The sequence below is a fragment of the Phyllostomus hastatus genome, unplaced genomic scaffold (genome assembly GCF_019186645.2).
Source record: "Phyllostomus hastatus isolate PE091 unplaced genomic scaffold, TTU_PhHast_1.1 phas_contig_209, whole genome shotgun sequence".
Lineage (NCBI taxonomy): Eukaryota > Metazoa > Chordata > Mammalia > Chiroptera > Phyllostomidae > Phyllostomus > Phyllostomus hastatus.
The window spans coordinates 20627410-20771588 of record NW_025333735.1 but is presented as its reverse complement, the minus strand read 5'-3'; positions in this window follow the sequence as shown (position 1 = coordinate 20771588).

Sequence of the window (144179 nt, the reverse complement as noted above, 5' to 3'; positions counted from 1 at the left end):
TCTGCTCCGGGACAAAGGGCTCCCTCAAGATGACTTGGTGTCTTCAAGGCTAGAAAACAAATCTGCTGGCAAATTGAAAATCAGTTCTGTTAATATAATTTATCCATGCATTGATTTTTTCATTGTTGATTCAATAGATAGTTTACAATATCCCTTGCCACACTTCAGAATGCATTACTTGATAAAGGAGATTATATGTATACCTCAATTTGTATTTCATATTTTTATGTTTTGCACTTGCAAAAATATCTGGCTTACTTAGAAGTAGATGAAAAACAGGCAATGAAGACAACAGAAATTCTAGGCATTTGTCTTTTGGTTAGGCACCAAATATTCTGGGACACCTAGTACAGGGACTTTTAACATTTTCTGTGAAACCATCAGATATAAAGAGTCCCAATAGGGCATCCTCCTTGAAGTAATCTCTTCTCAGTCATAAAATAACTTAGAGAAATTGTGGGATGATTAGGCTCATTCTGTACTTCAGAATTTGTAGGCTTCACTGCTGAGGACAGTCTACTGACACCTCATAAACAAGGGTGTGCTTAGGCCATAACCCACTGGAGCACAGGGAGCAGCAGTCAGGGATGGCCACCATCCTCAGAAAAAACATGGCTTCACGTTAGTATCCAGTGGAAACTGCAGAGGCAGAATCCAAGACATCTAGGCAGGGTCTGGGGAGAACAAGGTACAGTACTTGTCTTTGAGAGCAAGTTATTTATTTTTAATTTTTTATTGTATTTTTCCATCACTATTTATCCCCCCACTTCCTCTCCCCCCTACATCACCCTGGTGTCCATGGCCATATGTCCTTGCTCCTTTTTTTGATCAATCCCTCCAAGAAATTTCAGTAATTATCTGAGCAGTAAACCACAGTGCTCTCTAGAGTTGGGGAGTTAGTAAGGAGTAAGATTCGGCATTCAAGACTTTGATATGTCAGAAAATCTCTGAGTTGTAGAACTGATTTTACTCTATGAATAGGAGCATTCTGGGGCTTGGATCTTCTAAACATCTGATCTTGGCCCCTCAGTAGATTGCCTTAGTGATGAAATAGGTCTACTGCCATTTTGTCATATTAAAATATCCAGTTGGTACAAAGAGAGAACCAGAAAAGCTCAAGAATTCTTTTGTATCTTTATTTTGAGATTGAATATTAAATTGGCCAAAAACTAGGGAGAACCTTATCAGAGATTATCTAAAGAATGTTCTGGCTCTCAAGATAATAAACTGAAGGTAAAGTTCTACTTAACTTACAAAGATGTAAACCCAAGGAATAAGCTATTTTGTTTTGGTCAGAAGATCTAAAAAATATCCTATCTTATTCTGGCAAAAAAAATGCAAATAAAAAATAAAAATAAATATACAATCTGTTAAAGTAAAAGATTTGGAAATGAACTAAAGTCTGAATTTTATCAAGAAGCTTGGGAAATTTAACTTCAAATGGAAACAGTCTTCTAAATTCTATTTGCCTCCCAAATTTTAAAAAATATTAATTTCTGCACTTGTGATTTTGTCAAAATCTGTTAGTTTAGATCGTTCTAAAGTCAGGTCATGAGAACAATATTTCTATGGAGTAAGGTTGTCTGTTCTTGCTTGCAGATGGTGTTCCCATTGTATCCGCCCTAACATCTACAAGGATGTGGTGGTCAATTTGTTGCTCACAGAAAAGGGACTAAATAGTTAGCTTTTGCTGTGTAACAAACTACTTAGAACTCTGAGGCTCAAACCAACAGCCATTTATTTAGCTCATAAGTCTTCATATGGGCGATTTGGGGTGGACTTGGTTTCTCAGCTCTTCTGACAGCAGTGGGACTCACCCATCTGTATCTGCCGCTGACACCCGTGTTTCTGCAGTTCACATCCAGCTCAGTTGTGGTATGTCTGATCTAGAGGGCTCCACCCGGGACAGCTTCCTTTGTTCTCTTCAGTCTCATTCTTTAGCTGACCTGCACAGGCTTGTTTATCTGACAGTGGGACAGGTTTCCAGGGAGAGAGTGGGAGGGTTCAAGGTCTCTTGAGGCCTGAGTTCACAACTGGCACACACTTCTGATCAATTCTAGGAGCCAAAACAGGTCACAAGTTCTGCCCAGATTTGAGGGGAGGATCAGCTGACTTCACCTTTTAATGGGAAAGGCTGTGAGGCCATAGTTAGAGAGGACATGAATACAGGGAGGAGAGAAGAACTGTGCTCCCTTTTATAGTGTTCTAAAAAGAGTAAATAAATCAATACAAATATCTCTCTGCTACTACAACAAAGTTTTTATTCATATGCATGAAATTTAGTAGGTAAAAGGGACAGTGCAGGAGATACTCTAATAATTACACCAATATGCACTTGTAGTATGAAAAGATAGGCCTATGTTGGATAAATGGAAGCAATTTGTGCCAACTTTTTATGCCAAGTGCAAGTTCTTTGTTGTTTTTTTTTTGTAAAAAGTAAGCATTTCCATGTTATAATATAGATTCTTAAGAAATTAATCAGAATAACCAGATCTAGAGATTTGCCCTCCCTTTATATTCCATAAAGACTTGAATTTTGTCTGTGTTCATCATTGCTTAATTGCTTGCACCTTGAACAGTGTCTGAAGTATAGTAGACACTCAATAAATATTCGATTGCTGATTAAAAGGCCCTTGGTTAATGTGACTGGGGACAGAAGGCCATAGGAAGGCAGGTAACGGAGCTCTCATGGTGGGAACAAAATCATTCTGGGTGTTCTCATGGGTGTACACAGGTATCCCCATCCTGTGGTGTTACTTATCTAATCATTTCTGTTGTTATTTAATAAGAGGAAGTGTATCGGAATGGATGTTGCCCACCTGGTACAGTGATTACCATTCCCAGCTATGACTGTGACTGGAATATTGCCCCGGCCTTTGAATCAATGTGTTTGCCAATGAGAGAGAATGTGGCCATCATAGCAGACAACAACCAGAAGAGCAAACCTTCCATTTTTATTGTCCAGGGACTAAGAGTCTAGATTTTGCTTTCCCCACTGATGACCAATGGTAGTGACTTTGGTGGAGGTGGGGGAGAGGGAGTGGCGCACCGCCAGCCAGGAACCAGTGAAGAACAGTGGCACCATTTGCTCGTTATTTGTGTATTTCTGCATTTGTTTACTCAGTCATGTGTTGTGATGGTTAATTTTATGTGTTGACTTGACTAAATCACAGGGTATTTGGTCAAACATTCTGGACATTTCTGTGAGGGTATTTTTGAATGAGATTAATGTGTAAATTGGTAGACTGAGGAAAGCAAATTGCCCTCTTTAATGTGGATGGGCCCTTACCCCATCAGTCAAAGGGCTGAATAGCTCAAGAAAGGAGGACTCTGCCTTGAGTGAGGGAATTATTTCTGCCTTTGGACTTGAACTGAAACATCATTTCTTCCTGGATCTTGAACCTGCTGGCCTACCAACTGGAACTACACCATCCACTCTCCTGGGTCTCCAGCTTGCTGATATGCCCTACAGATCTTGGGCCATGCCAGGCTCCATAATCAGGCGAGTCAATTCCTTGTAATAAATCTCTATCTACATGTACATCCTCTCAGTTCGGCTTCTCTATAGAACCCTAATACATGTGCATACTCAATCATTCAACAAATATACAATATATTGAGTTAAATTCTGGGCATAGTGATAAACCCTGCACTTATTTGAAGGAGAATGTAAATGAATAAATGGAAATGGTATCGTGGGTGAAGTTCAAGCTGGATTGGGTGTTACAGGAACCCTTAACTGAGACTTGGGGGCTCACACAAAGCTCCCCAGAGGCAGTGACATCTCAGCTGAGCCCTGAAGAATAAGTGGAGTTAGCCAGACCATGAGGAGAATTGTGGAAAAGTTCATGGGCAAAGGGAGCAGTTTGCCTTGAGACCTACATGAGACAGGTGGCAGGACACAACACCTGAAAAGACCTCCAACTAGTTCAGTGTAACTGTTCTGTGGAGTTGAGGGGCAAAAGGTGGGAAAAATGAGGTAAAAAAGAGGCAGGAGCCAGATCATACATGAAACAGAGGCCCAGGTGGGAAGTGAGGGTGAACTGACAAGGTAAGAGCAGAGAGAAGACAAAGGAGAGAAAGGTGGGCACGAGGGTTGCACCAGGGGCTGAATTGACAAGAGCTGGTGATGAATTAGACTCGAGGAGAGATGGGTCAGGGTGTCCTGTTGGCCTGCAGGGTAGTGGGGACATTTATTGAGATGGGGGATGAAGAAATTTGGAATGGGTTGGGATATTGCCAAAAATACCCACAGGCTGTCTGATTTTTTTTCTTTTACTTTCAGGGTCAAACTTAATATCCATCAGATCTCAAATGGCTTAACACTCATTTTAATCAGATCTTAAACAGTAAAAGCTGGGTTCTGGAGCGAGCTAGACTCAGGTCAAACCTGTTTACCACCTGTGGGCCATGAGGTGTGACCCTGGGAAAATTACTTAACCTCTCTGAGCCTCACCTTCCTCATCATAAAGCAGAGAAATAATACTGCATATTTCCCAAAGCTGTTGGAGTTAAATAATGAAATTATTTGATTATTTGGAGTTAAATAATGAAATTATTTGATTATTTGGCTTCCTCTGAAGCCAACCCCCCTGGACGCATGTCTGAGCACCACCAAACCTCTCTGGGCCCTGGGTTCCTACCCTGTGAGGTGAAGATTAGACTAGCAACCACCTCAGAGGGGGTTTGTGAGGATTAAATGAGTCAATATTTTTAAACTGGGTAGAACAACTGCTGGTCCAAGTGAACCTTCAGTAAATATTAGCCCTTATTACAAGGTCAGAGGAAAAGCTAGGAAGCCAGGCCCAGGCCTCCGCAGGCCCTTAGGCCCTGAACTGAAGCAGTGTCCAAGTCAGTGGGTAACTGCAGAGGGCCAGTCACCCTGGGTACCCCATGCTGGGGTGGGAGGAGATAACAATAGCAGTATTTTCAGTTTGGGGCCATTATTTTATTTAAGTTCTTAATTCATGGGGTATGTATTTTTCCCAAAGGAAAGATGAGGTAGCTGAGGCTCAGGAGTTAAGGAACTCTATTGAGATTAGATGTCAAAACCCCATAAAGGTCTTAACATTTTATTCTGCTGGAAAAAAGCTACCAGTGGATCAGACGTAAGTTGAAATACAGTTCAGGAGCCCATGAAAAGCCAGAATCCGCAAGTGGCATGCTCTAGAAAATGATGGGATTCGAGAGAGTCAGAAACCGTAATTTTGGTGTCCTAGGAGAAGTCTCAGGGAGAGTCTTCTACACAAATGACAGCTGAGTCTCCAGGGGCTGGCCCTGCCCCAGCCTCCCCAGCCTCCAGGGCCTCCTGCACTGGGGCTGGGAGCTCACATCTGCTGGTGTCCTCCCCTTCCAGCACCGTTGATCTGGCAGGCTGCCAACCAAACAGCCAGTGTTTTTTAGGAGGCCTGATTTCAATAAATTTCTATTTCCTGTAGAAAACCGTTTTTTTTTTTTTTAACTGGCTTTGTAACTCAACTATTCTTGATCACATCAGGACTGAACCTGGCAGCCAGCTTGGCAGCTTGTGTGCAAATTGTGTACAATGGCAGATTGTTTAGCCTTTATTGCAATCCAAAGCAACTTAAGGAAAAAGAAGGGAGGAAGAGAAGAGAAAGAAAAAAGCGACAGAAAAGAAATAAATCCAAACGTCATACATAATTACATAATACTGTAAAGTCCCAACTCTCTTTAAGGAAAATACAGAATCAGTCTCTTCCTCCCTCCCTTTCTCTCTCTCTCTCTCTCTCTCTCTCTCTCTCATACACACACAAACACACACATCAACTATAAAACAGTAAAATGATGAATTTCAAGTTGAAGGGTTTTTCCCCCTGTCTTTTTCTTCTTTACCAACTTGTCTCACATTCAAGGAGAGCAGGAGGAGTGCAAATAGAGGCCTACGGGGAAGTAGTATGCTTAAGGGATCTTAGAAACAAAGAAGAGAAGTACGAGTGGGCTGAGAGGACGAATGAGAGGATAAAAAACCGAATGAGTATCATGTATCAGCGTATTAAAGTGATCAGGCTGAGGGAGGGTTTGAAGTTAGAAATTACATGAATTCTGTGATCAGAAAGTGTCCTATTTTATTCCTATGTTCCCATAAAAAGTGTTACATGATGAGTTCTGTTTCAGGCCTCGCTTTCCCAGCTTCATCAAATATCCCCGCCCTTTTCCACACCCTTGTTGGGTGACAAACACATGCACACATGTACTGGGAGTGTTTTCTTAGAGTCCCCGCCCTCAAGTGCTAGACAGAGCAGCCCTTCTCCTCTCCCATGTATCACAGCTGACTAGACCCACGTTCTGCTCTCAGGGCCTTCTTCTGAGCTAACTGGATAAACTAGTTTTATGGGTATTACTATGCCCACAACATGTTTGAATTATTCTGAAAGAAAAGGTGTAGTTGTTATATTAGAAATTCTAGGCACCTGGGCAGGTCTGTGGGGGAGGTGTTTCCTGGGTGAGCAGTCTTTGTGTGTCCAGTCAGTCATATCACAGGGACATCAATAATTCATTTTCAGTGGGACTGGCCTTGCTGGGTTTACAGCAATACCAAGGGCAAGGGCAAGAGCAGAGGTTTCTTGGCAGCCGGGGCATGCTTCTAATGTGATACAGGACTTATGTCAGTTCTTTGAATAAATCAGCGTGTACTGAATGAAAGCTAAGCAAGCAAATAAAAGGACACAAGTAAATGAAACCCAGAGTAGGCTTGGGTATGTGGTAAGGTAGGTAGTTAGGTGGGAAATGGGGTTTGGATAAGAGAATGGAATAGAAATTTTATTATTTCAACTGAACAGTTTCCTAACACCATTACTTCCTTGGGATTGTGTTGGATTCAAAATTACAGGCCACGATGCTTGTCATCAGTGTCTCAGCCCCTTTTGTGGAGGACGTGGGAGGTTGTGATCACAGTGCATATACATGAAGTGATTAGAAACAGGTTCTTAACTGAGGAAGGGGGAGGAAAGGAAATATAAGAATCATCTAAAGTTTGTTCAAGAACATAGCCTAGATTTCAACGGTCAGACTCTCTGAGAGGGTGCAGATGAAAATGAGCTTGCCTGGTGTGTAAAGCTTCCCAGAACGTTCAGCTGTGTAGCCCTGATTACTAGCCATTGAATTTGCCCAGCACTTCCCAGCTGTATCTCATAATAAGGATCACCTGAGTTGCTTATTAAACTAGATTCCAGGAGCCAGGGGCTCCACCCACCTCCAGTGTTGTTGGTTCAGCAGGTCCACCATAAGGCACAGAAATATGTATTTATAACAATTGCTCCAAGTAATTCATATGGTGGGTACATTTGAAGAATGCTGTACTAAATTAGATAATGCTAATTTATTCAAGAAATATTCATTGAGCACCTTCTATCCTGCTGAATGCTGGGAAAACAGAGGAAACCAATCCTTCTGACCTGCAGGAGCCCACAGGGAACGCAAACACCTGGTGGGTGCAGTCAAGGGCTGGGCGAGGGTTGCTGATGAGAGATGAGGGGAGTTTTTAATGGGGACTGTGGTCCAGGGAGGTTCGTTGAAAGGGTGGGAGTGGAAGTGGGGTGTGAAGGATCTGGCACCGTGGAAAGGAAGGAGAGGTCGTATGAACAGGAGGTAGGGACGAGTGCTCTGAGACGGGCGTCTCTTTGTTAGGGACAGGCGGTCATCACTGCTGATGGTAGAACTGCACAGTGGTAGAAGCAACGACACTGCTGTGTTGGCCTCTGCAGTAACTAGGATGTGTTATTTAACCCACCAGTACCTGGTTATCTCATTGGCAAAATGGAAACAGTAATGGCCTTCCTAGGTTGCTGTGAGCTTTTTAGTAAGTGTACTACCTAGTACCTCATACAAGTCCTCATAAATGTTAGTGATACTACTACATTTTATAGTGTTTACTGCTTACTTTCATAAGCACTAATTCATTTGATCCTCACAACAACATTGAGAGGTTGGTGTTATTATTAATCCCATTTTACAAAAGAGAAAAGTGAAGCTAAAAGAAACCAAGAAATCCAAACAGGCTAATCAGCTTTAACTTGAACCCATATCTCTTAACACCATATAGTTGACTCTTCTTTTAATGGAAAAATGAATTATTCAGATTGCATGGGAGTCCTTGAGTCCCACTTTAAGAAAGTTAGACTTAATCCATCCCTATTAAAAAGCATTTAAGCGGAAGATGGACAGGTTGAAATTAGTGTTATGGAAAGCTTAATATTCTGGATTAGATGGAAAATGGACATCAGTGAGGGCCTGGACAAAGAGACAGCTGAGCTAACTACACTAGCCTGGGAAAAAAACAGAGCCTTAACACAATGGAGTCAGTGAGTGGAGGATGCACAGGGGGAGAGAAGTTGAAAAGGAAATCCACCCTAACAAGCAATGATAATTGATATACAAAATGCTCAAAAGGGGACAGTCCAACATTAAAAATTGTAGCTGCTCTTTTCACTTCTGATTGCTAGGTTCAGAAGCTTGTTCATTTGCATGCTTGAGCATTCTTTCTACAACTTTGCACAAAGCTTTGTATTTACCAATCTCTGTAGTCATTATTATTTATTGTTTCTCACATGAAGGGTTCCAAGGTCCCTGCACTTAACTCTAGAAATGGCATTATAATGCCCTAGGGACCTGAGTGTGGGAGGGGGGAGGGGGAGATTTTCAGGATCCTAAACATAAATATCTTCCAAGTAAAAGCATTGATTGGGAAGCCTAGATGGATAAAGTTAACTGCTGCAGTCTTAAAAATGTCTGGCTTACATCCTGGGTAAAAGGGAGAAGAAGCTTTATGGAGCCTATTAATGTCAATATATAATGACATGAAGCAGCATTATACTAACCTCCTCCCCAGTCCCATCTATTCTGTTATCTACTGCTCCTTCGTGTGGCTCCATGTTCAAGAAGGTCCCCCATTGTACAGCCAGATGGGAGTCATATGCTTCCTGCTTCCTTGTCAAGTAATGGGTTTGATTTCTGGAGAGGTTAAATTGACTGCTGAAGGTCACATAACTAGTAACTTGCAGAGCCGGTATTCAAAGAAGTCTTCATATCTATCTTCATTGTTCTTTTGGGCTTTCTGAGACATATGGCATTTAAAAATCATTTTAAACAAAGTAGTTTATGGTGGAAAAACTCAAACAGCACAGAAGTGCTTAAATCAGGAAGAAAGTCACCTACCCACCCCCCCATCAGAGATAATCAGTGCTCCCGTTTGAGAACATCCTACCAGGTACCACAGAATGCAGGTGAACATCGGCACAGGCAAAGCTATATACCTTGTCTTCTTTGACAAAGTGAGAAGGCTCGGTCTACCCAGACAGCCGTGTAGCCCGCTTCTCTCCCCCTCAGCCACACATCTCAGGCGGCTCTCACATAAAGTAGCCTTGCTTACTTTCAAAGCTGTTTCCCAAGACACCAAAACTTATTTAACCAATTCCCTTTGAGGGGCATTGAAGTTGTCTTGATTTGTTTTATTCTTAAAAAGTACTTTTAACTATTGTTGGCCATTTATCTTTGCACCACAAACTAGTACTGTTATGTGGAAAATTCCAAAAAATTGAGTGACTAGAGGAAAAAGAGTATTTGTCTTTTATTTTTATCAATATTTACAAGTGCCAAATATCCCTCTAAAATAGAACGAAAGGAATATTCATCGTTTACTTTGGTGGATATTTACAAGTGCCAAATAGCCCTCTAAAGTGTTCTTCTTGAGTTGCCCTCCTCCCACCAACAGAGTATGACGCTATTGCTCCACATCTTTACCATCCTACGTATTATTAATATTTTCAGTTTCTCCAGTGTGATAAGGGAGTCTTTTATTCATTCATCCATCTATTCATTCAACCAGCGCATAGGTACTGAGTGCCTACCTTGTGTCAGGCATCATTCTAGTTCCTGGAGGTACTTCAGTGGAAAACACCAAGTCTGTGTCCACACAAAGATTATCTGTTTTAGACATGGGAGGTAATAAATGTAACAACAAATATATAGTGTGTAGATAGGGAGGGGCAAAAGTAGGTTTACAAGTTGTTCATATGGAAAATAATAAAATAACTAATAAATAATACCAAAATAAACTCTTTTGTGTATTTACAACTGTAAAACTATTTTTGCCCTGCTGTATATAATAGGCAGGTGGTAATAAGTGTTGTGCAGTAAAATACATCTGGGTAATGATGTTAGGGAGTGAGGGAGAGAGGGTTAGAATTTCACAGAATGTGCCCAGGGAAAGCCTCTCTTACCAGAGACACTTGAACAGAAACCTGAATGAAATAAGGGAATGAGCCACACATTTGTCTAAGGGAGGAGCCTTCTTGGCTCAGAGCAGAGCAAGTGCTGCCAAAGGCCCTGGTAGGGGAGCCTGTTTGGTGTGTTTGAGAACAGTGAGAAGACCACATGGCTGGAGTAGAATAAGCAAGGTGGGGTAGTGGCAGGGTAGGATTGCCCTCTTACTCTTATTTGTATTATTTGCATTAATAGTGAAGTCCAGTGAGAGAGAGAGATGATCACACATTAGGACTGGCCTAGACAATCGTTTGGGTTCCATCTACCGCTAATAATCTGCTTCTAAGGATAAAGCATCTTTCAGTTAAATTTTTATAATATTACTCTTCTCCATTAAAAATTCATATATTTCAACAGGTTCTCTCTGCTTCGTTATCTCCTTTACTAGAACATTTTATCAAGGTCAACTGTTAGTACAGCCTCTAGTCTAGGCCAAAAAGTACAGTGGACAGGTCGACGCTGACCGGGAACTGCTCCTCTACTTACCCACCAATTGCATCTTCTGGAATAAGAGATGGTGCTTACAGTGGTTTACCATGTATTGTCCTTAGCCTCACATGAAGGAAAACAATATTTTAAATGAGTCCAGTCATCCATACAGCTTTCGTTTATTAAACACTTTCTCTGTGTCTGGCACCAGAGAAGAAGACGACCTAGTACCTATCCTCATTGAGTTTACATTTCAATAAAGAAGACAGGCTCACAAAATAACAATAATAAAATGAGAGAAATACAATTAAGAATATTATCAAAACACCTATGAAAAGAGGATGAAAATCTAACTGATTGTGATAGAGTTTAGGAAGCTTCCACAGGGACGTAAAATAGCCAAATCTTTAAAATGATAGGTTTTCAGGTTAAATGGGGAGAAACTCTATTCCAAGTAGAGGAGACAACTTGGGCAAAGGTGAGAAACCACACAGAGTCCCTAGGGAACTACAAGTGCCACTGTATTGCTGGAGTTCAAGGTCAAGAATGGCAAGTAGTGAGGTGAAGACTCCAGTAGGAACCACCAGTGATGAAGGTCCTCCTATAACAGTTATAGGAGTTTGAACTTCATTTAGGGCTTGGGAAGTGGGGGACTAGCTTAGATGTGACATTGGCAGGTCACTCTTCCCTGACAGGAAAAATGCACATATTATTGACCTTAACATTATTCAAAGACAACTTGTTAATACCTGTTTACCTTACATATGAAAAGCAGGATAAACACTGCTACTCAAGAGAAGGACTAAGAGCCTGACTCTTCCTATTTATTGTATGAACTTTGTGGCTAGTCAGCAACTATGAACCATAATTTCTTCATCTGTAATTCTGGGATAACAACCTTCATATACTTCATGAAATTTTTCTGGGATCTAAATGAACAATAACGTACACAAAATCTTTTGTAAACTATAAATGCACGATTCGAAAGCATTATTATATTTCCTTAATACACAGTACCCTATAATAGCAGTTTTGATACAGTCCCATATATCAATGCTATTTGTGTATGTATGTGTCTCCTCCGTCATACTATGAGATTCTAGAAGCGTCTATTCATTTTTACGTCCCCCTAATATCTTGCATCTTGTTTTGTATTGACTATTCAGGTGCTTAAATAATATTTATTGAATTGAATCAATGTTGGTGGGCACTTATCTTCCTTGTTGCTAAATTTTATAAGTTGTAAATTGAGAAAAACACCTACCTCACAAGACTGTAAGTCTAAGTACTATATCCAACAGTTTTCAGATGTGTTCAGAGAAAACAAGTCTTAGGCTTTTGTTTGGCTTTCTGTTTACAATTTATTCTCTCTCTCCTTTCAAAAACATATGAGGCATCTTGCATGATTAAACAAAATGTTAAAGGACAATGAACATCAGAACCAGATTAATCCCATTAAAATTAACAAAGGAATTCAGAGAACAGAGGAACATCTTCAAGCAAGTGGAATGGGTTCGTTACTGCATTTAAGGCTGTTAGTGATTAAAGTTTCAGTGTTTCTCTTTTCTTTCCTTCTTAGTGGAGAGTAGTTCTTATGGAGGGGAAGCCATTGTTTCATCTCACGTGCCAGCACCTCAGATTTGTTTCATTCTAAATGTTCATCAATTTAATCTCCATATTCCACAACTGTGTAGAAATAGTTTGGGGGAACTTCCCATCACTGGCCCTGAAAGTGTCACCTCTGTTGTTACTGAGCTGCACTCACTCTTGAGGCAACTTTGAGTTAAAATCATGGTACATTAATTGTTACAGCATTGTGGAATTCCCTTGGAAAAGCACATTACAGCCTCATTAAAACCACATTCATTTATCACAATCTACAGTGAGAGGACTAGGAAATGAATTACTGAGTAACTTCTTACTATCACAAAAGTCTGTCATCCTAAATTACATACTAGATTCGGAAGCACAGTGTACAGAGATGCTCCTTTACCCAAATGCCCCCCACTATCCAGCAATGGTCATAGATTGCCTGAATATCATTGTCTGCAAAAAGAAGATATGCTTCCTAGTTAAGCTTTGCACTAATTATTTATACATAAAAGGGACTTAACAACACGATGTTTTTTTTATAAGAGGTAAATAATATGTGTAGGGCCTAGTACATTTCAATGGAAGGGAAACCCTGAGGTGCCAGTCTGCTTAACACTTCCAAGCATCAAGTTCCTATTGACACAACTGGAAAACCCATGGAAAGGTGGAGCACCTACCAGCTGTCAGCACAACACACTCAACTAACTCACTCTTCAGAAATATTTGCTTAGCAACCTGCTTGTGGACATAAAGAAACAGGCTCAGAGGGCTTAAAGAATTTGTCCAAGTTATTTAGGGACAGAGTTGAGATTCAATTTAATCTCTGTCTCCAAAGAATATCCTTTTCCTACTTCACCATACAGCTTTCATACTGCAACACCTTACTTCACCACCATGCTGGGGAGGAGAGGTATACAAGATAACAAAGGGTTTCCCTTTAGGCACAGAGAATTTAAAATGGAACTATTTCTAAAATATGTTGCTTTTCTGCCTTACAAAACAGGATATTCTGAACATAGCTTAACCATTTGGGGGGAATTATAGAATAGTTTGTTTATGATGCTGTAGATCTCTTCCAAGTGGCTATAATGCAGACTTCACGGTGAGCCACTCTGTACAATTTGAACAGGATCAACATCTTAGGGAAGGTCACATGACAAGATAGAAAGATCCTCCTGAGCCCTGAAGGCTTCACAGGGAAGAGCCACTAAAACTGCTCATACATCTACATGAAAGAAAAAGAACTGCACCATAGTCAGAAAGGGTTTTTTTGTAAATATACTAGGCTTTGCCTGACATATGATCAGTGTTGCAACTGCTAACTCTGCTATTATAGCACAAAAGCAGTCATAGACAATAAATGAATAGGTGTGGCTATGTTCCAATAAAACTTTATTTATAAAAACAGGCAGTGGGCCATATTTGACCCCAAGGCCTTGGTTGACTAACTCATAATCTATATATAATTGAAAGCATGTTATTTCAGGTCTGTCAGAACAATGGAACCTATATTCTAAGTTAATTAAGTGCTAACCTGAAATTTATTAAAACTGTTTTCCTTACTATCTGGTTGCTATCTTGCCATTCTTTTTGGTTTTTCACTCATGAAAGTAGAAAAACTTTACAGTTGCCTTACCTCCTGAGTGGACTAATATGACCATCTTTCTGTATAATTATTCACTGCCTGGAAAATCAAAATACTTTGTCTCTTCACTCAAAAGAATCATCATCTTCACAGTCTTTATCAGTTTCTGTTTTTATTTTGGCAGAATTTAAGTATTCTGGTTTTTTTTCTGTCTCAGAATCCCCTTTACAACCTTAACCCATTTTTACTTACTTATTTTATAAATATTTTCAGACATATATGTGTCAGATAATGGGTTAACTGTCTTTATTTCACTTGTTGCTCTGTAATGTGAGTTTAATTTATATGTGTGAAAATTTACAACTCATGGATTTTTAAAAGATTTGTACTAAAACTGTTAGAGCCATTTTTGGAATTATAGCATCATTAGGCTTTTAATTTCAGTTTCCATTTATAGGGCCAAGATCTTTGAACCTCTTTAGTTATAGCCAAGCTTATTGTAGTAATCTTAGAATCTAAGGTATTTATATATATAACTAAAGTTTATTGTAAAACAGAACTACCAAATGACCTTATGAGAAAATGTGTGAGTCCTATATGTGGGATTTTTCTACATATAAAAAATTAATTAACCATGATGGCTGTGGCTCAGTGGATTGAGCGCCAGCCTGAGAACCAAAAGGTCACCCATCCAATGCCTAGTGAGGGCACATGCCTGGGTTGTGGGCCAGGTCCCCAGTTGGGGGCATGCAAAAGGCAACTGATAGATATTTCTCTCATATGTTAATGTTTCTCATCCTCTCTTTCTCCCCCTCTAAAAACTAAATAAAATTTTAAAAAATAATTAATTAATTAACTGTGGCTATGATGGAGTAACTTGGATTAGAACAGCCAAATAGAAAAGCTAGATTAAAGAGGAAAAAACCCACTTCATTCTGTAAGAAGCTATAGAGATACAGAGGCAAACAGGTTGTAGAGGGATCAGGATCCTAGAGAGAAGAAAATAATACTGATTTGAGCCTAACAACTAGGTTATGACTTTCTTCTCTAGAGTGTTTCCCAACTATTAAAGAAGTGAGAAACTGAGATGAATATAAGACAGCTGGTAATGGGAAAAGAAGACTGCAAAGTTTCAGCATCTCCTGAGACTGGGAAAGCAAAAGTTAAACTTAGATCCCCTGTGGTTGCCATGAGTGGAGGGACCAACCCCAAAAAGATAAAAGGTGCAAAGTCCTGAGAACAATACTCCGCTCCAGTTTTGCCTCAAGGAATTTGTTTCTTAGGCTGGATCAAGTGAAAGACTAAGAAAATAAGGAGAGATTGGCCAGATATGAGAACAACTACTGATAGTTTTGTGATGCTGATAAGATAAAATTGAATTTTAGGGGAAGTGCCCTGGTAAATAATCCAGTCTCTCAGTTGAGACTTCACTTCAGAGCTGGGGTCACATCAGAGGTAGGCCAAGACATACAATGTTGGGGACTGTCCTGCCAGGTATCAGAAGCTGTAACCCCCTCCAAGGCTAAGGCTGAGGGAGTGACCTTGGACCGTTAGCCAGCAAGGAGACAAAAGTTTATCTCCCTGGCAGGAGCACTGCTTCTGCTGCTTCATTCATAACTGACCCCCAATGCTTGGTCGGTTAGCCAATGATGGGTAAGTTTCCCCAAGGGGGGAATGATCTAAGATAGGCATGATCACGTGGGAGGTCCCCAAGAAAGGACTTTGGGGGCTACGGCAAAAGGGGGTGATGGACCCTCACCCCTCGGCTTTGACATAGCCTGAGTCCTCAGCATCTGGGAGAAAATATCCTAATCTCTTGGTTGCCTTAGTTCCCTCATTCCACCTAAGCCTGAAACAATAACAGAGGGTGGTGCAGCTCTGTGCTGAAAAAGGCGGGTTCCCCAGGTGATCAGGCCTAAGAAAGAATATGTAAAATCCTGTGAAACCTGCTTTGTTTAGAGTGCTCTCAGTTGAATGATGAAGGTCCAGGGAAAAAAGTAAGTTTGTTCCTTAAAGTTTTTTACAGCTCTTTGACCCTGACTCAAAATAGGCCCTCCAAGTTCCTTGTTATCTATTGTTTGATCCTTACTTCCTAGCAATGAGTAATGAGCTTTACCTGAATTCTTATGCAAATGAAAACCAATAAAAAGATTGTCCAGCAGGGGAACGGGGCGCTCTCCCCACCAGAAAGAGTAGCCATTCTGTTCCTACTTCCCCACAGGACTTGGTTGTCTCTGTGTGTGTTTTTCTTGTGTGTTGAGGAGCCATCCACAGCATTCCACGGTCACTGCCAATAGGTGTCCACGTCAATACAAAGCTTGCAAATGAGCCTTAAAGTCAGTGCAAATCAGCTCAATCCCTGAGCAGACTGGGGCAATTTGCCTCAATCCTAGCTGCCTACCAGAGGATAGGGTAAATCTCCAGAGGAAGAGAACATCTTCCACAGCTTCACAGTTTCTTAGTTTCTAGCATTCAAAATTAATAAGTATGCCAAGAAATAGAACAAAGAGAAAAAGTATTTAATATAAACAGGCCCACAGGCAATACAGTTATTAGAGTTATCAGGCATAGACTTAAATTGCTAATTATTACGGCCTAAGACATCGACCAATGCCATAAGATGGACCAATTTGAAAGGTGGATTCTTCCCTGACCAGTAAAGCTCAGTTAGTTGGGTGCCATCCCACAAAGAGAAATGTCACAGGTTTGATTACCTGTCAGGACACATACCTGGGTTACAGGTTCAGTCCTTGGTCAGGGTGTGTGTAAGAGGCAACTGATTCATGTTTCTCATGTAGATGTTTCTGTCCTTCTCTTTCTCCCTTCCCCTCCAAAAATAAAATACATAAAATCTTTTTAAAAAGTGGTTTCCATTTTAATAAAACTATCAGATACAGACAGAAAGCTGCTTTTGTCAAACTAGTATCAGAAAAAAATAGACTTTTAGTCATGAAGACTTACCACAGAAAAGAAAGATATTTCATAAAAACAAGGTCAATTTTAGAATGATGTAACAATTCTAAATGCACATGCATTATTAGCATAGTTTCAAAACTTATGAAACAAAAATTTATAGATCTACAAGGACAAATACCTAAATCCACAATCATAGCTTGGGGGATCCTTTAAAATAACACTACCCTTAGGAACTGATAGTATAAACATATAAAAACACAGCTCAATAAGGAAATAGAAAATCTGAACAACACAGTAAGCCAACTTGACCTGACTGGCATATATAAAATGCTGCAACAAAAAAGGACAATATATACATAATTTTTAAATGCACATGAAACATCTACCAAAACTGACCATATGCCAGGCTATAAAACAAGTCTTAATGAATTATTTAGAATTTGAATTATTCATTGTAATGGCTTTTGACCACAGTAGAGTTAAGCTAAAAAAAAAATTTAATAAAAATTATCCAAGTATTGAGAAATCAATTCATTTCTAAATAAATCATGAGTTAAAGAATAAAATCAATTAAAATCACAATATATTGATATTTTGAATTGAATAATAATGGAAACATGACATCAAAACTTATTGAATATAACTATAAAGAGATATTATTGGAGCCTTAAAAGCATACATTAGAAATAAAGGCTAAAAAATATCAATGATCTAAGTTTCAATTTCAAGAATGTCAAAAGACAACAAAATAAACCTAAAGAAAATAAAAGACAATAATAATAAGAGAATAAACAAATGAAATAGAAAACAAATGCAAACTGCAGAAAAAAATTTTTTAAATGTTGGCTCTTGGAAAATTTTTAGTAATATAATCAAGAAAAGAAAAAAAATTACCAAAATCTGAAATGAAAAGGGAATTATTAAAAATCCAACAGACTTTACAGACATAATAATAAAATATTGCAAGTTACTTAAAACCAAAAAGATGAAATTATAAGTAAAATTGCAAAGTCTTTCAAAAAACACATCTTAGCAAACTGACACAAAAGGAAATAAAAAATCTGAATAGTCCTATTTCTAATAAACTAATTTTCTAATTAGAAACCTCCCACAAGGAAATCTCCAGGTTCAGCTGGCATCACTGGTGAATTCTCCAATCATTTAAGGAAAAATTACAACAATCTTGCACAAACTCTTCCATATATTAAAAAAAATGTTGCTAGCATAGCCTTGGGGTGAAACAGTGACATAAGATTATATTGTAAGATAGGGAAACATGTCAATCTCCCTCATGAATATATATGCAAAAAAATATAAAAGTATTAGCAAATCAAATCTAGCAATTATTAAAAGGATAATATATAGTTACTAAATCAGATTTATTTCAGTATCACAGAGGTGGTTTAGTATTAAAAGTCAATGTAATTCACTAATAAAGAATAAAGAATAAAGGAGAAAAATCCTATTGTATCATAAAGAAAATGACTTTGTCAAAATTCTATATACATTCAAGATTAAATATATATTGAGGAATAGAAGGAAATTTTCTTAATCTGTAATAGTATTTATAAAACAAAAATAAGACAATAAAAAACACCCCTTAAAATATTTAAAGCTTTTACCCTAAGATTAGGAATGAAACATGGATGTCTGCTATTCCTGTTTCTAGTCAACATGACCGTGTCAGAAGTAGAGGACTAGAAGGAAGAGTTGGTAGTAAGATCTTTAGAATCACTAGTAACATAATCATTCCCTATCTCTCCTTTGTGCCCCTCAACATTATTCCATGCATATATCTATCACTGCACTTAAAACACTTGATTGGACTCATATTTATTTGCAAGTTACCTTCTCTTAAGTGATCTATACATTCCTTGAGAATAAAGATATTGTTGACTCTTTGCCATAATCCCCAGCACCTTGTACCGTGCCTCACATTGTACAGAAGACACCAGTTAAATGTTTTGTTAAATTGTAATGTTCCCCAGAGAAGCTCCTTGTCCAAGTTACTATTGCTGTGAAAGAAATTATTTCAAAACTTAAAGGATTAGAAAATGAACTATTTTATTATATCTCATGGATTCTGTAGGCAAAGAATTTCAGTAGGGCTTGATGGGATGACTCTCCTGCTCCTTGACTACAGTACTCAGCTGGGAGATGTGCTAGTCTGGAGAGTCTGAGAATGTTCAATTAAGTGTGGTACATTTATACAATGGAACACTATTTGGCAATAAAGAAAGAAAAAAATCTTACCCTTTGCAAGAGCAAGAGTGAACCTGGAGAGCATTATGCTAAGTTAAATGAGCCAGTCTGAGAAAACCAAGTACCATATGATTTCACTCATATATGAAATCTAATGAACAAAATGAACTAACAAGCAAAGTAACAACAGACTCACAGATAGAGAGCAGGCTGACAACTGTTGGGGGAGGGGCTGCCTAAGGAAGGTAGAGGGATTGAACAAAAAAGAAAAAAGGAAAAACTCAGAAAAAATTTTTAAAAATTAAACAAATTTAAAAAATGGGTTTTGAACAAAATACTTCACATTTTACCCGTTCACTTCTCAGATTTATAAAACAAAACTTAACTAGAAGCAAGAAAAATTAGCCTCTACCTCTTGCTGTGGCGAGAGGGAAAGGACATGACAAGGTCACTTTGTAAAAGAGCATGTGGAATGGAAGATATAGTCATGGCCATCTTCAGAAATCTGCTGCCCCCTTGTTGCCTCTAGTGGTTTCCCCAATAACCAACCAGGGTTTATGACATTCCATCATTAAAAATATATTTATGGATTTGGCTTTTTTTAATCTTTTTTAAAAGATTTTATTTATTTGTTTTTAGAGAGAGAGGAAGGAAGAGAGAAAGAGAGGGAGAGAAATATCAATGTGTGATTGCCTCTCATGTGCCCCTTGCTGGGGACCTGGCCTGTAACCCAGGCATGTGCCCTGACTAGGAATCGAACTGGTGACCCTTTGGTTTGCAGGCTACACTCAGTCCACTGAGCCACACTGGCCAGGGCTAAAAATATATTTAAATAAAATATTTATATAATGTGTTTGGGATTTTAAAAAGTATTATAGGAAGTACCTGGAATAACCCAAGCCATACCTTAAATAAAAAAGTAGATAAGATTTCCCTCTAAGAATTAGATTATAAAATCTTCTTCACTGTCCCTTCTGTATTGGAAATTTGGCCCAGCACCAGTAAAATGGGAGCTCTGTGAAAGCCTGATTTCTTTCTTTGCTCTCTTTAAAATCAGAGTCTCATGTTATTGTATCTGATGTCTAGCTGCAAGGGAAGCAGGAATTTGAGTTTTTATTTCAATACTGGGGAGGCTGGACTCATAAACAAGAATTTCCCCAATTGTATAAAAGTTATTCAAAATCTGATGTGCACCCATGATTATAAATGTAAATATTTATTGTATTTCTATTTGTGCTTATTCATATTTTTTTATTTTCTCTCTTTACATAGAGAAATATATCTGTTTGTCCAGTCATATTTATTCTTTCTTTCTCTAATCACATTTATTTATTATTTCTTTATGGCCTCTTACTTTAGATGATGTTTGACTGCCTAAGTGATCTATCTACAGAGAAAAAGTACCTACCTCATCATAACCTTAGGGACATTTTAATCCACATTTCCCATTGTTGTGATTCCAGGCTTTAGCACTGCACTAATTTGCTGACATTGCTACTGTCAATGTGTGGAAACAGAAATTGTAAACTTAAAATTTTTGCTTTAGCCTTTACTATAATTAAATGGAATTAAATACCATTTGCCCTATGATTTAATCAGAGAGCTTGATAGGAAATAATTTTGTTGACGTAAGTACTTTGACAGTTCCGAGCACTGGGCTAGTCCTACCCTCCTCATGAGATAAGAAAAGGAAGCTGGAAAACATTTGCATTTCTGTGTCCTCAGAAGCACAAGAACAAAAGAGTCTATACAGTTGGAGAAAAGAGCAATTTAACTGTAATATCTTCTATTTTCTTTTGTGGGCATAAAATACCTCTGAAAGAACAAATAAAAACTATCAAGAGTAGTTTTCCCTAAGGAGAGACTATGGGACATGGATGGAATGCCTCTTCACTCATATCATTATACTTTTTTGATTTTTTAATCATGTGCCTATGCTACCTGCATAATAAATGATAGATAAAAAGAATACACTTAAATAAATATAGATTTAAAACTTTTTTATGTTATGGAGAAGTATCTAGAAGCCTCTTATAATAGCCAAGATTTTTTTTAAAAGATTTTATTTATTTATTTTTAGAGAGGGAAGGGAAGGAGAAAGAGAGAGAGAGAAACATCAATGTGTAGTTGCTGAGGGCCATGGCCTGCAACCCAGGTATGTGGCCTGACTAGGAATTGAATCTGCGACACTTTGGTTCACAGCCCGAGCTCAAACCACGGAGCTATGCCAGCCAGGGCTTAATAGCCAAGATTTAAAAAAAATTCTTCTAGGATGATTCAACCCAGACTTCATGTCTAATCTCATATGAATGTATCTTCTAACTGTAAAACAGAAGGCCACAAAAGTTTATAAATATTTTATTGTTTATCTAACCTCTAGTACGAATTTATTCTCTTAAATTGCAAATCAACTGGGTGGGGGGCTATCCCCACAGGGTCCCCTCCCCGCTGACAGGCCGCCATGGATGAGGATCAGTCTACCAAGACGTGATCTGCTTGGGGAGGAAAGGTTGTTGATCTCTCAAAGGAGAAAGGCCAGGAGCCTGTTCCTTAATAGGCTTTTATCTGGGTTAATTTGCACAGGGCATATACATAAAGCTCATCAATCATTGTCAGGCAGTAATGATCAAACAATAGATAACATTCAAAGAACTCTGAGGGCTTATCCTGAGTCAGGGTCAGTTAGCTGAAGGGCCATGAAACTTTGGGAAACAAACTCATTCCATGCTTGGACCCTTATCATTTAAATTGAGGGTATTAGCAAAGTAGGTTTCATAGGATTTTATGCATTCTTTCTTAGTCATGATTACCCCAGGGAACCCACCCTTTCCAGTACAGGGCTGCACCCACCTCTGGCATTGTTTCAGGCTTAAGGCATTGTTTCAGGCTTAAGTTGGGTAGGAGAAGTAAGGCAGCCAAGAGATTAGGAGACTTCCTGCAAACAGAATGAGGACTCTATGTCAAAGCCGAGGGGTGAGGGCCCATTATCCCCTTTATCTATAGTCCCCCATGTCCTTCCTTGAGGACCCCTTTGTGACCATGCTTGTCTTAGGTCATCCCTCCTTTGAGGAATCTTACCCATCACTGGCTAACCAGTCATCCACTCAGGGTCAAGCACGGTGAGGTGAAAAAGGGCAGAGGTGGTCCCCCTACAAGGAAGATGAGCTTTGTCTCCTAAGTGGCTTATGGTCCCAAGGTCTTTTTACTCAGCCTTAGCTATGAAGGGTTACAGTTTCTGAAACCAGGCAGGGTGGTTCCCAACAATCAACCACATAATCTTGTGTTAAACCAATTCATCACTATATAAATCACTCTATATGCCTTCTGTTTATTAGAAAGGACCTTAGTCTCTTGATCTACATTTTATGATTTTTTTGACAATTATGGCAGTTCCATTTCTCTCAACAAATCAATGAATTGACATTTGGATTTATATTTCAGTTTTCTCTGAGTTTAACTAACGTAGATAAATTCCTGTGAGACTGGTAATACCACTCTGGTACTTGGCAGCCACACCACTTCTTGGTGTGAAAAATTAAATGAAAAATTCTATATGAAAATAAAAGTAAACTATTCCTTCAACTCTTTAAAAATTTAGATGTCTGGCCCTGGCTGGTATGGCTCAGTGGATTGAATGCCAGCTTGCAAACCAGAAGGTCACCAGTTCAATTCCTGGTCAGGGCACATGCCTGGGTTGTGGGAGAGGCAACCGATTGATGTTTCTTTCTCACATCGATGTTTCCCTCCCTCTTTTTCCTTCCCTTACCCTCACTCTAAAAATAAATAAAAATTTTTAAAAATTGGATGTCTATAAATAAGGGCTAAAATACAATAGGGGAATATAATTAATAATGATAATATTCATGGCTACATTATCTGCAAACATGCTCTGTGCCAGGCATCACACAAAGAGCTTTACATGTATTATTTTCTCATTTTCAAATCAACATTAAGCAGGAATTTTTACCTAATGGTGAGGAAAATGAGGGTTAGGGAGGTTGTGTATTTGGACCATGTTAATACAGCTAGCAAATGTCAGAGCAGGGATTCAAACCTGCGCCTGTCCGAACACTGCCATCTCAACCAGTAACTGCTTCTGACAGGAAAATAACATGTAAAAATTAAGTTGTGGGAAACGTTTTGCTTGTCTACAAAAATTCTTTCAAAAATTTAATATTTTTCAATTTTAAAAGTCAAAAGGAAAGAAATATAATCTCCTGAGTTCCTGGGAAAACTATAAATGCATCTGAGAAGGCAGTAATAGGTAACCAGCAGGAACTGTAATAGACTACTACACCCTGGCTATTCTGGAAGCTCACTGTCAGCACTAGCAGCCAGAAGGAGGCTTCCGAGGGGCTGGAGCCCAGTGAGGCTACAGCCGAAAAAGGAAGTAATGAAAGAGGCCCAAGGCAGGAGACCATGTCCAAGGCAGCTGCTTCTTCCAGGGGACTTCTACACAAATGAGAAATAGACAGGGGAACAGGGGAAGGGGAACTGAGGCAGCCCAGGCATTGAATTACCGCCTTTGGAAACATGGCTCAGTGAGTCTTGCCTCCGTCCTCCCCTCCCCCTGTCTCCAGTCCACCCCCAAGCCCCAGGACCACAGGCGCTGCACTTGGTGTGGTGGAGGCCACAGTCCGGTAGCATCTGCCTGACTGTGCTTTCAAATGGGTCCAAAAGAGAATAAGCCAGGGTCCTCAAGGCTTATGCAGGACCCTGTACCTACAACCAGGGTCCCTGACCTTTAGAATTTTCTCTTGTTCATATTTCATTCTTCTAGAGATTAAATATGTTTTAATTATGAAAAATTTCAAACATACAGCAGTGAAATAACTCTACAGTGAACACCCACACACCCTATCTAGTCATGCCACCTAGATTCCATCACTAGCAATTTGCTCGACTTGCTTATCACATATCTGTTCACCCTTCTATTCACCCACGATTGAGTCTTGATTCTGGAGGTTGAAGAGGAAGCACAAGAGAGAGTCATCCTTAGAGATGAAGCAGCCTCCAGCTGAAACATCTTGCAATGCCATCTACCCTGATTCCTTGTCTGTCTTGAGTCCTATCCCCTCCCCAGCTCCTCAGCTCCAGTTACACTCAGCTTTTCTTCCTTCTCATACCATCATTACCAGTTCTCACACCTTCATGCATAAGATGTTGGCTCCATAAAATCTTGTGCAGGGAAAGGGATTTTAACAGTCAATAAGGTCCAATTCCTAAAGAGTAAAAAAAGCCTTTTCCTTGGGCATTTACATCCTCACCGGGATAAGTTCTGAATAATAATAATAGTTTCTGTAAAATAATAACAGCTTTCATTTGTATACTGGCTTGGAATTACAAAAGGGCTTTCCCATACAACCTGGCTCTCAGAGAAAATGATGACCACACCTAGTAACCGAGACAACTGGTCCAGGGGTTCTGGTAGCCCATCCCCTGCTCACTGCCCCTGGGTTGGAGACACCTGGTGTGTCAGCACCTAGTAACCTGTTCCAGGCCTGGCTGGGAAGCTTGTTTGCCCTAGGAATTAACAGTGCAGGCCACTACTTGTCAGGGAAGTTGTCAACGTCCCTCAATCTCAGTTTTCTAAAGAATGGGGATATGGATATTAACTACTTCAAAGAATTCCAGTGAGAAATAAAACTGAATAATTCACTGATCTCTTTGCTGACCAATTTATTTCCCTTCTGTTGTTGAGTCTTCTCACTAACCCCTGATGGTAAGTACTGTTATTTAACCCATTGTAGAGACGAAAAAAACTGAGGACCAAAATTGTTTAAAAAATAACTTTTCCAAGGTGACACAGTGAAGTAAGAGTCAATGCCAGGACTTGAATCCAGGTTGCTTTGGCTGCAATGCCCACCCTATTAACCTCTATACCTCTTGAGGGTGGCTTTGCCACCCAGGAATATCTGGCAATATCTGGAAATATTTTGGTTGTCACAGCTGAGGTGGTTCAGCATCTAGTGGATAGAGAGTCCAGGAATGCTTCCAAATACCTCACAATGCACACAGTAGCCCTCCAAGCAAAGAATTATCCAGCCCAAATGTCAACAGTGCTAAGGCTGAGAAACCATGTCCTATATTTATACTCTCTAACTAGAGGCTAAGCAAAAATCTGAAGGTGAAGCATAGTTTGGAAGCATTGATTGTTGTTTCAGGATGCCCCACTCTGGAGCATGTGAGGCCCCCATCAGAACGAACCTGCCAGCAGGGATGCTGGTGGCAGGCCCACGGCCCAGCAGGCCTCATCCATGTGAATCAGGACCGTGCCGGTGCCCTGCGAAGCCACAGCTCTCATTCAGCACGAGCAGGGTACAAAGCTACATTCAATTTCTTTTTCTATTGTGTGTGGGGTTTTTTTTTTCCCCCCCTGTGATAAAGATTCTAAACTCCCTTGGCAAATGATTTGAAGCATGGTGCCCTCTCAGTCGCAGCCTTGCTCTGACGCTCTGGGTACTAGATAATTAGACACAAGCCAAGAATTCAGTAAAGAAGGAACGAGACAAGCCAGCCAAGGAGCCAAAAGAAATTTCTGTTGTCACTTTCCTTCAGTGTGATTTCCTCAGCAGCTGCTCCTTCCAAAGCCTCAGCGGGAAGGTTGTTGCTGCGCAGAGCCAAGCTGCCTCGGGGCTGCGGGCAGCCGCTGTGGTGCCCAGCTCCAAGTCTGTGGAGGCTTTTGTTCAATTATTGATGTCTGGGGAAGGATGGGGGCCTGGCTGGCTGGGTTAGGAGGGCTGCCACAGTCCAAATGAAGCAGGAAAACCATCAGGAGGAGAAGAGGGTGCTGCATAAGGTCCGTCTATGTTTATCAACATGAAAACGTGTCCAGGAGAGGTGGTTCTGTTAAAAAACAGCTTACAGAACAGCTCAAAGGATGAGATCATTAAATTACAGCATGCGTGAGAGAAGAGATTTGAGAGATGTTCACTGAAAAAGTAAGTATTGGTTGTTTCTGAGTGATAGGATTTTGAATAATTTCTATTCTCTTTAGACTTTTTGGATTTCTTTGCTAATGAGGCATTCTTATTTTTAGAACCCGAAAAACCAGTTACACTTTGGTGAGGCAGGGAGGGAAAGAAGGTGTAGAAAAGGGTGTGTGGACTAGCAGAAGCCAGCCACCAGGCTTTCAGACAAGTCTTAATTGCCACTCAAGTGCTCAAGTGGCCTTCACCAGAGAGAAGCTAGTTAACGTGCCCAAAGGACTGGCTGGCCCATTCTGGCAAAGGCGGGAAGAAACATTGTTTATCGAGACAAGAGAGCACCTGGCTCCTGCTTCCACCCTCACAGTGCAGGGGCTTAGGAAGCCAGCTGTCTCCTCATTGGCTCCCCTGCCCCAGCCAATGTCCCTTAGGTGGCTGGTATAACCGTGTGCTCTAAACAAGAGCATCTTCCTCACCGGAAACAAAGTCCTGGGTGAAAAATGTCCAGGCCCCAGTCCAGAGTCCCAGAATCACACAACAGCAAGGTGGAAGCCACCCCAGAAGTCATCACCCAGTCTAATCCCTCTCCTTCCTGAAGCTTGTATTCCCTCTGTCATGGGGTTAGCTATTCTGGACTTGTGTCACCCAAGTGCCAGGAAACCCCAATTTAGTGTTTTAGACAGTGTTCATGTTAGGAAGTTCTTCATTCTTCCAAGCTCAAATTGGCCACCCTGTAACCTCCACAATTTGGTCCAGACAAAACTATTTTACCCCTTTTCCTTTTCTCCTTAAAAAATTGTTTTAAGGGATACTACCACCTTCAAGTAAAACATAAATATTTTTTCCTATGTGTATAAAATCCCTAATACTTTGGATTATAAGGGCCACAGATCAGTAGGCTTTAATATAAGCAGGACAGGGGGAACCTCCTGGAGCCACAGAGCAGACGTGCAAGGGCCTGCTGAGCCTGAAAACAGAAGGTGCACCTGAGAGCTGCCACCCACCTTCTCTGCTCTCCCTTACACCCACACTGCCTTTCTCCTGACACTCAAGACCACATGTTCTCAAAGCCACATGGTCGGCAGGACTCAGCCTACACTGGCCCTGCATTTTCTTCTTCCAGTACCACAGTCCAGCTCATATCTGGAATCTCTCAGCTCCAATTCCAAACTCCTGGAAGATTATCACTGGCCTAGGCTGGATCCAGTGCAACCAGCTGGGATCAGGAGAAAGGGGTACAATTTGTTCACACACAGCTCCTGAGACTGTCTGTTGTGAAGAAACACTTAAAGAGGTTATGGGACCTGTACAGACCCCTCCCAAAAGCGTCCACTTCAGCACCCAAGATTCAGTATGCTCTGCGGCCAACAGACCTCTCTTATGTCACCCCTTAGCTGCTTTCCCCTTGTTGCTTCTGCTCCATCTCTTGCTTCTTCCCACACTTTCTTTCTCCTTAGGAACTCAGTCAAGTGTAGTGGTTAGATCCTAAGCTCTGCCTGGGTGCACACCCAGTCCTGTTATTGTTAGTTGTGTGTCCTTGGGCAAGTTATCTACCTTCTCTGAATCTCTACTTTATTTTTTATAAATAGTTACAATAAAAAGGCCTGCCTTATATGATTACTATGACAACTAAATGAGATAATGGAAGTGAAGCACTTAGAACAGTGCCTGCAGTATCACAGCCACGAGACCCATGTTGGTATTGTGGAGAGTCCCCATGCCTGCCCACTACTGCAGGAGTACAGAGGAAGAGGACCAATTACAGACAGATAAACAGATTTTTAAATTTTTATATTTATACAGAGATTTATACTTATAAAGGGATTTATTATAATGGATTGGGATATTCTTCACACAAGTATGAAGCCTGAGACATCCCAAAGTCTGCAGTTGGCAAGCTGGAGACCCTGGAGATCTGAAGATGTAAATTCCAACCTGAGGGCAGGAGAAGACACGTCCCAGCTTAAGCAATCAGGCAGAATCCCACTGATTCAGCGTTTTTCTTTTTCTGTTCAGCACCCCCACATCAGGGAAGGCAATCAGCTTTGCTCAGCCTACCAAGCCAAGTGTTAATCTCATCCAGATATACCGCCTCAGATGTACACAGAGTAATGTTTGAGCAAATGTCTGGACATTCCGTGGTCCCGTCAAGTTAATACATGAAATAATTTATCACAGTGAACAACCAGCAGTCCTCTAAACTCACATGAAATAATTCCACAAAACAAAGCTTACATTATACTATACATTTGTAGAATGGCTACATATTTTGTGGATCCTATCATGAAGTCCTCTTCTCCCCTGCTTGAAGCTGAGTATCATCAAATGACTTGCTTTGGCCACTTGGGAATTCATTAACAAATGAAATACAAACAGATCGAGGAACAGGGCTTGTTCTCTATAGCTGCTTTTGGACCCCAGTGTCCATGCGAGGAAGTCTCGCCTAGCACTGCGGCTGCCAGAGACACACAGCCCAGGAGCCCTGTGGTTCCACCCCATCACCATACATGTGACTGAGCCATCAGTGACCCTCCAGCCCTGGTCCAGCAAACCTAGATCAGAAAAACCACTCGACTAAGCCCCATAATCTTCAGAAATAAGTTTCAAAAAACATTATTTTTTTTTAAGCCAGTAGGTTTTCTGGGTTGTTTGTCAAACAACCATAGATAACTGATGTGTACATTGGTACCAGAAGTGGGGTATAGCTATAACAGGAACTTAGAACCAAGTTTGGCATTGGCAATGAGACTGGCTGGCAAAAGAGCTGAAAAGGTGGTCAAGAAAGTGTCAGCAAAGACTGAGAAGATGATGAGGATGTCATGAGTGGAGACAGGAAAACCATTGAACAAACTAGTATGGCAGGCTGGAGAAACGATGACCCTATGTAGTAGCAAAACAATGGACAAAGTGCTGTCTACAGAAGCCTGAAACAGAAAATAACTAGTGAACTTGTGGATCTGACTAAAGAGATCTCGGAACGGGTGTTGAAAGTATAAGTTGAGTTTTTTCAGCTGTAACAGAGATAAGCTAAAGAAGGAATTGTTCTGATTGTAAGCAGAATTTAAAGGAAATTTTGGAGAGACCAGGACTTGCTAGATTGAAAAATAAAATGATTTCACATTTTTAGTCTCTCCAGTAGGGCACAGGGTCTTTAAGTTAAAAAAAAAATGGCTTAGGGAAAAGAACAAATCAAGGATATGCCTGTAAGACTCTTTGTTAAGACTTCTGAAGTATTTAATTTCAGGTAATACCTACAGTGAAATAATAGGAAAAAAAAATCTTGATCTCTGCCCCTGGTTCCTGGCACAAAACTCCTAAAAGCCTTGTAGTTTCCTAAGTGATAAAGAACACTAGGAACATCTTTTGTTCTAATATTTAGTCTGTGACCCCCATTCCTGACATAGAGTTCCTAAAACCCCAGGAATTTCCTGGGTGATAGCGTTTTCTTTTGTTCTAATGCAGTGACTCTCGGTGGGCTCCTGGGTGGGGGCTGGTCACCGGAAAGACCAAGCTGTGATTAGAAGCTTGGAATTTTCAGCCCCATCCTCCAGGGAGAGGAAAAGGGCTGGCAATGGAGTTAATGATTGATTCTGCCTACATGAGGAAGCCTCCATAAAAATCTGGTAGTACAGAGTTCAGAGAGCTTCCAGGTGGGGAAACACATCCACATTGGAAGGATGACATACCCCAGCTGCACCCGGCCAGGAGCTCCTGTGCACAGGACCCTCCCAGACCTCCCCCTGTGCATCTCTTCATCTGGCTGTTCATCTGTATCCTTTCTCATGTCCTTTAATAAACTGATAAATGTGTTTCCCTGAGTTCTGTGAGTCACTATAGCATATAATCAAATCCAAGGGGAGGAGGTCATGGGAACCTCGGATTTGTAGCCGAGATGGACAGAAGTTGTGGGTAATCTGGGACCTGCTTCTTGTGACTGGCATCTGAAATGCTAAGGAGGAGGCAATCGTGTGGGACTGAGCCCCTGTCCTGCGGGACCTGACACTGTCTCTGGGTAGATAGTGCCAGAACTGAGCTCCAGGCATACCGCACTTTAGTGTGCTCCACTTCACTGTCCCTCACAGGTACTGCCTTTTCACAAATTGAAGGTGAGACCCTCCAAGAGCAAAAAGATCATGACTATAAAAGTCGTCGAGATGATGGTTACCATGTTTTAGCAATAACATATTTTTTAATTAAGGTGCATACATTGTTTTTGTTTATTTTTAGACAGCATGCCATTGTGCACTTAGCAGGTGATGGTATAGTATAAACATAGCTTTTATAAGCACTGGAAAACAAAAAAAATCCATGTGACTTGCTTTATTGTGCCTGTCACTTTATTGTGGTGATCTGGAACTGAACCCACAAAATCACTGAGGTACAGCGGGTCCTCATTTCAACATCATTTGTTATGGCATTGCTGAGATGCCGCAGGAATTTAACCATTGTTTATATCAATAGACTATGGTAAAAATGGTTTTGTCATATGTCATTTCACTTAAAGTTGTAGAACCTATCAATGACATTCAGTGAGGACTTACTAGATGCCTAGAAATTGTCGGACGCCCAGCTGACGTCTGACGGAATTGCTCGGCGTGGTAAAAACCCCCACAGGCCTGGTGTCAGAAGTGTTATGAGTATGAGAGTGTGTGAGAGTAAAGGAGAAACACAGAGGAAGATTGAGGTTTTCTTTAAACCTAGTAAACACTCTAAGCTAGAGAGAAGAGCTTTTAAGAATATTTAGGTTGCAGCCCAACAGAAGCCTACTACCCCGTAAGTCAGGAAAGAGAGGCCTGCCCCTCTTGGAAAGAATGCTGGGGGTAGCTTTTGTGCAAAGGAGTGAACTATAATCCAATACAAGGACTTTAAGGGAGTTGAAACAGACTAGGACAAATTAAATGAAGTCTCTTTGCCCTTGAGTTTCTAGGAGTGGGAAGCAGGCTGAGAAAGCTACCTAGCTGAAAATGTGCCTCTTTTTTTTTGTAGAAAAGAAAGAAGACCTCAGAGGGCTCTCATAAGCATAGGGTCAGCACCTGAGAGAGAGGGTCTCAGTAAACTGCACCCCAGTGTCCTGGCTCACGTCACCCTAGTCCTGGGCTCTGGGTTCTCTTACCACCTTTGCCACTACAGTACATCCCCAGGCAGGTGACTGAATTCCTGCATTTCTGCTCTGACACCAGTAAAATGAGGGACTGTGGCTAAAGAATCTTAAAGTTCTCTGAGAAATTTGTTAAGTAATGGAGCACCCTCTGCCACAGTCTGGCATGTGGGAAGTGGCTAAATTATCCCTTCTATGCAAGCATGGCGAGAGGCCCTTGTAGGGTATCTATGCTGGCTGTAAGGAGAAAACAAATACTTCATCTGATAACAGAGTTGGGGTCATGGCCGTCCAAAGATCCTGAATCTTAAATGAGGTGATGGACCAACCACCTGAATATTATGGTGTGATCCTCCTTGCAAAGCAAGGCCTGGTCCAGGCAGCAGCCTTTTATTTAACCCCATGGATTCCAGCAGGAGAGGTTACAGGGTGTATTAACTAATGAATTTCAGTGACATAACAAAATGAAAGTTTCTTTCTAGTTCAAACAAAGCCTGATTGGTGGAGGGCAGGGAGATGGTTGCTCTGCTTCACACAGTCTTTCAGGGACCCAGGGAGAAGGAACCTCTGCCATTTTCAACCCGGGCTTCCCCTGGAGGCAGACATCCAGCCAGCAGACAGGAAGGAGAGAAAGTGAAGGACTGGGCCTGGATGTGGTGCCCTGCACTTCTACCCGACTTTGTCTAGAACTCAAGTCTTACGTCCACAAAACCGCAAGGAGGGCTGGGAAGGGTGGTCCACCTGACTGCCTAGGAGGAAGGGCAAATGGGTGGGTGTGGTGGTGAGAGATCATTGGAGGAAGTTCTTAATGGCAATGGAGTGGACTAGGTTTCAAAGTTACTGTGGTTATTATTATTTCTAGTATTGGTGATTTGAAAAATTATTTTTTACTTCAAACCCAAATGTATAAAGCATGTAACAGTAAGTGCAAAGTGCTCTTTTGAAGGGCACATTTTTTAACAAGGCAAAATTGGGTTCATACATCTAACTTCTGCCACTTGGTGTCCAACCCAGGCCGAGGAGAACCTGAACCTGATAATGGTGAAGAGTGTGCTCTTTGTGGCCACCCAGATCTGGGTTCAATGCCAGTTCTGCTCTGCATTAGCTATGGGATCTTGCTTTATTTTTCTGAGCCTCACTGTCCCTATCTATAAAATGGCAAATACCTACATCATAGGGCTGATGGGAGAATTCAATGAATATTATTATGTACATTGTTTACTACCTGCCTGACCCAACAGTAATCAATAAACAATTGTATGTTTATCATTGTTCAGAGATGGAGGCACCTGTAAGGAGGTCAGTTCTCCAGGGGATGGCTCCCCAGGAATGAAAGCTGAAAGCCAAGGCCAGAATTCACACAAACACTAGCAAAGCAACCAAAAGCATGGCGGATGCCAGTAAAAGAAATAAAAGGCATTCCTGACATTTCAACAACAGAGGGCCTCACACGCAGGTGCCCGAGGCAGGAGGCAGCCTGCGACTGACTGCCGTTATCCTGGGAACCTTGGCCAGGTTCTCAGACCGTGTCCCAGATGGCCTCTGGAGCAGAGTCTAGTGCATCTCACTAACGACCCAGCCAGGCGGCACTTTATGAGCCTTCCTCTTTTTATTGTGAAATTCCTAGTTCCTCTCCACTCTTTCTGCTCTCAAATGAAGTGTATTTTTGACAAAATGAGAGCCTATGTGTTGCGGTTTTTAAAAAGTGCAACATCTTATTTGCTATATTATGATACTAAGTGAAACTTGAGAAGGAGATGGAGATAATCACCAAGAAGCAAAAGGGTATGGGAGTTTTTGAAAACACAATCATATTGCTGCATATGTTTAGACTGGTTAACATTAACTAGATCAGAAGGATCCTGAGCAATCATCTAGTCACATGCTGGAATTTCAAGCCAGAATATTTAAATGTGAATCCTGATTCGACTTCTTACTAGTAATGATCTTGGGCTTGCCTCATTTTCTTCAACTACAAATGGAGGTAATGATCATACTTATTTCTAACAGTTGTGGTGAGGGTCCAATGAGATCACATGTGGGACCCTACGATGGAACCTATAAAGATGTATTTAGACCTTAGATGTTTTTATTATGTGTCATTGCAGTTTCCACAAATACTGTGAACTCTTAAGATCTTCTTTTAGATAGAGGAGGTGCAATGATGGACAAGGAGCTGACCATGTGAGGGCCATGTAGCTAACCTGATACAGTGCCAGGAAAGGATGCATTCCACAGGGGCTTGCCCATCCTACCCTCACCACGCCCCTGCCTAAGGAGAGGCCCTGGCCTCCACTGCAGGACAAGACCAAGGAGCATCCCCTGACCATAGCTGAACCAATCAGATTTCCTTCCCCAAATTTTGGAATTGGGCACATTGTGTTACTGAGCTGTTCCTGTGAAGTCCTGTAAACTGGGAAGCCAAGGCAGGTGTTTGGGTGGGCTGCACATTTGGGGGCTTTGTATGCTGAAGAAAAAGCAGAGAAATTGTTTGCAAAGAGAAATAAGAGAAAGAAAGAAATATGGAGCAAGAAAAAGAGACAAAAAAAAACAGACGAGAGACAGAGAGATAGAGATAATTCAAGAATCTTGGCTCTCTGCAGTTGTGGGACCTGAATGCACTGCTTCTCATGTAAAAGCGAGAGATCCCTAGAGTCTTATATTCCTCCCTCCCTCTGCCTTCCCTTCTCACCTCTAACTTGATGCTGATAGGGTTTTTGTCACTTAAAAATCAACAAATCCAAAGTAAAACAAGGTAACTGTACAAAATGACCAGAACACATGAAAACAGAGTGCTATATTCTCCTAGGACAAGCTGGAGTTGAGAGGAGCTTTACAGAGCCTAACTCACTTGTTTCATGGAACTGGAGATCAAGACCCAGCCTGAGGTGCAGTGATGTCCCCCAGCTCACACAGTGATAAGTGGAGAGCCAGGACTTTAACCCAAGTCTGAACTAGTCTGAAAGAAAGGTCTGACTCCAGGCTGCCGATCAACCAAGAGGATCAAGCCAAACAAAAAGGCCCCTTCTCCCTCCTGTCTGCTTAACAAATCTCACTTTAAACCTAATTTAAGCCTCTCATCTCTGTGCTGCTCTAGTACTTCCTTTTCTTCATCTTATTTGGCCCCTTATCACACACTTCCTTCCATTGCTTTTTGTGTTCATTTATCTCCTCAACTCACCTGTTTCAACTGGTGAGATTCTGGAATCTCTCTTTCAACTGGGAGGCAGAGATCTACAGTGGAAAGAGTGGCGGAGGGGGGTGGGGACAGGGGGCAGGTTGAATCTCTGCTGGAGTCAACTCTTGACTTTGCCTTTCACTAATCGCATGACCTTGGGCTAATTGAATGACCTTGAACCTAATGCTGCATAATATGATGATAATTATTTACAGAGCACTCACTATGTGCCCAATACTGTACTGTGTGCTTTATATGGGATCTACTTAATAGTCACAAGAACTCCAGGAAATACAAGTTATTCCATATTTACACAAGAAGAAACTGAGGTTGACAGAGGTGACAAAGATAACTGAAGTACACAGTTAATAAGAGACAGAGCTGTAATTAACAGCACCAGTTTCATAATTTCTGTTTGGGATTAGGGGGCTGCAGCCTGGTTATGAAGGGTTGCCAGTGAACTTGATTTAAGTCCCACTTTGCATAGAAAACACTTTAAATTAAAATGTGTTGTGTATTCATAGAAATAGCAAAAAAATTCTACAAACATTTTGATTCATTTTTATAAAAGATTGAGAAAAGACCAACTGCCCATGTTAAAAACTAAGGACACCCAAAATGGTGGCTCTCAGGCTACTGATGGCCAAGGCCCAGCCCTGCAGGAGTGTGGCCATGAATCCCTGCCCTCCTCCGGGAGCACAGCGCTCCTCCAAGACCGCCTGGGACATGCGCGATGGAGCCGCTGTCCCCACAGAGACAAGGACAGGAACAGTGAAGCCCATGAAGGTCTGAGCACACTTCCTGTGTAATCAGTAAAGGGGGAAATCCTAAAATCAGTTGAAATAGTTCATCTGTGATTAATCTGGGGTGGGGGGGGGGACCAAAACAAATTCCCAAAATAATTAGACTAAGTTAATTGACCCTGAAAAGACAACAGTCCCCACTCCTAAATGGAGCCACAGGATCTCTATGGCTGGAACTGGCACCAGAGACATACCTCAGCATTTATATTTTCTGTTTTAACATTTGGCCAAAAAAAAAAAATGTAGTTAAAACCATAGTCATCATTCAGATGTTAGCATTCAGAGCTTTTATAGCCTCTTAGCACTTGTTCCTATCCTCCCATTAAAACAGAGCCATTAGAAGGAAATTAATTATTAATTAATTAATTAATTTAGAAGCAATAGTATAGATAGAATGAGTTCAGACTTCAGGGCGAGACATTCCTGGGTTCTGCAGTCCACTTGCTGTGTAAGTGCAGACTGTCATTAAGAGCCTCTCAACATATTTTTTAAACATTAGTTTCACCCTGTGGAAGCAACAGGGAATTGGATGGCACCAAAAGCAGCCAATTCTTCATGGCAATTGAGCTAGGGTAATCTTTCCCATCTTTAAAATGGGTACATAAAGCCAGGACCCAGAAGCATTCAATTCCTTCCCAAGCAGCAAAGCATTTACTGGATGTGGCCCAAAGTGAAATATTTTGTCTCTCTTCATGCCTCCCTCAAACATTTAAGGATGTCTACGGTGGCTGGCCTCCCAGGTGGCACCCATTGGTTCTCACTCCCTGGAATTCGTGCCCTTGCACAGGCCCCGCCCACACTGTATAAGGCTGACCTGTGTAACTAACTGGATACTGTTGAAATGCCTGTGTGTGACTTCTGACACTGTAGTGTCCACCTCACTCTCTTAGGTCACTCACTCTGGGGAAAGCCAGCACCATGTATGTTATCAGGCCCTGCAGGGGAGAGGTCCATCTGGTAAGGAACTGAGGCCTCCTGCCCATAGCCATGTGAGTGGGCCATTGTGGAAGTGGGTCTTCAGGCCTAGTCATGCTTTCAGGTGACCACAGCCAAACCTACGCCTGTACTGTACACCAAACCTACACCTCATGATGGACTCTGAGCCAGAACCACCCTCCTAAGACACTCCCAAATTCCTGACCCACTGGAATTGTGTGAGAAAAATGTTTATCGTTGTCTTAGGCCACTAAGTTTTGAGTTAGTTTATTGAGTTACACATTAATAACTAATACATCACCCCAAACTTTAATTCACAGAAATGTTTAAATCTCTTGCCCTCTTCTCTCTTCCAGCACTCCAAACTCCTGGGAGTGGCACCCAAACTCTCCCTTCTGCTTTAACAGAACCTTCTCACCAGTTCTCACTGTCCCATCAGGTTGTGTCCACACCCATTTTTCCTCACCACAGCCACCACTATGACATATTCCTGTCACACTGTGTCTTCTCACAGAGAACAAACAGTCCCTTGGGGGTTATACTTCCTTTTTTTTTAAGCATATTTTATCGGTTATGCTATTTCAGTTGTCCCAATTATTTTCTCCCCTTTATCTCCCTCTGCCCTGCAGCACCCCCATCCTCCTACATTCCCCCTCCCTCTTAGTTCATGCTCCTGGGGTTGTATGTATAAAGTCTTTGGCTTCTCCATTTCCCATACTATTTTTAACCTTCCCCTGTCTATTTTGTGCCTACCAATTATGCTTCTTATTCCCTGTACCTTTTTCCTCCATTCTCCCTGCTTCCCCTCTCAACTGATAACCCTCCATGTGATCTCCATTTCTGTGAATCTGTTCCTGTTCTAGTTGTTTGCTTAGTTTTAGTTTTTGGTTTTTATGTTCAGTTGTTGATAGTTGTGAGTTTGTTGTCATTTTAGTGTTTATAGTTTTTTATCTTATTTTTCTTGGATAAGTCCCTTTAACATTTCATACAATAAGGGCTTGGTGATGATGAACTCCTTTATCTTGACCTTATCTGGGAAGCACCTTATCTGCCCTTCCATTCTAAATAAAAGCTTTGCTGGATAGAGCAATCTTGGATGTAGGTCCTTGCCTTTCACAAGTTTGAATACTTTTTTCCAGCCCCTTTTTGCCTGCAGGGTTTCTTTTGAGAAATCAGCTGATAGTCTTATGGGCACTCCTTTGTAGGTAATTCTCTCCTTTTCTCTTGCTGCTTTTAAGATTCTCTCCTTATCTTTAATCTTGGGTAACTTAATGGTGATGTGCCTTGGTGTGTTTCTTCTTGGATCCAGTTTCTTTGGGACTCTCTGAGCTTCCTGGACTTCCTGGAAGTCTACTTCCTTTGCCAGATTGAGGAAGTTCTCCTTCATTATTTGTTCAAATAAGTTTTCAGTGTCTTGCTCTTCCTCTTCTCCTTCTGACTCCCCTATGATTCAGATGTTAGGACATTTAAAGTTGTCCCAGAGGTTCCTGAGAGGTTTTTTGTTTCTTCATTCTGTTCCAGTAGAATGTTTATTTCTTCCTTTTGTTCCAAATTATTGATTTGAGTCCAGGTTTCCTTCCCTTTGCTGTTGGTTACCTGTATATTTTCCTTTATTTCACTTTGTATAGCCTTCATTTCTTCCTTCATTTTGTGACTGAGCTCAATCAGTTCTATGAGCATCCTGATTACCAGTGTTTTGAACTCTGCACCTAATAGGTTGGCTATCTCTTCGTTGCTTAGTTGTATTTTTTCCAGAGCTTTGATCTCTTCCTTCATTTGGGCCATTTTTTTTTTTTTTTGTCTTGGCATGCTCGTTATGTAGCAAGGGGTGGAATCCTAGGTATTCACCAGGGCAGGGCAACCCACATCATTGTGTTGTAGTGCTCTATGTGGGGGAGGGGCCCGAGAGGGAACAGTGCCATTTGCTTGGCTCTTGGTGGGCTTTCTGTCACTTCCGCCACTTCCCACAAACAAATTGGGTACTTCTGGTGCTGATTCCTGGGTGGTTTGGTATGTCGTAGGACCCCATGGGCCTCTCTACCAGACTCTTCTGTGACACTGGGAGGTTTTCCTGCCACCATAACCTCCACAGGTTTTTACAGCAAGATATTTTGAGTCTTTATTTCTCTGTGCTGAAACCCTGGATTTCAAGGATTGTCTTGCTCCCCTATTGTTCCTCCTGGCTTATCCACCCACAAATGTGGGAAATCCTGTCTACCAGCCACCATCTTGCTGAGTGTCCTCTCTGCCCCAGTTGCCCATCTCCACCTCTCCTACCAGTCTGGATGAATGTTTCTTTAACTCCTTGGTTTTTGGAATTCCATGTAGTATGATTTTCAGCCAGTTCTGGTTTTTAAATTGTTATCCTTCTTTTGGTTGTGCAAGGAAGTGAAGCATTTCTACCTATGCCTCCATCTTGGCTATAACTCTGGGGGTTATACCTCTGTTCTCATTGCTTTTCTCCTGAAAATTTGTGTCTGCCATTTTTATCTTTTCTATCTTTGGAGATGAGAAGAAGGGGGAATAGAGAAAGATGCTAACTGGACAAAAGAAAAGGGGTAGCTGTAAATAAGTTTATCCCATTCATATAACACATTGGGTTATTATAAGAATTAAATAAGGTGATGTAGATACAATGCCCAGTTCAGTGGATGACAAATATATGCCCAGTCTATCTTAGTTCCCCTCCTTTTCTCTTCTATGTCCCACCCCTCACCTCTTTTCCAGCCATGTGAAACCACTTGGAGCTCACCTCAGTCCTTCACATTTATTTGCATTAGCAGTTTTTGTTCTCTCTAATACAAATGCCATGTCTCTTCTTGACTTTTATGGGAACCTCTTACATGATCTGCAAAATCAACTCAAGCTTTAACAGTTCTCCCCAGGCCAACAATTCTGTTCACTTTCTTCCTTTATGTTCCCATCTATTATTAGCTTTCATCTGTTGCTATAATTACTGCTCTCATTTGTCATTCCCTAATGAGCCCTAAAGGGCCCCAAGGGCAGGAAATACGTTCTCATGTTTGTAGCCTCTACTCTGGGCACAGAATTTGCCATAGAGGAGGGAAGACAAGAAGGCAAGAAAGAGAGAAGCAGGGAAAGAAGAGAAGAAGGTGGAAGACATTGAGTTGTTGCTTCTGCATCATTTCCCACTTCTCTGACTTCCTGGGAGGGATCTCCCTTCCCTGTGCTCAGTCCTGGTGTTGGGTGTGATTGAGTCTATCTCTAGGAATGAGCCTTATTGACCCAAAGAAATCACAGCATCCTGATACCCTTACTACAGATTGGTTCAGAGATGAGTATATAACCCAATCAAAGACCTTTTCTGAGTCTTCAGGGAAAAATAAGCCTCTTCTTTCTACAAGAGGTATCAAAGACACCTTGTTCTTTCTGGTTGATATGAATAAGGAAGAGTGTAGCCCTGCATACTGCTGGTATCGTCTTGTACTTCAAAGGGAAAAGCTGCATGAAAGTAAAGCAAACAGTTAGGGGAGAGACCCCAAAAATGTGGGGTTGGGGGAAGAACTACATTGTGATCACATTGTCTGAGGCCTGGATGAAGCCACACCTAAAAGTGTCAACCTCTGGCTCTCAGATAAGAAAATTCTCTTTGTTATTAAAGCCAGTTTCAGTTGGATTTTCTGCTACTGGCAATGCAGAGTCCTAACTGATACAAGAAAGAAATAAAAGAAGTTAAATTTTCTCGAGTAAAATGTCTAATAAAAATATAATTTGGTATTTAAAGGAATACATTTGATTAATCTAGACAATTCATTTATCTAATTTTTTTTTATTTCTTAGTGAAGTTAGCTGAGAAAGACATTTCTACACCTATCTGCCCAAGTAGATGAAAAGCTCATTAAAGGCAGAATCTATTTCTTCATTTATTTGACAGGCATTGAATATCTTCCAAAAGTTGGGCACTGGGTTAACACAAAAAGAAGGTCCTTGTCAAGTGGAGGAGACAGACAGTTCTCTCCATCCTCCATGGTACCCAGCAGCATCCTGTCAGTCAAGAGTGGGCAATAAAAAAATCACTGGATTATTTCATGTCTGCTTGTGTGCAGCTCTTTAGCAGCTGAGAAGTGGGTACTAGGGATAAGACAAGAATAGGAATTTGGAGACTGGAAAAATGCTAATTTCTTCCAGGTCGAAGGAACCATAAAGGGAGTAATAAAAAAGAATGCCATGTGTGAGACCTGGTCAATTAGAAAAGACTTGAGTTCAGGGACCAACTGGAGGAAAAGCTGACCAGTTGTGGACTTGCTGGGAGGTGGGAAAGAGCCTAGAGAGAAAGTTCAGTGGGTCCCCCAGGCCCAGAGTGAAATTAATGTGAGCAGACCAGGCTAGGGAGGAGAGAGCCAGGAACTAGAAACTGCTGACCATCCTGATAAAGCAAGTTAAATATACTAAAAAAAAAATTCTGTCTGCACCCCTTCCTTCCTTCTGCTCACCCTGAAGCCCCCTACCCCTGGCATCCTGCTGCCAGTGTGTTCTTTCTGAAAAGAGTCCTCCCACTGTGTACAGAATTAACTCCTCAACCTGCCACTAATGCTTGCCCACATCAGCCTCTGACCAAATTCTAGGCTCATTTTTTACCTTTACTGTAGACATTGAACAATCTCGTTATTATACTTTGTTTACACTTTTTTCTCATCCACTGTCTCCTGGGCAGGGACTATCTTGTGGTCATCCTGATGACCCCTGTACCTAGCTCAGTCCTTGGTGTCTACGCTCTTGCTAAGTGACAGGCAATGCATGGTGGTCAAATGGTCAAGAGGACAAACATGGAGGTCCAAGTTTCATGCCTGGTCCCTGCACTTACAGTGGAATTTAGGACAAGTTATGTGGCTTCTCTGCACTCAACATCGCACACCCCTACATAAGTGATCTTAGCTGCAGGTACCTCTGGTTGTTATAAGAGTTCTATAAAATAACATATGTAAAGCAGAGAGACCAGTACCTGGCACAAAGGGCTTAATTTAAAGCTAGATATTATCACTGCCTGAACTTGGGAAATTCAAGGTTAAGCTCTGACAACTTTTAAAATCCTAGCCCAACTTGAAGAGTCGGATTCTATAAAATCAATCATGGTCACAGCTAATGATACACATGTGTATGTGGAGCACTTTGTGGTTAACAAGGCATGCTTTATCCTTTCTCGGCATTCCGAGCCCAGCACCAGCTAGTGGGCAGTAGACTTTTAATAAATGTCTGCACAACAGGATGCAGGAAGCTACCGGCCTTTTCTCGGCATGGGTGGACACCAGGTATTAATTTCCTGGGACTGCTGTTACAAATTATTGCAAACTGGGTGGCTTAAAAACAACAAAAAATTATTCTCTCACTGCTCTGGAGGCCAGAAGTCCAAAATCAAGCTGTCAACAGGGCCACCATCTCTCCAGAGGCTCTAGAGCAGAACCCTCCTCGCCTCTTCCACCTTCTGGTAGCTCCTGGAGCTTCTTGGCTTGTGTAACTCCACTCTCTGCTGTCACTTTCACATGGCCGCCTCCTCTGTGTATCTGGGTCTTCTGTCTCCTATTAAACAACTGTCATTTGACATAGGGCCCACTCTGGTAATCCAAGATGATTTCCTTTCAAGATCCTTACATTAATTATAGCTATGAAGACCCTTTTTCCAAATAAGGTTACATTCACAGGTTCCAGGTAGACATATATGCTGAGGGGAGGGGTCCACCATTTTATCCACTACCCCAGATATGCCCTCACAGCTTGGTAAGAGCCACTGGGTCCTCTGGGATATGCAGAGGTAAGGGAAGCAGGTTCTCCTTGCCACAGGGAAATGCATAGCAAAGCCATCTCTCTCTGACAGATTTTGACTCCTGGATAGAGGAGAAGGAAGCTTCCATGGATCCAGCCCTATATTCCTGAGAGTCAAAGTTAGGGCTTTGGGAGTGGCAGTTAGAGCCCTAGCCAAGGCGAGCAGGCAGGAGGGCACAGCAAGCATTTTCACAAGGAGGCAGAGGGTATCTGCATTCAACATGAGGGGTCTCATTTTCTTGGGTCTGGAATGGCCCCTGCACAGCCTAGACTTGAGGCTGGAAGACTTTGGACCCTGCCTCCCAGTGCAAGGTTCTGATTTGAGAAGTTCTGTGAGTGTGATCTATGAGAGTGCAATTTTGGAGCCAAGCAAAGGGACACAACAATGTTGGTGAAGGTCCCAGTGGCAAGGGATCGCTGGAGTGGATAAGCACCTAAGGGACAGTGTTGGACCAGGCATTGCTGGGTGAGTGAGACTAACCAAAGCCTGCTCAGAGTCTCGTGTTCGCTCTCTCTGCTGGGCATTTGGAAGAAGACTCCTAGGAGGAAATTCTGAGATCACCAGACAGTTTGATTGGGGGCATGAGTCAGCAAGGGCTCATGAGGCAGATAACCTTATTTGCAAGATAACCTGCAAGGGCATGAGAGAATTTAAATTGGAAAAAACTTAACCTCTAAGCCAATAATCGTATGAGTTGGCATTTAACTAAGTACCTACTATTTCCTAAGCACTGTTCTAAATATACATAAGTTAATTCTTGTAGTTTTAATAATCTTATCAGGTAAATAAGATTATCCCCATTTTATAGCTGTGGAAAATGAGTCAAGAGAGACTCAGTAATGCCCAAGGGGATGCAGCTAGTATGTAAGAGTTAGAACTAGATTTGAACCCAGGCACTCTGGCTTCATCATCCAGGCTTATCATCACCAAACACTGGCTAGCAGTCATGCTAGCATTGTTGGAGGAAGTGAGGGAATCTCACTCAATACTGACAGCTTCCCCGGAAAGTAGGCAAGGCAGGGAGTATGATCCATTTTGCAGATTAGAAAGCTAATGCTCAGAGAAAGTGGGTTACTTGGTTACTTTGAACTAGCTAAGCTGTATTGGAGCAGCTGTTTGGACTGAGATCCTCTGAGCTCAGTCCAGTGCCTTTTCTGTCTCCGTGCTGCCTTCAGCAGAAGTGCTTTTGTATCTTGAGTGACTACCTGAGCATATATTGTTGAGACATGGGAGGCATGCCCACAAAAAAGAAAGAGAAGGACAGGGTGTGAAGCATTGCTGTGTTTAGTGCTGAAACCATTCCATCCTCTTAGGGACATCCAGGGTTTTTGATTCAAAGGAACCAATGTTTACTGAGCCCTCACTCTATGCCAGGAATGCAGAGGGACAGGGGGACCTGTCTTTGGGGATATCCTCATCAGTAGACACCCCTACCACAGAACCATCACCCTCTCAAAAGCCTGTGAATGATCAGTCCTGGCTAAGGCCTTACAACAGGTTGAGAATGACATGTGGGTGAGCAAGACAGCACAGAGATGTGAGTGCCCTGATCTAGTGAGCTGTACAATTTTTCTGGGTGTCAACTTACTTCTCTGAAAAATGAGAAAATTAGGCTGAGCCATTTCTGAGATACCGTCATATACTAACTTTCTATGAATCTGGGATTTCCTAAATTGGTGCTTTAATCTGTGGTGGAAATTGATCTGTTAGGATAATAATGCTGTGTGGTTATGATGCAAGTTTTAACTCCTATGTTCTCACAGCCACTCTGTGAGATCAGTATGATTCTCCTTATTTTGCAGGGGAAGAAACAGATGTGGAGGATTAAGTTCTGACCTTGTAACTCCACAGCCAGTAAGATTTGAACTCAGGTCTGACTGATGCCATAGCCCTTGGCCTGGCTATGAACAACCCCATTCTGTCCACCCACCCCCACATGGCCCTGTGTGGGCTGGGGTCCCCTCTCAGTGGCATAGGGGCATTGCCAGTCTTGTCAGGCTCATCTGCTTTCTTGCTATGCTAGGATAACAAGACAGGTATGGGGTCACTTGTCAGGACTGTGGCACTTCAGGTTGCTGAGAGAGAACTCACTATGTTATGGAGAGGAGAGCTTGCATGCCTAACTTCTGCTGGGCTAGAGCTCTGGGCCAGACCCAGCCTAATGGCTTCCTGGCTGCCATGTCCTTGGCAGCTGCCAATTCCAGGGGGTTACCGACCACTGGGTTTTTGAGGTTTGCTCAACTTTCAAGTCTGGCCACATTCAAATCCTTGCTAGGCCTTGGGCCAGCCCCAGGAAATGCCTCTGGCAGTCGCAGCTGCATCCAGATAAAAACAACTCCTTGATGACCAGAGAGGGCCTATTCCACATGGCTGGGCTCCAGGAGTGGAAGGAGATCCAGACCTTTCAGAAACCCTGCAGCCCAAGGTCAAGCTCAGCAGTGAGGGATGCTGGCAGCTGGCTCACAGAGGGACTGCCAGTCAGGAGCACTCAGACTCAGCTGGAATCTTACTCACACACAGAACTGGAGCCACTACTGCCTCTGACCGCCTTCTTCAATGTTCCACACCAGGGCCAGGTAATGGAGTCCAGTCAGTTTACTTGTCCCTAATCACCAGTCCTGTAATCTGCTGAGTGTGTTCTTCTGGAGAGGGAAGCCACAAGGTGGAGTAGCTAGCTTCCTGTGTCTCTACCACTTGACTGTCTATAAGGCACTCTTCACTTGATTCATTCATTCCTGTCCTGCCACTTACTAGCTATCTGGCCTTCAGGAACTTATTTAACCTCTCTGTGCTTCTGTTTCCTTATTTATAAAATGAGGATAATAGTTGCACCTCACAGGGTTGTTATGAGACTGAGTAAGAGAATGCATATTCATTGTGGTTAATATAATTCCTGTCACATAAGCATGCAGCAGATGATTGTAGCTATGACTAATTGACAGGTAACAATGAAATCACTTGATAAGTATTTGTTGAATTGATGGATCAATGAATGAATGAATTCACAGACCACTTATGAGATGACAGGTTGCCCAGCCTCAGGCCAGCTCACCATCCCCGATCCATTCAACTGTGGGAATTAAAGACCATGTGGCTAACAGAGCAGGCTGTCCCACATACATATAATTCAGTCGTCGCTTAGATTAGACTAATACTCTCCATATATATGTAATCACATGCATCCCTGAGATCTTGTATCCCAGGAGTTTAGATTTACCTATGGGATAGCCCACAAATGTTTAAACTGGACAGCTCAGCTTAGAATATAGCCATTTCCTGGTTTGAGAAAGCTTAGTTTTGAGTGTGATCAATCTAGCATACTTGGTGAAATTTGCATTTTCTGTGGAGGACACCTATTGCTTTATCTGTCTGGCGCCCCTTCTTTTTACTCAAGGAACAGAATTCTTCCCCCCCCACCCCCGGGAAATCCTCCTATCTCCACTCCATCCATTATTAATTCTGGGTGGGTGTCACCATGATCTTGCAAACCCCCTTTCAAGTCACAATTAATTGGGCCAAGGGTAAGGAAATCACTCAAGCTGAGTTCTCAGTTTTTATTATTGACACCAATGAGAGAGGGAGGTTCAGTCTTTCTCTGGTAGAAAGTAGACTCAAACTGAGAAATGTGGGAACTCTGTGTAGCCAGGATTTCTACCAAGCAAAGAAAGGTAAATGACTCAATATGCAGAAAAATGGGGAGAGACTATAAAGGGCAAGAGTCCTGACAGCATTTGGGTGAGATCCAGATGAGTCTCTGTTCTTATGGCATTTGTTTATTTTTTCCTCCCCAGCCCATCACAATTCCTTTTTTAGTCTAATGGAGTTCTAAGCTTGATTTTCTGCCACTTCTGCTGGGTTTTTGCTGACTCAAATTTTTATTACCCACCCTGCCCCGCCCCACCCTTTGCTATGCGTACAGTAGAATACTCCTGAGGGCAACCAGAAAGGCTCTTTAAATCAGCTTTCTAGAAATTAAAGCAAGCCCTGGCTGGCGTAGCTCAGTGGATTGAGCGCGGGCTGGGAACCAAAGTGTCCCAGGTTCGATTCCCAGCCAGGGTACATTCCTGGGTTGCAGGCCATAACCCCCAGCAACCACACATTGATGTCTCTCTCTCTCTCTCTCTCTGCACCCCCCCCGCTCCCTCCCCTCCCTAAAAATAAATAAAATAAATAAAATCTAAAAAAAAAAGAAATTAAAACACTTAAATTAATAGAACTAGGAACAGCTTTATAACAAGTATTTGAGGTGGAGTTGTGGGGAGGGGTACTTTGGGGAGCAGAATGTGAAAGGAAAGACAAAGGAAAAGTGCTCACAGAATATCTTTTTTACGTCTACATGTTCATTTATTGTTATGTAATTCTTACAATGAACATAATGACAAGAGAAATTATTTCCATTTTATAGAAGATAAAACTGAGGTTTGGACAGACTACATAATTTGTTTAAGGTCAATCCACAGTTGAGGTGGAGGTAGGATTTCAACACAGTTCACTCCTCTCTGCTCTACCCATCCTGAAAACTGACCCAACCAGTGGGAAACCAAGAGCCTCCAAAGTGGGAGGTCCCCTTTCTGCCCTGGTCAAGGCCAGTGATTCCTCCTGCTGGCTAGTCCTGCCCAGCAAAGGAAGGGAGGCAGTGCCCCAGTTTTTTTGCTCCCACCTTCTATTCCATGTGCCCCCACTCTTTTTTTAAAAAATCTGTATCTTTTTTATTGGGAAAACAGTAAATATTAAGATGAAATATTCTGTACATATGTACATAGATTGTCATTTGTTCTTACTTTAAGCCTGGAAAATAATACATCTGTTTAATATCATGGCTGCTCTGGAATTCTCATTGAAAATGATTTTTTGGCAGGGTATTCCAAGAATATCTTCTGTTTCCTCTTACTAGGTAATTTTTTTTCCCAGTTTTATTGAGAAATAATTGACATCACTGTATAAGTTTAAGGCACACAGCATGATGGTTTGATATACATGTACTGTAAAATCATTACCACAATAGGTTTGCTAACATCCATCATCTCACACAGATACAATAAAAATAAAAGAAAAAAGTTTTCTCCTTGTGTTGAGAACTCTTAGAACTTACTCTCTTAACTTTCCTACATATCATACAGTAGTGTTCACTGTAGTCACCATGTTGTACATTACATCAGTGCTTATTTATCTTACAACTGGAAGTTCCTTGACCCCCTTCCTCTGATCCACACCCCCTATGCTCCACCTTAGGTAGATTTGATCCTTTTCTATGAGTTTGCTTTTTTGTTGTTTTATTCCACATATAATGAGACCAGAACAGTATTTACCTTTCTCTGTCTGACATATTTCATTTAGCATAATGCCTTTAAGGACCATCCACCTTGGCACAAGTGATAGAGTTTCCTCATTTAAAAAAATGTTTATTATTATTTATTGTATTTTTTCTATTACCATTTACCCTCCATATCCTCTGCCACCCCCACTGACCCCTCCCCCCACTATCACCACACTGTTGTCCATGTCCATGAGTTCTTCCTCTTTATGCTTGATCCCTCTATCCCACCCCAACTCATTTTTTATAGCTGAATAATATTCCACTGAAGAATATTTCATGTGCATATGAATATCCAATCATCCCAACACCATTTATTGAATGATCTCTCTTTTCTCCATTGAGTATTATTGGTTCCCTGATCAAATATTTGTTGATTGTATAGTCTTGAGTTTTTTACTGAATTCTTAATTCTATTCCATTGGTCTATTTGTCTACTCTTAGGCCAGCACCATACTGTGCATATAGCTTAGGCCAACACCAGACTATAGCTGTATAGTGCATATAGCTTGAAATCAGGAAGTATGATACCTTCTGCTTTGGTCTAGCTCAGATTTCTTTGGCAATTCATTGGTATTTTGTGATTCTGTATACATATTAGGAGTATTTCTTTTTACTTCTGTAACAAATGCCACTGGAATCCTGTCTATGTTCCCACTCTCACCATTTTCTCATGGTTGTGAGAAAAGAGAGGGCCCAGGTGTGCTGCTACAAAGTCACCCATGGATAGGTGGGCCAGAGATGAGCAATCCCACTTCTACCTCCAGGTCTGCTACAACTCTGAGCACTTTAAGCATTTAAGTTTTCAGCATACTTAATGAAAGATTCTTAGGGGAATGGATTACACAACTCACTTTAGTAGGTCTCAGTTCTCCGCAGCCCTCCAAAATGAGTTTAACTCTCATGTAAACCTGGAGTCAGCCTTGCTGCGGTAGAAGCCAGTGTGACAAGAACACACCTGCTAGGAGTCAGGCAGACATGAGGGCAAGTCCAGCATTACCCTTTCTGTGTGACCTTGGGCAAGTCACTTTATTCTTCTGTCTGGATTATCTCATTTAACACTGAGAAGAATAATACCCACCTGTGAAGGTTCTAGTGTCATGCAGAAGGTTATGTCATGCATCTGCATGACATAATATGTGAAAACACCTGGCTCTCAGCAGCCACTTCCAATGTAGCCATGGAAGCTATTATTTTCATTCTTGGTCTTTGGGGTAGCAAAGAAAACTATCATGGAAGAATCAGAAACTTGTGTTTCTCAAAAAACGACAACAACAAAAAAGGTTACACCAGGAATGTCAATCAATCTCTCTGGTAATATGCTATTCTCTGGCTGTCATTGCAGGCTGGGGAGGGAGACAGAGACAAGTTAAAATATGTAACCTCCTCTGATGACTTTTGTTCTTAATGGAGAAACCAAGTTGGCTTTTGAGCTTCAGTGGAGAGGTCCCCAAAACAAGACTTAGCTCTAGATACAACTTTTCTTGTATGGGTTAGATGTCTTCTTCTAAGAATATTCGAAAGCAGTAACTTTCATACTTACATTTTTAGCAGCAGAATTCATTAATCAAATAAAAACTTGTGAAGAACTGCAATATCTAAAAACATTAATGCATTTATTTGAGTGCCTATTTTGTGCCAGACTCTTCTAGGCCCTGACAAATAAAGAGAAGCGGAACTTCTTCAGGTTACGGTGCTGAATCCCTGAAGCCTGCCTATTTGTTTGTCTCCCATTTTGATCCCCATCTGTTCTTGAACCCTGAGATATCTCTATGTCTCTCAGAGGCTCCCTGGCTCACACTTTAAAAACTGATGTCCCTTGTCACCTTTGGAAGGGAGCTTCTTGGGACACTAAGAGTTGGAGGGAGAAAACTCATGGTTTCTCCTGACTCTAGAGGGAAACTGTTAGCTTGTTGGAATCTGTAGTTGGTCAATGATTGTCTAGAATGTTCTGAATGAAGCTGTTGAGTTGAAGTCTTACCCCATCTTATCTGCAATGATCTGTGCCTCTTCTGTTTGATTAATGTTTTGGTGCTGGCTGCCTCCTAGAACTGGCGTCCTTGGCTGACCTTTTGATCCTTTGCTGAAGGTCTGCTTTCTTTCCCATCCCCTTTCAGATTTAAGGTTCTCCAGCCATGGCCATGGGCATGCTCCAACCAAGACACTGATAATCATGAATAAGGAGACCACTCTGATTCCCTAATAAAATGTGCCATCCAAGGTTGGTAATAGAAAAGACTGTAGAAATAGACGAAGCTAGCTGCTATAGGCTAATCTTCATTTTGAGATTTTTCTACTGAGTACTATTGCCATTACCGCTTTTATCACACAAGGTATTGTTGCTTCTTTGATGTTGCAGCTCAAACATGGGCCCAGGCAAGAGTTGTCTTATAAGTCTCACTAGCAAAGGCTATCACATTCAAGTACACTTTTCTTAAGACTGCTAAGTACAAAAGAGAAATCCAAACAGACACAGGCATATAGCCTTATAACCTGGCTCACAAGATGTGACCCACTCATCACGGCTAAGTGTCCCTGCGGCACACCTCTGCCTGGCTCTCAGCCTCATCCATGGAGCAGAATCCAGCACTCCTTCACTGCTTCTAAACTCTTTCACATCCAGATCCTGGAGAATAGGAAACAAAGAAAGTCAGCTATTTTCTCTCTTACCTCCTGACTATCTAAAACCTCACCTTCTAAGTTCTGATTTCTGTCTCATGCTCTATCTCAACCCAAAAGTTACACAGGATACGCCTCCTCATACACCTACAGGGGGTGCTCTCATCCCAGGTCGTAGCCATGTCTAAATAAAATATAGAAATATCAGCATTATATAACACAAAAGCTGCAGTATACATACACATTACTGAGTTTGGATTGGGGTGCGGGGCTCTGTTATACTAGTCTGACATCAAGAGGGATGGATTAATGTTTCTTAGGAGCCTACTGTGAGTCAGGCATTGAGCTGTTTGCTCTCATATATTTTAAACAGTTTAATCCTCAGAGCAATCCAGTATGGCAGATACTATTATTAATCTCCTTTTCTAGTGGAGAAAACCAAGGCTTATGCAGGTTAAGAAACTTCACAAAGCCCCTTGCTAGTAAATGACAAAATGGAATGTTAAGCTTATGTCACTCTAAGTCCAGAACCAGACTCCAAATGTTAATATTACCCCAAAGCTCCTGTCACTGGATGCTCAGTTCTGCCTTTGCTGTGTGAGTGGACACCACAGTTGAGTCCCCAGAGGCGATTCCTGCCCATTTCAAGAGTGTAAGAGTAATCCTCTTTGCCAGCAAATGGTTCAGGGATGGGCAGGCCTAAGCCATTTTAAGCCAGTGAAATAGAAGAAATTTATGGGAGTTTTGGGAAAAACCCTTTTTTGGTCTTAAGAGAAAAAAATTACAGGAAGCCAGTCTCTCTCTCTCCTACTGGGTGAGAACAAGGAAGTATGTACCCTTGATTACTAATGACAACTAAACCCTAAAGGGATGGAAGAAACCAGTCTCAGGTCAAAGCCAAGACTATGGACCTTAGAGAATGAACTGGGTCCTTGCTAAGGCCACTGAACCTCTTGATCACCCAACCCAAAAGCCTCCCTGTCTCAGGTTCCTTCTTTGTCAGGTAATACTGCTTAAGCCATCTTGAGTTGTATTTTCTGTTGCCCAAAGATAAAAACATCTTCAGTGATACAGCTACTGACACCAGCACTGCTGGGAACTGTCGTTTGGCCCTCAGACCATGCCTTGCAGACCATGGTAGGTAACCTCAGCATCAGTGTAGTCATTGAAATCTCTAGTTCTGGAGTCTGAGTTTGAATCTCATCTCTTTCATTAACTAAGCTGGACAAATTTGCTTGTTTAGTTAGCTTAATTTTATTTCTGTTTTTCTCCTCTGTAAAATAAATGTAGTATACTGTGGCCCTCAAAAGACTGTTGTGAGAATTAAATGAGGTAAAGTACATAAAGCACTTAATGCAGGACCTGACACATGGTAAATACTAGAAACTGCAGTTCTGTATTAAGGTTGGCCCCATCTGTTTCCATCCTTTGTCTATCTCCCAGTATGCTTTACAGCATAAGCCTAGTAGATAGCAGCTGGGATGACTATATAATTTGTCATCCAAGTCAGGATTTTTTATCTTGGATAAATGCTAAACTGGAATACAGAGACAATCTGTCCCGGGGAAACCTGGATGTACCACCACTTCTATAATGTCAAAAATGGATCCTGGACAACAACATTTGCCAGGGAGGGTCATGATTGTTGAGTTCAGGGGTAATTTCCGAAAGACCCAGAAGTATCACACTATGGCCCATGATGGAGACCATTCTTAGAAGAGCTGGGCTGTGACATATAGCCAATGTCTAGCATATTTCCTTTCTGTAATTATTCCAGTGGAAACTTTTTACAAGCTCATTATAGGCAGCCCTCAGCTTTTCTCTAATCTTGTATCTGTATTGCATTTCAAAGAGATGGTGGAAAGACAGCATTTGAGGGACCATCTTAATGTAATTATATGAGACAGCTTATTACCCCAAGTTGAAAAGATGACTCTCTTTTTCTTTATTCTGTGCCAAAGGAAATTTCAGGAAATAAGTTCAGGCTGGAATCTTCCCTGCTGTCACCTCAGCATTGGGGTGGCATGGTCCCAAGACCTGGGAGCATATGCCCTGTGATCAGCAGTACCAGTATAATTTCTTGGACATAAAAAATTCCTATGACTGTGATGACTGTAAGAAATCCTTTAGACTTCAGTGAGGCCCTTCATTTTTAATCCTCAAGCTTTAAGGAAAAAGCTGCCTGGCTCCAGGTATAACTTGGGGGCAAATAGTGTTTCTTATGAACCTGTGAGGTTTTGTATCCTTAGGGGTATACCCTTGAGAAGTATATTTGTTCTTTCTTAACAGACAAGTGATTTCAAAACTTGACGCTGGATATTTTACACTGACATTACTTCCTCAGAAGGGTTAGATTTAGTCCACTACTACACTGGACATGTGTGGCTCCAAGCATCCATTTCTCACAAACATACCCCTCTACCCCATGATGGTACAGCCATGCTGACTGGATAGCCTTGACCTTATCTAGCTCCAGGGGTCCAAGTCATCAGGCTCAACTCATGGCCCTCACCACTGTGGTTCAGGAGTGGACATGTGACATAACCTGACTCTTCTTTGAATATTTCTAAGAGTATCTCACTCCCCATGGCAGTGGACAAGGAAATCCTGGCAGCCATCTTTGCCCCTCTAGGGAAGTCAGCATGGGAATGAGGCTGCCTCGCAGAGGAGCCTGGGACTAAGGAATGGTACAGAGAAGTGGAACCTACTCTCTGAACAAACCATACCTTACCTTTCCACAGGTCTTTTGATTTCATGTACTTGTAAGTACCATTTGATGTTAAATTAGTTTGAATTAGATTTCCTGTTACTTGTACCCAAAGCCTCTTCAGTTGAATATTATTACTTTGTAGGCATTTATATAGGTGGGAATTCCCTTCTGGCCCCCAATTCTGGCCACTAGGGAAAGTCGCAGCAGCTGTCCTAATGACTCCTCCTCTGTACCAACATAATTGTCATAGAGCTTTAGACAAAACATCTGGAATCATATGAAATTGCCAATGTTTGGTCATTTATGACCTATATAATGGCAATTTCATGTGGCTCAGCCAATTAGCAAGAAGCAGCCTCTTCAAAGCTACAGCCAAGGGGTTTTGCTATCTTCCAAAATGTGTTTCCTACCATTTGTCTCCAACTCCATTACCACCACCTTAGCATAAATCAATGCCATATCTTGGCTGGAGGGCTACTATAAACTACATTGCCCCTCTGTCTACACTCCTGTCCCTCTCAAATCCACTCTCCATGCTGCAGCCAGAGTGATCTCCTCAAAATGGAAATTTGATCAGGTCCTCCTCTGCTTGGAATCCTTCATTGGCTCCCATTTCTCTTAGAAAATTCTTTCAATATTCATGAAAAGCTCCCAAGGCATTCTACAACCTAAAATACTACCTCATCCTGAGACTTTCTTAGCTATCTTTTACTTCCTCAGTCATTCCAAGTCTCTACTCATGCTGTTTCTTTGGCCTAGAACTTTCTCCCCTGTCACCTGTTGAACTAGGTTATCTGTGGTCAACTTGGCACAGCCATGCCTGGCTAACATTAGGAACTATGTTTCATAGAATTCCCTGTCTTTCATGTAAGATTTGGATCGTGGAAATGAAGCAGAGTCTTTATTTACCCAAAGTTATGGCTGCCAAACATGGTGGCAGTTTGACATTGGTCAACAGAGAGCTTGGGCAGAGGCAGAGGCTGGACAGTGTCTCAGCTCTCACCACAGCTCTCTGTCAGGTTCAAATTTTGGCAGCCAGATGGACACAGCTCAGACTGCCCTGGAAACGACAGCTTTTCCATGCACACCAGTGCTTCAGGCCGAGTAGTTACACCTGCTTCTGCAACCCTTTGACTTCTCTTTCAGATCTCCACTCCCCCAGCTTCTCCCACATTCAAGGAAGCTCTGATTCCTACATTAAACCTCCTGTAATCATTGTAAAGATTTAAATAATGGCCCTGGTCATTGTGGCTCTATTGGTTGGGCACTATCCCACAAACCAAAAGGTTACTGGTTTGATTCCCAGTCCAGGGCACATGCTTGGGTTGCAGGTTCAGGGAGCGTATGGGAGGCAACTAATCCATGTTTCTCTCTCATATCAATATTTCTCTCCCTCTCTCTCTCCCTACCTTCCCCTCTCTGTAAAATAATAATAATGATAATGATAATGATAATAATAATAATAAATTTAGAACTTTTGGATCTTGTCATTAGAAGGAATCTTATGGGTCAATCTTTCTAACTACTGTAACATCTCCTGACAAAATGTAGGTCTGGCTTGATGTTTGCCATAGTTCTAGTCATGGGACCCTCCCCATTGCACAAGGCAGCCCACACCCTTATACATCGCCCTTCATGACACTATGCACCAGTCAGCTCAGGCTGCCAGAACAAAATATTTTAGCCTGGGTGGCTTCAACAACAGCCACAATTTTTCACAGTTCTGGAGGCTGGGAAGCACAACCAAAATCATGGTGCTGGCTTATTCAGTTCCTGGTGAAAACCCTCTTCCTAGTTTGAAGACAACCACTTTCTCCCTGTGCTTTCATATGGTTGGTGGCAGGGAGGGATGGTTTTGAGAAGGAGGGAGGGAGAGGGCTGTTAGACTCTAAGCAATTAAGAATGGGGAATCATTTTGGCATATGAAAACATTGTTCATTACTGAATCCCTAATGCTCAAATGCTCTAGTTATAAATGAATAACTAGATGAATGAGTGGAAGAGAGAGAGAGATTGTATTCCATCAGAACTTTCTATTACAAATGATCTTCAGCCTATGCAGGAATTTTATATAAACATCCAGCAAGTACTCTTTATTTTTCAATATTAAGTGAAGAGAATTAGGAAACAGCTATTTTTAGTGTTTCTTAATGGGGGGGGGGGTTCTATCAGGCAGGCAGAATCAACTATGAACTTGATTGTTGGAAAATCTCCCTCCTCCTTATCCTTGTCTCCCAGAGATCCAAAGCACTTGCTCTTGGGGAAAAAGAATGGGAAATAATTTTGGCATGTGAAAAACATTTCTTACCGATTCACAGACCCGTCAACACTCTATGCCTGTACCCTTGAAAATACAGATATGAAAGCCTCAGCTTTCTTACCTACACATGACTGTTAAAAACAACACAGTAGCTGAAACATGCCTATCCATTAGGTCTCTATCAAGGTAAAGTTGTAGCAAAAACAGTAGGCAAATATTTTGCTTTAGTAGTCAAAAGCAATCCATTTGAGAACTATTTCAAGCCTTTGGGTACTTCACAGGACATTGATTTTTTAAAAACTTCATCTGTTCTCTTTTATTTTGGTTGTATGTATTAAACAGCTCCTATGCACCAACACTGTGCTAGATTCTGAGGGAAACAATATTCAATAGCTCAGATTCAAGCTCTGAAGGGGATGCTAGGTTTACCGGGGAAGACGGACAGATAAAAAGACAGCTATAGTACAGCTTAGAACCATAAGTTCAGTTAGTTTTGTATGATGTAAAAAGTCCAAACTTCTCAAACAAAGAACTAACAAAACAGTGGCTTAAGGAATAAAATAGTGTATTTCTGTCTCATGTAATAATTCCAGAGAGAAGGTATTTCTCTGCCCCACATTGTCACTCAAGGACATGGGTTCTTCCCATTCTATTACTCTGCTGGACCCTATGGTATGGTCTTCACCTGAGTGGCAGCCCCTCTGTGCTCCCACTAGCAGGATGGAAAAGATAATGAAGGATCATGAATGAGACATTTTAAGGCCCAAGAATGGAACTTAGTATATTGTTGGCATGAATTAACATGACTTAACATGAATTTAGTCACATGAACACACTTAACTGCAGCATTGCCTGGCCAATGAAGTTTCTGTAAGTCTGAATGTTAAATACCACTGTCCAGATAGTGCTCTATTGCTATAAAAGAAGGAGAAAAGAGGTGTTATGGGCAATTAACCTTCACCAGATAGATGAGGATGCAACTGGAATACAGATGAAAAGTTCCTTCCATACCAGGGAAGTCACTGTAGAAGAAATGTCTTAACCTGTGTCTAGAAGGATAAGTAGGACTCGGTCATTCAGGTAAGATGTCAGAGTGCTCCAGGTTGCAGGAACAGGTTGTGCAAAGGAGGACAACTAGTCCAGTGGGGGCTGTAATTTAAGGTAATAGATGAATTCACAGTCATATCTCATAGCTTTCCATGTCTTTCTTTGAGAGCATGAAGTCCAGCCCAATCTGGTCCCATATATAGTCAAAACTCCAAACTCATTCATTGTGAGTGTCTTCCCTGCCCTAGACTTGGTGGCCTACAGTACGAGACAGAGCCATGGCTGTTGCTTCCCATTTCTTCGCTCTTCTTCCTCCCCCTCTAGTTGGCTGTTGCTTTGAGCTCCTCAAATATCAGAAAGAAGGAAGAAAGAGATAAGAAAGATCTTGCTTTACTGATACAGTTACTCCCTGGCTTTGGACTCTCCTTACGTGGTAGAGGCACAATGTCTGGCTCTTTCTCCTATGGGCACTTTGAAGGGTCCATTGGAGATTCACTGCTGGAGACCTTTTTCTAAAGCTCCCCTGGGATAGGCATTGCCTCCTTCCACTGGCCATAGGATGGCCACATCACCACTCCAGGAGGTCCTCTTGAGATGGGTCCCTTTTGAGATGGGTTCCTTTTAAGATGGCCCCAGGCTGGCCCTTCCATTAGGCCTCTATCTAGTCTACAGAAATACACCTCTAGGCTTGCCGCAGGTGAGAGTACAGCAACCGATTCAGCCCATTCTGTGTTTTGCCCTGCCACATGAGTCAGCCTTTAGGCTTTTCCCTTGAGAGTTTCCTGGTCCTTTACGATTTCAGGGAACATTTGTCACTCTCTCTGAATGATTCTTTCAAAACCCTGTCATCACTTGGCTCACACTAGCCATGAGAGTAGATAAGAAAGAAGAAAATTAACACACCTACAGGTCTCTCCAAAACAGTCCTTACTCCACACCTGGATTATGAGCTAGTGCCTGGAGAACCTTGTAGCAAGTCAGGGACAGCTGTTCCAGCACCTCTTTAGGATGTGTGGGTGTGCTTAGCCCTGGGTCCTCTAATAAAACTCTAAGAAAGCAGAAGCAGCCTGCTTTCATTAATGGACAATGAAGGGTTGTGTTTCTTAAATAAGTGGTATTTAGAATTCCTCAATGTTGCATTCATGATATATTTTCTAATTCATTTGTTCATCAAAATAGATGATTGTTTAAAAGGGAGGCCACTGTTAAATACTTTTAAAATGATGATAAGAATGAGAGTGACTCACGTTCTAACCCCCGCTGTGATAGAGGACACTTGCCGGGTGCCGTCACCCTGCCAGCCTTTGGTTACCTTCTTCTACTACCAACACTTGGTGAACCAACCCCCTTCCTGGTTCTCCCACTTCACTTCCAACTCAGGGATGGTCATTCGCTAACGTATTTCCTGAGTGATTCCACTAGGCTGGGTACTGTCCTAGGTGCTGAGGACACATCCCTGCATAAAACAAAGTCCCTGCACTCAAGGAGTTTGCATTTCATGTGAAGAGGAAGACAATGAACAAAATAAATAAGTAAATAAAATGCATGGTATATTAGTATATGACAGTGCCCTAGTAAAGCACGTTCCAGGTGTTTCAATGGGGGGGAGATTTGTAAGGTAAGAGGCAGTCCTGGGAGCTGGCATTCTAATAAAGGAGAACAGGTCTATAGACACAGTAATAATACAATGCTGCTTAAGTGAGTCAGCTAGCAGGGTGTGTGCTGAATGCTAAGTGAGTAACCCTGCTCTAGGGTGTCAGGGAAGGTTTCACTGGCTTTCTGTTTGAGAACACAGTATTGTACTATAGAAAAATAACTGTCTTCCTGGCAGCTTTCCTTCCCCAGAGCCCCAGGCAGTCACCACCTCCCACTCCCAGTGTTGCTTCAGCTTGTGCTTTCATTTCTTTCTCCTGTTCAGCACAGAGGCCAGAGCAGTGGTAAGTGGAGACCTCCTTCTCCCAAAGCATTCTGATAGAAAGACTTTGGAAAAAATGGAAGGAAACATGCTCACAGTATCTGTGCTCAGTCCATGAGACCCATAGAAGAGATGGTCAATGAACTGTGTGTACTCAGTATTCCTTCTAACCTGCAGCCAAAGGCTCACTCTCTTTGAAGTTGGATCCTGGCTGGGTCTCAGACCATCAGCATATATTCATCTATGTCTCTTTTTAGGTGGGGAACTCCTGGAAAGCACTCACTGTCTCTCACACACATCTTACCCAAGACTGGGGTGTGCACCCCATTCCTACTTCCCACCCAGCCAAGGCAGTTGTTCAGTGAATGATGCTGAATCTGTAAGGAAATGAAGTCCTTCAAACACAAAGATTCTATACCAGGAAAACATTGTTGCTTACTGGGTTGATTCTGGACTCAGACAGACCAGGATTCTGACCCTGATCTCTTCTGTGTGACACTGGGCAAATTACCCAGCCTCTCTGAATCTCTTCCCCTGAACTTATAAATAAGAGTTCAAAGGTTAAACAAGGTAATAAGATAATGCTTAGCACAGAGACAGGCACTTGTTCAGTACAGAACCACTCTCACTAATATCAAGGGTGAAAACTACAATGAGGGTGGTCTGAGCTCAGCAACAACAACAACAAAAAAACTACTTAATAATTATAGCTCACCAATAATCTAAATAGTTTCTTTTATAGGTAGTAAGTCCCCCTTGGACTTACTTGAATTTACATTATTACTTGGACTTATTACTTGAATTTCCCCCACTGGAGAAATTCAAGTAATAATGTTGGATGACAGTTTCTTCATCAGAAATTCCTGCACTGGGTGAGGGATGGGGCTCATATGCTTCACATGCCTTCCAAAGGTAAAGACTACTGAGGTGGATTCTGGGGGATAGATTAACAATTGAGAGCACGGCTTTGGAGGCAGATGGGTGGGTGCTAATCCCAGCTCCACCACTGTATTAGCTCTGTAATCCTAGGAAAGTCATTTGCTTTAGTTTCCTTATTTGTAAAATAGATACTAATAAAACAGACCATACAGAATTGTGATAAGAATTAAATGAGGTAACATCTATTTAGTAAGCTCTTACTAAGTCCTCAATAAGTGGACAGTGACTCTTCTCATCTCAGTCAGACCATGACTCCCGATATCTGCATAGTGACCAGCTCCAGGATTCAATGGATTCTGACTTACTTGAAGTCTCAGTAGTCTCTCTCCTACAATCTATATTTTGATTAATATTTTGAAATATTAAAGAGAATGTTTTTTTAAAGATTTATTTATTTATTTTTAGAGAGGGCAGGGAGGGAGAAAGAGAGAGAGGGAGAGAAACATCAATGTTTGGTTGCTGGGGGCCATGGCCTGCAACCCAGGCATGTGCTCTGGCTGGGAATCGAACCTGCGATGCTTTGGTTTGCAGCCCACACTCAATCCACTGAGCTACACCAGCCAGGGACTAAAGAGAATATTAATGCAATAGTATCAGTGCTTCTGGGCAAGTAATGAGAATCTACACTGAAAATTTTGAACTCTGGAAACTGCAGGATGATGGTGGCTATTCAATGCCACTCAAGTCCCCTGATAGCCAGAATGGGTTAATGCAGTGTCTCACAGAGCCCCCCACCCCTTGCATAGCTTATTCATCCCATGGGATCTTGCCAAACATGTTTGCAGAACAATCTCCCAATTAAAAGGCTCCGGGGGAAAGGTTCTCTACAGAAAGTCAGAAGTTTCACACACACACACACACACACACACACACACACACACACACACACACACACATCTTGAGAAAAACCATACTAAATGAGTCACAGCACTGGAAGTTCTGACCAAGACACCTCCAAGTACCATGCATGTCACCCCACCCACTTGAAAGAGAATGCAGCTACCTTAGAATCATTCTGTCCTACAAGCATGTCCAAGCATCCTTTGTCTCCTCTTTTTATCCCTTTCTCTTTGGTGCCTCACCACACTTCAGAGTCCTTTTACCTTCTTGTTCTCTGCATCCCCTTCCTCTAGAAGAACAGAGAAACATTTGTGATTAGACATTATAGTATATTATTGGTTGACAGAAGACACTGTGCCTGAAATTCATGTACACTAAGGTATTCCCTCGGCAAGGTGTTTGCACGGCATGGGAGCTCAGTGTTTCTGTGGGCCCAGCATCCAATTCTACTTCTCTGGGGAGAATATCCCTTATGTTCCTTCAAAGACCCACCTCTGTTACCTCAGGCCATGTGGATCAGGTAGACCTATCTCTTCCCTCTGAGTTTAGATGCAGGCACATTACCCAGTGGACATGATCAATAAGAGTACCATATGCCTATGGCCACAGTGATAAGTCAGAAAAATGGCACAAGACCCAAGCTGGCCAATGAGAATTCATGAGCATTAATTACTCTTAGGACTAGTGGTGATAGAATGTCATCACAAAGCTACTGGGGATGAAGAGAGAAGTTACCATGTGGCCTTAGCTCAGTTGAGAATGAAGCCAGCACTAAGAAAAACAGATCCAAGAGATATAAAAACACTATACCATAATGGCATTGCTTGAGTTCCTAGACTCAGCTTCACCTAAAGCTGATCACTCTTGAAATTTTTACTTTAGAAGCCAAAAAATTTACCTTTTGCAACGGAAAGCCCGCTGACTATTATACATGAATTTTTTTCAACTTTTGAATGGTGGTCTACTCTCTTTGCCAAAAGAAATGTAAATTTCAGGAAGATTATAGAGGTTATTTTTTTTAAGGGAGATATATACTGGGAGGGAACCTTGTGTGATTTCATACTGGCTAAGAAAATAAATCTACCTTAAAGAGATAGCACTTGAGCAAAACCCAAGGGTAGGTAGGAGCAGGAATATGAAACCATAGCCCAACAGGGAGCACTGGGGCCCATATGAAGGACATTAGAGAATGTAGAGAAAGCAAAGAAGAAATACCTAAAATCTTGGGAAGATTCTGTTCATGGGATGATTCACTTTCCCCTTTACACCCAAGTGTTTAAAAAACATCTGTGACATAGTAGCTGTGCAATGATTATTATTATCAATATCTTTATTATTATTTATGGATAGTGGCAGGGGGAGGCAACCTAAGACCATTCAGGAATGCATTAGTTAGAACTCATTTTAGTTCAACCAAACAGAACTCAACTCAAATAGCGTAAGCAGAAAGGGAGAACTCCTTAAAGGCTCAGGGTAGGGGTGTAGCTGGATGTCAAGGCAACTGGTACTGTGGGCTAGAACCCAATAGAATTATCTCCTCCTTCACGTTTGTTCCCTTGGTATGTTGGTCTTTTGTTTCTTCCATAGCACCCTGGATTTATTCAGCACAGTGGAAGTGACCCTCACTCTGCCTTTTTATTTCCTCCAGAATTCTAAGGAGGTATGTGACTGCCCCACCTTGAGTCAGGTGTGGCAAGCCGAGGAAAGAACCAGGTTTGACAACCTGTGACAGACACTGTCAGAGCCCCATCCAGATCTCTTGAACCCTTCCCTTCCAACTGCCAGCATCTGCATCCCTGGGCCCAAGGGCTTCATTTTTCAGAACCACGCAAGGCTGCTCTGTTCCAGTGAGTGGCAGACCAGAGTTCTGGGAAAATCTCAGCACTTGGGAGTAGCCCTCAACCAAACACTATCTAGAATTGGTATGTAAATAAATGTTCCAGCTCCCTCCTTTGGGGAAGGATAATGCTGAGGCATGTGGTTTGCACTATTTCTCAGGTTCCCCTGCAGAGCCATCAGCCAGCTGCCCTCTGAAATGGCTGGCTTCATAAGGCACTTTGTGGTCTGCCTCCCCTTCCTTTGTGACTCTCCTGACAAGGTCACTTGCACCTGCCAAATAAATGCCTGGTTCAGGCTCTGCTTTGGGGGAAACTCAAACTGACATATAAACCAAGGAAAGACCAAAATCAGGTATGAAAAAATGAAATACAAAGCCAGGAGAATAAGGATGGCAGCTTGGGCAAATAAAGGAGAAGCTGATCCTGAGCAAAAGGCCTGAGAGAGGGGTTGCTTCTCCAACCAGCTCTATCGCTCTCTGGGGGCAAAGTGGCATGGTCAACCTCAGAGACAGAACGGACATTGCAGTGCATTTCTGAAACTGAGTCCCTACCAGTCCTGTGTGTATGAAGTGTTTGTATGGCATGGTTTGTGGGATATGCACATATATGTGGCTGTGGTTGTATTTAGTGAGTGTGTGTGTGTGTGTGTGTGTGTATAAATTATCTGTTTTACCTCCCTTCCTGGCTGCCTCCCATCTGGTGGGCTCTGCCTGCACACACAGCAGTGACTTTCTGTGTGACTCATTCATTTCCTCTGGAAGGGAGAAAATGAGGCCCTGGAGATGGTTAGAAACTTTGAAGTCTGTGGTGCTCCATCTCCTTGTCAGAGAAACCTTTAATAAATAAAAAGGGAAAGGGGGAGGTGTGGCATGACAGCAACAGGAAGAGAAACATGAAATGGGAAAGCTTCTGTCCCTGGCTCTCAGCCAAAACATTTTGGATCCCGAGATAGAAGAGTGAAAAGAGTACCTGGCCAGACCTCCTCTCTGCTGTGCAGCAGCCTGAGCCATCAGGGTGTGAAACCCTCACCTTCTTGCTCACAGGGAGAGAGGGGCAGGTGACCTACTTCCCTCATCTGGGGCACATGATAAAGTAAGTTCCCTATAGAAAAGGAACCTATAGAAAACACAGGACAACCCCTTTGCCATGCTGGTTGTATGTGTATTGTGTATGTGTGCATGTGTGTGTGTGTGAATGTCAGGGAACAGGTTCGAGGTAGAGCTGCTTTTAGCTGTTTCTCCAAAGTAAGCCACTGTATGGGATTTCAAGAGCCCAGTCTGATAACCCACCATGTAAGACAAAGCAACAGGTTATGACAGCTTCCTATCTTTGGAAATTTCTAGAGAACATTTTGGGGGAGGAGTTGATTGCCCCACCTTTCCTCAGAAATAAAACAGAATTCCAAATTGAAGGGACATATGAGCTATAGATCAGGCTATTCCCAGAGCCCCCTTTAAAATTAATTTTTATTTTATTTATTTATTTCTAAATCTTCACCTGAGGATATATTTATTGATTTTAGGGAGAGAGGAAGTGGGAGAGAGACATTGACTAGTTGCCTCTCGTATGTTCTCCAACTAGGGATCGAACTCATAACCTTTGGGTGTACAGGATTACATTCCAACCAACTGAGCCACCTGGCCAGTTCAGAAGCCCAGCTTCTTAAATCCAGCATTTTCTGCAACTGTTCTATGAGTTTGGACTTTCTCCTCTCTGGGCCTCAGTTTTTTCAACTGTTAAGTGAGGAGACTGGCTAAGGAAGTGATTTCCATTTTATGTTTTAACCTAAAGCCCTTGTTCCTAACAAAATCTCCTACAGAACCTCAGTAAATGAAACAAAGTCCTCATTAAAGAGGGGATAATAGACTCAGACCCAACATGCTGAGTCCTACCCTTAGGTCAAAAACTGTCCTGAAGGTACTTCTATGGAAAGCAAAACTCTAGAGAATCAGTTTGAAAACCCCCTAACTTGGCTCTTCTGGCTCTAGGGCTCCAGGGCTGCTATAAGCTGTGGGCTACTGGGTTGTATTTGATGAACCAAAGAGGGTTAAATTTCTTTGTGTTGGGGTCACAGTTTTCATCCAAAGGTTGCATACAGGAGGCTGGTTCTCCTAAGCCAGAGTGCTGCAGCCTTTGTGCACAGCTTGTTATCACCTCGAGGATAACTTGGCCTGCCCAGACACTGGGAGATCAGCCCTGAATATCTGTGTCAGTACCTCGGAGGTAAGCCTCAAGAGGACAGAACCCACTCCCTGCCAATGGCCCCACTGAGCCTCTTTTCAGCCACAAGCTACCCCAGAGGCAGCAAGGAGTACACAGAGCTCTTAGTTCTCCAGGGAAACCCAAGAATTTTGGCCTTCAAGAAAAAGGGAGTGGGGAGAAGGATGTGATCTTCCCTTAGCTTACAACTCTTCTTTCATGACTCTCTATGACCTCCAGAATGAGGTGTGAACTCTTCCCTGGGTCAACCCCCACCTCCTCTGGGTTCATCTCATATTGCAGCACCCCTGGCATCCTACATTGACTACACCTACCCACTGGCTCCTCTTGTCTACAGCTTTTCCTAATTCCATCTACCCAGAACACTTTCCTTGCCACAGAGACACCAAGCCCACCAAAGTCAGCTGGTTTCCATAGCATCACACCTCTTCTTCAACAGTGACTCAGATTTCCCTTCCCCTGTGCACAGCCCCTCACCCCCACATTCACACAAAAGACTTGTCTTGGGTCAGGGCCCTTCATCTGTTCTCCCCTGCACCCTTTTAGGTCCCCTAGACACGGCCTGTCAGTATTTCCAGCACATAACAAAAATAGCTACCACGTGCCATGTGCCAGACCTTATTCCCAGGTTTTTGCAAGCATGAAGTCATTTACTCCTTGCAGCAAGTCTGAGTCAGGTTTTATTATCATTACCATTTTACAGATGAAAAAATCAAAAGCACAGAACAACTGGGGCAAAGCCACACTATCAGGAGCAGAGCCAGGCTTTTTCTCAGGACATCCAATGAAACTCATGCTCTTAACTCCTATACCCCAGGCCTGACACAGAGCAGTAAACAGATTTCAACCAAGGGAATTGATCCAGACAGACTGTCTAACTTTGTGTTTTCTGGCTTATGTCCTATGACCCTCACACAAAAAGAACCTCAAGATTCTCAATGGTACCTCAGCAGTGGTCAAGGTCCTTGGGCATAACAAGACCAACTCCTCTCTTCCCACCTCTTCAACCAAGACAGCTCAGCCTTGATCTGCTTTATATAGTCAGCTGTGTGTTAAGGTTTGTTGACTTCTATCAATGATAGAAAGAAAAATAAGAAAACAAAGAAAAAGAAATATAATTAACCAGTTCAAGTTATAATAGCTAACATTTAAGTATTATGATATACCAAACACTTTATATGCATTAATTTTAACCCCCTCAGCAACTATTATCACCCATACTCCTATTTCATAGATGAAGAAACTGAGTCACAGAATAGAATGTGACTTGCCAGAGCAAAGCCAGGACTCATATCACCTGATGCCAGATTTTTAATCATTGTAGTAGGCTGAATAATGCGCAAAAGCCCTAATTTCTGAAACCTATAAATGTTTCTTTACATGGCAAAAGAGACTTTGCAGATATGATTAAGTTAAGGACCTTGAAATGTGGAGATTACCCAGATTAACCAGGTGGGCTTGAAATATATTCAAGTGTCTTTGTATGAGATAGGCAAAGGGAGATTGGACTACAGAAAAGGAGAAGCTGATCATGGAGACAGAGATGGGAGTGATGTGGCCACAAGCCAAGGCATGTTGTCAGCCAGCAGAACCTAGAAGAGGCAAGAAACAGATTTTGCCCAGGAGCTTTCAGAGGGAGCGTAGCCCTGCCAACAACTTGATTTCAGCCCAGTGAACTGATTTTGGACTTCTGCCCTCAGAAGAATGAGAAAACAAATGTGTGTTGTTATAAGTTACCAAGTTTGTGGTAATTTTTATAGCAGCAATAGGAAACTATACAACAACCAATGATGCTCCTTTCAAAGGGTGTTAGAGACTCTAAAGAGTCATAGCTGGTGGCGAGAGGGTGCAGGGCTGAAGGCTTTGCTTCACAACTTTAATCTCATCTCAGGAAGTCTCTTTCACCCACTTCTGCTGACTTGCAGACTGTTAACAGCATGTCTGCACCTCCCTCTGGGCCTTTTCTAGGTAGAGTCTCAGGTTTGAACAACTTGGGCAGCTTTTAGCAGTTTCTGATTTAGATTTTCTGATTTTTTTGTATGTTTTTACATTTTTATAGAGCTGGGGAAGAAGGTGTTTAAAGGAATACTTCCTTAAGTCCTAAGTGCCCCTTGTCATCTTGAACTCCATACCACTCTTTTTCCCCAGGATTCGGAAGGAAGGCAGGTTATTGCTTTGTCTGACATTGTGCTGTAGAAGTCTCTGCTCTTCAGCCTTGGAGCTCTCTCCCCTTTCTCACTACACTGCACTTTGATCTTATTTAGGTGGCTATGGGACTTTGAACCTGAGCTTTTTCCTTCATTCCAGTTCAATTTTCTTTGGGTAAGATGGAAGTGTAACACCCAGCCTGCCTACCATTTAAGACTGGTGTGCCTATGACATTGGGATGTCCCTTGCAAAAGCACTTTTTAAGTGTGAAGCTACTCATCAGTCCAGTTGTTTTATGGGTAGGGGGTCTATCTCTCCAACAGTTATAAAAACTTGTTACTACTAATGACAGGAATAAGAAGGCTGCCATTTATTAACTGTTTACAGTATACCAGACATTTTTTTCATCCATCATTTATTCATTAATTCGTTCAAAAATATTTATTGAGCACCTGAGTTCCAGACATTGTGTAAGTAGGCAGTGGATTAAAGAACAGAATTACCATATTTTGCCATGGTATAGCGCACTTTTTTTGCCCAAACTTTTGAGAGGGAAATAAGGATACACATTATACGTGGATAGCACCTTGTATCTGTTCTTGTGTTTTGTAATTATTTGTTATATAGAATGTCTTGTACTTAATAATAGGTTAAAAAATAAATGCTAAAATTCCTTTATAGTACAAAAAAGCAAGTATTTAAATATAAATAAATAAATGAATGAACTAAAAAATTAAAATGGAAGATTTTTTTCCTGAACATTTGGCCCAAAACTGGGGGTATGCATTATACACAGCAAAATATGGGGTGGAACTACAGCCTCCTCTCCTAGAGATTGTACTTTGTTAGAGAAAGGAAAACAATAACTAAGACAGCAAATAACTATCTGTATAATAAAGAACAGGGTGTGGTAGGAATACTATTGAGAATGGGTGTGGTCTATGAGCAGGAAGGGTCAGGAGCTTGTTAGACTTCTTAAAAATGTTTTTAATCCCAAGTACTATATAATGGGAGATGTTGCAGAGCTTTGAGTGGGTTTGGGGGGGAGTAAAACTTACATATACTAATATAATATGTAAGTTTTAGAGAACGGGAGCAGAGGGAGACCACTCATGAGGCCTTTATGCTAAATGTGTATACAGCGTCTTCTGTGGTAGGCATTATTAGTCCCACTGAAATGGGAAAGAGGTTCAGAAAAGTGAATGATTCACCCAAACATTCCTAGCAAACGTTGGAACTGAGACTCATAACCAGACCTGTCTCATATTTGAGCCCAGACTCTTAAGCACCAGTATATTCACCTACAACTGTAAACTCCTAAATGCCTTTGTAATCACCCTCTCTATCCCCAGACCTATTCATTGCCAATATCTAATGGAGTCCAAGGTTCTGGAAAGACCCACTGAGTTTGTTTATCTATCTATCTATCTATCTATCTATTTATTTACTGGCTGTTCAATTCAGTTTCTAAAAGAAAGCCCTAACATAGTCCCTCCCAGGTCTCTCTTGTCCCCCAGGTGCTGACTGGGGCTCTCACTTCCCCATGCTGCTGCTCTCCTCTCCCAACCAACCCCTAGCAAAGCTTTGAAATGAAAATCAAATCATAAAATCTCATAGAATCTGCTTGACTTCCATTCCTTTTCACATGCCTCTCAGTAGATATCAAGGGCCAGGCCTCAATAGGTTGTAAATCTGCCTGGAGGCTGCAATCAGGGCAATTTCACATGTGAGAGAGAAATTCTTCACTTCAGAGAGCCTGCACCTCCTCCTAGCAAGCCACCTTGGAGATGTGAGTGAGTCACTGTACTAACTGACACTCACCCATCCTAGTGGTCCCTTAGCTAGAATGGGAGGCGGATGGGGTCCAACACCTCTGCCAAGGAACCAGTGTGAGTCCAAGACTCACTGGACACAGTCAATCAGCTGGGAAGCAGTAGTGTTGAGAAAAATGCCGACTTCCCTGGGCTTCCATTTCTCCATCAGGATCTTGACAATGTATTATTTTACTGGACAGGGGCCTGGCCCTGTATGGGCCTGCCTAGGGCCAGCTGTAGTGTGTGGACTTCCTGTAGGAAAGATTTCACAACACAAATTCAGGTGACCATAAGGATACATTTATTAAAGCTGGGGACAGTAAAACAAAGAAGGACTTAGCACAGAGGAAGCAATAGGAGAGCCTAGGCAGACTTAGCTCACTGTGAAGTCAGAGAAAACGAGGCTTTGGGGACAGGTTCAGGGAATCAGCCTGGAACAAGCTGCCTTCTGTCCATTACCTTAGAGTTTAGGAGACATGTGCCTGTGGGGAAAGAAGTGGGAGGGATTGGGGGTGGTGGGGGGTGCACAGGAGGGAAAGGAAATAGCACTGGCTGCTTCCCAGAGGGAGGGAGCGCAGGCTGGGTCCTTTGTCTTGAGGCTTTTCTCTCTCTCCTGCAGGCCAGAATCTTAGGGGAGGTCTCAGGGGAGGGTTTCAACAAAATATTCATCAGTTCTCCAGGTGTGTCCTTTCAGTGTAATGGTCTCCATTGATTGGTCAGTGACAGGGCAGGGTGTCTTTAGTCATTGCAGTTGGTCCTGGCATCACCCACCTGGTTTTGCTGCTTTTCTGGTCCTGGAGCTGAAACACACTGAGGCCTAGATGTTATCTCTAGGGAAGAAAAGTTACCCTGGGAGCTAGGTCCCTGTTTTCCCTGCCAGGCACTCAAGGCTTCTGCCCTGGTGACCCTCTGCTCCTGGCTGTAAATTGCTTGGCCACTGTGTCAGCTAATCTTCCTCAGTTTCCCTATTCTACTTGCCAAGGAATTTTCCTAGCTTCCTATTATTCTGTCTCATTATGGCCTCACAGAGCACAGGATAAATATTTACTGAATGAATGAACTATTGGTTATATAAAATAGCAAATAATAGTAGATGACACCCGAGTTGCTGAGGTGATTAAATGAAGTAGCAGCAAGTAGAAATTCCTAGCAGAGAAAGGACACAATAAACCCAGGGAAGTTTCCTTCCTTCCTCTCTTCCTTCTCCTTCCCTCCGTCCTTCTCTCCTTCAGCTCCATTAGGAGTGACATCTCCTTCAGGCCCTTTCTGCCTCCTGCTTTTGAACCTCTTCCTCCTACTTCTGTTTTTAGCAAGAGACATCTCTACCTTTCAAGACAGCAGAAGAGCTGAGAGCAAAACTTTTCAAAGCAAGGCTCTGGAGCCGGGGATCTGTTAGCAGCCCTCCAGGAAGTGTGGGAGGATCTGAGGGCTCTGGACAAGACTTCCTTGGGTGTCTCCCACAGCCTGTGAAGCTTCCCCATAGACTGTAAAGCTGAACTGTTCTTTTGGCCTTTTCTCTGGGAATTATTTTAGGGAGAGTGAGAACACAGTGTGGTTTTTAATTTGATTGGGCTGGGGGAAGGCAGAGCAGAGCTTTACCCAGCACCTCAACCTTCAAACACAAAGAATTATAAACTAAACTGAACTAGCCACCTTGAATTCTACTTACATTCATCAATAGCAGCTCTCTTTATTAGCATTTATGACTGAAACTGTATTTTTGTTGTTGGTTTATAATTCAGAGCTTCTCCAGGATAAAGGTTTATTTTGTTCATCTCTGTATTAGCATTGATATGTAGTGGGCCTCAAAAAAAATACCCTTTTGAATAAATAAGTTTATTTAATACTTACTATATACAAGGCTCTGCCATATAAAGATGAATGAAAAAAAAAGTGTCCAAAACTCAAAAAAACTTGGCACCTATCATGGAAGACACATAAACATGCACAAGTAGCTGTCATTTTGTAAAGTAGGTGCTATGTTACAGAATCCAGCTTTGAGATTAATCAGTCCATCCATCATTACTTACTTTTTAAAATACAGTCAGTGTTGTAGTAAAATCATTTTTTATTAGCAGGGACAGGAACGGAGTCATGTGAGTTAATCATTTTGCAGTTTTCTTTTATGCTGATAAGACCACACTAAGCTGACACCTTTTGCTACGTGAGTGGGCAGTTCAGGGTTTATTAACATTTTATTGCTGTGATTTATAATATGGGTAGCAGAACTGCCCATGAACAGGGTGATAGGTATAAGGTAGGCTTAAAGCTACCTACATGCAGTGCAGTATTATTTCCAAGGTCTCCTTTGAATCAGTATGTAATGATTTTTCTCTGCCCTCCTCCCACGCCATCACCTTCACTAGGAAAATAAATCAGAAGTTCCAATTCCTGTCTGAAGCCTGCTGGGGAACTGTCTTCCTGGTTCTTTCTGCTCTCTTCCTTTGAGGTTCAATGCAATCTTTAGTTGCTGTCAGCTCTGAGAAGGAAAAAATCAACACTATATTATATTGAAATCCATAAGGACATTTTTAGTTGCATCCTTAGAGACTGGGCCTGCAGGCTGGAAATGGACCATGACTCAGTTACAACTCTGATTTTCAGCTGGGGACTCATAACTCACTTTGTGATTCATGGTATGTGACAGGAGAGCTTGTGCTACGAAGGGGCATGTTAAATACAAGACATGAAAAGGTGGTAACACTGGATTCTTCCTTCTGCAAAACTAATCAGGCATCCCTGAAAGGCTTGGCATCTTAATAGCTTAATAGGAAAAAAAAACTCACTAAGATATCCAGACATGAAAATCTTGTGCAATGTTACTCCTCTCTCATAGGAGTAAAGGCTGGTTTCAGGATAGGCCTAACCTAACAGTTGTGAACACCAGTTGTCAAGACTATCAAATAAAAGCTTACACTACAGAGCCATCTAGAAACCTGACTTAGATCAATTATCTGTCTCATTTTCTATCACCAGGGGCACAAAATATTAACACATTTGCCAAAAGCATTCTGGTCTCAAGCCAGTGGTTTTTCTGGGAACAAGCAGTTAGAGTTTGGTATGAGAACTTGTACCTCTCTACTACTAACACTCTTTCTTCGCCTGACTTTCCTGCTTTGTTTCACAGTAGCTACTCTCTTCCATTCCTATTCTGGGACTACACTCTTGGCCTAACCCAAGGAGATATTTTAAGAAAAATATATTTAGGAATGAACTTCAGCAAGGAGGAGAAATATTTGTACACTAAAAACTACAAAATATTATAGAAAGAAATAAAGACGACACCAATAAATGAAAAACATCTGTTCACAGACCAGAAGACTTAAATTTCTAAAGTGTTCATATTACCCACAAATTCAGTTCAATCTCTGTCAAAATCCTGATGACATTTTTTTGCAGAAATAGAAAAATCCTTCCTAAAATTCATATGAAGTTTCAAGTAGCTCCAAATAGCCAAAACAATCTTAAAAAGGAAATATATTGGTGGTTTCACACTTCCTGATGTCAAAACTTACTACAAAGCTGCAGTAATCTAAATGGTGTGTTACTAGCATAAAAACAGACATAGACCAACGAAATAGAATATAGAGACCCCAGAAAAATCACTCTTGCATGTATAATCAAATGATTTTCAACAAGGGAACCAAGACCACTCAAGAGGGAAAAGTCAGTCTTTTCAAGAAATGGTGCTGGGAAAACTATGTAGGTATCCACATGCAAAAAATGAAGTTGGACACATACCTTATGCTATATATGAAAATTAGCTCAAAACGGATTCAAGACCTAAATATAAGAGTTAAAACTATAAAATTCTAAGAATAAAAGAGAGGAAAACCTTCATGACATGGACTTAACAACGACTTCTTGAATATGACACTAAAAGCACAGGCAACAAAAAAAATATATGTATATAAATTGGACTTCATCAAAATTAAGAATTCTTGTTTATCGAAGGTTGCTAATCACAGAATGAAAAGACAAGAATGGGAGAACATATTTGCAAATAATATATCTGATAAGAGATTAATATCCAGAATATATAAAGACTACAACTCAACAACAACAAAAATGAGAAAAGGACTTGGAAAAATATTTCTCTAAAGAAGATATAAAAATGGCTAATAAGCATATTAAAAGATGTTCAACATCAATAATCATTGGGAAAATGCTAATTTAAACCTCAGTGAGGTAGTACTTTATACCCATTAGAATGGCTATTAACAAAAAGCAGAAAATAATGTGTTGGTGAGCATGTGGAGAAATTGGTGCCCTTTTGTATAGTTGGTAGAAATATAAAATGGTACAGCCACTTTGGAAAATAGTTCCTAAAAAATTAAACATATATTATCCTTCAATTCCATTTTTGGGCATATATTTCCAAAAGACTTGAAAGCTAAGATTTGAATAGATATTTAGACACCAATGTTTATTACAGTATTATTCACAATAACCAAACTGAGTAAAAACTAGCCAAATGCCCACCGGTGGATAAATGCTAAGCCAATTATGATATATAAATGTTAAATCATTGTGCTGTGGATATGTGTATATGTATGCACAACATGGAATATTATTCAGCTCTAAAAAAGGAAGGAAACTCTGGCACATGCTACACCATGGATGAACCTTAAAGACATTATGCTAAGTGAAATAACCCAGTTACAAAAGAAAAAATACTGTATTGTTCCATTTATATCAGGTGCCTAGAGTAGTGAAATTCATAGAGGCAGAAAGTAGGATGGTGGCTGCCAGGGTCTGCAGGGAAGACAAGATGAGAAGTTATTGTTTAGTGGGCACAGAGCTTTAATTTAGGAAGACAAAAGAGTTTGAAGATGGATGACAGTGATGGTTGTACAACATTGTGAATGTATATAATATTACTGAATAAAACATTAAAAGTGGTTTAAATGCTAATTTTTATTATATATATTTCATCACAATTTACAAAAGATAACCTTATAATCTGGAAGGAAAAACCTGCTGTGGTTATGGCTACTTTTGAACTAGGACAAATTCTGAGAATAATGAGAAATTTAAATTTTATCTTGGGACATAATTTCCCAGATATATCTGTCTCTGAAAGTTATATAAAGCATGCCTTTAAAAATACAACTGTATTGAATGAGTTCTATTTTGACTAGATGGGATAGTGAGTAGCCAGGGTAAGAATTAGGCAGAGAGAAACTCGGGAGAAAAATCGGACTATAGGAGTGGTTGTGAATCCTCTTCAGAAACACTAAAACCAATTATAGAGGATGATTACTGGGGAAGAATCTTATAAATTAAATAGTTCCATTCCTCCTTTTAAAAAATCATCAATAAACATTTATTTTACGATGCCTGAGTATTAGGAATGTGGGAATGGTGTAGTGAAATGCAGCTGGCTCAGTTTCTCAAGTCACTGCAGTGAAGCTATCAGCCAGGATGCAAGTCCCATGAAGGCTTCCATCCACTTCCAGGGTGGTGAACCCGCATTACTGGCCAGGGGGTGCTGCCTGCTCCCTAGGGCTGCTGGAGTGTTCTCACCAAAGAAGGGGATGGAGGAGAGAGCAAGGGGAGTCCTCAGGATCTTTATGACCTAGCCCCTCCCACAATCTCTTGTTGATTGCACAGGTCAGGAAAAGGGCATGAATGCCAGGGAGCGAGGATCACTGGGGACTGTTTTGGAGCCTGACAACCATATGGAGCAATTCATAGGTTTGTTTCGTGGCTTTTGTGGAAAATATGTCAGAAAAGGGAACATTACAAGTCAATCTGCTTAGGCTTTAATGAGAAACACAAAAAAGCACTGTTAAAGCAAGTCCTATGTTGGTTTGTAGCAAATGATCTGTATTGAAGAATTTAAGTCATCATAATGAAGGAATAATAAAATTATTTTAATTAATATGTAGTAGGATGAAGGCTTAATTTTGTGCAAAATGGTATATTAACATTTGGATATGGGAATACTGCTGGAATAAATTAACTTTCACATTTGTTAACTGTGTTGCATAGGCTATGGAAAGCATCTGCTTTCAGAAAAGTGGCTCTAAACCATTTTCTCCTTTTTAAAAGATATCCCACATGTCCACACTTGGATTTATTTTAGACCTGGGCTCATACTTCTTAACCCAGGGCCTTTGAGCATCTGCTTATTTGGAAGCAGATGTATACAATGCATGAGGTCAAAGTTGAGGCTCTAGTCAGAAATTCGGTGTCAAACAGCATCCAGGGGGAGCAGAGAAAAGGTAAATGAGGTGAAAGGTTCCTGCAGCAGCAGCAGCAGCAGCCAGAAACATCTGTGTTGGGAGGCACCATGTACAGGGCCGGCGCACAGCCCAAGAGCGGCTGTTCACTGCCCTGATGTCACAGTGTGCTGCCTATTGACCACAACGGATGCAAACCTGAGAGGACAGCAGCGATCATCTGGAAGAACGTGCCCATCAAAAACCCGTTGGTGTCTTCTGATGACCTAGTATACATGTCGTATGACCGCCGGCTGGCCCTTGTTCTTCAGTGCTGCAACCCTTTACTGCCTTTTTCAGGAGCCACTGCATAACATCTAAACTGTTGATCTCTAGAGTTTATGCCCTCTCCTGCTTCTGAAATCTTTCCTGTCTTCAGAGGAACAACTGTCTCCTGTTTCCTGCTGCCCCTGTGGCAGGCTCATCCTTCTCCTGGCCTTTACAGGTCAGAGCTGCTGAAAGCTCAGCTGGGCCCTCCCCTCCCTCCTCCTTTGCCCCCACTTAAAAAAAAAAACAACATGAAAGATTTATACAAGCAGCAAGAAGAATAAAATCTGTTCATACCTTCATGCCTGAAGGTATAGGTAGGGCAGTACACTTTCATGAGCTCTGCCCACACACAAAGCAATTCACAGGCACACACACTGTTCTCATGGGAACAGGTAGTGGCCCATCTCCTGAGGCACTCATCAGTCTCAGGGGCTCTCCGAGAGCTAGCCTTTGGCTCCAGCCCTGCCAGCTTAGACATGTAATGTGTCCCAACATTGACAGCAGAACTAGCTCTCGGGGGCTGACTCACTTTAACTCCATTCACAGGATGGATTTAGGGAAAAGAGAAGTCCAATTCATGAATTCTCAGTGAGATTTCTAAATGTCACAGGAACAAAAATATTTAAACTCATTTTAACCAGCACATTTTACTCCCAGTTAAATCTTTATGTAGAAGCCAAATATTAATCAAAGGAGAATGCTGGTTGAACATGAGGTCAGAATTCAGGCATTCCGTGTTGGACTGATAACAGATGAGAGCAGTGATTCTCAAGCCCCAGTTGGTTGAACTGTTCTGGTTTCACTCTGGGTGTGGGTATAGCTTCAAAAGCTGCCCAGGTAATTTTAATAAGACAACCTAAGTTGTAAACTATGAGGGTAGTTAGTATATTGATGTATCTCAAGGGCTAGGAGATGTCTGTCAAATGTCCATTGGTGAAGGTCCCCTCTCTGAATAGTGCTTGAATACCACCAGTATCTGCCTCAGAGTCTCTTCTTTTATTTCATGAGAGACACCCCCCCCATCCCTTTTCCTTTCAAGTGCTCATTTTGCAAAATTACCTTGCCTAAGCTTATACAACTAGAGGCAGAATAAGAACTACAATTATAGTTTTTCTGAACTTCACTGTATGGCTTCACATGTCTTTCTAAGGCATCTGCAGGGTTGCCTTGAAGGAACTTGGGTTCCCATAGTTTGCATGTCATCTGCTTTTAGTTTCTTGCAGTATGAGTTTTGGTGAGGACAGAGTTAATCAGTTCAATTTGAGACAGATCTGTAGTAATTGGAGTCTACGCAGTTCAGATGCCCTTCCTCTGTGCTTTCTACCATGCGTTTACTTCTGTTGTACTAGCCAGCTTAATTGTCTAATTATATGTCCATCTTAGGCATTTTCTTATGTAGCTCAGCACCCCTAATTTCTGGCACGTGCCAGGCTCGTAGTAAGTAAATTATGTGAAATCATTGGGCAGTGGATATGAAGTTTTAGGGCTCAGAGAAAGGTTTGTACTCAAGATGACAATGCAGCCAATGAGTTATGTGATGGGTGAGATTCTACTAGGGAGAGTTCCCATCTTCCAGGCCCTGTAGAGCTGACTCTGCTCCAGTCTCAGTCTATCTTATACAGTTGGAGAACATTCATGCGTCCCTCAGTGGGTCATTTTTTAGTGAGGGGAAATGGGGAAACATCTTGTTCATATGAGGATAATGTAATGTACACTCATTGTATGTGATACACTTCTAAATCTTCATAATAGATGTGTATTTCTATAGAAGAGGGATTTTTATGAAGGATGGCCCCTGAAAAATTGAATTGATAATGTAGGCATTCTGTTAATAAAAGGGACAATAACCTTGTCTTGAGGAATCTAAAACACTTCAAACCAGTAACCACTTTTCCTCTATGTCCTGAATACTACCTTTTTTGAAAAATGATTAACAAAGTATCTCCTTCTACTCTGGTGTGAGTCAAGATATGGAGTCAGGAAAGTCAGCCCAACCACCTCCACTTTTCTGTCAGAGGGTAAGGATCAGTGCTGTTTGACGTGATGGCCCAGAGGCACTGCAAATTTTTGGAATGCCTTCAAATAATTGAAGTAAGATTAAATTGTATTTTGTATAGGTTTTTATATAAATGATACTCTCATATTCCAAATTTTTAAAAATTAGTAACTTATGCATGACATGTTTATTAACTGTCAGTTAAACTGAATAGTCACCCCTTTCCTACCACTTTCTGTAGGCAGGTGCTTATTTTATTTGTATTTAGGTGTTCAGTCCTCTGGAACACTCTCTTTAGGCACAAATGTCATTGAAGCTGACAAGTTTTCACAGTCCATCTTACTACTATTTTTTAATTTTTTATGTAGAGAAATATATACATATATTTTACTTTAATTTTAGTTTTTCAATTGTTCTCATTTCAGAATGAGAATCTGTAAATGTTTTTAAATTTGTTTTTATTAAATAATATATGAAAGTCTTTTGTTAAGTCAGAAATTTTTACATAATGGCTTGGTGAGCTACAAAGAAGATAAGTATTATCTTCATGTTAGGACAAAACCAAACCAAACAAACAAACAAAAAAACAAGGGCTATGCTTTCACAACAGCATTCATCTTCTTCAGTTTCTGCAGCTACTTAACATGCTTTGGTTTAAAGAGAAGCAGTAGACCAGATTTCTGGGTTTTCATTAGTCAAAAGGCAGTGTCAAATTGAAAGATCAATTTTTGTCTGTTCTTTTTCTTCATTTCCATCAGCACAAAGGCAAATACTTTAAACAGATTTACTTGAGATATATCTGAACAGCAGTCACATTAAGACTATAAAATCAAAGAAACCTAGGATTGGGAATAATTAGTATTTCATACAGGGAGAGCAAATATAAGATGAGTAATGAAATTCTCTCACCTGAACCCCATCTGTTGCAGACATTATTAATCAATTATTGAGCCTAAATATGGCCTAAAAGATATTGCTCACACAGTGTCCCAAGCAGCCATTACCAAGTAATTGGAGTTGCCAGTGAGGTCCTACCTAATCTAATCTAATCATCTTGCATTATGGGAATACTGAGACCCATAATGGTTAAGTGACTGGCTCAAAGTCACTCAGTAGCTGACAGAGAAGCCCTATTTCTTATCACATGAAAATCCATTCTCTCCCGAGCCTTGATCAATCGATGATGCCCCAGAACCCAGCCAAAGGCCCATAAAAATCTATGCAGGGTAGATCATTTCTACCTGGGAAGACAGGTTCCTACGGCATCAAGAAACCCACGGAAGCAGATAGGGACAAACTGCAGAATATTACCATTCCTCCTCCTATCCCAGGGAGAGGGCAGGGGATAAAGAGGAAGAAAATTAAGATGCTTTCATAAACCTTGTATTTGTGGAATGCTTGAAGCTGTCCTATCAGGTAGTAGGGAAAGACAGAAGGAGTCCAGTACAAGCAGCAGTCCAAAGCAGGGACTCCCTTCTGATGTGTTCCCACAACCAGGGTTTGGAGGTTCTTCAGAAATGATTCACTATCTGAAAACCCTTTTCACTCTCTAGATTGGAGATGGTGATTAATGAAAGGATTTATTAGGGTGGGACTTTGGTTGGACTTGGGAAACTGGATAAGAAGTCACCAAGATGAGGGTTTTTGCTGGCTGTTATTTCTAAGTGGGCAGGGATCCCAGGCAGTTGTTCCATTGACTCCAGAAGTCCTAAAGAGGATCTGCCTGTGAGAGGGGGTGGGAGAGAAGTGGGTTTGGCAGCACAGGGACTACAGCTGATTGGATTTCTGCAACTACCACTGACTCTGCTTGGGGTTTGAGTCCTTGTAATTCAGAGTAAAAATTGCTGAGCTCCTGGGGACTTGAAACCAAGGCCTTGGGTGCTTTTAAAGGAAGGAGGGAATGGGATAAAGTCAAATGTTGAACACAATTTCTTTTTATCCAAGCTTAAATCATGCCTCCTAAAAAAGGCCGCTAATCCTTTCTAAACAGAAATGAACATTATAACATAAACATAAGCCACAGTCTGAGGCACTGAAAGAGAATCAGAAGACATTAGGAGAAAAATGTGGAAGACTCCAGCTTCCTTCCCAAAAGAGGGTGGGTGAGGGGAAATAGTGCTCCTAGTAGTAGATGCCTAAATACATCTCGCTTTTTGAGTTAAACATTCATGGCAAACAAATGTAATGGCTATGAGATTAAGTAAAAGAAAGGGAGATTCCTTAAACCCATTTGGCAAAGAGTGGCTGTTTGCAGGCCTGCGGGCATTCCCTGCCAGTTGATACACAGCCATTTGGTGTGTTAACATACTCCCACCTGAATCTCTGAAAATGAACAATGATCCCATAGATTCTATTCCTCCTCTGTTAGAAGTTCCTCTGAGGGACGTCTCTTTTGCTCGACCAAGTTGGAAGGACCAGAAATTAATTTAATATGCAACTGGGATAAGGGTACCTGTATTTTTTTGTTGTGATTGAGATATATATATAATTTTAATTCTTTTTCAAGTACAGTTTTCTGCCTCCCCCCCCCCCCCATTTTGTTGTTATTTTTATGAACGTATTACCATGTGCTGAGTATATACTGGGTTGGTCAAAAAGTCTGTCTATTTTTTTTCCATACAATGGCTCTAGTAGTGCTTGGTTGTCTTTACCTTCATTTGAAACAATTTTGTAAGATTGTATTGTGACAGCTGACATATCAGTGTGTACTTAAAAATATATCAAAATTGGTGAATTTTTGTGCAGCCATTTTAATATTGAAGATGGAAGAAAATATACAACATTTTTGGTCTATTATGCTTTATTATTTCAAGAAAGGAAAAAAGACAACTGAAATTCAAGAAAAGATTTGTGCAGTATATGGAAAAGGTGCTGTGATTGATTGAATGTGTCAAAAGTGGTTTGTGAAGTTTCTTGGTACTATTGACTTTTTAGCCAAATAATTCTTTGCCATGAGGCTATCCTATACTTTGGAAGATGTTTAGCAGCACCCCTCACCTCCACTCACTAGAAGCCAATAGCGGGAGATAGCTGACATACTCAAAATATCCAAATCAGTAAAGTTATTGGTGGAAATGAAAAATGTGTCTTTTATTTTATGGGAAAAACATAATGGACTTTTTGGCCAAACCAATAGCACTTTATGTGGACTTTCTTGAGTTCATCCTCATAGCAAACTCCTGCACCTGTAATTCCCCCATCGGCAAGTGAGAAGAGTGAGAAGTCAGGGCCCCAACCCAAGATCCCACAGCTGGTAGAGTCAGAACTGAGAGTGAAGGCAGGTCAGCCTGACAGCACACCCAGGCCCGGAGGCGAGATGCTCACAAGAATGGAGATTACACAAGAGCGTAAATACCCAGAGCCAGGAACCACTGGGAGCCATGTGAGCTAGATATTTCATTCATCCATTTAATATTTATTGAGTACCTACTGTGTGCCAGGCACTACTGTAGGCAGTAAATGGAACAGACAAAAATCCCTGCCCTCATTCTGATGGGAGAAGACAGACAATAAACACAAACAAAATTAATATACACAACATAGATGTTATTATGGATTGGATGTTTGTGGTGCCCTCCAAATTTGTATGTTGAAGTCTTAACCACCAGTGCAGCCAAATTTGGAGATGGGTGTCTAAGGAAGTAACAAAGCTCAGTGAGGTTATAAGGGTGGACCCCTGATTCAACAGCATTAGTATCCTTGTCTAAAAAGACATCAGAGAACTTGCCATCTCTTTCCTCCCTCTCTTCACATATAAGTACTAAGGAAAAGCCTTGTGAGGACAGAGTGAGAAAGCAACTGTCTACAAGCCAGGAAGAGAGACCTCACCAGAAACAGACTTTGTTAGATTCTTGATTATGACTTATAGCCTCCAGAACTGTGAGAACATACATTTGCTGTTTAAGCTGCCCGGTCAGTGCAATTTTGTATTGATAAGCCAAGGACACTAATATAGATGGTGATAGGTTCCACAGAGAGAAATAAAGCTGGGCACTGCTGGGAAAGGGTTTGCAACTTTAAACTGGGTGGTCAGAGTAGGTCTCACAGAGGTGACAACTGGTAAAGCTTACAGGAGTGAAGGAGGGAACCAGGCAAATATGGAGGAGAGTTGCAGGCAGAGGGAACAGTGGGTGGTATGCTGGGAACATATCATTCAAGGAACAACAAAGACACCATCATGTTTGGGACAAAATGCATGTGGAGGCAGGGAGGAGAACATGCAGGACCTGTCAATCACAGCAATAATTTTTGCCTTTACTCTGGGTGAAACAGGGAGTCATTGCAGGGTTTTGAACTGGGCAATGCTGTGATCTAACTGATGTTCTTATGTGTTCCCCTGGCTACTGTGTGGAGAAAAGATGAGTAGGAAAGGCAAGAGTGGAAGGCCAGTTCAGAGAGGATGGTGACTTGGTTGGGACAAGGGATGGTTACCTGGAGAGATAAGGAGAAGTCAGTCTCTTTCATTTTCAGAAGCAAAATGCTAGTACATCAGTCCCTTATCAGCAGAGTTTAATCGAAATACTTTTTGTTTGTGGTGAGTGAAGTACAAAGAGCACTACTAAATCAGAAGCCAGGAGACCAGATCCCTGTCTGGACTCCACCAGGTTAGTGGACAGAAAAGAGGCAAAACTGTAGCTTCTGGGTTTCAGACCTAGTCCTCTCTAAATGTGAAATTACAATTTAATGACACTGTCAGGGGAAGGTGGACTTAGGACAGAAGGATTATTGTTCATTTTAAGCTTCTACTTATTTGCAAGACGAAAAAGATCATAGAAAATTACAGAGCTGGGCCTTCAGAAAAATGAAAAAAACAATTACAGGCAAGTTGACATCATTGAGAGGAAAAACCCATGTTTAATCTTCAGGTAGCCTGGGGCCTAAGAAGACCGAGGGAGGCACATGGATGAATGTTCCCAGGGCAGACAAGCAACACAGAATCCAAGCCCTAATCAGACAAGGTCCATTCCTCAGGGAGTGATGTCAGAGCTTTAGAGGTAGTCCCATCACTCTAATCTCTCTCTGTGTACCCACACGTCAAATCCAATGTGCTGTGACAAGGCGTTGTCCCTTAAATAAAGGGATTAAGAAAGATTATTTACCATCTATGCCAGCCCCCAGAAATCTACCAGGGGAGGTATGTAGGAGCCAAAGAAGGCCTCCATAAACATTCTTGTGAAACAGGTTGGGACTTGGTAACAACTGCTTCTAGAGCCCCATCAGGCAGTGTGTCCAAGAGAAAACCATGCACATGCAACCAAATATCTTTGTTAGCAAAAAATTACAATTTTTAACTCTTGGGGGCAGACTCAGTGTTGGATTGCCCATTGCCTACCAAGTGCATGCCTGTGTTACCTTGTTTGCTTATTCCTCACATGACCTTGGGGGATAAATTTTATTATGCCCATTTTTCAGAGAAAGGAATGAAGTTCGACTTGCCCAAGCACATATGGCGAGGAAGTACCTAGCTGGGATTTCGACCCACAGGGCTTCCAGACTAATGCATTTTGCCTTAGGGCTTGGTTCTGATTGCTCCATCTACTGTTCACTGAGCCCTGAACTGAACATCAGTCAGTCATGTTATTCATGTTCTGGTTGTTTTCATTCTAAGAACTAATCTCATCAGTCTCATCAGCATTTAAGAGCACCACATCATTTCAGAAACGATGCCATGGTGGGCAAATCTGCAAAATAGGTTAGAAGGTGAGCAGCTAGAAGGTGGTAGGGGGCTGTGCAGCCCACTAGTCTATATTCAAACCTTGAATCCACAGCTTAGCATGTGGGGGACTTTGGGCAAGCCACTTAACCTCTCTGAGCCCCAGTTTCTTCATGTATAAAGCAGGAACAAAAAGGGTGTCTACCTTATTAACTTCTGTGTATATTAAATATAATAATGCAAATGAACCACTTAGAATAGTGCCTAGTATACTGTAAATGTTCAATAAATGTTATATAGTATTATTGTTTACCTAGAAAAAAGAATCTTCTTTGGGTTGCTGAACATATTTTCTTGTCCCTGCTGACTTTTTTAGGCTGCCACGTTTTTGAGTATATATGTTTGTTTATTTGTTGTTTTCATAGCAAATCTCAGAGGCTGGCTGATCAAATTCTCTTCCCCCACAGTTACAGCTAGTCTTGACCTTCATGGTCCAATTTCCTTTGCACTGATGATTTAGTGCTTGTCAATTCGAATTGCAGCGTAGAAGAATAAGTCTGTATCTACTTCATGTCTATCAGAACTCTGGCAGTAAAATCCACCATGGCTGAATTACAAGCAAACTTCTCTTTAAGTATACCTCATGGTGATGATGCTCTAAATAGCCTCCCAGAAATGTGTTCTTACTTTTTCAGAGATGTATCTGATCACAGAAATGAAGGGATGGTCAGGGTAGAGAGTATTGCAACTGGGGAATACATGAATTATCAAAAAAGAGGTGATTATTGTGTGGCTTTTTAATTATTCTTTGTCTTCCAAGAACAGAAATTTCAAGAAAAGTAGGAAATCCAGGCCCTGACCTGCTGTTCTATCTTCAGACAGGACATTTATAAGAAACAATCAGTGAATGCATCAATAAGTGGAACAAGAAAGCGATCTCTCTCTCTCTCTCTGCCCCCCACCCCACTTATCAATTAAAAAAAAAAGTTTACAGCTAGAAATCCAGATTTTGGATTTCTTTATTTTCAGGGGTGGGGAGGGGGTAAAAATCTCATGCTTTTAAAATTTTAACAACTAATTTCAGGCAAGGGGAGCCACGAGCAACTAATCAAATATGTATTGATAACTAATTAAATGTTGGAATTTGTAGGCCAACCATTTTTTAACTCTCTGGGCTAGTTTAGCTCCCTGGTTTGAAATTTTGAGATTACTAATAAAAGAATAAAAGTTAGAAGACTGGAAATAGCCTCAGGGGGAAAAATTATTTTAGGAATGGTTTTGATTTGGAGCCAAGAGCCTATTATCCAGGTATGTAGGTTTAGAAGGGTCCAGAAAACTGCCTGCAGAAAAATGTTTTCCTTCAAATTAATTCACCAATGCAAAAACCAGTTGAAACCACATGGTAAAGGATGACATTGTGCTTATAGAATATTGCTGGTCCCCCATAGTTTGCAACTCTGAAAGCAGAATGGATTTTGGAGCAGCTGATCTTGGGCTGCCTATGGAGGCCTGTTGCCATTTAAAATGGGGAGATGGAGAAGGAAGAAGCATTTGGGGGGATAATGTGCATCAGGCCACACGGTTCTCTGTACTTACCAATATCTCCTGAACTCCTTTTGTGTTCTCCTTCCTGAAGCTTCAGGTTGCTAAGAGGAACATTTGGTGTTACATATCAAACAGTAATTTTATGATTAAGTGCAGCCAAGTTGAACCATTTACAGATAAATGAGCATTCAGACAGGAGAAATCTCACAATGGAGTAGAATGAGCATATGAAGAGAGTGCTTATGCTAAATAAAAAATAAATCAATACATGTCATAGAACCACAGAGTCTATGTCTGCCTCATTTATTCAACAAATACTCGAGCACCTACAATGTGCAAGCCTTTTTCAGTCCTGGAAGAGACAGCAGTAATATAATCCACCCACATCGCCTCACCACTGCCCAGTTAACATATGAGAAAACCAAGACTGAGAGAGATGTGACCTAACCAAGGTATCACACCCAAGACTAGAACCCTCTTCTCTTCCTTCTTGGGCTTATGTACTATCTGAGGATCCCAAATACCAGACCAGCTTTGTCTCTAGTTATGCAATCTTGTTTCAATCATTCATCCTCCTAAACCTCGTTGTCTATAAAATGATGAGAGTGGGCCCGATAAGGTCTAACACTTTTTCTAGTTTCAACTGCTATGTAAGCCTAACTTTTTCCTGAATAAAGTTGCTATAAATATGTTTGGAAGCTTGAGCTTTTAAATGGGGTAGATGACAACCCTGAAGAAGTAGCCTTTGTATATGTGTAGTTCCAGTTTAACCCACAGTAATAAAAACGGATTTTTTTTGTAGGCTGGATTAGATGGCCCCTGAGGAGGAGAAGTCTTTTGGCATGAAATCCTCTACTGAGAATATCCCTTGTTATAACCGGACTTCCAAGTGTGTGGAAGGAGGAAAGGGCACATTTTTATTGTGATGATAAAAATTACATAACATAAAATTACCATCTTAATGATCTTAAGTGTACAGTTCATAGGGTTAGGTATATTCACATTGTTGTGGAACAGATTTCCAAACTGTTTTCATCTTGCAATTATGAAATCTACACCCATTAAGCAATGATCCTCCTGCCTCCCTCTCCCTACCTGGTAACTACCATTCTACTTTTTGTTTCTGAGAATGTGACTACTTTAGAAAACTCATACCAGAGGAATCATGCAGTATTTGTCTTTTGTGATTGTTTTTATTTCACTTAGCATAATGTTCTCAAGTTCCTCCATGTTGTAGCATATGACGGGATTTCCTTTTTTGGCTGAATAATATTCCATTGTATGAATATACTGTATTTTCTTTATCCACTCATCCACTGATAGACTTTTAATTAATTCTACCTCTTGGCTATTGTGAATAGTACTTCTGTGAAAATGGGTTTGCAAAATCTCTTCAGCTTCTTCCTAGACCTTCCTCACTTCCCTCACTCTGTTACAAGTTCCACCTTAGAGTAGTCTCTCACTAAATCACCTGCACAAGAATTTCTGCCTTAGATTGTATATAATTATTTGGGGTATATAATCTTCAGAAGTAAGACTGCTGAATCATATGGTAATTGTATTTGATATTTTTTTAAGGAACTGCCATGTTGTTCTTTATAGTGTTTGCACCATTTTACAATCCTACCAACAGAACACAAAAGTCCCAATTTCTCTACATCCTTACAAACACTGGTTATTGTCTTTTATTAATAGTAACTATTCTAATGGGTATGACATGATAACTGTTGGTGGTTTTTATTTTAATTTCTGATTAGTGATGTTGAGCATATTTTCATATGTTTATTGGCCACTTGAATATCATCTTTGTTTTTTTTTAGGTTAAGTTCTTTTTAAAAAAAATTTATTTTAATCATCATTCAAGTACAGTTTTCTGTCCTTTACTCCCATTCCAGCCCACCCACCCATCCCTCCCCACCTCCCTCCCATTTCCCCTCCTAGTTTTTGTTTATGTGCCCTTTATATTTGTTCCTGTAAACCCTTCCCATTCTCCCCTGAAATTCCCTCACCTCTCCCCTCTGGTCACTGTCAGCCTGTTCTCTATTTCAGTGTCTTTGACTATATTTTGCTTGTTTGTTTGTTTTGTTGTTTAGGTTCCTGTTAAAGGTGAGATCATATGGTATTTGTCTTTCACTGCCTGGCTTATTTCACTTAGCATAATGCTTTCCAGCTCCATCCGTGCTGTTGCAAAGGGTAGGAGCTCCTTCTTTCTTTCTGCTGCATAGAATTCCATTGTGTAAATGTACCATAGTTTTTTGATCCATTCATTTACTGATGGGCACCTAGGTTGCTTCCAGCACTTAGCTATTGTAAATTGTGCTGCTGTGAACATTGGGGTGCATAGGTTCTTTTGGATTCGTGTTTTAGTGTTCTTAGGATATAGTCCCAGCAGTGGAATTGCTGGGTCAAAAGGCAGTTCCATTGTTAGTTTTCTGAGGAAGTTCCATACTGCTTTCCATAGTGGTTGTACCAGTGTGCAGTCCCACCAGCAGTGCACTAGGGTTCCCTTTTCTCCACAACCTCTCCAACACTTGTTGTTTGTTGCTTTGTTTATGATGGCCATTCTGATTGTTGTGAAGTGGTATCTCATTGTGGTTTTAATTTGCATCTCTCTGATGGCTAGTGATATTGAACATTTTTTCATGTGTCTCTGAATCCTCTGTATGTCCTCCTTGAAGAAGTGTCTGTTCAAGTCCTTTGCCCATTTTTTAATTGGGTTGCTTGTCTTCTTAGAGTGGAGTCGTGTAAGTTCTTTATATATTTTGGAGATTAAACCCTTGTCTGATGTATCATTGGCAAATATGTTTCCCATACAGTTGATTCTCTTTTTATTTTAATACTGTTTTCTTTCACCATGCAGAAGCTTTTTATTTTGATGAGGTCCCATTTGTTTATTCTTTCCTTTATGTCCCTTGCTCTAGGGGACATGTCAGTAAAAATGTTTCTGCATGAAATATCTGAGATTTTCCTGCCTATGTTCTCCTCTAGGATTTTAATGTTGTCATGCTTTATATTTAAGTCTTTTATTCACCTTGAATTTATTTTTGTCTATGGTGTAAGTTGGTGCTGGAGTTTCATTTTTTTTTTGCATGTAGCTGTCCAGTTCTCCCAACACCATTTGTTGAAGAGGCTATTTTTACTCCATTTTATGTTGCTGCCCCCTTTGTCAAATATCAATTGACCATAGAGACTTGGATTTATTTCTGGGCTCTCTGTTCTGTTCCTTGGTCCATGTGCCTGTTTTTATGCCAGTACCAGGCTGTTTTGATTACAGTGGCCTTGTAATATAGTTTAGTATCAGGTATTGTGATCCCTCCTACTTTGCTCTTCTTTCTCAAAATTGCAGCAGCTATTCAGGGTCATTTATTGTTCCATACAAATTTTTGAAGTGTTTGTTCTTTGTCTGTGAGATATGCCATTGGTACTTTAATAGGTATTGCATTGAATGTGTAAATTGCTTTGGGTAGTATGGACATTTTGATGATGTTAATTCTTCCAATCCATGAACACAGCATATGTTTCCATTTGTTTGTGTCTTCCTTGATTTCTTTCTTCCGTGTTATGTAGTTCTCTGAATACAGGTCTTTTACCTCTTTGGTTAACTTTATTCCTAGGTATTTTATTTTTCTTTTTGCTATATCAAATAGGATTTTTTTTTCTTGATTTCTGCTTCTGCTGTTTCATTGTTGGTGTACAGAAATGCCTTTGATTTCTGGATATTGACTTTATATCCTGCTGTTTTGCCAAATTCATTTATTAGGTCAAGCAGTTTTTTGGCGGAGTCTATAGGATTTTCTATGTACACTATCATGTCATCTACACATAGTGACAGTTTTGCTTCCTCCTTTCCTATTTGAATGCCTTTTATTTCTTTTTCTTGTCTGATCGCTGTGGCTAAAACTTCCAGTACTATATTGAATAGAAGTGGTGAAAGTGGACAGCCTTGTCTTGTTCCTGATCTTAGTGGAAAAGATTTTAGTTTTTGCCCATTCAGTATGATGTTGGCTGTAGGTCTCTCATATATGGTCTTTATTATGTTGAGGAATGCTCCCTCTATTCCCACTTTGCTGAGTGTTTTTATCATAAATGGGTGCTGTACCTTATCAAATGCTTTTTCTTCATCTATTGATATGATCATGTGATTTTTGTCTTTGCTTTTATTTATGTGCTGTATTACATTTGCTGATTTGCAAATATTGTACCATCCTTGCATCCCTGGGATGAATCTAACTTGGTCATGGTGTATGATCTTTTTAATGTATTGTTGGATGTAGTTTGCCAATATTTTGTTGAGGATTTTAGCGTCTATGTTCATCAGAGATATTGGCCTGAAGTTTTATTTCTTTGTTGTGTCTTTGTCTGGTTTTGGGATTAGGATGATACTGGCCTCATAAAAAGAGTTTAGGAGTCTTCCATCTTTTTGGATTTTTTGGAATAGGATATGAAGGATAGGGGTTAGCTCTTTTTAAAATGCTTTGTAGAATTCTCCTGTGAAACCATCTGGTCCAGGGCTTTTGTGTGTTGGGAGTTTTTTGATTACTGCTTCAATTTCATTTGCTGTTATTGGTCTGTTCAGGCTTTCTGCTTCTTCTTCATTGAGTTTTGGAAGATTATGTTTTTCTAGAACTTTGTCCATTTCACCTAGGTTTTCAAATTTCTTGGCATATAGTTCTTCGTAGTAATTTCTTACAATCCTTTGTATTTCTGTGGTATCAGTTGTAATCTCTCCTCTTTCATTTCTGATTGTGTTTATTTGGGTCTTCTCTCTTTTTTTCTTGATGAATCTGCTTAAAATCTTGTCGATTTTGTTTATCTTTTGAATATCATCTTTGGACAAATGTCTATTCAAGACATTTTCCCATTTTTTAAAATCATGGTTAATTGATTTTTTATTGTTGTTGAGTTGTAGGGACTCTTTATGTATTCTGGATATTAATCCCTTATCAGATATATGATTTGTAAGTATTTTCTCCCATTTGTAAGATTGCCCTTTTACTCTGTTGATTGTGTCCTTTGATGCACAAAATGTTTTAAGCTTTATGTAGTCCATTTGTCTGTTTTTGCTTTTATTGTTATATCTAATAAATTATTGGCAATCCCAATGCTGTTAAGCTTTTCCCTAGGTCTTCTTTCAGGAGTTTTATCGTTTGGGATCTTATGTTTACTCTTTAATCCATTGTAAGTTCATTTTTGTATATGTTATAAGATCACAGTGCAACTTCAGTTTTTTGCATATGAATATCCAGTTTCTTGGCAACATTTTTTGAAGAGATTGTCCTTTCCCTATTGAGTAGTCTTGGCACACTTGTCAAAAATCATTTGATCCTCTATGTGAAGATTCATTCTTGTGTTTTCTAGTCTACTTCATTGGTCTCTATGTCTCTCTTTATGCCAGTACCACACTGTTTTAATTACTGCAGTCTTCTAATATGTTTTCAAATCAGGACCTGTAAATTGTCCAACTTTGTTCCCTTTCAAAATGGAACTAATCAGTTTTGGCTAACCTGGGACCCTTGATGCTCCATATAAAGGTCACTGTTTTTAAAATCAGGAAAAACTCTACAGTACTAGCTTACATAAGCACAAAAAGTTGGACTCATATGAGGTCTGTCCAGAAGGATCCAGCCATGTCATATGAAAAATAGAGACATTTATTGAAGAAGATATAAGATACAAGAAGCATTGTACATAGAACAATGACACCTCAATACCCTTCAAAGTAGGCACCCTGAGACCTCACACAGTTCTCCCAGTCGTCATCAGCTGCCTTATTGTATTTTCCTGAATCTCACCAATGGTCTGAAATCTTTCCCTTTCAAAGGTGATTTTAGTTTTAGGAAAAGCCAGGAGTTATGTGGCACCAAATCTAGGCTATAGCGGGGCTGAGTCACCTGGGTAATTTGATGTTTCACAAAAAAACTCTGCACAAGACCATGATGTATGAGCCAGAACATTGTTGTGCTAAAGCTGTCAATTACCAGTTGCTCATTGCTGCGGCCTTCTGGATTACCTGAAATGTCTACAGAGGAATATTCAAGATTCACTCAAAATTTGATGCAGACTCATTGCTCTACTTGCTTAGTCATTTTGAACATGATGGCCACACAGTATACATGCTAAGTGACGTCTACCATCCCCACTGACTAGTACAGTGAAATCTCCATTTTTCAGGTATGAGCATTCCAGTCCACACTCCTTGGCTGCCAGGTTACATTGATGTTGCATAAACCGTTATTGTTATATTAACAATGGTTTGACTTTTTCCAGACAGACCTCATACAACCACTTTGACTCCTCAGGCAGCCTGCTCCTTCTTCCATCCTACATCAGGAGAACATATCCCACTGTCTTGGACTTGTCCACCTGCTTGACTATGATTCTTTCTTGTTCTGGGGCTTCAGTGCAATCCCTGATTTGTAGTGGGCATATAATACATAATTCTGAATGAATAAGTGCAAATAAGAATGAATAAATGAGAGACTTCAAAACCCAAAAGCTGCTGACATGGATGTTGATCTTTAACTCAAATAACAAGTCATAAAGAAGGAGGTCCTGGCTTATACCACTAGCAGCATACTTTCATACAACAGTAGAGCCAATGGACCAGTAGCCCATCCCACTATGGTGTGGAGCGGGGTGACATACAAGAAGCATAGCAGAAGATCTTTAAGGACACAGTTCATTTCCAGCAAAGGACACCATGAGGTGGAGACCTGCCTCTATCCCCAGAAGCTTACATTCCGCCAATCCTGCTGGACTCTTTAAATCAATGCTTTTTCTAGTCTCTCTCCCTATCTCCCACAATAATGGAATAACAGACTAAATGTTTCAAGACTGAAGTCCCTGGGAGCAGAGTCTAATGCAGAAATACTTGTGCAGGTGATTTAATGAAGGACTACTCTACGGTGAAACTTGTAACAGCATGAGGGAAGTGAGAAAGTTCTGGGAAGAAGCTGAGCAAAGATGTGGATTCAGCTGAAGTCGGGCCTCCACCTAATTTCACAGGAAATTCTGCAGTTTGAATGGCACCAAGTGTTCTACCTTGAGGCAAGGAGTTCAGCCTTGGGTACCCTGTAGCAGTCATAGGCTGTGGCAACCATAGGGAGAAGTGCATAAAATTCCTGGAGGAAATGGGTAATTCTCAGGAACAGGGAGACAGCTGTCAGCTGTTAGCAGCCAATACTAGGGCAGCGGGAGGAGGGGAGGAGCTGTGCCTGAGCTCAAGCTCAGAAAGGGAATGAGGAAAAGCACCCACAGCCTCAACTACATTTTCTTTCTTGCTAACTTTGCTCCCTCTGATTCATAACAGTGTTTTCTTTCTTTTCCTTAAGGTAGCTCCAAGCTCACTTTCAAACTAAGGGTCAAGAAATTCAGGGGGATCAGGCACCAATTTTCCTACTGCTGCTCTCTTTGCCCCTCCCTCAATGTGGCTTCTAAGGTCTGAGGGACTGCTGGCTTGAAATTCCTCCAACTCCGGAAATTCTCCCAAGTGAAGGTGCTAATTTGGGACCCAGGAGGGGCCTTGATCTTTTTATCTATCCAGCTTAACAGAACATTCTGAATCTCAAGGCCAATATTCTAAGGGGTGCAAGAGACTTTCTGTTAAATACTGCTACCACTGCCACACCTCTGACCAAACCTTTATATATAACAGCCCTGCTTAAGGTGCAGAAGCCCTGGTTGCAGAAGGTGTTGGCTTACACTGCAAATGTGTGTTGACTCCTAAGGAGTAAAGGGCTGCCTGCCTGCCTCTCTGGCCCCCATGTCTCTCTATCTAACATTGGGTTGGCCAAAAAGTCCATAGGGTGTTTTCCATAAAAATAAAAGATGCATTTTTCATTTTCACCAATAAAATTATTGATTTGGATATTTTGAGTATGTCAGCTATCTCCCCCCTGGTATAACATTGGTAGTTCTTAATTATGTCTTGATTTGATTGCTATCAATTTCAACTGGTCTACCCAACCGTGGAGCATCATCCAGTGAGAAATTTCCAGCGTGAATCTTGGTAAACCACTTTTGACATGTTTGATCAGTCACAGCACCTTCTCCATATCCCATGCAAATCTTTTTTTCTTTTTGAGTTTCAGTTGTGTTTTTACCTTTTTTGAAATAATAAAGCATAATATGCCAAAAATGTCACACATTTTCTTCCATCTTAATTATTAAAATAGCTACACAGAAATTCACCAATTTTGATAAAATTTTTTAAATGCATGCTGATCTGGCAGCTGTCACAGTACAATCTAATAAAATAGTTTCGAATGAAGTTAAAGACAACTAAGCACTAGTAGAGCCATAATATGGAAAAAAAAAAAAACCAAACTTCTTGGCCAACCAAATATATAAAGATATATGTGGTAAGATGATCTGAAACCCTGCCCCTCTCCTCAGTGATTGTAAGGGAAGCCTGGTGCCAAGAGAGAAGCAGTTTAAGTCTAGTGCTGTTCACTGGAGCAATTTGAAGGAACTTTGAAATAAGAACGAGAGCAGGATAGGTATGAATGTTCCCACACCATACTTACACCCAGAGACTAGATTCTGTTGCAGAATGGGGACCTTTCAGAGAAGTCTAAGATAACCAACTTATGGAAGAGAGCACAGCTTTGTCACAACCAAAACATAGAAGCAAGGGTGGAGACCAAGAGAAGGCCCAACAAGACGTTGTGTTGTGATAACTGCCTGCCCTTCTCAATCTAATCCCAGAACTTTGGTGATAAAATTCAAGGCAGAGTTAAGAGGTACATCCCAAAGGTAATGCATAGGAAGAATACGAAATAGTGGGACTTGCACTAGATTGAAACTGGATTTCTCCAGGAATGTAAAACAAATACAGAATTTGACCACAAGTATTCCTTTATTTGCTGAAGATGACACTGTCTAATCAACATGATAAATTGATATTGTTAATATTAAGGATGTTGAACCAATTTCTTGTGAAATAATAACCATTTTACTATGTTAAAAATGATGCTCTCCCCTCCTCACAACCTGCCCCCCTTCCCATCCCACCCCACCCCGCCCCACTGTGTGTCCCTGTCCTGGGTTTCATTAAAAATCTTCCTCACACTCGCTGACAATGAACAGTGTCATGACAAAATTTCTTATTCCTAGTCACTAGATTTCTTCTCTGACCATGAAGGAGTTAAAGGGGTGGCCAGGGGAAAGCTAAGTTCTCTTCATTACATGTGTATCTAGAGAGAAGGAACCCTGTAGTAGCTTGGTAGGTTGAGTGAGTGGGCCCACTTCTTTCCCAAGACTTTGTTCATGTAATTCCATTTATCATAGGTTCTTGTAACCTCCTAAAATCCAAATTCCTTACCTACATTTCTCAGTTTGGCCCTGTGCTGGTTACTTACCTATCATCTTTCAGCCCACACCTACTTTTTTCTCTGTACTGCTCTATAATTCTAAACCTGAGGGTCTGCACACTACTTTTCCCAGGACTCCTGACAGCTGGCTTCCTGTTATTTCTGACAGTAGGAGTCACTAGCAGGACATAGGAAGTAAGAAGATGGAGAGATCATTCTCCTTCCTCCCTCTCTGCTTCTAGCACTTTATCTGGAGGTAGCTGCATCCTTCTGGCAATCCCTACCTTCTCCATAGTAGCAACATCAGCCATAGTTCCAGCAAAGCCACATAGCCCTTTCTCTCTGCATATCTGGGCCCTGGTTTCACCACCTTCATCCTTTTGTTCCCAGCTCTAGTGTTCTAGCAATTACAGCCAATTCTTCAAATAGTTACTTAAACTGTGGGTTACTAACCATCCCCACTGTTCATTTTCTCTCTCTCCCCCACCTCCCTCTCTCCCTCTCTGCTCATGTAGTCAATTCTCTGTGTTAAATTCCTTCTATTTGAAATATCTAGACAGGTTTCTGTTTTCTTGACTTGGACTCTGATTAATAGAGACCCCAACATATCTTTCTAGTCTTATCTCCTGCTTACCACTAAAATCAGACACTATCTCCCACCCTGACTCACATATCTTACATTCTGGTCACACTGAAATTGCCTCTTTAACTAAGTCCTATGCTACTTCTCAAAAAGATCATCGGAAACAACTTTGATCAAGCAAAACTAACTTTATTAGACTGACTACAAGAAGACAAACACCACCTTGCTTAGTAATAACCTCAGAGTGGGCAGGGGAGAAGCAGTATAGGCTTGTAGGGCTTGGACCAGATGATTTTAAGAAATGTCTTGAGAGATAGGGAGCTTGCTAGGATTGGGCAGAGTTTATAGTGTAAAAGCTTTGGGTACCAATTCACAGTGACATGAAGGCCTTAAAGTGACGACATCAGTTGGTTCACAGCGTTGTCTTCCAGGAACAAGTGTTTCCTACAGCAGACAGCTAAGTTATTTTGCCTGATCTTGGTGTTGTTTATCATAAGGGCAAGGAAGTTAAATATACATAGTTTATGTTTTGTTTAACACAGAGAGAGAAATGGTGTTGATCTCAGTTCTTACTAAACTACTTTTTCATCTCTGTCTTTATTTACAAGGTTTCTAACCTTTAGAATATATTTTATCATTCACCTCACATTTATTCATTCATTAAATATCCACTTAATGAGAGCTTGCTTTATGGCAGGCACTATTCTGTGTGCTGTGGGACAGAGCACAGAAGAAGAGAAATGAGGTCCTTGCCTTTATGGAGCTTACATGTTAGTAGGAGAAAGAGATAATAAAGAAGTGACATAACTGTAGGCAATAATAAGTCCTATGAAGAAGAATGAGTTAGAGTAATAGAGAGAATGTGACTGAAAGGGTTGGGCACTATTTTTGATAATGTGTTGAAATCCTACCCATCCTTTTAACACCAACTAAATGATTACCTTTTCAACAAGTCCTTGTCAACCACTACATATATTGAGATGGTATTTTAAAATATTGAGTCAAGTTTCTTTCCTTTTAGTAATTCCTTTTTATTCTCTGGAACTTCCACTATTAAAACTCTACCTTTAGAATAAGCTTATTGTCCCAAAAGAACAAAGAATCAAAATCTTGGCTTTGAGTTTCAATATATCAAAAATAAAATCCAGAGGATTCACATGATTTAGTTTATATCATAAATCAAGAGATGAGGAAGACTGCATGGAGACATAAGATCACAGACAGGATATAAGAATACCTTCTGGACTAGGGATGGGGAGTGGGCTAAGAGACAGAAGAAAGGGGGAAGAAGTGAGCTTAGAACTGAGAGAGGGTTCTGGTCCTCTTTCCTTTTTTGGGATCAGTCCTGCAGAGTCCGTGTCACCAACCACAGATAAGTTTGGGAAGGTCCCAAAGCAGGGTGCTTCTACCTCACCTCCCTAAGAAGGAGTGCCTCAGCCAGCATACAGTAAGGCAGCAATGTCCAAGGAATGGGCCCGGGCACTCTCAGAGACTTCTGGGTACACCTGAGTAGGATAGTCAGGCAGTCAAATGTTTCCATGCCCCAAGAAGCAGAGAGGACAAGAGCAGGAAAGAGGCTTTATAAATACGTCATGGAGATCAGGTGGATAGACAATATATGGATTATGCAAGTTGAAGAAACATGATGGGAGCTCATACATCAGCAACAGACGCAACAGAAAGGACAACATTCAAAGACCAGACAAGAAATCTAAACCTCAGGGGAGTCCAAAAATATCACATGACCCCAGATGCTCCTCCCATAATACCATGTACATTAGTTTGCTAGGGCTGCCATAACAAAGTATCACAAACCAAGTGGCTCTGAACTAGAGAAATGTATTGTCTCACAGTTTGAGATATTGGAAGTCTAAGGTCAAGACCTTGGCAAGGTTGGTCCTTCCTGAGAGCTGTGAAGGATAATGTGGTCCTTGTCTCTCCTTTACCTTCTAGTGATTTGCTGGCAATCTTGGGCATTCTTTGATGTGAAGAAGTATTACCTCCTGATCCCTACATTCATCTTCACATGGTGTTCTCTCTGTGTGCATGTCTGTCTCTGTGTCCAAATGTCCCCCTTTTATAAGAACACCAGTCATATTGGAGTAGGGCCCACTCTAATGACCTTATTTAACTTGATTACTCCTGTAAAAGACCTAACACTAAATTAGGTCACATTTTGAGGTATTGCATAGCAGGACTTCAAAATGTGAATTTAGGGGGGGATGCAATTCAAGCCATAACACCATTTATATAAAGCCCCTGAGAGAATAGAAATAGAGGCAATCTGAATTTGATGATTTTGCCAAGAGATTGAGTTAAAACAGGAAGAACTGACTTACCTGTATGTCAAGCAGGCTCTACCATGGGCTGCATGGTTCCCACCTCCTGGTATTCAACACCTTTGTGTAATGTCCATCCCTTGAGTGTTGGTGGAACCTTTGACTTGCTCCTAACCTACAGAATGTGGCAAAGGCAATGGGAGGCCACTCTCATGATTATGGTATTTATATTTTAAGAGTCTGACTTTCCTTGGCTGGTATGGCTCAGTGGATTCAGTGCCGGTCTGCAAACCAAAGAGTCCCTGGTTTGATTCCCAGTCTAGGACACATGCCTAGGTTTCAAGCCAGGTCCCCCCATAGGGGGCACATTCGAGGCAACCACACATTGATGTTTCCCTCTCTTTCTTCATTCCTTCCCCTCTCTCTAAAAAATAAAATCTTTAAAAAAAAATTTTAAAAAGACTCTGTCTTGATGGTAGACTCACTCTTTCTCCTTTGCTGACTGAAGAAGTAGGCTGCCACATTATAAGAAATCTTATGGAGAGGGTCACATGGCAAGAAACCTAAGTGAATTCTACAAGCTGAGAATGACAGCCAGCAATAAGTGGGTATTCTCAGACTTTACAACTAGAAGAAAAGGAATCCTGCTGACAACCAGAGTAAGCTTGGAAGTAAATCCATCAGCAGATGAGCCTTCAGATGAGAACAAAGCCCTGGCCAAGATTTTGACTGCAGCCTGACTGAGGACTCAGCTAAGCCGTACCCACACTTCTGACCCAAAGAGACTGTGAGATGTAATGGTGTAGCATTTTAAGCTGCTAAATTTGTGGTAATTGTTTACATAGCAATCAAAAACATACATCTTGAATTGGTAATATTGAGAGTTTTATCATCAGATAAAAGAACTTGTGGGGCAGAAAGAAAGATAGACTGAGGACATATTACTTTCAGTCATAGAAAATAAAGAGAATTTGCTCCTGTGAATACTTAATGACAATCACACTTACTCCACCACATATCAAATTAATTTCTTCCTTCTCTTTGTTTCTACTACTCTCTCCCACCCAGTTTCAACATAGTCTTGGGCATTTACAGTTTATTGTTCTTGGGTTTAATTACTCAAGAAAAGTATCTAAGTTCTGTAGCCTGGTAGTTGGTAATTTTGCTCTGACATGAATTTTAATCATGACTGCTTTAAAGATGGTGTAAGACCTGAATAGCTTATTGGTAAATAAGCCTAGGAAAGTGATGGGTCCTAAATTTCTCTATAGGAAAAGCTTAGGGGCTGCAATCTAGTGGAGGGCTTGCCTGGCCAACATTACGTTAACTTTCACTCAGAAGAACAGCCACATTTTCTAAAGATGCATTTATTTACTCTTTCAGTGAGAATCAGACAAGGTCCATTGTCCATACCAACAAAATCCTATTATTACTGTTCTTATTAACTCAGTGTTTTGGAAGGCAGCTTTTAGAAAGGAGGGGAGAGAGTTTCTTCCTTGCTGCTATTACAGCCTGCAGACCACCCAGAATCCAGAGCTCAATGTGGCTTTGTCATTCTCTTCTCATTATCAAGTATACAGTAACTCTAGTACTGTAACAAAAACATTCTCTGTGAGAAGAAAGCCAACTGATAGTACCGGTGATGGCAATAAAGAGAAGCTAAAGAAATCTAAGTAAAGGTATTTGCATTTTAAGGGTTAGCAACTGTTTTAGGATATGTCCCCTGTGAATGTCAAGAATCTACCCTAAAAGGTATTGATGTAGAAAATTTGGCAAGAAAATAAACTACAAAGAAGGGGACACCCATAGTCCTATCACCCCCAAATAACACAATGAACATTTTGCAATACATGTTTCCAGTCCTTTTTCTACATGTTTTAAATATAATTGAGATGATGCTATTTTACCTTTTTTCTCTAACATATGAAAGGTAAGTTTCCATATCAAAAAACACTTCCAACAAACATGTTTTTAAAAATTCAGTCTATTTCATTATTTTAAAGTAACATAGTTTGTTACATAATTTACTTAATAATCTCCTAATTAGCTACTTTTTTCCAGTTTTTTAAATTTTATTTTAATCATTGTTCAAGTACAGTTTTCTGTACTTTACTCCCATTCCAACCCACCCCCCAGCCCTATCCACCTCCCTCCCATTTCCACCCCCCTAGTTTTTGTCCATGTGTCCTTTATATTTGTTCCTGTAAACCCTTCCCATTCTCTCCTGAAATTTCCTCCCCTCTCCCCTTTGTTTATAAATAAATTTTAACTAAAATTTCATATTCTTAGGGACATATGAATATATGGATATATTAATACTTACATGTTTATATGTACATATGTAAATATGTGTGTATACACATACATGTATATACACACACGTGTGTGTACAAGGTGGGGCAAAGAAGTTTACAGTTGGTCGTATGGAAAATAATATGAAAATTAATAAATAATAATACAAGAATAAGCTGTGTTTCACGTACTCACATCTGTAAACTTACTTTTGCCCCAGCTGTATATCTAAAACTAGAAGTGGAACTACTGAATCAAAATGTTGTGAACACTTTTGGTTTTTTAATATTATTTTTGTAAAGATTTTATTTGTATTTATTTATTTATTTATTTTTAGAGAGAGGGGAAGGGAGAGAGCAAGAGAGGGAGAGAAACATCCATGTGTGGCTGCCTCTCACATGGCCCCCCCACCGGGGCCCTGGCCTGCAACTGAGGCATGTGCCCTGACTGGGAATCAAACCAGCAACCCTTTGGTTCGAAGGCTGGTGCTCAATCCACTGAACTACACCAGACAGGCCGGTTGTGAACACTTTTAAAATCTGTTAATTCGTATTACCAAATGCTTCCAGAAAGGCTGCTGCAACGTGTACCCACACCAGCTGTGCAAGGCACTGGCCATCTCAGCACAGCCTTGCTGTCGTGTTGCACGTCATCGTATTTAATAATCTGATTTTAGTGATGATAGGAGAGAAGGATCTATTCATTCATTTTAATCCAAATCTTCTTTGCCAAGTTTTAAAAACTATTTGTTAAGTAAACTTCCCCTTTACCACTGATTTACTTGGTATCCTTCTTGGTTAGGTGATTATATATGCTGAGTCTTTTCCTGGACTCTCTCTGTTTGATCCCTCAGACTTTTGCACCTGTCACACACACGCTGATTCACGAGAACTTTGTAATATGTTCTACTGTGTGACCAAGCAAGCCTATGTCATTTAGCCTTTTCTATAGGGTCCTCAGCTTATTTCACCTTTTAAGAATACTTTTAGTTTTAGCCTCTGCTATGGCGCCAAAATTTTTTACCTTTAATTATGGCTGCATGTTGATCTCCCTGAGGAAATGGAAAGCTTCTTGAAGTCGGAGATTTGTAAGTATTATTCTTTTTTTTCACGTCCCCCTTTCTGTACCACAATTATTTACTCATAAAATACAGTGAAGGCCTTCCAACTGCAATCAGTTGGTTTTTGTAAGAGCCCACTCCAACCCTGGCCATGTATCCTGGGATCTTGAAGAAACTCCACTCCCTCTCTCTCTTTTCCCCTCCCTCACTCTCTCTTTCTCTCTCCCTCTCTCTCCTTTCCATCACTCACATTCACTCACATCTGGCAATCCCTTAAGCAGACAACATGAAGAACTGACGATTACGATTGAGGGTAATTTGTTCAGCACACCGCCCAGTGCACATGCTCTCTACCCACAGGCACTGTTGAGAGATGAACTAATGGATCATTATCATTATACAGGACGGAGGAAGACACAGCTAAATATTAATGAATTTTATCGGTAATTGCCCACATAAGAGACAAAATTATCATTTAAAAGAAGTGTAGTTACTAATTGGGCTCATTACTCCTTCAAGGGTGAAGGTTCCAGTGAGCAGGGCTAATTACATATTGCTCTAAACTAAAACTAACTCTACCTATCATCTGTGACTTTTGGTGTCTCTAAAAATAGCACAAAAGTTAACTAGGGTTATTTTCAAACCAAACAAGTGGCCTTTTATGTGTTTAAAAAATAAATTTGGTCAAAGCAATAATTCCTAAATCAAGCTATGCTTTAGAAACACACACGGACTGAAAATGCCTATTTCTTTATATCACACACTGTTTGACTCTGTAAGACCAGGTCTAGAACCAGAAATTTGGGTTTTTACTTTTATTTTTTAATTCCCTGGGTGATCCTAGTACAGTCTTTTAGGAACTCCTAGGCTAAAACATGTTATTTCGGAGACTGAGAATCACTGCAGTATACACGTTCATTTTCTCCAGGACATAAATATTCTACAAAACTCTGTGCAAGGCCATTAGGTATTACAGGAGACCTGGGGGAGTTGATGCACAAGTAACTTGAGGCTCTTGTAGAAATGATGACAAAAATACACAAAGAGCATCTATGTTGGGACCACTTAGCAACCCAGTCTTCATAAATTGAACTTTTAAATCATGGATCAGAGAGGCATGCCCAGGGCTTCATGTGAGCACAGGAGAGAATTCCAGATTTAGGAATAAACTGGAGGATTCCAGTAGGTGTCTTCCCTTCTTATTTCCTTCCACCCAGCCAGCCCTTGGCAAATTATCTCCCCTGCTGCCAGTAAAACTGCCTAACATCTCATGCTTAAAAATTAATTCCTTCAAGTCACTCCCTAATCACTCTATTCATTCAACATGATGATTGAGCAACCACAATTACTAGATAGGATGCTAATCTCTGGCAAGTGGGAGATGAGAGATTCAGGCTCTGTCTATGGGGAGTCCAGTGTGGGATGCAGCCCTGGTCATCTATTATACAGCACGATATATGCTGTGAGAGAAGAGGCTTTAGAACCCAGGAGAGAAGGTTAAATGAAGAAACAAAAGTCGATTAGCCCTGCTGTTAAAGTCCTCAAAATTCTGACCATGTTGTCAGGAAGTCTACAAGGTTGTCACTGCAAAGAAAAATAACACAATTGTCTTGATTCTGTTTTTACTGCAGTTAGAGGGTCCGAGGGTAAGTGGGCCAGAATCCCAGCTGTTGCTTCTTTTTTTCTTCCTATTCTTCAAGGCTGCCTGGCTACAACCCCCAGGCCAATGTCCTCTGACCAGGCAAATGGCCAGGGGCTGCTGGGATAGGCAATTATGTTTTTATGAGGGCACCCAGCTGCATGAGTTCAGAAGTTGGACTTGAAGAATAGAGTGGGAGTAATTGTAGTGTCAGCAGGAAGAAGCCTGAGAGGAGGACCCACCGGGGAAGAGGGTTAATAAAAACAGGGTCAAATGACAGCAGGTCACCAGAGTGGTTGGTGGTGTGACAGGAAGAGTGAGAGGACAAAGTCATCAGGAACACCACCGAACATTACAAAGGAAGGGATGCCTGCCTGTCTGGTGCCAGCCTGCCCCAAATTGTTCTGCATCCTTTCCTATTAGCCACTGTCCAGGTTTCTGGCTTCCCCAAGATATGCAAAAACTGGGCACTGATCGAATCCATTGTCTTCTCCAGGAATGCACCCATATGTCACTCCACAGTAACACAGCACCAGGGCATCCATCTCAGACCATACTCTGTTTTTCTTGGGCGTCTTTATCTGCATAAACATTCTGAGCTGCCTTTTTATCTGACCTAGATGGTCTATAATAATTTCCTACGATTAGCCCTGTATTCATTTTATCTTTTATTTCCATCCAAATATATTTTGTCCCACTGCCAACTTATTTATTATGTGACATTCTTTCTCCCTTCAGACACAATATCCTCCTTGACCCTTGTTGGCATAATTCCCCCTAGCCTGTTGTGTCTATCTCTTATATAAACTTTCCATCTCCAAATTATTCCAAGTCTGTTTCTGGTTTTAGCCTCTCCTTAGTAATCCTTGTTACATAATGTGTCTATTATATCTCTTGGTATTTGTTTTCTTTCAGTTCACTTCTTACCATGCATATGAAAGTCATTTGTAAGGGGAGCTGTTTAGAATTTGCTTTTATTTTTTCTTTGGTTTCTTTTAGGGTTCTGCCTCCATTCTTGGAGTTCTTTTCATCTCTGACCCTCCTCCCTCTGTCAAGCCCCCTCGATTTCCCCATAACATGCTAGTTTATACCTTCCTCCCAGATGCATGCAATTTTTACCATTGTGGCTTTGTGTATTGCCGTGTGGTTTTGCAGAATGGGCTGGCTGTCTTTCACGTAACTTTCCAGTCTCCACCATTCATTTGTTTAGCAGGAACTCCGTTCAAAATCAGTTTTATCCCAATCATTAGCATGTGCCTAGAGGCTGGAGGAAGTCTGATAGAGGCTAAAAAACAGTCATAAACTCACTCTATGTTTTCATGAGACTTTAGCTGTCTATAAAAAGTCCAGAACAACCAGTTAAAACAAAAATATTTTAACCCACTGCCTATTTGGTCTACAGGGAGTTTTGAACTATTTTTCCCCCATTAAATTCTTAACTCTATTTCCCCACTTCCTTACCTAAATGTCCTTTGTGATGCTAGTGGTGTTTTGTGTGTAGGCATATGTGAGAGTTCACATTACTTACAGACTGCCTTCACATTTATGGAAAAGCTGTCAAATAGGATGGCACAGATATACGTGTACTTCCTATACCAATTAATACAGCCAACAGGGGTGAGGGGTCAGGGCAAAGGAGCAAGATAAAACAGTGCGCGTGTATGACTGGAGGTCTAGTGATAACTCTTAAATATCTTCAGGAAGTATGCATTTCCATAGGGAAAGGCTATGCCTTTAGTCGTCTTTGTTACTCAGCCTGCTTGGGCCCCAGTTTCCTCATTTGAAAATCAGGGCAATACTAATAATACTTACTCAATGGGAAACTTGTGAGGATTATTGAACTACTGTCTACGAAGAAGCACTCTATGGATGGTGATCGTAATAACAACAAGATGTGACTATGGAAAGTCACCTGGATATCACTCAGTAAGTTTTTGTGCCAGGGAGCTAGTGAGTAATTCAATAACCTTGAAAAGAAAGTAAAGTTTTCCTAGGGGAGTGATTTAGTGCCTAGGAGAATATACATGGAAGAAATGAACACTTACCATTGTTTAAAGCACCTGAGGGCAGAGGTCTTCAGGCTGAGATTCCATCCTGAGAGTGATGTGGTCTCGAGCTCACAGGGAGCAGAAACCACAAGAAAGGACTCTGAATGTGAACTTTCCACCGCTGAGGCCCTGAGCACCGATTCAGTCAACAAAATTCCCAAGGTCTTGCTACTGAAATCCTTAAGCCAATGTATTTCCACCTTATTCAGAAACATGACATATGCAGGGAAAGAAATCTTGAAGTTTGTATTATTTAGATTAGGAGCACAGATTCTGGAGTCCTGCTGCTTTGTGAAAATAACAGGAAATGTATTTGCTGGCTCTGTGATCTTAGGCAGGTTACTTAACCTTCCTGAGTCTCAGTTTTTCAATTATAAAAGAAGGAAAATAATTATACCTTCCAGATAGAGCAGCTGTGTATATTTATTTTAATGGATGAAAAATCCTTATTACTGTGCTTGGCACATAGTAAGTAAACACTCAGTAAAAGCTTGTTGTTGTTGTTGTTGTTGTTGTTGTTGTTGTTATCATTATTATTATTTTAGGAAGCTGAGGTCCCAAGGGAATTTCATTTGCCCAAGGTCTGACAAATACACATTGCAAAGAATGAAGTCAAGTTTCACCTAGTTGTTGTCAACTATTTAGCTGTTTCTACCACACCACTAGGGTCTCTATATTTATGCTTTGTCCTCACCTTCTTCTATGAATGTTTTCTTACCTCTAGTACTCTTGTATTACTATGTAAATTATTCACAGAAAGAAGAATCCTTATGAATTTAGACAGACCTTTTTGGTCATGAGTCAAAGGCCATTGTTTCGGGTAGACAAGTTTGACACATTAACAGTTGACTGTTATGTGTTCTCTTACCTTCCAGATGGTGAGCTCATTGAAGCAGAGTGCATGTCTTATTTATATGTGCAGCCCCTGACTGCTAATTGTTGCTTGTGTCTTCAAAATATACTAGAAACTCAGTAATATTAGTAATCATATATTATAAATTATTTCTAGCATTTTTATTACATACATTTCTCTTTTGTTTCTTACTGCAGCCCATTCAATAGAGGATGCTAATGCTCAAAAAAGGTATAACTGCCTCACAGGGACATAAACCCAGGGTGACTAACACCAAATCTTCCTCATCAGAAGAAAAGAAGGGGGTGGGGACTTCACACACTATGCCTATTCAGATACAACTTAATCTGGTTCAAAATCCATTTCTAGTAGAATACACACACATTTACACACATTTTATGAGAGAACAAATTTAATATGGCTTAATTACCTCAAGCATAGGCAAGCCCATTTGTTGACAAAAAAGTTCTTCACTAACACCATCTATGCATTTCTTTTTTCTTTTTTTTTTTTTTTAGTAATGGGTTCTGATTGATTTTGCACCACAAGAGACCAGCTCAGTTTCAGCCTAGAGTTTGACTGGTAGTAGATGAGTGTATGTTTAATTCACTCCATAACACCATTTAATTGTAGAAGAATCAAAGTTATCTTTCATGTGACATTCTTTCTCCCTTCAAACACTTTGTTTTGATTCATCTTGGCTGTGTGTTGGGGTTAGGTTTAGAAATTATCAAAAACACTTTTACAAGCTTGTTATAAACCACTACTCTAAGAGAATCAGCTGAGTAAATTAATGTCTCAAAACAAGAAAATATTCCATGATTATTAGAGTATTCGAAAACAAAGACCCTGAGTGCTATGGAAAAAAGAGAAAGGGGAGCAAAGCATAGTAAATTCATAGAAGACTTACTTACATCTGAAATGATTACTAATATGTATATCTGGTGAACCATGATTAACTTTTTCACCAGACATATTTTATGGCTTCATGCAATTATATAAAACATTTCTCCACATCTTGATGTCATTCAAGAGTAATGAGATGATCAATAGAAAAATAGCCCTGACTGGTGTAGCTCAGTGGGTTGGGCATCCTCCTGCAGACTGAAAGGCTACCCACTTGATTTCCAGTCAGGGCACATGCCTGGGTTGTGGGCCAGGTCCCCAGTTGGGGGCCTGCAAGAGGCAGCCAACAAACAGATCGATGTTTCTCTTGCACATCAATGTTTCTCCTCCTCCTTTTCTCCCTCCCTTCCCCTCTCTATAAAAATAAATAAAATCTTTTTTTAAAAAAGAAAAATAACTTGTCAACAAAAAGTCATTATCATTTTACATTGACTATCAAGAAAATCAATGAAGAGGCTTTGTTATTTAGGATAAAAGTTAAAACACAGTCAATTTTTATCTTACTTTAGAGCTCTATCTTGATCTGACTAGTTAGCATGTGAGTTGTTTTGTTTAGTATCTTAGACATTAAATATTCTCTATTCTTCAGGTTTCTTATCAGCACTGAGGAGGTAATTTATAGCACAGCGCCTTTATAAATAAGTATTTTCTAAAGAAGTGATTTAAAACAGTTTTCCTTCAGTAAAAGCTGATTTTATTCTTAAAGAGAGACATTATATATCTGATTTAATATTTTCCTCCCCAATGCAGGGGCTTACATGATTCTATTTTTACTATCTTAATATGGCCCAGGGACATTAATGGGTTAGACAAGTCTACCAGGACTTTATCTTTCAGGGATTGCACTGTCTCTGAGGAACTGAGACAAAAGACATTGAAGTGAGATACATCTCTGGCAGCATAAAAGGGGCCCTGGTGCAGAGTAATTCATTAGATTCCAGAAAAAAAAGGAGAACTGAGATCCCACAGAAAGGCTGTAATTAGTGCCCACTAACATCTAGCACTCTGATTCTCCAGAGTCCTTAGGCCTCAGCAGAGTGGATGGAATGGAACACCTAGTCCTTAAACTGTAGCTCAAAGAAATGAAAACAAACTGACACCAGAGAAGATGGAAAGGGTGACACAGAACCCGTGGAAAGAAAGGGCATAATAAATGAAAGGGCATGCTGTCAATAAAAGAGGATGAAAGAAAGAAGTAAAGGCTATATAATACAAAAGAAGAAATATATATAGCATTCATGAAAGCACATAACACAAACAACATGAATATAGATCCTACTTGTGCTTTGTGCCAGTAAAGGAGTTAATAAAGATGTAAATTCAATAAAGCAAGAGAAGCTTGATGGCAATTTAAAAAATAAGAAAAGGTAAATGGAGAAAATTCAAAGCTAAGTGAATAGATTAAGAAACCAAATCACAGAAGTAAAGACCCAACAATAAAAATAATAAAAAGAAAATTAATGTAATATTTAAAAGTTTTAAATAATCAACATGAATACAAAAGAAAAAGACAAAGAGCTTATGGCAACCAGAAGGTATTAGATATGGAAAATGAAACCTAACAACAATTAGAATCATAATCCTAGAACCAATCAAACAAAGCATTATAAATATCTGGGGATAATGCAAGAAATGTTGCTAAATTTACAGATTAAATCCCAAGGAACTAATATGAGCAAGTTATATAAAAATATTTCTGGTCATATCACTAAATTTCTAGAACTCTCTGGAATTCTAGGCCCTTCCCCCCCAAAAAATAAAGTCCACAAGTGAGGAAAAGTATCAGGCTATTACCATCCTCCTTTACTGTTAAAAACATTGAATGCCAGAAGTCAATGGAACAATGTTTCCAGTGTTCTGGGGAAAAGAAAAAATGTTATACGTAGTTAAATGATGATTCGAAGATAAAGGCAAGTTCCACATGCTCTAAACCATGGAAATCTTTTTTTTGTATTCTATACTTATTTCTTATAAATTTACCTCAGTCCATATTTCCCAGGACTGTCCATTTCCTCCCAGAACACACACACATAAACACGCATATACACATCATGCACTTAGCATATATGTTACAGGTAGATGTACTGAAGTATGTAGACATAGCCCTTCATTAAATAATGATGGAGATGCAATGCAGGCAAACCAGGAGCTGTGGTTGATAGTATTTGAAACACTGACTTTTAACTGTATTAGTCATGACTATGGAACAGAAATGGGTGAAGCATTCCTTAAGATTTTGTTATTTATTTACAACTTGATAGTATTTTTTCTTTTAATTTTTTCTAATGCCAAAATATTAAGTAAACCATGGAAGTCTTAAGGAAATACTGCACCTTATTTAATAACCCACCAATTGAAAGGAGCTACAGTAAAAGGAGCACCTATGAGCACTCCATTCATTTAAACATGGAACTGTGTTTAAACAACCTCAAAGATTATGACTGGAAATTAAGTAAATAAATGTATGAACTCTGACCAAACTAAAATAAGTCTATAGATGGAGAAGGAGAGGTAGGAAGAAGTATAAGAAAGCTCATTTCCTCATCTTTCCTAACAAGTAGTCAATCCATCTCAACTAAAACTGCAACATGTAGGTAAAAACAATCAATGACTCTTACCTTCTTAGTGGTTATTTCTATCTGGCTATCCAACCATTCATCCATCCATCAATCTACCATCCGTTCTCTTATATATATGCACACAGATATATCTCAAATAATGGTATTGATCAAATGTTAACATTACTAATTTCTGGTTGATGAAATTTGGGGTGATTTACAGTTTTCCTCTTTTATTCTTCTGTATTTCTTGAATTCTAAAAAGTGATCATTATCACAATAGTGGCTTAAAGTTGATGAGGTCCTCTCATCAAGAAATGGAACCAATCTCTTAAAACTTGTATCTGAGCTGAACTCCTGGCTGGCACTGACCAAGAGGACGCAACAGAAGGACTATATTTAAATTTCTGTGCTCACCCTGTTGGAATCCTGAGACAATCCCACTGTGAAGAAGCCCCAGATGAACAATCCCCAGATGAAATAGTTCCCAAAATCCCTGTCGTTTCAACCATCCTAGGGGCTCTACATGTGTGAATGAGGCCATGCTAGACCAACTCAGCCCAGCTGAATTTCCAGATGACCACAGCTGGGCGAGTGAGCCCAGGCAGGTCTCTCATGGATTCTTAGGGTTAACTACTACAATATCCTAGTTAATCACAGATTTATGAAACATAACAAACTGTTTTTGTTTTAAGCTAAGTTTTGGAGTTATTTCTTATATACTAATAGATAAACGATTTACTCTCTTTTTTAAAAAGATTACGTTCAGTATACTTAAAAGCCTAAATAAGATGTTGAAGTCCCCATCCTATATAAAAGGGAAACTTCCCCTTCACCTGATTTTTCCCAATGGGTTCATGATTTTCTTGTCAATGTGTGCAACAGCTGTATCTCACACTATGAGCCACCATTACCGTTCTCCTTTACTGCCTCTGCCATATCTCACTATCTCGCTTCACCCCAGCCCATACATGACCCTAATGCCTCAGATACGCCGAAGCCCCCCTAACATGGGGTTTGTGTATGTCCCAGACTGTTATTAAAAGTAAAAGATGGGGTAGTATAAATACTGTGCAGTAAGTTACTCTAAAATTTAACAGGTTAAAACAAACAATAAGCATATATTAATTCACAGAGTTTCTGTAGGTCAGGCCTTCAGAAGTGGTTTACCTGGGTGGTTCTGGCTTGGGATCTCTCATGAATTGAGATGTTGCCTAGGACTGAACTCTGGAAGCTTGCCTGGGGCCAGAGGATCTGCTTCTGGATGGCTCACTCACAGGGCACTTGGTGGGACCCCTCATTAAGGCTGCTTCAGAGGCCTCATGACATGGAAACTCACTTCCCCCAGAGTGAATGATGACCCAGGAGAGCAAGAAAGAAGTTTCAATGTCCTTTATGGCCTAACCTTGGGAGTCTGTAATTCTTGAGATATTCTATTAGTTACAAAGTCAGCCCTATTCAGTGCAGCAAGGGACTCCACAAGGGCATGAACACCAGGAATTGGGGATCACTGGGGACAATCTACCACTGACCATTTAAAGTAAAAGTGATTCATACCATTAGGAATCATCTCATTAGTACACCAAACCCCTGAAGACATCAACAAAATTCCCCAAACAGTCATCATGGAGAGTTACCCAGATTGTGGCTCATACCAGAGAGATCTAAGGCCTGGGCTCTAATGCAGAGCTCTGTTTGGCCAATGGAAGGAGTGTCTTTTTCTGGGTTTCACACTACTTTACTTGAAATCCTGAAATGTATCTTTGGCACCAAAGAAATGACAGAAGTAGAGCTTAAACACTGATAATATTTTAAACATTATTATGCCAATTCTGTAACCCCAAAGTGAGATGAGACTTTTGAGAAATTCCTGGAGAACTATTAACATGGAATTTATTTTTAGTATTTGTTGCAAATCAGTAACTTACTAAACTTGCAAAAATTGATCTCTTCCAAACTTAACAACTCACTACAATGCCTAAATTATGAGACTCCCGTTTTAGTTCTTAGTTTGTATCACAGTGGAATGTTCAAATAGTCTGAGAAAATTTTGGTTTCTAAACTCCTTAGTTCTGGGATATCGTGTTCTAAGAATCAGTAGGAGACGAACTCACAGAAAAACTTCGTATGTTGTCTTGTAATTAGATACCCAAGTGGAAAATCCTTGAAATGTGAATTAGGGCTACTAATGCCTTTCTAGGCTCCTGCATTAATAGTATTTGTATTTGTCCCAGCAAACAAAAGGTATTTGTAATACATAACAGTCTAATGTAACCAAATCAGTTTCTCAAACAATTCTAAGACTGCTTACTCATATGTTTACCATGTTCTTGTTTCATCTAAAAGAGTTATTACTGAGTCAGTAAATTAGCTTTATGAAAGAACTGTGTGGACTTGGCGTTGCCCCGATGAAGACATTTTCTCAGAATGTCAAGTGGTTGTAGTCTTTTGAGTCAGTGCTCGATTTTAAAGTAAACTTAAACTTCTGTTTCTCATAACTGATACCTACTCCCTTAGGTGCTAGAGCTATACTTACCTGCAAGAACAGTAAATATGAATGTCATCGATCATGAACTTCTTATATTTTCTATATCTCAATGTGATTTGTTTCTAGGTCAAATTGTTTATTTCTCAGTTGAATTCAGTGTTATGTCCTTCTGTTTTATTCCTTTCTATGTTCCTGTTAGGGAGGCCCTACATTTGTCTCGCTGTGCTGATATTGGAAGGCATCTGGTCCATAGTCATCCCATGTCTTCTGCTGGTGTCTGATGAGGTGCAGCTCTCCCCATTACCTTTTGGACCTTGGATTTTATGTCCACATGCACCTGCTAAGATTACCTTTGTCTTACCATGCCCTCCAGCTGATCGATCCATGTAATCCTCCCAGTCTCAAGACTCTTTTGAGTCTACTGGTCTCTCTTACACAGATCCACGCACCTTTCAGAGGCACGGAGCTGACTTCCTGCTTCACTTGTGTGCTTAAGATTTTATGAGACTGCCTGTAGACCCATCCATAGAGTTGCTTCACTTGGCCACTGCTACTCTAGTACTTAGCTTCATGCTGAATACAAGCCTATAACCTATAAGGCTTGACTCTTTCAAACCACATGTAAGGAGGTGAAGGTTAGGTCCCCTGTTTTTGAGCTGCTCCCAAATACCTCTGGTTTCTACTGGCCCAGAACAGGTAAGGAGCACAAAATCCCCTTTCTAAGATATTTTCTGGGGTCTAGCTCTTGTTTCTTCACTACCACCTCCTGTACATTTATTTTATCTTAAAGATAATTATTATCTTTTAAAATCACTATACATTCTTTCAAGCTCCTTTATTTATGATATTAAATCAGTGCACTAACTCTAACAGCATTTTCTCTGAATATTCAAAGCCAGCCTTTGGGTTATGTGGAAAATCTTTTCTCATTCAGGAATCCCAGATCTCTGATGATTTGATTTTCCAAGACTATTTTCTCTGTTTATGTTTCAAAACATATTGTTTTTCTAGGGCTGCCATAACAAAATACCACAGACTGGGTGGCTTAATTACAAACACCTTATTTTCTCATAGTTTTGGAGGCCAGAAGTCCAAGATCGAGGAGTTAGCAGGGATGGCTTCTCCTGGGGTCTTTCTGGTTGGCTTGCAGATGGCCACCTTCTCACTTTGTCCTCACAGGGTCTCCCATTGTCTGGGTGTTATTTGTGTTCTAACTTCCTCTCCTTATAAAGACAGCAGTCATATTGGATTAGACACCATCCACGTGACCTCATTTTACCTTAATTCCCTTAAGGTACTATTGCCAAATACAGTCACATTCTGATATACTAGGATGGGGTTAGGACTGCAACATATGGATTTAATTGTGAGAGGGCACAGTTCAGCTCACAACCCAAATTAATCTATGTAGAAATTCAGTATACTTTTAAGTTTTATTTGGGTTCTTTTGTATCCTCTTTCCTCTGCAGCAAATGGATATAGGTTGTGGTGATTGACTCCTTGGACGGAGGAATTCAGAAATGTACACAATTTTCATAGCTTACAAAGCCCTTCATAATCTTTCACTAACTTCTCCAATCTCTTCTCTCCATCTTTCCCATATTCACTTTCTTTCCTCCAGTCAGACAGGATTTCTTTCAGATTCTCAAAATCCCCATTGCATCTCTCACCTCTGGGTCTTCAAACACATTGTTCCACATCTGAAATGCTTTCTCTCATTGTGCTTCTCTTTCCTTTGCTAACTCCAACAAATCATTCACGTCTCACTTTTTGCTTTCCCTGGTACCTAAAACTAGGTTAAGCTTCCCTATTTGTTAAGCTTCCCACAGCACAGAACCACACTTACTACTTTATAGAACTCAGTCATTCAACTTTTCATTTTTTATATAGTATCAGTATTTCCTGCTAGGCTATAAGCTTCATGGTGACAAGGACAGTATCTGTGTGGGTCACTGATGTGTTCAGTGTCTGCCACAATGTGTGACACAAAGCAGAAGCCTGATAAGTATTTTTTTTAAGACTAGAAAATGAACTCTGAGGTATTACTGGCTTGGTACACAAGAATAGTATCTTGTGGAATCACACCCACATTTTTTAAAAGAACTTGCTCTATTTATCTGTCAGATTGTTAGTTGTAAGCAGCAGAAACATATTTAGGCCAATTTAAGCAGAAACAGACATTGAGTAGCTTGCAGTGCTTTATGGAAAACCAGAGAACCAGGCTAGGAGGCTATAATGCCAGACACAATACCCCAAACAACAATGCAAAGTTGCTGCTACCTTTGGGCCCCCAATGCCATAGCTGGCACTGCCAGCACACAAGACACTATAGCTGCCACTAGAACCACTGTCCCAGCTGCCACTCAAAAGTTGCAACTGTTGCAGGACTGCCTCCACCACCACGTAACCACCACCATCACTACTGCCACCAGAACCTTATTGCCCAGTGACTGTCCTAACGCCCATGGCACTCCCACTGTAGCAGTGACATAGCTGCCACCTGAATGGCTCCTGGGCAGACACCACTGTGTCACATAACCAGCCTTCAATTCAGTACCCTGTTTGGCAGAGGCTAGTCATTGTGACCAAGACCCCACCTACAGAGAAGGAAGGAAAAAAAGTCTACTACTTTAGTATCTATAATAGAACATGGGCTTTGCCTCATAATGTGGGAAATTTTCACAAAAAGGAAGTTTAGACACTGAGAAGGTAAAAAGAATGACAAATGTCCCCTGCGTCGTTATTGCAGAAGAAAGAAGTTCCACAACTCCATGAAGAGCCTTGTATTTGTGATGTGTGTGTTTGTGTATAAAGCATTTTTCTAATTTTTAACATTAAACTTCCTAGAGCACAACAAAAAAAATTCCATCGAGATGCTGACGTAAGTCTTCAGCTTTGCACATTTGCAGCTGGTCAGTTTCACCCTCAACTCACATTTGGTGCTCATGTCCTTCTCTCCTAGCTACTCTTTCCTAAAACTCTTCCACCTCCACCTCCCTTTCTATAACTACCCTTTCTTCTTGTATGTACTTGAATCTTCTCACTCCAAGACAGCAGGGGCTATGTTAAATGATCATGGGGATGCAGTGCTCAGTGTGGGTTTGTACATACAATAGGCTTTTTCTCAGCAAACAAGTGTAAAATGGAAATAGAATAGTCTAGCTATCCCATGCCACCTCTCTGCAGCACTGGATTCTCCTCAGTGCTTAAAGTTTCTTTCATTTAATGGCTCAGGTAGCTATCTGGGGCATTGACTCAATACTTTCACTACCATGAATCCCAATCAATCTTGCAACTCTTTCTTAGGCAGTTGTTATATTAGGAAAGCTCTTTGTCCCATGTCTTTGAGCTGCTGATCGCACCTACAGTGTTCCCAGAGTGCAGCACACGGCCAACCCCTCGATCAGCGTAGAGCCTTCTCCCTGCGTCCTCTCCCTCAGCCCCCCTGCCTAAAACTTTCTATAGTCCCCCATTCTTTCAGTCCCTTCTTCTTTCCACCAATATCCTGCCCCCTCTGGCCTCTCATACTGAGATTAACTTCTTGCTGGCTTATCTCCCCTCTTTTTTTTTTTGCCTTCTGTAACTTTTAAGGATATATTTTCTATATCCATTCTTTCAGTAGTTATGCCAGATATTTTAACATGAATACTTTTAGAAGTCTAATGTTAATCAATAAAGACACTAGTGCTTCAGATCTAATCAAACTTCTATAAAATTATATGCTATCATTGTCCAGTATTGTGTTTTATGTTTTTTTAATTTGTAAAGCAGATATTATTTTGTTCATTTTGTTCATAGTTGTGTTCATTTATATATCTACAGAAATCTGTGGATTTCTATCTGGTAATACTTCTGTTTGAAGCTCATCCTTGAGAATTATTATTAATTAGAATCTTTGGTGGTAAATTCTGTTATCTTGTTTTATTTCAATCTGAATATACTATTCTTTCTCCCCTTCTTGAAAGATCATTTTACCACATATTCCATTGTAGGCTGATGATTATTTCATTGTCTTCTGGTTTTTGTTATTGTGGAAAAATCATTCAGTCAAGCTATTTTGGAAACTTGACTCTAGTTGCTTTACAAGTATTCTTTTTGCCTTTCATGTTTTGCACGTTCACTATGATTTTTATCTAGATGAGAACTTCTTTTTAATTTATCTTTGCCTAGAATTTTTTGTATTTCCTAAATCTGAGATTTTCTTTTAAGTTCTGGAAACTTTTGGCCATTATCTCCTGAAGTATTGCTTCTTCCACATTCCCTTTATTACTTCCTTCTGAAACCCCATGTGTTAGAACTTCTCTGTCTTCAGAGTCTCTTAATCCCCTTTCTCCCCTTATTTTTATAATAAAGGAGTATCTCCTTTACAACCTGCAGTAGCATTATAGGAAATCTACTTCTAGCTAAATATAACTTGAAGCACAAGGCTGTCTTGGCAATCTCTCTCCAGAATCAAACAATCCATCACACACACACACACACACACACACACACACACCATTTTTAAATCCTTTTCACAAATAGTTACAATAAATAAATAACAAAGATGTTCTCTGGACAATGTTGTAACTAATCCTGATATTAACTTTTGGTCAAGATGGAGACATAGGCAAACACAGTTCACCTCCTCACACAACCACAGCAAAAATTACAACTAGACTACAAAACAACTATCACCCAGAAGCATCAAAAAATTGAGCTGTATGGGAGTCTGACAACCAAGGAATTAAAAAGGTCACATTCATCCAGACAGGCAGGAGAAGCAGAGACATAGAGATGGACAGAGAGGCATGGAGATATGGAGGTGCAGAACAAGCAGTCCCAAACCCACGTGTGATGGATAAAAATCAGGAAGGATGCCTCAGAAGTGAGGGATCCAAGCCCCACACTAGACCACCCAGCCCAGGGTTCCAGTGACAGGAAGGTAAGTCCCCATAACTTCTGGCTATAAAAACCAGTGCGGGGGCCGGGGGGGGGGGGGCGTAAAAGAAACTGGGATTCTCAGGAGTCTCTTCTTAAAGGGCCCACAACGAACTTAGGACTTACATAGACTCATTCCCTCTGGGCTTCAGCACCAGGACAGCAGTTGGAAGGACATCAGTGGCATATGGTAAGAAACTGAAGTGTCTGGCATCAGGGCAAGTGCTGGGGGACAGTTTCCTTCCAGACAAAACTTCAGAGGCCAGGCAGCAGCATTGTCCCCTTTCCAAGCCCCCCTCCACACAGAGCCACAGAGCACTGACTCCATATCAGAGACTCCATCAACCTGGTTCACACTGGTTGCCCTGCCCAGGCAATTACCTAAGGCTCTACCCCATCCCACTTACTGGTGCACTTTTCTACAAATGGCCATACTACTAAAACAGGGAGTCAAAGCACTTCTACCTAATACATAAAACAAAAACAGGGAGGCTGCCAAAATGAAAAGACAAAGAAATATGGCCCTAATCAAAGAACAGAACAAACCCCAACAAAAGAACTAAACAAAATGAAAATAAGCAATCTATCAGATGCAGAGTTTGAAACACTGGTTATTAGGATGCTCAAGGAACTCACTGGGTACTTCAATAGCATAAAAAAAGACCCAGGCAGAAATGAAGGTTACACTAAGTGAAATAAAGAAAACTTTACAGAGAACCAACAGTGGAGAGGATGAAGCAGAGAATCAAATCAATGATTCAGAACATAAGAAACAAAACAAAAATTCAATCAGAACGACAAGAAGAAAAATGAATCCAAACAAACAAGAACTGGCTAAGGAGCCTCTGGGACAACGTTAAACATACCAACATTTGAAACATAGTGGTGCAGAAAGGAGAAGAGAAAGAGCAAGAAATTGAAAACTTATTTGAAAAAATAATGAAAGAAAACTTCCCTAATTTGGTGAAGGAAATAGACATATAAGTCCAGGAAGCACAGAGAGTCTCAAACAAGATGGATACAAAGAGGCCCATTCCAAGACAGATCATAATTAAACTGCCAAGGGCTAAAGACAAAGAGAGAATCTTAAAAGCAACAAGAGAAAAGCAGAGAATTACCTACAAAGGCGTTCCCATAAGACTGTCAGCTGATTTCTCAAAAGAAACTTCGCAGGCAAGATGGGACTGGCAAGAAGTAATTCAAAGTGATGAAAAGCAAGAACCTACAGCCTAGATTACTCTATCCAGCAAAACTATCATTTAGAATGGAAGGGCAGATAAAGTGCTTCCCAGACAAGGTAAATCTAAAGGAGTTCATCATCACCAAGCCCTTATTATATGAAATGTTAAAGGGACTTATTTAAGAAAAAGAAGCTCAAAACTGTGAACATTAAAATGGCAATAAATTCACAACTATCAACAATTGAGCCTAAAAAACAAACTAAGCAAATAAACAGAACAGAGACAGAATCATAGATATGGAAATCATTTGGAGGGTTATCAGTTGGGAGTGGAAAGAGGGAGAATGGGGAAACAGTACAGGGATTAAGAATTACAGATTGGTAGGTACAGAACAGACAGGGGGATGTTGAGAACAATATAGGAAATGGAGAAGCCAAAGAACTAATATGCATGAGCCATGGTCATGAACTAAGGGAGTGGGGGCTTGCCAGAGGAATGGGGGATACTGGGTGGAGCGGGGCAATGGGGGCAAAATGGGGGCAACTGTAATAGCATAATCAATAAAATGTATTAAAAATAAAAAGGAAAAACAAAACAAATAAACCTGGTATTAATTAATTCATAGCATGAAAGTAAGTGTTTTCTATGATCTCCACAGCATTAGGTCATGGCAGGTTTTGTCGTTATGATTGAGTCCACAGAATGAATGTAACAAAAGTTTTAGAAAAGCGTCTCTCAAGGTGTGCTGCTCAGAACAAGAGTACCTCAGGAAATTAATAGGCGCCCTGTAAGACACGTGTTACACAGTCAAGCAGTTCTGAGAAACACTGCATTAAGCAAGATTAACAAGGTTAAACAGACCTCTTTACCGCAAGACTTTTCAGAACCTTTAATATACTAATATACATTGTAAATCACACAAAGGATAATATGTAGCATTTTTCAAATGTATTTGACCACAGAGTACTTTGTAGTTGAGCATCTTACAAGATATGTTCCATAAAACAGACTTGAAAACCTTGTTGATGGGTAGGCTTTGCCTTATTGCTCAGCTTTCTGCTCCTGAGACAGGCAAAGAAAAGCAAGCATCTCCTCTGGAGCCATCTGAGGTTGATTTTTCATCTGTCAGCTAAAATAGCTCTGTCACAGTCATCTGAAAGACATGTTCCTTATCACGAAGTGTTTGTTTGGCCACTCTGAATAAGTACAGACCTCCCTGTTTCCCCACTAGGTCTTCCAAGACAGCTCCACCACAGGCCTGTTCCGGGAATCTACACCTTATGTTTTCATGTACTCCCTTGGCTTTCAACCTTCATGACCTGCTACCTCCATAGGACTTTGTGCCTTGGCCTTTGCTGGCTCCTATTATTTCTAAGAATCCATTCCTTTCCTGGCTATAAGACTTGTATCCTATGTTTTGGGAGAACTCCAATTCCTGCCAGTAATAGTATGCTCCCAATCCTCATACTATCCACCTGCTCTCACACTAGTGACCTCTTGTTTCCACCTTCCTATATATGCTTTCCAGCTTCCCTGTAGATGCTTATGCTAGCCCTGTCCTTGATCGTCACCTGTGGCATTGCCCAGAACTATGATATAACCCTGACTACTGAGGTTTGCAGGGACCACAAAATACTGGAAGAAATTCTCTTGCCCCATAAAAGTTAAACCCACTGGCAGAATATTAATGTTTAGGTCCTCTGTGGTCCATTACAGTTTTCAGGTTATCAGTGGGTATCTTAGAGTCATTTTACACCAAGTAAACAATGGCATTAGGAAGACTTGTTTCTTCTGTATTTTTAGTATTGTCTACGTGTTACACAACACTGTACAGACCTTGCTTATTCCCATGTTTTTAGGAGTCATGGCAGCTCTCTGCTTGTAGACCAGAGACTATGACCAGCCTGTCATTTTATTTGATCTTCTTTTGTGTTTAGTTAGTTTTTTCTGTTTAATGGCTCAAAGCCCTATAGGCAGAAGTACCTTTGAATTAAATTGTATCATTAATATTCCAGAGCATACACACTTGGTTCTTTATGTGGCTTTGAGTTTTGCTGCTGAGATGATTGTGCATGATATTCTCCTGGTGAGAAAATGTGCCAAATTCAGCCTATTTTGCAGAACTCTTTTGTTTCCTCGAGAAAACTTGGCATGATTTTTGTTAAAGGTTCAGTTGAGATAACCTGTATTCTTTCCCCAAGGTCACTTTTCAAATTCCTTGTCAATCAGTTTAATGAAAGGTAAGTAAACACCTAAGTTCAGAACAGCCCAATAGCAGCAGTTTCTTGGGGCACATGTGTGCATGTACGCATGTATGTGAGTGTGTGTGTGTGTGTGTGTGTGTGTGAAGTATGTGCATGTGGTGGGGGAGGTTGAGGGTAGATAACAAATCCCCTTGTTCAGTGGGGATTTGAAGCAAGGGGATCATGAAGCAAAAACATTTAAATGTCTTACAAAGTTGACAAGGTTATTTATCAGCTGAGAGACAGGCACAGACACAAACAGAATTCAGAAAGGTAGTGCAGCGCTGACTGTCATTAACTAGGGTGCGCGTGCTTACAAAAGATTTGGAGGACCTTGTAAATTATATTTTTAAGGAATATGACTTCCAGCCTAAAGTAAACCAGGTCCCAGAGCTGCCCTCAAAAACACCTGCTCTGATCTGCCCAAGCCTGTTTGTATCTCTTCTTAGAATCACTTCTTTTTAAAATAATATTTTAGTTTTTAAATTACAGCTGACATTCAATATTATATTAGTTTCCGTGCACAACATAGCGGCGAGTAGGCATTTATATACCTCACAAAGTGATCCCCTCTGCACCCGCCTGACACACACATAGTTAGTACAGTATCACTGACTAGACGAGTGTTTCCTAAGCTGCGCTTCCCCGTTGCTGTTTTGTAGCTGCCAATTCGCACTTCTCAGTGCCATCACCCTTTACACCCAGCCCTGGTCCCCCGCGGGCCCACTAATCTTCAAGCCTGGGCCGCACTTGTTTAGGCTCCCGGTTACAGCTTGGCTCATCCACACTCTTTCTCCGGACACATTCACATATTCTCACCTTCAAGTCAAGACTGCTTGGCATTAATTTCCTTGCAGGGACTGACTCTTCTTCTACCCACTTAGCCAAACTTACTAATCTCTCTATGTCAAACTCATACTAATTTAATTCTAAACTCCAGAAGGGTAGAGGCTAGGTCTGTTTTACCTGCAATGACTTACGCAGTGCCTGGAATATAATAAAGTCTCAAAAAATATTTATTGACTGAGTAGCAAATGAATGTGTGTATTTTATACATGGGCTACAGGAAAACCAGGGATATGAAACAAAAGGTCCACATGAGGCCTGTCCCAGGCAACCAGGCCTGTATGGGACAGCTCTTGTCATTCCCTTTACGTGTGTTAAGTCCCAGCTGTGTACCAGCAGTCCAGTAGGTTTTGTCAGGGGTACAAAATTAAATCAGACTTGAACCCTATTCTCCAGAAACCTATAGTCCAGGAAGGGAATTTTGATGTACATGTCAATAACTGGAACACAAGGTTGACAATGACAACGAAAATGACAAAAGCCAACAAAGAAAAACTTTAATGGATGAGAAGAGGAAAGAGATTAATTATGCAAGAGGATGTTAAAACTGGACTTTGCTGTCTCACTTTGAGAACAACTGTATAGGTGCCAAGTACCTCACTGTAACTTCACTGCCCAAGAGCAAAGTGCCCGCTCATATACAAAGGGCATGCCAAGACACCCGCATCGAGAACACAGAAGAGTTCATGTGCCAAAGGCCAAGCCAGGGGGCATTTCTCTGGAGAGAGTAGGCAGTGTGCTATGCATTGCCCTCTCATGGATGTAGGAAAAGGAGTTGTTTTCCTTCACCTCAAGCCACGTGAGGGGGCTCTGAGAGCACCTCAAAGTTTGGGTAACATGAGGATTTGGCCATTAGCTTAATATGGTCCTTTAAAGTGAGCAACTAGGCAGTAGCAGAGTGAGGAGAAAGGAATGTGTTGAAAGCAAGCTGCCATTCCACAAACAGCAGGGTAAACATCTGTGTTTTCCAGAAAGGACAGATGTAGATCTCATGAGAAGGAGCTTATCTATAATCTTCTCAAAAGGGATCATACAGGAGAAGACTCCCTGGCAGGAGAAAGAGCCACACAGCCCTCCCCCGCCTGCCCCCAGCACCAAGAAAGTCTGTGTAGGGCATGTCTGAAACCCCCAGCTTGGGAGTAACCCATGAAGCAGCTGTCAGAGGACAAGCATTGTGTGCATGCGGGAGACTATCATCTGAGGTCTCGGTGGGATGCTCTCCAGAAAAGCCACAAAAGCACTTCAGGAGAGCAAGCATGCACGGGGAACCAGCAGCACAGTGCAGCGGCTCTGGCCACAGAAACTGGTGCCTTTCCTGCCAAACCCCTCTGCCATGGCCTGACTCTCAAGGCTTAGACAAGCCTCCGGCAAGCGAGCAGAAGGGCAGCTGGGAACTGATAAGAAGCCAACCAGGAACAGTATCTCCTTCATGAGCTTCTAGGCCCAGATCAGGATCCCAAAGAGTTAGGGAGAGAAGCCTTATGAGTTTGATGTTTTCATGGTTACACCAGACCAGCCTGAAGTTATGTGATTATTAGGCTAGCATAGACGTTTTAATGCTAAAACAAAGGGACTATTTATTTAGTATCTAATCATGACTGGAAACGCCATGGGATCTGCCCAATATTTCATCTAGGGAGGATTTAAACTAAGGAACAGGAATTAAGAAAGAAAAATGTTGCGGATTTGATTGCATCTATCTAGTGACAGGTTATTTAATAAAACTAATTATAGTTCTAGCTGGGAGGGGAAGGGAAAGAAAAGGAAAGACGATTCTTTAATTTTTCTTAAAATGTAATAGATGTAAGTGTACAGCTTGATAAATTTTCACATCTTGCACATACCCATGTAACCAGCACCCAGATCAACCTGTAACACCCCAGAAGGCCCCCCTGGGCTCTCGTCTCAGTTGCTAGTCCCACGGGGCAACCAGTGTTCTGACTTCTAACAGCGTAGAGGAGTCTTGGCTTTTTTTGTACTTTATATAAATAGAATCATACATTATAAGCACATTATGTGCTCTCTTGTGCCTCCTTTGCTCAACATAGTGTGAGATTCATCCATCTTGCTCTGTGTTGTCACAAATCCTTTATTTTCATTGCTGTGTAGTATCCCTTTCCGAGAATATACCACACTTGACCCACACTTCTGAAGATGGGTGCTTGCCTAGTGCTGTCAGGAATGTTCTAATATATCTCTGTCTCTGGCACACCCCCAGGAGTAGAATTGCTGGTCCATAGACTATGCGCGTATATACAGCTTGAGTAGATGCTGCAAAGATGGTTGTATCAGTTTTCACTGCCACCAGAAGCAGTCCCAACGCTCCACAATCTCACCAACATGTTGAATCTTTCTGCCTTTTCACTTTAGCCATTCAGCTGCATGCAATGGAATCTCATGATGGTTTTGATTTGCTTTTTCCTGAAGACTAACAAACTTTCATGTTTATTGGCCATTTTTCTACCCTATTCTGAGAGGTGATGGTTTCAGGTTTTGCCCTTTTTCTTCTTAAAAGGATTGTCTCTCTTTTTCTTATTATTTTGTAAGAGTTCATTGTATATGTTTAATATGAGTCCTTTGTCAGATATATGTATATAGTGATATCTTCCCTCAATCTAGAGGGACTTTTTACTCTCTGGAAATATTTTGATGAACAGATGTTATTAATTTTAAAACAGCCCAGTGTGCACTGTTGGGTACAGTTCCAGATAAAAATTCTTTCTCATGTATCTCTCCAATTCATTCAATGCAGTTTATAGGAAAGACTTGCTGTCCCTGCAGTGTTGCATTTGTTATAAACTAGGGACCGCATATGTGTTGGTCTGTTTTTGGACTCTGTTCTTTTCTACTGGTCAGTTATCTATCCTTGGATCAATACCATGCTGTTTTAATTATTTACTATAGTTATCTGATAGTAATATCTTAGAAATTCTGAGGAATATGAACTTCAAAATCAGCTTCCCAAGTTTATGTCAATTTACCTCAATAAAGCTGAAATTAAAAATAAACTAATAAAATCAGCTTGACATTTCTGCAAAAAATATCTTGCTAGAATTTTGATTAAAATTATTTTGAACATATATAACTTTTTAGAAAATTGATATCTTTAAAATATTGAATTTTCTAACCTATAATCATGGTATATCCCTCTGTTTATTTAGTTCTTATTTAATTTCAGGAACTTTTTTTAGCTCTCAGCATAGAGCTCTTGTACAATTTTTGGTAGATTCATTCCTATGTAGTTTTTTTATGCTATTGTAGTTTTTTCTAGAGGTGTAATTGTAAATAGTATAGTTTTTGAACTTTTATTTTTATGTGTTGTTGGTATACAGAATTATTTATTGTTATATACCTTTGTGAGGAGTAATATTTTGAAGAACTCTTATGTACTAGGTACTCTTATGATACTTTCATTTATGTTACCTCTTTTCATCTTTTCCACAATCTTGCAGGCATATTTTATCCTGTTTTGTTAGAGGAAAATAATAAGATTCAGAATAACTAGAAACATTTCTCAAAGTCACACACACAGAAAATTATATTTGAATAGGTTTTGAAGAGTAGATCAATTTTCCTATTTGAAGAAAAGTAATTAAAAAGGTCATCCAGGCAAAACCATTATTAACCAAAGCAAAGAAGACAGGAAAGGACAGGTGTGATGTTCCTTTTGACTAGGCCAGAAAGGTAAATTGAGGACCAAGTACAGAACTGCCTAAGCAAAAATAAGTTTCACCTTTGCTCTTTAGCGTCCAGCCCTGTGGGATTTACTAACTCTGGAAAGAAAACCTGGCAATGGGACTGAGACTCACAGAGTCCACAAACGGATCTTTCAACTGTGTGAAACCTCCAAGACCATGGCTGTTTTTCTGACCCCAGCAATCAGTTCCTCCTGGGTGAAGTCTGAACTGGCAGGCTTTCGACTGCCAAAAGATTTGGCAAAAACTCCCAGGGAAAAAGCATCTGTCCTGTGTTTTTCCTTCTTTGGAATATTAATCCCTCCAGTCTTCATTGCTCCCAAAGCTCTCTGGTCCTTTACATAGATGGCATGCGTATTTTATCTGGGTTTTCTGGTTGTGCTTGGACAGGGATTTGACCAGGCCTACTTCTCCATTGTACCCAGAAGCGGAAGTCAAACTTTGCTTTTCATTTTTTTGAGAGGTTTTTAATAAATAATTTATTTTCTAGAGGTGTAATTTATATACAGTAACTGTAAAGATCTTAAGTGTAAAGTAGATAAGTTTTTACAAGTGTGTACATCCACATAACCAACACCTCAAACATAACATGGAGTATTTTTATCACCTCAGAATATTCTTCATGCCTCTTCCTAGGCAAACCTACAGAGGGAAACATCATTCAGATTTCCATCACAATAGTTAGCTTTGCTTGTCCTGATTTTTAAATAAGTGGAATTTATACAATATGCTCAATATTGTGTCTGTCTTCTTTTACTGAGCATGTTTTTGAGATTCATCCATATTGTTGCATTAATGAGTAGTTTATTCTTTTTCCTGAGTAGTATTTAATATTATGACTATACTATATTGTCTGTTAATTCACCTGTTGATGGACATTTTGCTTATGTCAGTTCATGGTTATTATAACTAACGTTGCTATGAACACTCATGTACAAGTCTTCTTTGTGAGCATATACCCTTATTTTTCCTGGGAGCTAAACCTAACAGCAGAATTGCTGACTCATATTAATGAGTATATGTTTAACTTAATAACAGAAAATATTATTTTAAAATATCACTAGCAATATATAAACATTCTGGCTGCTTCACACCTGTATTTACTTCCTAGAACTACAATAACAAAGTACCACAAACTGGGTGGCTTAAAACAACAGAATTTCATTGTCTCACAGTTCTGGAGACTAGAAGTACAGAGTCAAGGTATGGCAAGGCCATGCTCCCTCCAAAGGCTTCAGGGGAGGGTCCTTCTTTCCTTTTCCAGCTTCTGGTAGTCCCAGATGTTCCTTGGCTTGTAGAACATCACTTCAGTCTCTGCCTCCATCTTCACATGATGTTTCCTTGAAGCTCTGTCTTTAATAGGCTTTATTTTTAAGTAAGAATATCAGCCATGTTGGACTAGGGGGTCAACCCTACTCCCTCATCTAATTACATTTGAAATGATCCTATTTCCAAATAAAATCACATTCTGAGGTGCTGGGAGTTAGGATTTCAACATATCTCTTCTGTTGAGGTACGATTCAGCTCATAACAATATTTTTGCCAACATTTGGCACTATCAGTCTTTTACATTCTAGTGGGTGAGAAATAGCACCTAATTGTGATTTTAATTTGCATTTACCTGGTGACTGATGAGGTTGAGCCTCTTTTTATTTATTTATTGTTCAGCTATATATATTCTTTTTTATAAAGTGACTGTTCACATTTTTAAACTATTTAAAATTTTGGTCTTTTTAGTAGAGATTTGCTGGTAATGTGCTTTATTTTATCTCTGTCTATAGCTTACATTTTCACTTTTTAAAGTTTCCTTAATGCCTAGTCTAAGAAAATTTGGCTGCCCAAATTTTGTATAGATAGTGATTTGCTGTAGATGTTTTCTTCTACAGCAAAGTTTTAATATTTACATTTATTTTTTAAATTTTAAAAAAATTTATTTATTTATTTTACTTCTTTCCTTTCTCCCTTCTTCTTTTTTAAAGTATATTTTATTGATTATGCTATGACAATTTTCCCAATTTTTCCCCCTTTATCCCCCCTCCATCCTGCACCCCCAACCCTCCAGCATTCCCCTGCTTAGTTCATGTCCATGGGTTGTACATATAAGTTCTCTGAGTTCTCTGTTTCCTATACCACTTTGACCTCTCCAGTCTATTTAATGCCTACTAATTATGCTTTTTATCCCCTGTACAAAGGTACCCTCATTCCTCTGCTCCCCCTCCCCACTCATAACCCTCATTGTGATGTCCATTTCTCTTATTCTGTTCCTATTCTAGTTGTTTTCTTAGTTTTTGTTTTCATTGTTTCTCTTTCTTTTTTTAGGTTCATTTGTTGATAGTTGTGAGTTTGTTGTCATTTTATTGTTCATATTTTTATCTTCTTTTTATTGGATAAGTCCCTTTAACATTTCATATAATAATGGCTTGGTGATGATGAACTCCTTTAACTTGACCTTATCTGGGAAGCACTTTATCTGCCCTTCCATTCTATATGATAGCTTTGCTGGATAGAGTATTCTTGGATGTAGGTCCTTGCCTTTCATGACTTGGAATACTTCTTTCCAGCCGCTTGTGGCATGCAAGGTTTCTTTTTGAGAAATCAGCTCATAGTCTTATAGGAACTCCTTTGTAGGTAACTGTCTCCTTTCCTCTTGCTGGTTTTAGGATTCTCTCTTTATCTTTAATCTTGGGTAATGTAATTATGATTGCCTTGGTGTGCTCCTCTTTGGGTCTAACTTCTTTGAGACTCTCTGGACTTCCTGGACTTCCTGGAAGTCTATTTCCTTCACCAGATTTGGGAAGTTTTCCTTCATTATTTGTTCAAATAAATTTTTAACTTCTTGCTTTTGTTCTTCTCCTTCTGACACCCCTATAATTTGGATATTGGAACATTTCAAATTGTCCCAGGGGTTCAAAAGTCTGTCTTCATGTTTTTTGAATTCTTGTGTCTTCATTCTGTTCCGATTCAATGTTTATTTCTTCCTTTTGGTCCAAATCATTGATTTGAGTCCTGGTTTCCTTCCTATAACTGTTGGTTCCCTGAATATTTTGATTTATTTCATTTTGGGTATCTTTCATTTGTTCTTTCACTTTTTGACCAAGCTCAATCAGTTCTGTGAGCATTTTGATTACCAGTGCTTTAAATTCTCTATCAGATAGGTTGGCAATCTCCTCATTGCTTAGCTCTTTTTCTGAGGTTTTGCTCTGTTCTTTCATTTGGGCCTATTTGTCTCCAGGCACCTGATAATTTGTAAGGGGGTGGGGCATTAGGTATTCACCAGGGTGGTGCAACCCTCCTTGCTGCACTGTGGTGTGGTCTGCTGGGGAGGGGCCAGAGAGGGAACAATGTGACTCACCTGCATGTCTCTAGCCCCACATTCCAATAAACTCTCCTGTGACACTGGGAGTTTCTCCCACCACAGCAACCTCTGTAGTCCACAGCCAGCTGTGAGTTGGTTTCGCCTTAAGTCAGCCCCGGCCACTCGGCCCTCCACCTCACTGCAGCCAGCCCCACCCACCCAGTCTGCCAGCTCACCTCAAGTTCTCTCCATCCACCTCCCTACCAGTCTTGTTGTTCTGTTTGACTATTTCTTTAAGCCCATGGTTGTTGGAGTTCCATGCAGTTTGACTTTCTGGCACTTCTGGTTGTTTATCAATTTTAGATTGGTTGTTATCCTCCTTTTGGTTGTGCGAGGAAGCGAAGGGTTTCTACCTACACCTCCATCTTGGCCTGAACCTCCTAATATTTACATTTAAATCTGCAATCATTTTAATAGAACAGATAGCCTACCCAATCTTAGAGGGGGAGGATTCTGTCTTTCATTAACTATGAATGTTAGCCGTAGGTTTTTCAGAGATGCATTTTATTAAATTGAGAAAGTTGTCTCCTTGTTGTACTTCACTGAGACTTTTTTCAAGAAAAGAGATTTTTTTTAATTTTTTGCATATATCTAGATTTTTTTAAAATTTAAGTAACCGTTGCCTTTTAAGTGTTAAACCTTGCATCCTGAAATCAACCCCTTTAGTCATGATGTATTACCCTCTTTACATGGTACAAAAGTGAATATGTTAACATTTTGCTATTGTGCATGAAGGATTCCGATCTTTAGTTTTCTATTCTAGTACTATCTTTGTAAAGTTTTGGTATCAGTATTTACTGGCCTCATAAAATGAGTTGGAAAAAGTTTCATCTCCTTCTATTTTCAGAAACAACTATTATAAAATTGATATTACTTGTTCCTTAAAAGCAGTATTGAGTTCACCAGCACAGCCATCTGGGCCAAAGGTTTCTCTGTGAAAAGATTTTTAATTACATATTCAATTTTTAAACAGATGTGGGACCCTTCGGATTTTCTGTTGCTCCTTTTGTGAATTGTGGTAATTGGTGATTTTCAAGGAAGTTGTCTAATTTTTAACAGTTTAATCTACTGGCACAGCGCTTTTCATGATATTCTTATTATTTTGTATTAATGTCTATAGTGTTGAAGTTCTGCCTTCTTTTTAGTCTTAATATTGGTAATTTGTGTTTTTATTCTTTTTACCTTTTCTTTTGACTAGCATTGGTAGAGCTTATTTATTTTGTTCATCTTTTCAAAAGACTATTGACTTTATTTTCTTTATTGCTTGTCTATTTTCTCTTTTATTTATTTCCACTCATATCTTTTTTCTGTGTACTTTGTATTTAATTTGCTGTTCTTTTTCTAACATCTTACATGAAAACCTTATATTATTGGGTTTAAACCTATCTTCTTTTCTAATACACTCTTTTATTTTTCTGTCATCACTACTTCAGCTGTACCATACAAATTTTAAGTTGTGTTCTCATTATAATTTAATTACAAATATTTTTTTATTTTTGTAACTTGCTTGGCTCATAATTTATTTAGAAATATTATGCCTAATTTTTAAATATTTAAGACTATTCTAGATATATTTTATTTTTAATTTCCAATTTAATTCCACTGTGGTCAAACAATATATTCTGTGCGATATCTAACTTTTGAAATTGATTGAAATTTTTTCTATAGCCAAGAATGTGGTGTCTCAGTGAATGTTTCATGCACACTTGAACAGAATGTGTACACTGCAGATGCTGTACACAGTGTCCTGATGATGTCAGTTAGGTCATGTCTGTTGTCTTACTACAGCCTATTAATATTTTTTTTTTACTACTTGTTTTATCAATTACTGAGATCATCAACTACTGTTAAAATCTCCAGCTATGATTGTTACTTTATGTCTTTATGTTATATTTTGACATATTTTGCTTCATAGAGTTTCAATCTCTGTAAGATACATATATTTTTAAGATTATTATGTTTTAAATTGACCTCTATATTATTATAAAATATTATTTTTTGCTACCAATATTCCTTATTAGAAATCTAACTTTTCTTATACTGACATAGCCACACCAGCTTTCTTGGGCTTAGCATTTTCATAGTATATCTTTTTTCATCATTTTACATTCAAATGATTAGTGTCTATATATTTAAATATCTCTCTCATAAGAAATATTAAGCTGAATCTTGCATTTTTATTTAACCTTACTATCTCTATCTCTGTTTTATCATTAAAATGTGGATCCACTTAATATAGTGAAATTATTTGTTTTCTTCTTCTCTTGATTATTTTTCCTTCTTTCCCATCTCGCTTTGGGTTTGTTGAATATGTGTTAGCAATTTATTTTATTTTTAATAGTTTTTAGCTATTAATCTTTGTATGATCTGTTTTTTATGTATAATGTACCTTACAACAGTAAAATCTGTCACTCACCTCACTTCTTTATGCAACTAATATTACATATTTTACTTTTAGTTGTTACAAACTTCCACAGTATACTTATTATTTTTGCTTTAAAATTTAAAATGTCTTTCAAAGTATATTTTATTGATTATGCTATTACAGTTGTCCCATTCTTTTTTCTTCCTCTATCTCGCTCCACCCTGCACCCTCCTCCTCCAGCATTCCTCCCCACCTTAGTTCATGCCCATGAGTTGTACATATAAGTTCTTTGACTTCTCCATTTTCTATACTATTCTTAACCTCCCCCTTTCTATTTTGTACCTACCAACTATGCTTCTTGTTCCCTATACCTTTTCTCCCCACATTCCCCCTCCCCACTGATAACCCTCCATGTGATCTCCATTTCTGTGATTCTGTTCCAATTCGTGTTTGCTTAGTTTTCATTTCTGTTTTTTAGGTTCAGTTATTGATAGTTGTGAGTTTGTCATTTTACTGTTCATAGTTTTTTATCTTCTTTTTCTTAGATAAGTCCCTTTAACATTTCATATAATAAGGGCTTGGTGATGACGAACTTCTTTAACTTTAACTTATCTGGTAAGCACTTTATCTACCCTTTCACACTAAATGATAGCTTTGCTGGATAGAGTAATCTTGAATGTAGGTCCTTGCCTTTCATGTCTTTGAATACTTCTTTCCAGCCCCTTCTTGCCTGTAAGATTTCCTTTGAGAAATCAGCTGATAGTCTTATGGGCACTCCTTTGTAGGTAATTCTCTCCTTTCCTTTTGCTGCTTTTAAGATTCTCTCTTTATCTTTAACCTTGGGTAATGTAATTATGATGTATCTTGGTGTGTTTCTTCTTGGATCCAATTTCTTTGGGACTCGCTGGGCATCCTAGTCCTTTAGTCAGATTGGGGAAGTTTTCCTTCATTATTTGTTCAATTAAGTTTTCAATTTCTTGCTCTTTCTCTTCTTCTGGCACCCTTATGACTCAGGTGTTGGGATGTGTAATGTTGTCCCAGAGGTTCCTCAGCATCTCCTGAAGAAAGTCTTATTTCTTCATTCTGTTCCTGTTGGATATTTATTTCTTCCTTTTGTTTCAAATTGTTGATTCAAGTTCCAGTTTCCTTCCCTTCACTGTTGGTCTCCTATATATTTTCCTTTATTTTGCTTTGCATAGCCTTCATTTCTTCCTTTATTTTGCAACTATACTCAGTCATTTCTGTGAGCATCCTGATTACCAGTGTTTTGAACTCTGCATCTGATAGGTTGTCTATCTACTCATCGCTTAGTTCTTTTCCTGAAGTTTTGATCTATTCTTTCATTTGGGCCATATTTCTTTGTCTCAGTGCACCTGTTACATTGTAAGGGGCAGAGCCTTAGGTATTCTTCAGCACAGGGCAACTCATGTTGCTGTGTTGTGGTGCCATATGTAGGGGATGCATCATAGAGGGATTAATGCCGCTTGCTACCTTGCTTGGCTCTCACCCCACTTTCAGTCACTTCCCTCACTTCCCACAAGTAGACTGTGCATTTTCAGGTGCTGGTTCCCAGGTAGGTGGGCTTGTGTACATTCTAGGACCCCATGGGTCTCTCCACCAGACTGTCTTGTGAGACTAGGAGTTTCTCCTGCCACTGTATCCCCCACAGATTTTTATAGCCAGAGGTTTTGAGGCTTTATTTTCCCATGCAGGAACCCTGGGTTGTGTGGTTTGTTTCACTCTTCAGTTGTTCCTCCCAGCTTATCTGAACATGAATGTGGGACTGCCTGGTCTGCCAGCCTCTGCCTAGCCCATAGTATCCACTGCCTTGCCACATGACCTCTCTGCCCTGGTTGCCATCTCCACCCCTCCTACCAGTCTGGATAAATGTTTCTTCTTTAATTCCTTGGCTGTCAGATTTCCATGCAGTCTGATTTTCTGGCAGGTCTGATTGTTTTTTGTTTTTAAATTGGTTGTTATCCCTCTTTTGGTTGTGTGAGGAAGTAAAGCATCTCTACCTGCACCTTCATCTTGGCAGGAACTCTAAATGTATTTAAAGAAGTTAAGAGAAGATAAAATAGTAATCTGTTTGTATCTACCTGTTTATCATTTGTAGTTCTCCAAGGTTCTTCCAATAGATCCAAATTTCCACCTGGTATCATCATTTTTTAGACTCAAGGATTTCCTTCAACATTTCTTTTAGTGAATATCTGCAGAAAATAAATCACCTCAGCACTTTTTATCTGAAAATCTTTATTTTTATTTATTGTTGGAGGATATTTTTACTGAACATTGATAACTAAATTGATAGTTTTTCACTTCAACACTTTTAATATTGCATGCTATTGTGTTTTAGTTCCATTCCTTTTTGATGATAAATCAGATATCATTCTGATGAAATAATGTGTTTTTCTCTGACTTTTAAAACATTTTTATTTTTATCTTTGGGCCTTAGCAGTTAGACCATTATTTGCTTATATATAGTATTCTTTGTATTTATTATTTTAGGAGTTCTCTGAGCTACTTGGACTTGTGGTTGATGTATTTCCCTGAATTAGGCAAATTTTTTCATTTTAATTTTTAAAAAGAAAAATTTTACCCATTCTCTCTCCTTTTTTCTAGTATTCAAATCACACATATGTCAGTCAGCTTGTTTGTTCCATGTATCACTGCAATTTGGCTAATTTTTTCAACCATTGTTTGTTTCTCTGTTCTCCAGTTTAGATAATTTTCATTCACTTTTCTTAAAATTGACTGGTCCTCTCTTATGCAGTATTCAACCTTTTAAACATATATCCAGTAGTTTTTTCTTATATTGTCTTTTTCAGCTCTAAAATTTAAGTTGGTTCTTTTATGCTTCCCATTTCTCTTCCAGTATTCCCTATCTGTTCATCTCTTCTTTTTAATTCTTTTTTTTTAAGATTTTATTTATTTATTTCCGGGGGGGGGAGAGAGAGAGAGAGAGAGAGAGAGAGAAACATCAATGTGTGGTTGCTGGGGGTTATGGCCTGCAACCGAGGCATGTACCCTGGCTGGGAATCGAACCTGGGACACTTTGGTTCCCAGCCCACACTCAATCCACTGAGCTACACCAGCCAGGATAATTCTTTAATATATTTATAATACCTGTTTTTAAATCCCTGTCTCAATGCTAATATATAGATCACCTATTGGTTGGCTTCTTTTGACTGTATTTTCTCTTTGACTGTCAGTTTATATTTTTCTGCTTCTTTAAATATCTGATAATATTTTATTTTATCCTGAATATTGTGGATGATGCCTTACAGAGATTCTGAATTTTTGTATCTTTCCTCCAAAGAAAGTTAAGTCTGTACTGGCAGGCAGTTAAATTCTTGGTCAATCGCATTACTGTTAAATGGAGAATTGTTTTAGGTTTTACTATAGTGGATTCATTTCCATTTTGCATGCATTTCTAGAGTGGAGCCCTTGGTCCTGGGCTTGCTTATAAGTTGTGGCTTTTCTGTAGTTTTAGTGAAACTCTAAGATATTTAAAAAACCCTTCAAACTTGGCAGAGCTTGAACCTCAAACTTTTCCCCCAGCTCCATTCAGCTACTGAAACTTGTGCCTCCTAGCTGCTACTTTTTGTGAGGCTTCTTAAATTCTTACCCTGTGCATTTATAGTTTTGCAATCAATAAAAAGTTTTGGGGAAATCTGAATACAGAATTTGAGGGGTGGTTCATAACTATTCATATAAAAGATACATACCTTGTCACTCTGGATAGGCTAAGTTGTTCCATAATACACAATGAGAAAAAAATCTCAGTTTTCAGTAGCTTAAAAGCAATAAGAGTTATAGCTTTCTTGAACTAACACCTCAGCTGGTAACAATTATAGACTCTAGACTCTGGGGTTTATTTTAATGTTTATTTGAAAGAATACAGTTATCACACAAATCCCTTGATTTTAATCATATTACTTAAGTTGGGCTAATTAGAATAAAATTAGTCAATTTAAAGAAAATAATTTTACAATTGATGTCTGTAAATGAAAAATTTTCTGAGAGTTGTATCTAAATCACTGATATATGACAAATAGTATTACAAATTATTCTCCTAAGTCCAAAGCAAATTTAGATTAAGGAAATGACTTAGTTTAAGATGATTACTTGAACAATAACATCATTAATTGAGGTAATGTAATCCTTTATTTAAAAAATTGATTATATTTTTGGTGATGCATCATTAGGAAATATAGTCTCATAAAAGTAGTGGATACATTTATAAATATTGAGGAATAATATGAAGAGTTAACATTTAAAGTATTATAACTTGACACCTTAACCAACATGCCATTAAATTTTCTATGACTTTAGGTAAGTAGTAACATTGGATCAGATGATGACTTCTCTACTTTGGATTTCTTAGTGTCTAGTTTAAAATATGTAGACTATGTCCGTATTATAATATATTTTGAGATTTGCCAATGATGATTAAAAAGAATTAGGGTTTTTCAGCAAGCTTATATAATTTTTATTTTGGCCATGAATAATTTACTGCTCTTGAGCTTCCCTTTCTGCTGTTTTTTTTTTTCAATAGCATCCCCATGCAAGATTGATGAAAGATGGCAGAGATCCACATGCCACTATTGTTTAAATAAAAGTCCCTGACAACCCTGAGTCAGTGTTAATGAATCGGTACACTCATAATTGGAAAATAAGCCTTTTCCTCCCTCCCTTGACTTGCTGATACCTCTCATTAGCTCATGAGAATGCTTGTGGTAAGCATCTGAAGATGAAGTTGGATGGAGAAATATTCTAATCCTATTGATGGCAGAAGAAAAGTGAAAGGAGCTGGGATTTTCCACCCTATTTATAGTGTTTTAATTAAGTTAAAACTTTGTTGTGTAATTTACAAGTAGGAGGAATACACAGGCAGCTGCATTTTACATATTGAGAGGCCATAAATAGAAGAATTAATATACAAAAGATTAAAAAGCTATGTGGATAATGTGTGTCTGTTACCTCCTGGAACACTATTAAGTTTTTATTAAGGAAACCCAGTGTGTATAACAGCTTTTTATTTTTTTTAATTAAATTTTCTAAGCTAGTAAGATCAACTCCAGAATTCTGAGCCTGGGAACATATAAGAGAACCCCCCTTTGCATCCTCAGTTAAAAATCTCTAAGCACAATTCCTCATTATATGTTAATTGAATGACCTTTTATTTAAAGTCTCCCTGCTGAGATACCTAGAACCTATCTCTTTTTGCATGCTATCAGCCTGTGACAGGGGCCCGGCACAATGTAGATCCTCAACAAATATTTGTATAATAAGCAAAAGAATAATTTTTAAAGATTAACTACATAAAAGTATTACATAAATTGTCTAACATAGCAAATAGTATATAAAGAACAGATACAAACCTCAACATGCTAAAAAAAGGGAGAAAAATAAAAACAGATGATGAAGCAATATACCCACTGTTCCTAATTAAAATATTATGAAATTAAGTAAATTTTACAAGGAATTTCTAAACAGATTTCACAAAACTTTTAAGGAAATAGTGTAGTACCACTTTTCTGAGTCTTCTCTTACAACAATCTATGTGCCAAATACTGTGTCAAGTTTGGGTGGGAAGCACATACCTGGAACATCTGGTACCTAAGTTCAAAGAAGCTGGTGTTCCAGAAGAAGAAGCTAGAAACATCCTCAAACACCATATGGCATGAATTTAAAGGATGGAGTGGTGCTAGAATCACACAGGGAATAACTGAGTTGGGTAGCTCTCGGGGAGGGCCATTTTTTCCTCACGCATCCCAGCTGGTCCACCTTCCCAGCCTGGGTCCCTCCTGCCTCCCTGTAGTATCAGCCTGGGGAGTGACAGTGACCCCTCCCTGCTGACTCCTGAAGGTCCCTCGCCTTGCCAGGACTACTCCATGGTGAGCCAATCACGTCTCCAGCCTCGGCCTGTAGTGCAGGCTTTATTAAAGAGCTCTCGAGGAAGTTTAGGCAAACTGGAGAAGCGCCAGGGTAACACAGGGAAAGACTGAGTTGGGTGGTTGTTGGCAAAACCATTTTTTTCCTCACATGCCCCACCAGTGCCACCATCCCTGCACAGAACCCTCTCTCCACACAGCTGATCTTGGTCTGTTTCAGCCTGGTGAACTCTGTTGGCCTTACCCTGATGATTCCCTGAGCCCTTGCCCCACCACAAAGGTCCACAGGCCCTGGCAGGTAGCAGCTGGCCATAGTGTACACTAAGAATTTTGCTGAGTGGCCTCAGGCTCAGCCCTAGCACCAAGATTTAATGTGTATCAACCTGGTGAATAGCATTTGCCCCTACTTGGTGACTCAGTAAGAGTCTTTCCCACACAACTTATGCACTGCAAAGGCTCTTGCAGTGACTGAACCTAGTGGCAGGTGGCAGGTGGAGGTACCTTGCCCTTGTGCTGACCTGCCCTTCATCTCAGTGCCAGTGGGTGCTGACCTTGGTAGACAGCTTGGCCCCTCCTGTGTGTACCCAGACCCAGCAGAGGCAGACACAAACTGTGGATCACTTGGTAGCTCCAAACAGTTATCCTGGGGCCAGTTAAAGGCAGCATCTGACATTGACCTGCAGCAGAGTCCCTCCCAAGAGGCCCCAGAACCAACACAGAGAGCGCAATCCAATTAGCTAACCCAAAGGAAGGTCTTGGCAGGCACAAAACCCTGATGTGTCAAATTCCTCACAGAGTAGTTTGTGTACTGTGGTTGGAGTCAATCCTCATAGCCAGCCAGCCTAAGGTCAATCCCAAACATGGATAGGCCAACAACGAAGAATCAACTACAACAGGAGGGCTGACATAACCCACACAAGGGACATTCCTGGAGCACCTAGCTCAGGTGATCAGGGAGACTGTGCCACTGAGCCCCACAGGACACCTGCTACATGAGGCCACTATTCCAAGACTTGAGGACATAGAAGATCTATCTAAATGTACAGAAACAAATACAGAAAAGCAACCAAAATGGGGAGAAAAAAAAACATGTCTCAGATGAAAGAACAGGAGAAACCCATAGAAAAAGGACTAAGTGAAATAAAGACAGGTAATCTACCAGACACAGAATTCAAAACAATAATTTTAAGGATGCTCACAGAACTTAGTAAAAATTTCAACAGCATAAATAAGGACATAGGAAGCACAAAAAAGAACCAGTCAGAAATAAAAAATGCAATATCTGAAATGAAGAATACACTAGAAGGAACCAACAGTAGGTTATGTGAAACAGAAGATCAAATCAGTGATTTGGAAGACAAGGTAGCAAAAAACAACCAAGCAAAGCAACACAAAGAGAAAAGGAATTTTAAAAAATGAGGACAGTTTAAGGAACCTCTGGGACAACATAAAGCATAGAAATATCTGCATCATAGGAGTACCAAAGGAGAAGAGAGAGAGCAAGGGGTTGAAAACCTATTTGAAGAAATAATGACTGAAAACTTCCCTAACTTATTGAAGGAAATAGAAAAATAAGTCCAAGAAGTGCAGAGAATCCCAAACATAATGAATGAAAAGAGACCCACACCAAACCCATCATAATTAAAATGGCAAATGTTGAAGACCAAGAGAGAATCTTAAAAGCAGCAAGAGAAAGACAGTTAGTTACTTATGAGGGAGCTCCCATAAGACTGTTAGCTGATTTTTCAACAGAAACATTTCAGGCCAAAAGGAATTGCTACAAAATATTCAAAATGATAAAAACCAAAGACCTACACCCAAGGCTACTCAATCCAGCAAAGATATCACTTAGAATCAAAGGACAGATAAAGAGTTTCCCAGACAAGAAAAAGCTTAAGGAGTTCATTACCAACAAACCAGCATTACAAGAAACGGTAAAGGGACTTATTTCAGAAGAAGAAGGAGCTCTGGCCAGTGTGGCTCAGTTAGTTGGAGCATTGTCCCATACACCAAAAGGTTGGGGATTTGATTTCCCAGTCAGGGCACACACCTAGGTTGCAGGTTTGATCCTCGGTCAGGGCATGTACAAGAGTCAACCAGTCAATGTTTCTCTCTCCTTCTCTCTCTGTTTCTCTCTCTGTCTCTCTCTCTCTCTCTCCCTTTCTCCCTCTTTCCCCCTTTCTCTCTCTCTCAAGTCAAGAAACATATTTGTTAATTTTTTAAAAAGGCAGAAAAAATGTGAATAATAAAATAACAATAAATAAATACCTATCAACAATTACTTTAAATGCACATGGTTTAAATGTTCCAATCAAAATATATAGGGTAGCTGAATGGATAAGAAAACAAGACCCTTACATAGGCTGTCTACAAGGGACCCACCTCAGAATGAAAGATGCACATAAACTGAATGTAAAGGGATTAAAAAAGATAGTTCATACAAATCAAAACAAAAAAATAAAAACCCAGGGTTGCAATATTTATATCAGATGAAATAGACTCTAAAACAAAAGCTGTAACAAGAAACAAAGAAGGTCATTATACAAAGACAAAGCAATCAATCCAACAAGAACAAATAATGCTTGTAAACATTTATGTACCCAACATAGAGCACCTACATATGTAAAGCAAATATTGATGGACTTAAAGAGAGAAATACAGTCATAGTAGGGGACTTTAACATCCCATTGATGTCAATGGGTAGATCTTACAGACAAGTAATCAACAAGGAAACAGTGGCCTTATATGACCCATTAGACCAGATGGATTTAATTGCATGTGTGGAAATATATTTGAAATAATAGTAAATGAAAAAATAGGACATAAAATTAAATGCATTCACTGATGACAATGTTTTAAAATATATAAAAGACTTTATGAAGATCATAAAAATGTTAATAATTGGGTTTTGTTAATTATGGCATTTTTTTGTTGACAAGTTACTGTAGATATTTGTGGAAAAAATGTTTCCAAATTGAGATAATCTTCAAGCAGTTACTAGCAAACTGAATTTACAACTTTTCTTTGGTTCATAATAAAAAAAAATATGTCAACTCATTTTTGCTCTCAAGACATGAAAATTACCATTATTTGCTTCCAAATGGAAATCACAATATTTTCTGAATTTATAACATAAACATATTTAACATATGATGCATTTATGAGAAAAATGTTATCTAAGACTTTGCTACAGGCCACCACATTCAGAACCAATTTACTGAGGCCCTGTGATATCCCAGATCTCATAATTAAAGCCATTTTAATGGATTTTTTAAATACTAAAGTCTAGTTTAAAAAATTCCAGTGGTTATTGTTAAACTTTGTGAAGATCTAAGCCATGTGATGGGAAATTCCGGGAATTCTGAAAATCTCTTAAGACTGGAAAGCAAAAGCAGCTTTCTAATTTCTTTCAAGAACTTTTACTAACGTAGCAGCTACCAACTGCTCAGCAGCAGGACAGACTCAGGGATCCTTCAGGGCACCTCATTCAGAGAAGCTTCAGTAAGTGTTCCTGCGAGGACACACTTCAATTACCAGCACACGTGTAGATGCTTTTACAGATTGCAAGGGACATAAAACTTCATTTAATATTAAAATATTTTCTCTCTTATAAATTACTGATTATACTTAATGTGGATACACACACAGATTGGTTCATATTTGCAATCATATTTGTTTACTTACCACATTTCTATTTTTTCAATATTTAGCTCAATTATAATTTTTCATTAATTTAAAGGTCTGCTGAATACTTTTTACAAATTGCTCCTCCCCCCACTTTGAATTATCTCTTTAGGAGAGAGTTTTTGAAAGTGAGAATGTAAATTGAAATTCAACTAACATTGATTGACTACCTGCTAACTGGCTACTCTATGGTGTTTTACCTGCATTATCTTCAAAATAACTTTTTTTACACACTGCTATATTTCTTTCTAGTCATTTTTCTTATTGTTTATATAATTTGTATACTGCTTTTTAAAAATGTAACATGAGTACCTTAAACATTTTTCCTGCTAATAGAGTCTTCATACAACAGTTTTAGTAACTCCATCAAGTAGATGGGATAGCTCATGTATGAATGTCTCTTTGATTGACCATTTAAGTTGGTTATTCCTTTTCAGTGTGAGAGAACAAAGTAACTTTCCAGAGTTGTGAATAGCCAATCTCGAATGCAGCACAAAACCTGTAGAACAGTGACTGTGGCTCAGCAGCTTTATAAGTTGCTGTACAGCAGAGATATCAAAAGGATGACAACAAGGGTAAGAAAATAAGATCAAGAAAAGAAGGAAATGCATTCAAATAATATTTACTTTTTATATGCAGCTCTTTTCCCACTTTTTTATTTACATGTGTCATATATTTATTGTACAAATTAGAAAATGCAAATAATTGAAAAGACAAAAAGTTACCCTATATCATACTACTTAGAAATCATTAACACTTGGATACATAGCTTCCAGAGAAGTAAAATTTGAAGTACAGGAAAATTATGGTTTCTCTACTAGTTTCTATATCCCTTTTTCTACTTTTTAGCAGCTCTGAGTAGAGCCCCTTCTGACACTGGTTCAGGAATCTACAAAGATTTCTCCATCAGAGGATGTATAAAATATGTGGAGTTCTGTCAGCACCTGAGAGTAACTCAACCTCCCCCACTTACCACCCATCTGTACCCTCCCAAAAGAAGAAATTCTGTCCATCCAAGTCAGTGTTTTACTTTTCCAGTAGCTCCCAACCCTGTCTTCTAATGGCTTATATTGCTCTTCAATTCTGCCTTTTCATGTCCATCGTGGTGGGCTTGGGGAAAGAGAAATGAAGAGGAAGAAACTGATAGAACCTGCTTTAGGGGGATTCTGGGCCCCAGACCTCTGAAAGCCCACATTGGGCTCCTCAAATATTTAAAGACACAAAGCCTCTTACTGAAAACAGTCGTCTCAAACTGAGAGTTGCTGTAAAGTTGGCAAAATGACTCTGAAATCTTCTTTTGCTATTGGCAAATTTATATACAGGGTCCAGCCTGTATGAGTGTGGTTGGTAGGATAATAATATGGGTGTAATGATTAATAGTTCTAATTTGAACTTTTCACCTAAAATGTTATATGATGTGCTTGAGAATGATATTTTTATGTCACAGAATTACATGCTTATGATTTTTGTAATAAAATATTTTGTAATAAAACTGAGACATTATTTGTGCTGGACTCCGTAAAGAGAAAAAGAAATCATTGTCTTAATCTTTCTGGAAATAGCTCCTGAATAGAGGTGAACCATCCAAAGTTATTGAAGTATCTTCAAAATTCTAAGGCAGCAAGAAAACTTATAGCTGAAAATGTCTAATTCATGTTTCCTTTAAAGAGCATATATAGATCCAACTTTGAACTATTAACAATGTTCATTACATTAGAACCATTGAAAAATAAAAATCATGACTGAAAATGTATCCATTTATAATATAAATAACCTCTTTTGAATCAATATATAGATTTACCAGAGCTCTTTCTTTGCTTCCCTGACATATTGTTCATAGAACTTACTTGGTACTTAACTCACAATTAAAGTATTATTCTTATGGAAAAATATAAACCTCATTACAATCATTATCTTTAAAGAGTCCATTTCTAGGAACACATATTTTTGTCTTTCCCCTTCTCTCAATGTATTATTTTTTGTTCATTTATTGATAGTCTTTATAACCTTAAATAATATTTGAAATTTTACTTCTCTTTCCATCAACATTAGTCAATACCTTGACTCAACACAGTAAAATGAGAAATGAGAAGTGAGTCTTCATACCCTTTTCCTACCTCCCACTTTCTACTTTCTGTCCATCTACATTATAATGTTAATAATTATTCTGTTTACAGCTATAGCTGATCCATATCTTGTCTGAAGACTGACTCTAAACATTAAAAACTAATATATACCATTTAATATATTGCCTATGTAAATATTTTTCTCACATTGGTTGAAGAAGTATATTGGGATTACTGATCCCCCTGCTGGCCACTCAAATAAGAATATACTTTGTTAACAATATTTAATAAACTTTATTTTCTTATACCATGATTTTATTTTGTTTCATATTTCAACATGATTTTATTGTACAGCTTTTGTTTAACCTGTAGTTTGTAATTTTTTTTCTTGTTAAAAAACAATTCTTACCAGATTCTTAAGTTGTCCTGCCCTCTCAATCATAACATCTAAATCATGAAGTCCCCATTTTTCCCCAAAAAAACTTCCTCCTAAAGAGTTCCTCCTCCTTGTGGTGAAAAGGGGACCCTAGTACACTGTTGGTGAGATTGTAGACTGGTACAACCACTATGGAAAACAGTATGGAATTTTCTCAGAAAACTAAAAATGGATCTGCCTTTTGACCCTGCGATTCCACTGCTAGGATTATATCCTAAGAACCCTAAAACACCAATCCAAAAGAACCTATGCACCCTAATGTTCATAGCAGCACAATCTGCAATAACCAAGTGTTGGAAGCAACCTAGATGCCCATCAGTAAATGAATGGGTCAAAAAACTATGGTGCATTTACACAATGGAATTCTATGCAGCAGAAAGAAAGAAGGAGCGCCTACCCTTTGCAACAGCATGGATGCAACTGGAAAGTATTATGCTAAGCTAAATAAGCCAGGCAGTGAAAGACAAATACCATATGATCTCATCTTTGACAGGAACCTAAACAACAAAACAAATAAACAAGCAAAATGTAACCAAAGACACTGAAATAAAGAACAGACTGACAGAGTTCAGAGGGGAGAGGAGAGGGAATTTCAGGGGAGTTCCAGGGGAAAAGGGGAAGGGTTTACAGGAACGAGTATAAGGACAAATGGATAAAAACTAGGGGTGGGTGGAAATGGGAGGGAGGAGGGAGGGTAGGGTGGGTGGGTTGGGATGCGAGTAAAAGATAGAAAATTGTACTGCAACAACAATTTAAATAAAATTTAAAAAAAAAGAGTTTCTCCTCTAATACGACCCTTCACCACTCCCAAGCATGAGTCCTATGGGATATCTGCCACTTGCCTACCATCTTCATCACTTCCCTTTGGAAGAGAACCCAAAGTTTTAACTGGGACTATTGCCATCTGATATAAAACATTTCCTAGCATTCCTGATAGTTTGGTGTGACTATGAGCCATTTTTGGTCAATGAAATGGAAACAGAAGTAGACTATAGAACTCCTCACAAAGCTTTTTAAGGAAACCAGTTCAGCTGGCCATCTGCTCTGTGCATGTTCTCTTTCCTCAAACTTACGCTATGACATCTGGCATTCTACTATCCATCTTGTCATTATGTGACCTTGAGTATGGGAACAACGCTAGGACCGTGGAACTTCTAGAAAGCAAGTGTAGACATCATATCAGTTCTACATTGCTTGTCTCAGAATTCCTTTTATGTGAGGAGAGCAATAAATATCTATCCTGTTTAAATTAGTTATGTTTTTGTCTATTACATGCAGCAAACTTAACTACTTCTATCTGATACGGATTGACATTTTCCATTATCCTATGTTTTCCTCTTCCTTGTTTTTCTGAGTATAGCCTTAATACTTTCTTGTGGTGACATTGATAATTTTTATACCTGCTTTCTAAAGCTTTCTATGGGTAGAGAATTACCTATTTTATGATTCTTGATAGACAAAAAGAAAATGCCAGATAATTGCGGCTAAGTCATAAACCTCTCCTACAACATCATAGTTACGTAATTGCATCCAGAAGGTAGAAGAGGAATAGAGAATGTGAACAAAGCACAAACCAATTCTTAAAAGCCTTTCTCTGAAAGGGACACACTACTTTTCACTTACATTTCACTGACAGAGACCAGTCATGTGGCCACACTAGAGAAAAGGGTGCCTGAGAAATGTACTCAAAGGGTATACTTCCTAAGTAAAAGGCTGCTGTGAAGTAGGAATATAAAATTTGGTGGTCTGTTAGCCATCTCTGCCATAAGTCATAATGTTAAGTGTTTTTATATACTGTCAAGCATTTGTCTTTTTTTTTTTCTTTCTTTGTGTGCATGTATATATGTATGTGAACTGACTATTGATGTTCTTGGCCCACCTTTTACTTGGGAAACATACATTTTCTCATCAATATCTGTGAACTCTTTGTATCTATTGACATTGATTTTGAGTCATGTTTTTAGAAATTGTGTTCCCCAGTTTATTATTTTCTTAATTATATTTGTGATTGCTTTTGATTTATAATATAAACATTACATCAAAAATTCAAGTTGCATTTTTTATTCTTTATTTGTTATGAAGTTCTACCTGTGTATATTTTTTTCTTGAAGATCAAAAAGTTATGCATTAAAATATTTCTGCAGTTCTTAAAATAATTAAACTTAATATAACTTTGATTTGTTTTAATAGGTAGCATGAGGTAAGAATCTTTATTTTTCTCATTATTTCATTACTCTTCTTTGTATATTAAGAATTTTTTTTACATAACAGTGTCAGTTTCTGGGCTTTTAATTTATTTAATTGATTTTCTATTTTTCAATCCATGCCATACCATTTAAATTATTTCACTTTAAATGTTAGTGGGTAATTTTGCACTAAATAGTCATCTTTTTAAATAACTGCTTAGTTATTCTCATACCTTTTTCCAGATAATTTCTAGAATTATTTGGGTATGTTCTTGAAAAGTACAATTGAGATTTTGGTTAAAATGTTATAACAGCTACATAATATCTTGGGGAAAAAAAACTGACATCCTTAAAACAGTTCATCTAGCCCTGACTGTTGTGGCTCAGTGGGTTGGGCATGTTCTCACAACCCAAAAGGTTGCTGGTTTGGTCCCCAGTCAGGACACATGCCTGGGTGGTAGACCAGGTCCTTGGTTGGGGGCATTTGACAGGGAACAAAATTAATCTCTCACACATTGATGTTTCTCTTCCTCCTTCCCCCCTCTCTAAAAATAAATATATAAAATCTTTTTAAAAAATAAAACAATCTATACATCCAAGAGAGAAATCTAAGTAAATAAGTAAGGTTTTCCAAAACTTGAAACATTTGACAGGATGTCTCTTCTCTTTTCACATTCTATGTTAAACATCTATTTTAAATATTTATTTCTAAACAGTCCTCAAGATTGAAATGACGAGTAGGCAGATTTTTGTGGGTACACAATTGAGGAAATAAGGACTGTGTGCTGCTCCAGCCCTGTGAGCCAGTTCTCAGGGTCCCCATTGACTCATGGCAGTAAACACTCAAGGCAGGCGTTTTCACTTAGTCAGCTTGGGTGACATTTTCTCTCTGGCCAGCTTTTGTTTGTATGTTGGAATAAGAAGGTTTTATCATGCATGTTTAGTTTTCAAAATATCGTTAAAAAAGAAAGAAATCTAAAAACCATTAGTTCAAACAATTACCAGACATAAGTAACACACTAAAACAATATCAGGGGAAGAAAGAGAAAATGGAAATTAATGTGGTTTCAAAACCCAGGATCTAAGTAAAAAAAATAAAGTAAGTGACAGATTGTCAAGGAGCTAAAAATACATAATCATCTTTCAGCCCAGTGACAAAGGGCTAATTTTTTTCTTTCAGTGTACCACTATCCTTGGTAACTCCTCCAAGAGATGAATATCACTTTACTTTACTGCTTTACTGTAGAGGAGAATCTCCAATATTTCCATCCCCCTCCCCACCCCTGCCCCAGCTCTTCCTTTCATGATTGCTGCTATTTTCTGGGTTAGGGATTCAATGTGAACTTCAATGGGCAGGGATATACATTTCAGATCAGGGACCGGGGAGTGACCATAGAAATGGATTCAGGTTCCATGGGAACTTCTTTGAGATGAACTCAATTTAGAACTCAGCTTCAGTCCATCCGGCCTGCTGCAAGTCCCTTTGGGAAAGGAGATTCAGAGTAGGCACATGGGTGTTACAGTAGTGTCCTTACCTGTTTCCTCTTACTTTACATTTGTTTCCTCTTTAAACAAGGGTTCTAGGTCTGAAAGATTACTCAGGTCTTCAAAAGAATGAAAGGATGTGACCCTCTAATGCAGTGGCCTCTATTAAGCCTCTGTGTACCAGACCTGATGTGTGCTGGAGTCATGCAGATGAAGACATTTGTGGGTTGCCTGCTAAATTTATTTACGTGAACCTATAATTAATTTACCTTATCTGAGATCTTCCTTTAACAATAACAGGGACTGCTGAGTTAACTTTACTCCTTATTTTAATGACCATGCTTACTTTGCCACATGAGCCTCGTCAATCTGGGCTCCAATTTCTCTAATAGTCATAACCCTTTGAGTTGCAAATGACAGAAACATAGTTTTTAAAAGCATAAACTACAAAATGAATTAATTCACTTCATGTACTCATGAAACTGAGAAGGCTTAAAGTGACTAGAAGATGGGTGTTGGTGTTTTTAGGAATCTGTCAAGCAATTCTGCTTGTCTCTAATTGTCAACTTCTTTCTCTCCTATGGTGGACACATGGTGGGAAGCATGGTTGCAGATGGCTATAGATTTATATCCTCGCATCTTGTAGATGTAACAGTATTACTTTCCCCAGAACAAGTTGGAAAAAATCCCAAGAAATGACTCTGAATCACTGAGAACAGGAA